The following is a 144,179-nucleotide window of genomic DNA, read 5'->3' as shown; positions in this document are numbered from 1 at the left end:
GAGGGTCCTAGAATGCACAACTGAGGTGTTCAAGTTGGCAGTTGCTGGGAGAGGTAGGAAAACAAACAAAATAACTGATTAAGAGGCAGAAGGGGGCATCAAAAGTATGAATGTAATCAAAGTGAATTTGGCGGTGGTTGAGATATGTTCGTAAGAGAATAGCTGGTAGATGGGAGAAGGAATGTCTTCACTGGATCGTAATAGACAAAAAGAGACCGCGACGATGACGTAAAGGAATGTAGGTAGATCCCAGAAAAATTGCAGGAGCTACATGTATGCGTATACTCTAAGATTATAATTCAAGTAAATATTTAAAGGAAGAATTGAAGCACTGCGTCACCTCTTTCGGCTTAGTGCATGACATGCAGCTGTCGCCGACGACAATGGCATTGCAAGTGTTATTTCTAATTCTTGAGAACAGTTACAAGAATCCCCAGCAATCGGTTATGTTAGTAGGGAAGGGTGTGTGTTGTACCGTGGTAGACTTCGTAGACTGTTGTCTCTTGCTAGGTCCTTAATAGAAGTTCAGTATATTTTCTTAGTCTATTCGTATACGACGGCATTAAATTTTTATGTGTTGCAGTCTTTTTGCGAAAATACAAAAATTACTCTCGAAAACGTGAAAACATGTTCTGATGTACAACATTGTCGTGTACCTACGAACAAATGTTGTTGTTGTTGTTGTTGTTGTTGTCGTCAGTCCGAAGATTGATATGATGCACCTCTCCATGCTACTGTATCCTGTGCAGGCATTTTCGTCTTCTAATAACTACTGCAAGCTACAGCCTCATGAATCTACTTACTGTATTTATCTCCTCGTCTCCATCTACAACTTTACCCCCCCCCCCCCCCCACGATTCCCTCTAATACTAAACTGGTACGTCAGAATGTGTCCTATCAATCGGTCCTTTCCTCTACTCAGGTTTCGTTTCTCACCAATTCCAGTCATTGGGTGTTCACTAGTTCCGTTATCTGTCCATCTAATTTTCTCCATCCTTCAGTAGCATCACATTTCAAAAGCCTCTATCTTTTCCTTGTTGGTTGGTTGGTTGGTTGGTTTGGGGAAGGAGACCAGACAGCGTGGTCATCGGTCTCATCGGATTAGGGAAGGAAGTCGGCCGTGCCCTTTCAGAGGAACCATCCCGGCATTTGCCTGAAGCGATTTAGGGAAATCACGGAAAATCTAAATCAGGATGGCCGGACGCGGGATTGAACCGTCGTCCTCCCGAATGCGAGTCCAGTGTCTAACCACTGCGCCACCCCGCTCGGTCTTTTCCTTGTGTAAAATGTTTATCGTCCATGTTTCACTGCATACAAAAACGTTCAGAAAACACATCCTAACACTTAAATCTATATTCGATGTCAATAAATTTCTTTTAAATCAATATTCGATGTCAATAAATTTCTCTTGTATCTATATTCGATGGCCATAAATTTATCTTCTTCAGAAACGAGTTTTTTTCCATCTTCAGTCTACATTTAATGTTCTCTATATTTTAGCCATCGTCAGTTATTTTGCTGCTCGAAATGCAAAGCTCATCTACTGCTTTCAAAGTACGTTTCCTAATCTAATTCCCTCAGCACCACCTGATTTAATTAGACTATATAACATTAGTCTCGTTTTGTTGTCGTTGACGTTCACCTTATATCCTTCCATCATGATGCTGTCCACTCTTTCAACTGTTCCCCCCAAGTCCTCTGCTGTCTCTGACAGAATTACGTCAGACTAGAGGAAAATATAACACTAGGTAAACCGCATTCTTTCTCTCGCTGAGCTTTAATTCCTACTCCATACATTTCTTTGCTTTCCTTTACTGTTTGCTCAACGTGCAGATTGAATAACATCGGCGATAGGCTACAACCCTGTCTAACTCCCTTCTCAACCACTGCTTCTCTTTTATGCCCCTCGACTCTTATGACAGCCGTTTGGTTTCCTGCAGTCTGGTTTCTGTACAAGTTGTAAACAGTCTTTCGTTCCCTGTATTTTACCATATTCAGCTGAAATTGCAATGGAAAAAATCTTGCTAATATTGTATTTCGTAGTCTATCTGTTACATTGTTACACTATTACAGACGAATGATTATCTTCACACTACGTGACGCACAGTTGTACAACATGTAGGCGGGTCCGGATTTCCACGTCTCAATCAATAAAGCGGAAGTGTAATCAAATTAGGCGGAAGTATTATCAAAAGGCAGTTAGAAATTAAACACATTCGGAATCTGAAGAAACTGGAAAGCAACATAAATTTACATTTTGAAAACACATAAAATTTTTGAGACATTAAGGAAACTCAGTTCATTTGTAACTGTCACGTGTTTCATGGTAAGACCTTCATCTGTTCCAACATACAAGACGGTACACGACCGACGAAATATGACTCTGCTCTCCGTATGTTATACAAACAGTTCAAAAAACATATAACAAACTGCTCACCAGAAAATTCTATGCCCGAATAATTTACAAAATATTCCAAGTAGATTTAATATATTATATACGTATTCACTGTGTAAAACTACAAGTATTTACAAACGCTGCAGAAAACACCTCATGTCCAACAACAATAAAATCTCTATAAAAAGGGCGGTCTCTTGTGCGAATTCCTTCGCTGGATTCCAAAACCAGTCACTAAACTGAAGTAACGATCAAAAAACATCGCGTGTTGCTTTATGCAGTATGCTCTGTCGCCTGCAGTGAATGCCTTACTCTATGACCGAAATCACATTGACAATTGTAACCTCTTACAAAATTGAAACTTATATTAAAGGCGAAAGGTGTACTGAAATCACATGTGACTGCTACTCTACTGTGTAACTATTGGTAGGGCGAAAACGGAGTTTATGCATGGCAGCCTGTATCTCGAGTAGAGTGTTCTGGTTGATAGGCAGTTCTATCTATTTGAAAATGGTTTAATCAGTGAATTTGGCGAAGATCCGAAGGTGAAAAAAACATACGTGAAAATCAAATAGTCAAAAATGTTTGATACAAATGACAATCTTATCACCTGTGAAAATATGTACCTAAGTACAGTGGACACCAGCTCTCGTTGGCGTGTTCGTCGTAAATAAATGGAATTGTAAATATGAATTTCGAAATGAACCTTATCAGAAGTTCTGTACTACTACGTTTACTCGCTTTCAACACAGTCTTGGACTTATTGTTATTTTAGTGCTTTTTCTGTAATTAATAGAAACTAGTATACTTGGAACGGGGAATTCCGGACCTTCCTATATGTTCTACAACTGTGCGTCACATAGAGTGAAGATAAACCTCCAAATGTGAAACATGTCCGACGTGCCAAATTACCACAGCGAACAGTCCATTGCAACGCTGACGTGAAGTCGTTAGTAACGTACAAGCCACTTTTCTAGAAAACCGAAGGCCATCCTTCGTCATCCACGCTATCCATGTTTCCGCCTTCTCGTCCTGTTGTACGCTTGTTACAAATGATTAGCTTAATTGACAATTCTCACTGTGCCCAGAACTCTTAAAAGGAATGGGAGAAAAGGTTTCAGAGAGCAAATAAGTTTCCTGTAACCACGACGTCGTGCTTGCATTCCCATTATTTTGAGAAGGCGATGATTTACAGCTTGCGAAAACTGTTGTAGAATTACAGTTGCACACAGCTGCATTAATCAGCCGGCCGCTGTGGCCGAGCGGTTCTAGGCGCTTCAGTCCGGAACCGCGCTGCTGCTACGGTAGCAGGTTCGAATCCTGCCTCGGGCATGAATGTGTTTGATGTCCTTAGGTTAGCTAGGTTTAATTAGTTATAAGGCTAGGGGACTGATGACGTCAGATGTTAAGTCCCATGGTGCTTAGAGCTATTTGAACCATCTGAGCTCATTAATCAATTGATTACACGATCAGCTCTCTTTAAAAGACCATATTCAGATGTACTGTGGAATCGTCATCGGACGTGAGTCAACTCGTAATCACTATCAACTATCGTGGGACAGACCAATATCTGTAACTGACTATAAGGAGTGTTCAAATGAAAGAGTACGAAACGTCGCGAGTACCAAAACGGTTGAAACATGCCAATTTCGCTCCGGGATAACGTACTGAGACATCTAGGGACGCCAATGTAGAGTCCGGCGTGGTTGTGTGTTTCCCCCTAAAAAATTTACAGCTGCGTCCTAAGCAAGCTTGATGCTCCCCGTCTTTTTCGACGTTCCAGGACCGACCCTCAGCGAATTCCGCAAGGACAAAAACCATTAACGCTGACTTATACCGTGAGGCACTCCGTAGCTCACCAAAGTGTTGCAACGCTCAATATTTGACCGGTTATGGCTCACCACTGCTAACCCGGGAGATCGAGACGCTCGTGTCCGAACCCACGGGGCTCGGCTCGCTTAGGTACTCGCACGACGACTGTTGTCCAGACTCCGGTTACGTGAATAATCGAGCATGACCGCTCTTCGCTGACACGTCGCCTTGTCTCCCTGCACTGCACAAGCCAATTGCCACCTTCTCTACTTCTCATTCATTCTCTCACTGCCTTTTTTAACACAAAAGTCATGTTTCCAAGAACGCTTACATGACGCAGTTAACTTCATACAATACTTGGAAAATAATTTGGCATTCAGTACAGGCACAGGAAAAGTGGCTCATTCCAAACAGAAGATTTATTTTGCTTGTCAGTAATAGGAAACTACATACACTTTAAATATATACTGTCCCTGAAATCTAGGAGAAGACTACTTGTATAAAGAAAACTTAAGAAGAACATTATACAGGGTGTATCAAAAAGAATCATCCTACTTGGCACGACTATATTTCTGAAACTAATGAACATATGCAATGAATTTTGGTTTTTGATGAAAGGGAAACTCAAATTTTTTTTTCAGACCTTTCCATAGGTGTTCAATATGCACAGCATATATCAATGCGGTATTCAAATCGTTCCCACACTACAACGAGCATGCCTTGAGTTACAGCTTCCACAGCTGCTGTTATGCAATGTCTCAGTTCACCCACTGTTGTTGTTAACGGAGGCACATAAACAGAGTCTTTTATAAACCCCCCAACAGGAAATAATCACTCACAGTCAGGTCCAGTAACTTTGGAAGCCAGTAATGCAAGGTTGAATCATTTGGTCCAGTGCGTTCAGTAATCCTTCGATTAAAAATTTCTCGCACCTCCAGATATCAGTCACCCATCCTGTTGGTAAGTGACGTCGTTCAAATCAGTCTCCAACTGTGGCAAAAGAAAGTTCTCAAGCATATCGAAATATGTGCTTCCTTCAAAAATGTTATCGGCAACGTGAAACTGCACAAAACACATTATATTCTGGGGAGTCCCTCTCATGTTGTACAACTTCAGTGGTTGTTCCGTACCTCATATTCGCTCATTATAACGGTTCACATTCCCATTTAAATGGAATATTGCCTAATTACTAAACACTAAGCGTGGAAGAAAACTGTCATCATCTTGCCAAGAACGAAATTACAGAACTCTACACGCTGTTTGTCACCTTCACGAAGAGCTCACCACAAACAACATGTTTCTCGCAATTGTTCATGCCGTAATCTAATGCTGTGTGCTGTAGGAGGATCCACAACATACCTAGTACGAAAGTCACGCTCAACAGTTATTACTGACACGCACTGCGCCAAACGTAGAACACAAAACGCTTTCTGTTGTGCCGACACCACTTTTACTAGAACTGAAGTGGGCGCAAACTGCTGCAACCTAACGGGTACCATATAGAACTCGATAGTTTTTTCTTTCCACCAAATAACACTTTTTTAAAATTGGATGATTCTTTTCAATACACCCTGTATATTCACTGCGGTAACTTCTGTCACTTGTCACTTCAAGAAAATTTGTGCTTACTGTTAACGAGTAGTAGATCACTGACGCAGCCTGGATTTAATTATTTGTACCTCAAAGTCGTTTTCATTGACCCCGCAAACTTGTTGTCAAAAGAAGGAAGAGTTAACAATTGCTGGCTCTTTTTCGCCCTGTAATTCACCTGTGGCCTCTTTAAAAGGATTCAGGTAATCCATAAGTCTTCCTTGAAGCTCATTATCGTAGGTGTGTGAAGTGTAAATAGAATTATTTACCGTCACTAAAGCAACATCTTCGTTATCCTTAGTGTGTAAGGACTGCAGCACAGAATAAGAGCTGTTGCAGCAGGTACTGATATATTGTGTGAAAGATAGTTTCAAAGTTAAATAGACATCGTATTTCTTCAGTGATTTTTTGAGTATTTTTTCCGTTACATGATGAATCACACAAATATATAGGTAATAAATTCAACTAAATACTTAGCGATTACAATCACGAATAACTTAAATGGAAACGATCCATAGATACTGTTGGGAGAAAGCAAACTAAAGACTGAGATTTATTGGCAGAACACATACTAAAGAGATTGCTTACACTACGCTAGTCCGTCCTCTTATGGAGTTCTGCTGTGCGCTTTGGGACCCGTATTTTACGACTGGCGGGAGACCTAGAAACAGCCTAGAGAAAGGCAGCTCCTTTTGTACTATCGCGAAATTAGGGGGAGAGTGCTACGCATATGATACGCGAAGAGGAGTGGCAATCATTAAAACACAGGGGTTTTTCGCTGCGGCAGGATCTTCTCATGTTATGTTGGTCAGCAATTTTTCCTCAGAGTGTGAAATTATTTTGCTGGCGCCCACCTACATAGGGAATATAAGAGGAATGAAGCTAGCACGGAAAGATTTTTGTACTCGTTTTTACCGCGCTCTGTTCGACACTAGAATGGAAGAGAAATTGCTTGAAGGTGGTCCGATGAACCTCTGCCAAGCACTTAACTGTGAATTGCAGACTATTCACGTAGATGCAGTCGTAGATTTATTGTTGTCACGATGTGCGGTGCATCATTTAATAAGAATCTGTCTTCATGGAAAGAATGGCTAAGGGCTGTGTTTATACAATTAGCAGTACAAAGAAGCCTTTCGCTATTTTCTATTGCTTTTATTATATTGCCACCCCAGTCGGAGACAAAAACAAAATTATGGAACACTTCCGACGCAATGTTCCAGTCGACCATACCATCTGTTTCATTCTTAATATTTGCTTTCATCTTTTTAATGTCGAGGAAATTAGTTGTAAACGAAACATTATTCACAAGAGAGCAATTTGTGTTAATGTAATGTGCTACAAGTGTCAAATATTGCATCCGGTTACGCAAATCAGCCCACATAGGAGATATTGCAGCACATGTAGTATTAATAATAGCCGTAATGACGGAAGGCAATTGCTGTGTCAAATGGCATCAACCTGTTCTTTGCCGGCCGCGGTGGTCTCGCGGTTCTATGCGCGCAGTCCGGAACCGTGCGACTGCTACGGTCGCAGGTTCGAATCTTGCCTCGGGCATGGATGCGTGTGATGTCCTTAGGTTGGTTAGGTTTAAGTAGTTCTAAGTTCTAGGGGACTGATGACCACAGCAGTTGAGTCCCATAGTGCTCAGAGCCATTTGAACCATTTTTTGAACCTGTTCTTTGAGATGTCCCCTTAGAGTATAGTTACCTGGAATCGAAAGATCACGCGGAATCCGCAGCTGTGATACATATTATGTAACTGATGGTGGAAGGGGGAGAACGAAAGGGAAAGAACTGATGGTATCAGCTGCATCGGAACTTTCTGTGGAAAAAGTGGCGACGACAGAAAATGTGTCCTGGGCGAAGACTCGAACCTGGGATCTCCAGGTAACTGAGCAGTTGCGTTTACCACTACGCCACCCGGGAACAGTGTCTACAGCAAGTGCACGGACTCCCTCGGCATGCTGCCCAGCCGACTCATATTCCCACCTAGCACCACCGACCAGCACTCCTCGTCTATGATCTCAGTGCTCGCGAATTTTAGATTCCCGCTGGAGGTCTAATGAAATCTGCATCCGCACTGAAGGTTGATTATTCATTGCCCATTGAGACGAATGATTATATGAATGTGTGATGTCTGTTCTTTTGGAAATGTCAGCCGAGGAGTATGGTTAGTTAGTTTGAGCACTGGAGATAAACACTGTGTCCGCAGGGTGCAGTGGTTGACGCAACTGCCTAGTAAGCTGAAGATCCCTCGTTCTGTTCCCTGTCTCTCATTCTGCATTAAGTATGGATGTAGCTTATATTATCAGTTCTTTTTCTTTCCTTTCTCTCTCTCCACCTGTTCTGAAGTACTACTAACCCCATCTGAACAGGCCCTGATGGCTCAATGGTACCGACCGGCCGCAGTGTCCTTCTCAGCCTACGGGCATCACTGCATGCTGATATGGAGGGGCACACCGCTATCCCGGGCGTATGTCAGTTAACGAGAAGGGAGCCGCTACCTCTCAGTCAGGTAGCTCCTCAGTTTGCCTGTGAAGGGCTGAGTGCAGCCCGCTTGCCAACAGTGCCGGACAGACCGGATGGTAATCCATCCAAATCCTAGCTAGCCCAGCCCAATGGCGCTTAACTTCGGTGATCTGACGGGAACTGATGTTACTCTTGCGGCCAGGCAGTTGGCACATAATGCTTATAGTTGAGGGACATAATACAACATCTGAAACGCTGAATTCTCCATACTCTGCACCTATAGCTCCTTGATCTTTTTTAGGTACCTTCACGTGAATCAGCGTTAAAAAATCTTCTATCTTTTGCATACATTGAAACAGATTTTGCTGTCATGCTATTTTTTATTACTGCTGGTATCCCTGAAGGATCTGTCTCAGTGTACAACACTACATCCAGTAGACTTACTGTTTTTGTCTACAACCAACAGAAACTCCTTCCACATTTCACTTTTTAGACCCTCCCGTTTCTTTAACGTCTACGCATTGGTTTCAGTCTTACTACACTGGCCTCTTCACGCTGCATCACTACAGACTGACCCACAACGAACGAGAACCTTCTTTTATTGTCAAACATTACCTAGGATTCGGTCATGGTTTATGTGTTCGGCCCCATGAACTGATGTGGGTAGCCTATCCAGTTAGGCTGTGCTCACCCATCTCGCATTGTGTGCTCGCTTCCTCGCTCATGCAGCAGCACTCAATAGCCTAGCCAAGTCCACCAAGAGCAAAGGGCTTGGGCTGGTCACGGAGGGAGTGATTGTGCTCCACGATAACGTATCTGAGTTTATGTATGTTTAAGTGGGAGGAGCTTGAGCGTCCGCCCTGCATCCCAGACATGTCACCCTACAGCTTCCATGTGTTTAGTGGGCTCAAAAACATCTCAGAGGGAAGCGCTTCAACTCGGACGACGAATGGAAGAACGCAGTGGAGAACTGGATTTTGTCACAGCCGTAGGGATTCTGGAAATAAGGAATCCTTCGGCTCGTGAAACAGTGGGCTAGTTGTTCTCGGGCCTCTGGTAATTACTTTTGAATAAAAAGTTCACCTATTCCCATAGTGCTGTTTCATACCTTTCTTTTGAACACACCTCGTGCAAATGTGGAGCATATATAGCGTCCAGTAATACTGTGGTGAGTTATCGTCGCAGAAAGTAATGCACAGCGTGTGGTGTTAACTGATTTACTGTTCCAGTGTTTCTTCGAATCGTCTGACTAAAGACCACGAGGAAAATAGAACCGCTGTCTCAGGATTGTAATTGGCCAATATAGAAGCTACGAAATTATAACACAGAAGTTCAGGCAAATAAATAGGTGTCATCGGAAGAAAGGCTAATTCCTTCCTTTGAAACTTTTATACAAGTAGTATTCGAAGTACCCTGGGTAACAGTTTTACTGTCTGCATCTTATAAACCACTCACAGAGTGAGGATAGAATGAGAAACACGACGCCGCACAGCAAGATAAAATATCTAGATCTTTTCATGCTATCTGACTTCGTATTCGACATGGCGGAAGTGGTTATTGTTTAGTCAGATCGCGACCTCATACCACAGCATTATGCCAAGCGCTGCAGGTAACAAGTAGCGCCCCGTCACCGCTCTAACATCTGCACTTTACAGTAAAGAATGGCGATTACCATTATAAAGCTGTTCGTATGCATCCTTATGAAACAATAAATGTCTCCTTGCAACGCTACTTGTCATCCAGCAACATTGATCGGAGGTTAGAAGCACCGAGACTAGGCAATTACCGTCCCACGTGTAGGCTCCTATTTACACCAAAACAGGAATGGTTGCTTCACTTGATAAACCAATGCTTCCGCTCATGAGGCAGGTGACCATTCAGAATCGGCACACAGTGACATCTGAAAGATCTTGATCGAAAATTAATTTTTTCATGCACTTTGATCATCACCAGATATAGCTGAGCTGTGGTAAAAATAGAGAAATATAATACAAAAATATGCCTCAGGAAAAAATACGTACTGCGAGCAGCAGCTTCCATCAACAGTTACAAGAAAGCAAAAAATTAACAGACTTTGAACGTGAAGTCCCTGAACGGCTGCAAATGGTCTCCAGGTAACCGAACATAACCATTTACAACTACTTTGGAGCTAGAGGAACGGAACATTCAATTTCGAAAAGTGTTAGAGCATTCAGTATACCAAAATACACAGTGTCAAAGGTATGCCGAGAATAACAAATTTCAGGAATTACTTCTCACAACGGACAGATCAGTCACTTAAGAGGGATAGCAGCGGCGTTTGAGTAGAGCTGTCATTGCTAGCAGACAAGGAACACTGTATGAAATAACCGCAGAAATACGTATCCTTTAGGACAGTGCGGTGAAATTTGGCGTTAATGGGCTATGGCAGCAGACGACCGACACGAGTGCCTTTGCTAATAACACTACGTCGCCTGCGGTGCTCCTTCTGCGTTCTTGACCATTTACTTGAAACCTAGACGACTGGAAAACAGTAAGCTGATCAGATGAGTCCCAGTTTCAGCTTGTAATAGCTCATGGGGCAGATCGAGTGTGGCGCAGACAATAAGGCACTGTGCAATCTGGTAGAGGCTCCATAATAGTGTAGGCTGTGTTTGCATGGAATGGACTGGGTCTTCTGGTTCAACTGAACCGATCTTTGCTTGTAAATGGTTATGTTCGGTTACCTGGAGACCATTTGCAGCCGTTCAGGGACTTCATGTTCCCAAAGAACTATATCATGTCACTGGGCCACAATGGTTTGCGACTGATTTAAAGAACCTTCTGGACAGTTTGAGTGAATAGTTTGGCCACCCAGATCGCCCGACATGAATCCCATAGAATATCTATGGGATATAATCAAGGGTCTGTTCGTGCACAAAATCATGCACCAGCAACACTTTCGCAATTGTGGTATGGGTGGCTATAGAGACAGCACGGCTACAGGTGTCTTCCTACGACTTGCTGAGCCCATATCATGTCGAGCTGCTGTACACTGGGCGAAAGGAGATTCAACATGATATTAGGAGGTATCCCATGACTTGTGTTACGTAAGTGTATATCGATTATATAATACAGCCATTGAAAATCCAAAAAGGCGTAAAACTATAAAAATGTGAATTAGTAAATGTGCATACTTGAAATAAATAAATGTAATATAATAAACAGTTTTCATGCAGGATGTTGACTGTTAAAAGTTACAAACTGAGAGTAATTATTAAATGAAATGTACGTTAAAACAAACAGCAAGATACAAATGCAGAAACATTATAACATAGTTTCATAAATGATTACAATATAAGTAACCTGTTTATTAACCCAGTGCACATATTTGACTACTAAATCAACTGAAATCTCTAACACTGCATGATAAATGAAAGCAAAAATAACAAGTCTTGTAATTACGGCAACTTCGGGGTTCTTATCCGACTGCCAAAAGGGAATATTCTCTTGGGAGAACAGCACTAGTCATAAAGGTGTTATCTACTGAAATCCAACTTTGGACAACAGCTTACCACTCGGGCCCAGCAGGAGTGATGAGTGAGGTCGGCTTTTGTGCCGTAAAACTTTATTGTGCACCAAGTGAATGAAACCGTTTTTAGCAGAGATAAAAATCTGGATGACAAGAGAGAACAAAAGGCTGGTAAAGCATAAGGTAGTCGTTAGGTTCGGGAAAGGTAATTGGAAACTTTCTTCAAAAGTCGGTAAGGCTTTCTGTGATTGGCTCACAGTAATCATCCTGACAGCAGGAGAGAGTTCCCGCACGTGTATATGTGGATGATACCACTGGCTGTAACTTGTAACCTATTACATAGTGGAGGACGTTTTCTGCAAAATTTTGCCTTTACACCAGGTATCGCATCTATTTTCCAGCAGGCATAGCTGATTTTCACATTACACACTATTTCCTCGCAGAAGGAGTTTAAAAATTTGTATTCTGGGGCTTTAAGTCTGAAAATAAAGATACCATGTACTCTACACTTGCACTGAACATATGCAGTTCTTATCAGAAAGAAAATATTCTTTGATCGCAAGCAATACAATCTGGAGAAATCGATAACAAACTCTGGGTTTTCTTTATTAAAAATTGAGAACATTGCCACGTAGGACTTTTGCAACCTTTCCTTGATTCCATTCTTCCAGACAGTGACACAGTCATTAATTCCTAGGCATGCGTATACCATACCTAGCCAGAGTTAGAAATCGCCCACTTTTTGCATCGGAACAATGCACTACCGTTCCTGGTGGTGGTAAACCAGCACGCTCTACCAAGCATGTTAAGACCAACATATTCTTCAACGTCTTTTGCGTCCGACTTAGCACTTGTGCAGTCCTGGAAAGAGAGAAAATATTGTAACTGATAATATGAAGATGCTCCATACGTTGTTTTCAATAAAGCTTCATCCTCTATAGCTTTGAGGTTGCATACTAGACAACGCCTAGAAAACAAAGACAAACTGTAACAAAAATAACAACAATAAAAATTAATCAGTATGACCAATGCATAAATACACAGACATATGCGAATATGGGTAGCATAAAAAATGCAGTTGGTACATATGGGACACATTTTAGTACCTAAAAGAACCTGTAATAAAAGTATGGTGAAAATCATAAAAAGTTAGGGGAGTGATATAACAAATAACTTACAAAATAAGCAAAATATATGAAATTATTGAAGCATATGCACAAGGGGCAAACAATATGTTATTTTCTATCACGTGTTAGACAAAGAAACTAACAACTTATGCCTAATTACCCCTTATAATTATAAACATCACTGTACTGAATACTGAAAATATACGAGTATTTTCAAGTACTTACACTCTAGAAAATATGCAGCCCAGATTTCTAAAGATCCCTGCTGTATCTTCGCAAAACCTCCGTAATTGATCAGTTTTTGAATGCTTCAGAAGAATCTACAGGTTAACCAGCTTGATTCAGTGTTACCAACTCATAACTGCCAGTTTTACCAAAATTTTGTTCAATGCGTTCAATTTAAAGTGTAAAAATATAATATTAGTCGTTTTGTTACAACATGTGAACAATTTCTTTTCAAGTAAAATTTCTGATTTTCTATGGAACGCTCCTGTTGTTTAATTATTTTATTCATTGCTTGTACATTAATGACAAACCTATACGCCATCAGTCTTTCCTGACATTGCATGTACGAGGTGCATTCAAGTTCTAAGGCCTCCGATTTTTTTTCTAATTAACTACTCACCCGAAATCGATGAAACTGGCGTTACTTCTCGACGTAATCGCCATGCAGACGTACACATTTTTCACAACGCTGACGCCATGATTCCGTGGCAGCGGCGAAGGCTTCTTTAGGAGTCTGTTTTGACCACTGGAAAATCGCTGAGGCAATAGCAGCACGGCTGGTGAATATGCGGCCACGGAGAGTGTCTTTCATTGTTGGAAAAAGCCAAAAGTCACTAGGAGCCAGGTCAGGTGAGTAGGGAGCATGAGGAATCACTTCAAAGTTGTTATCACGAAGAAACTGTTGCGTAACGTTAGCTCGATGTGCGGGTGCATTGTCTTGGTGAAACAGCACACGCACAGCCCTTCTTGGACGTTTTTGTTGCAGTGCAGGAAGGAATTTGTTCTTCAAAACATTTTCGTAGGATGCACCGGTTACCATAGTGCCCTTTGGAACGCAATGGGTAAGGATTACGCCCTCGCTGTCCCAGAACATGGACACCATCATTTTTTCAGCACTGGCGGTTACCCGAAATTTTTTTGGTGGCGGTGAATCTGTGTGCTTCCATTGAGCTGACTGGCGCTTTGTTTCTGGATTGAAAAATGGCATCCACGTCTCATCCATTGTCACAACCAACGAAAAGAAAGTCCCATTCATGCTGTCGTTGTGCATCAACATTCCTTGGCAACATGCTACATGGGCAGCCATGTGGTCGTCCGTCAGCATTCGTGGCACCCATCTGGATAATACTTTTCGCATTTTCAGGTCATCATGCAGGATTGTGTGCACAGAACCCACAGAAATGCCAACTCTGGAGGCGATCTGTTCAACAGTCATTCAGCGATCCCCCAAAACAATTCTCTCCACTTTCTCATTCATGTCGTCAGACCAGCTTGTGCGAGCCCGAGGTTGTTTCGGTTTGTTGTCACGCGATGTTCTGCCTTCATTAAACTGTCGCACCCATGAACGCACTTTTGACACATCCATAACTCCATCACCACATGTCTCCTTCAACTGTCGATGAATTTCAATTGGTTTCACACCACGCAAATTCAGAAAACGAATGATTGCACGCTGTCCAAGTAAGGAAAACGTCGCCATTTTAAGTATTTAAAACAGTTCTCATTCTCGCCGCTGGCGGTAAAATTCCATCTGCCGTATGGTGCTGCCATCTCTGGGACGTATTGACAATGAACACGGCCTCATTTTAAAACAATGCACATGTTTCTATCTCTTTCCAGTCCGGAGAAAAAAAATCGGAGGCCTTAGAACTTGAATGCACCTCGTATTATGTAGAAGCTTGCACTAAGTGCTCTCTAGATTACATCTTCTATCAGCATTTTTTGAATTCCTGCTTCTGCCTCTGCTCTCTTTGCTGACTGTATTGGGTATGATTTCGAATGAAACTATTCACGTTCTCCCTCTGACTTTCAGTTTGTGTACACATCCTCGAATTTTATCGACTTTCTTCCAGAATAAGGGCGTACTGTTTTTCAAAATGTACACCAGTTCTCATCGCTGTGTATCAGGCAATCCAGCAAGCTTTGTCACCTTCCGCTCAATTAGATCAAGTGTACAATTCCACTAGACGCGTCAGGATCATCACAGTTATCTTTTTTCCTTCCCATCAATTAGATCAAGTGTACAATTCCACTAGACACGTCAGGATCATCACAGTTATCTTTTTTCCTTCCCATATTATTTCTCCTCCAGTACACTGATTTCTTATCTGTAGAAGCAACAATATCTTCATGTTTATCTAGAAAAGCCCTTGAGACTACAGTTTCATTCTTCTTCGCCAGCCTTGATGAATAGTGTGACTGTAATTTTTTGAAAATTATACGATGGGTGAAGTACAGGACTCAAATATCAATATCGTATATCAGTTTGCAGTAAGTCTCAAGAATTCTCGATAAAATCGACTTTGAAGTGTTCTGAGTAAGTAATTTTCTAAAAATTCTGGCCATTTTTATAATAGACAGTGTGACTCAGTCGGAAAAAAGAGAAGCGTTGGTGAATGGTAATGAGGAAATCAATGGATTGCTGGTTCAAATCTCGCTATGTTCCTTTTTTTTAAGAGTTCGAATATTCACACCATTTAATACAAAATTCATCAAATATATGCTAAGTAAAACATATCTAGTCACTATTTTTATGAAAAATACACTTCTTATTTCTGTGTCGAGTGTTTAAATGTGTCAGTTTTTCCAGCCTATTGTTTCCTCGTTTCTAATTACCATTACGGTCTATTGCCTGACGAATTTGTAGCAGTTCTGAAGTGAATACCATGAAGTGTTTCCTTCAGTTTAGAAATTACCAAAAGTAAGTTTTTATTATAGGTATAACATCTTAATTATCGACGATTTATGAAATATTGTAAACAAACTTATGATGTACTTTTAGTTTAAACAATCTTTATTAGCAATTCACAGTAAAATAACAATAACTCGCAATTTAAATTTTCAATAAAATGGTATTTTGCATGTGGCATGCAATTAGAAACAAGAAAACGTTTATGTTTCATAAAAGTTAGATGCTTGCTAATTAACAAATATATGACGAATTTTATACAAGGGATGGAACTTTAACAGTGGCAACTATTTCCTTACAGCTTGTACAAAATAGATACGTGTTTCGAAGTTTCACTGACTTTCAAAGTAGTCAACAGTATTGTGTAAAACCCGTCGCCAGTGATGTGGAAGTCGTAGGATACTCTAAGCAGTGCCAGTTGTGTTTACAGTTCGAGCGGCGCGGTCTATTGCCCGACGAATTTGTAGCAGTTCAGAAGCGGATGCCGTGATGTGTTTCCTTCAGTTTAGAAATCGAGTTGAACTCACGACTCAGGGGAGTGTAGTAGGTGGTATAGCACTTAGCAGCCCCATCAGTCAAACAAATCAGTAACAGCTTGCACTGTACGTGCTCGAGCATTGTCCTGCAAAATTATGGCATGGTCCTGCAGAAAGTGTTATCACTTCTGTCTCTATACTGTTCATTTTTGGAACACAACATACGATCAGCTTAGAGACAGAACTGTTGACACTTTCTGCGGGGCCTGACTATCAATTTGAAGGACAATTCTCAAGTATGTACAGTGCAAACTGTTACTGATTTGTTTGACTAATGGGGATGCTAAGTGCTATACCACCTACTACACTCCCCTGACTCGTGATTCAACTCAATTTCTGAACTGAAGGAAACACTTCACGGCATTCGCTTCAGAAGTGTTACAAATTCGTCGGGCAATAGACCGCGCCCTCCAACTGTATCCTATGACTGCCACATCGCTGGCAACGGGTTATACACAATGCTGGTGACTACTTTGAAGGTCGGTAAAACTTTGAAACACGTATCTATTTTGAACGAGCTGTAAATAAATAGTTGCCACTATTAAAGTTCCAACCCTCATATTAAATTATATAGGTATTCGAAATGAACGAAAAAATAAAATGAAAAAGATATTACAGGGAGAATCGAACCAGCACTTCATTTTCCAATGCAATCAACTGAGCCATCCTGCCTATCATTCTTTTAGTGAATTAAAGTTTCTGAGATAACTTGGAATTCTATTTTGTCGAGAATTTTTGCGAGTTGTATCGAATTGCTTCGGAATACCGATATTTGACTTCTGAACTTCATCTACAATAAATAAAAAATTACAAAAGTCCTATTGTTGGGTAGTCTCCTTCTTAGCGTTCATTTTTCCTGCTGGATGTTCTTCACAGAGATAACTACCTTACATTACAAAAAGCAATGTTAGTGACATTTCACCAACACTCGTACTTCTGTTGCGCTTACAGATAATTTGAACTTTATCTATATTTGTAGTTAGTGGTGAAAAGAAGTTATCAAAACACTAGTTGCAACAGATTTATCTCTGGGCTACTCTTCCTTAATATGAGTTGGGTATTGTCAAATTCAGTATCTGAAATGGAATCACATATTTTACTCACACGATCTCTATAATAATTTGAATACTATATTTTTGCCAAGAGCAAAAATGTATGTAAACATAAGTGTACCAAACAAATATGCATGACCTTCATATCAAATTATTTCACTTCTGTACTGAACACTAATCTGTGTTTCCTTTACAGTTTCATACAAAATAAAATTTGACTATGTTTACCAATTTTCTAAAATTTAACTGTGAGTTTCCTTCACATGTAAATACAACTTACACAGTTAATCAGAGTCTTATGTTTAAAATGTCAACACAAAATTAGATGACATTTTTGTGCATTTCTTTTCTAATCTTTTCCCAAGGAAACTTGATTAACTGTAAACTATAGAATTAGACAGTTCCGTTTATTAAACTAAAAAAACACAAATTCTATATAGAAATTCTTTCCACTTAGTTTAATAGATTTTTATTGGTTCTGGAACCGAACAGTAGGGCCAGTTCTTTCCACTTGTAAGAAAGGCTATGAACAATCTAAGGAATTACCTTAAGTGAACACTAATTGTTTCTTCCTTTAACATGAAGCACTGGAATACGACTCTGAAATTTATTTTTGTTGCAGACGAATGTCTATGTGGTTCTTATTTTAAGAGAAGAAGTAGGCCTTTTCCAAGATCACTAAATTTAGGCTTAGTTCTGAAGATCACACCAAAAACCAGAGCTAAAGACAACTAATATTTGAGAGAAAAGTGGGGTAGGAAGGAAAAATAACTAATCGTTTCTGGGAATAAAAATGGCCCTGCTTATATATCACGAACAGCTGCTCATGAACTACTGTGTAAGCTTGCATCTATGACCAACACTGTCTACATATTTCGCAGAACGTGGTAAAACATAACAAACAACAGAAAGAAAAAAGAAAAATTAACTGATCCCAAGTTTAAACAAAGAAAATTTTTCTTCACGTTGAATTTCATTCAGACTTACTTCTTGAGGTAGGCTTCATGTTTTCAACATGATAATTTTCTTCATTTTTACTCAGTATCACAACCTTTAAGTCAACGGCATTTGGGCATTCCACACTTTTAACAGTAAATGACCATTTTTATTCCATGTTAAACTAAATAATCTCATCGTCCTTCTTGATGAATTTTGTATGTTTTTTGATCAACACTTTTACATTAAGTAAGGCAATACGATCATAACATTCCCTTCCTTGATTGGGCTTTTCTCAAAAATAAATTTCATGGCCAGCTGTATCTTCTCTTCTCAAGTCTTGTTCATGTTTTAAAGATCACTAATGAGTTCACTGAATACACGATGTGACATTGGTTCAACAAAATCCTATTACCTGTAAGTTCTGTTGATGCATGTGGCATTACTGTTTCTCACACCCTTAAAATCCTCTGCCTATTCTTCTAATGACGATTGGTGACGACAAATCTATGGTTTGCTATCAGAATTTATGCTCCCTGAACATATCCTCTTGTTCTTTCAATAGAAATTGAGGACTTTTGGCTTTCAGTAGTGTATTTGTCTTGTGTATATTTACTATGTGAAGTATTTACAATATTTTGCACATTATTTCGATATTCACCTTCCATGAAAGTACACTTTAACCAGTGTGGAGCCCAGATCCGTCACTACCATGTAAAAGAAAGTACCACCGTTGCGGCAAAAGACAGTGCAGTGGGACTTGGCCAACTCCTATTTCATCCTTAACCAATGGCTTCATCGGAATGAGGTGTGGAATGGTGGGTCAGCACACCGTTCACCCGGCCGTTGTCGGGTTAGCAGACCTTGAGACTGGCAGTATTCGGTAAAGTAGTCCTCAGTTGGCATCACAAGGCTAAGTACGTCCTGTTCAAATCCCGCTGCCAATCCGTGTCTCCCGCATGCACACTTTTGCACACTAATTTACTGTTCATTCCATATGGGGCTATAACTTAACCAAATTCGAGTCCAGTTCCATAGCTACCATCCAGAAGAAAGCACCGTCGTTGTGGCTACAGACATTCCAGTGGGGTTCGACCAACTGCCATGTCATCCTCAACCATCGACGTCATCGAGATGAGGTGTGGAGGGATGCGGTGTCAGCAAACCACTCCTCTGGTCATCGCCAGATCAGCAGACTGGTGTCGCACTATCCGGTCAGGCACCTCCTCAACTGGCATTACGATTCATAGGGCATCCTGTTCCAGTCCTTCCACCATGGAAAAATCCCTCTCTATCGGTCTCAGATGCCCTGCACTGCAGTCAGCAACACTGGCCACACACCTGTGGAGGCGGACAACTACCAGAATCCGCATGAAATGTTCTCGTATGTTTTGAAGAGCTCTCATTAAATAAAATGGATGTCATTAAAACCTCTTGGGAGGATATGATCTATTGAACTCTAGTGACTGGCCATAGATGTTGTTTCCAGCAAACATTGCATGTCAGCAGAATTTTCCAGATCTTCCTACTCATGTTGCAAAATATGTAGATGCTTTGCAGTTTTCCGATCTATTCCTCCTACCAATGAGCCCTTTACTGAAACGTACGTATCACACCAGCGTGATGTACCTGATTAGTAAGTAATCTTGCATGATAACATAGTAATGAGGAGAAATGAAACCACCTTAAAGGCTGTTACAACCTTTGTTACACTGCTTGTTAGATGGTATCTGAATTTAGTGAGTGTCAGTAGTACTACAATCGCTTTTCTCTCAGTACTGGTGCATTTCCAATCCCAGTTTGTGATGCTGTGCTTGCAACTACGCCAGGCCTTACCTGTGGTTCGCTACATCAACTGTTTGATACATCTGCATACCTGAATCATAATCCGAGCCACGAGCTGCCATATGGAATTCTCCGTTAAGTCAAGATGGGAGAAAATATAAGGTTATACAACTGTCCTTTCATATTCTTGAAGCCTATCTGATATTCGTTTGTTTATTATCAAGTCATTTATTTTTGAGCGCATTCGACAAATGAGGGTTATTTAATTGCTTGACCTATGATGAATCTTCTATAGAAGCCACATAAATCAAGGAACCCTGTGAAACCTCTGGTAACTTATTTGTCCATTTCATGCAGTTCAAGCTGTCGCTTGATCGATAATTACATTTCCTCATATCTGATTTTATCTTTTTTGTCAGACTTTTCTGTGATTACTACCATGCTAGCTTTTCGAATCTATTCATTGCTTCTTCCAGAATTTTCTCATATTCCTATCATACTTGGTTGGTTGGTTGTTTTGGGGAAGACCAGACAGCGAGGTCATCGGTCTCATCGGATTAGGGAAGTACAGGGAAGGAAGTCGGCCGTGCCCTTTGAAAGGAACCATCCCGGCATTTGCCTGGAGCGATTTAGGGAAATCACGGAAAACCTAAATCAGGATGGCCGGACGCCTATCATACTTATATGGCTGTTAGGATATCATTAAAGGTTGCAGATGAATTTCGTTAGTAATGGTTGACCTAACAAAGACTCAAATGTTTATGTTAAGTTCAAACAGCAATAAAAATTCTGGATATTTTAAAATCCTAATAACATTAGTATCTAAAATTCTCATGTAGTGGTATGTTGTAACAGTATATATATATATATATATATATATATATATATATATATATATATATATATATATATATATACTACTAAATTCATGACTCCACCAAAACTTTTGGAGTAGTTCCTCCAGACATCCTGGTCTTTCTCAGTAAGGATGTATTAATTACTGGCTGCACATCTAGAATGACGCTGTGTTACCATTTCTCCTAAACGCTGAAATAAGTGTGTTATTATACTGGTTAGTCGATCACTCAGCAAATTCCATTTCAAATATGCTTCTTGTTTCTTTCTTCACTGTCTGACGTTTTGCTTGTGGGATTCGTTAAGGGCATATGAAAATTGTTCATGTTCCCTTTTTTGGTCTTTGCATCATTTCTGGGTCATTTTAACAATTTCATTGCTCTTCCTTAAAATGATGATGAGGCCTTTAAGTTTATACTGATTTGATTGATCTAAGATGGTTTATTTTCTACAGCTTATATGAAATCATCTACCTTCATTTTATTCTCCCATCTATGCTTCATTTTTTTAAAGCTGCCACTACTGCCTTGTTCAGCGCCAGTGTTACTATCATAGTTGTTGTTGTTGTGGTCTTCAGTCCTGAGACTGGTTCGATGCAGCTCTCCATGCTACTCTATCCTGTGCAAGCTTTTTCATTTCCCAGTACCTACTGCAACCTACATCCTTCTGAATCTGCTTAGTGTATTCATCTCTTGGTCTCCATCTACGATTTTTACCCTCCACGCTGCCCTCCAATACTAAATTGGTGATCCCTTGATGCCTCAGAACATGTCCTACCAACCGATCCCTTCTTCTGGTCAAGTTGTGCCACAAACTTCTCTTCTCCCCAATCCTATTCAATACTTCCTCATTAGTTATGTGATCTACCCATCTAATCTTCAGCATTCTTCTGTAGCACCACATTTCGAAAGCTTCTATTCTCTTCTTGTCCAAACTATTTATCGTCCATGTTTCACTTCCATACATGGCTACACTCCATACGAATACTTTCAGAAATGACTTCCTGACACTTAAATCAATACTGGATGTTAACAAATTTCTCTTCTTCAGAAACGCTTTCCTTGCCATTGCCAGCCTACATTTTATATCCTCTCTACTTCGACCATCAACAGTTACTTTGCTCCCCAAATAGCAAAACTCCTTTACTACTTTAAGTGCCTCATTTCCTAATCTAATTCCCTCAGCATCACCCGACTTAATTAGACTACATTCCATTATCCTTGTTTTGCTTTTGTTGATGTTCATCTTATATCCTCCTTTCAAGACACTGTCCATTCCATTCAACTGCTCTTCCAAGTCCTTTGCTGTCTCTGACAGAATTACAATGTCATCGGCGAACCTCAAAGTTTTTATTTCTTCTCCATGAATTTTAATACCTACTCCGAATTTTTCTTTTGTTTCCTTTACTGCTTGCTCAATATACAGATTGAACAACATCGGGGAGAGGCTACAACCCTGTCTTACTCCCTTCCCAACCACTGCTTCCCTTTCATGTCCCTCGACTCTTATAACTGCCATCTGGTTTCTGTACAAATTGTAAATAGCCTTTCGCTCCCTGTATTTTACCCCTGCCACCTTTATAATTTGAAAGAGAGTATTCCAGTCAACATTGTCAAAAGCTTTCTCTAAGTCTACAAATGCTAGAAACGTAGGTTTGCCTTTCCTTAATCTTTCTTCTAAGATAAGTCGTAAGGTCAGTATTGCCTCACGTGTTCCAGTGTTTCTACGGAATCCAAACTGATCTTCCCCGAGGTTGGCTTCTACTAGTTTTTCCATTCGTCTGTAAAGAATTCGTGTTAGTATTTTGCAGCTGTGACTTATTAAGCTGATAGTTCGGTAATTTTCACATCTGTCAACACCTGTTTTCTTTGGGATTGGAATTATTATATTCTTCTTGAAGTCTGAGGGTATTTCGCCTGTTTCATACATCTTGCTCACCAGATGGTAGAGTTTTGTCAGGACTGGCTCTCCCACGGCCGTCAGTAGTTCCAATGGAATATTGTCTACTCCGGGGGCCTTGTTTCGACTCAGGTCTTTCAGTGCTCTGTCAAACTCTTCACGCAGTATCGTATCTCCCATTTCATCTTCATCTACATCCTCTTCCATTTCCATAATATTGTCCTCAAGTACATCGCCCTTGTATAGACCCTCTATATACTCCTTCCACCTTTCTGCTTTCCCTTCTTTGCTTAGAACTGGGTTTCCATCTGTGCTCTTGATATTCATACAAGTCGTTCTCTTATCTCCGAAGATCTCTTTAATTTTCTTGTAGGCGGTATCTATCTTACTTCTAGTGAGATAGGCCTCTACATCCTTACATTTGTCCTCTAGCCATCCCTGCTTAGCCATTTTGCACTTCCTGTCGATCTCATTTTTGAGACGTTTGTATTCTTTTTTGCCTGTTTCACTTACTGCATTTTTATATTTTCTCCTTTCATCAATTAAATTCAATATTTCTTTTGTTACCCAAGGATTTCTACTAGCCCTCGTCTTTTTACCTACTTGATCCTCTGCTGCCTTCACTACTTCATCCCTCAAAGCTACCCATTCTTCTTCTACTGTATTTATTTCCCCCATTCCTGTCAATTGCTCCCTTATGCTCTCCCTGAATCTCTGTACAACCTCTGGTTCTTTTAGTTTATCCAGGTCCCATCTCCTTAAATTCCCACCTTTTTGCAGTTTCTTCAGTTTTAATCTACAGGTCATAACCAATAGATTGTGGTCAGAGACCACATCTGCCCCTGGAAATGTCTTACAATTTAAAACCTGGTTCCTAAATCTCTGTCTTACCATTATATAATCTATCTGATACCTTTTAGTATCTCCAGGGTTCTTCCATGTATACAACCTTCTTTCATGATTCTTAAACCAAGTGTTAGTTATGATTATGTTGTGCTCTGTGCAAAATTCGATCAGGCGGCTTCCTCTTTCATTTCTGTCCCCCAATCCATATTCACCTACTATGTTTCCTTCTCTCCCTTTTCCTACACTCGAATTCCAGTCACCCATGACTATTAAATTTTCGTCTCCCTTCACAATCTGAATAATTTCTTTTATTTCATCATACATTTCTTCAATTTCTTCGTCATCTGCAGAGCTAGTTGGCATATAAACTTGTACTACTGTAGTAGGTGTGGGCTTTGTGTCTATCTTGGCCACAATAATGCGTTCACTATGCTGTTTGTAGTAGCTTACCCGCATTCCTATTTTTTTATTCATTATTAAACCTACTCCTGCATTACCCCTATTTGATTTTGTGTTTATAACCCTGTAGTCAGCTGACCAGAAGTCTTGTTCCTCCTGCCACCGAACTTCACTAATTCCCACTATATCTAACTTTAACCTTTCCATTTCCCTTTTTAAATTTTCTAACCTACCTGCCCGGTTAAGGGATCTGACATTCCACGCTCCGATCCGTAGAATGCCAGTTTTCTTTCTCCTGATAACGACATCCTCTTGAGTAGTCCCCGCCCGGAGATCCGAATGGGGGACTATTTTACCTCCGGAATATTTTACCCAAGAGGACGCCATCATCATGTAATCATACAGTAAAGCTATCATAGTTCCGATACTCAATTCTGCTCCCATTCCTACTCTTTCGTTAAATTTAATCTCTCCTCCTTATGCATCTTTTCTCACTTCGAAGCATCCTTTCTGAAAGTCTAAACGAACACGAGCGAGCTGGTGCAGAGGTTACTAAACTGGATTTGTATTTGGGAGGACTTTAGTTCAAATCCCATGTATCGGGCATTGATATTTACTTTTTCGTGGTCAACCTAAATCACACAAGGCGAAAAGGTACTGTCAGTTTCCTTCCTGTCGTTCCCCAATTCGAGTTCATTCTCTGTCTTTAATGGCCTCACCGACAGTAGGGAGTTAAATGCTAATATTTCTTCCTTTCCTTCATCATCTGCTCTGTTCCAAACATTACGGACGGTCCTATCTCAACCAACATGACTGGCTTAAACATCATAATTATCTCCTTTAATTTAAACAGCAACAAAATGTCTTCCTTGGGAATCTTGCTTCCAGTCCCCACAACACCAGCAACGAAACCTTCGTTAGTGGGAGAGTGGGTATCTTCTTTCCTTGTTCTAACCATGTATTGTTTAGTTTCTGAGATATTGCACTGACTTGGCTACCCAACATTACGGACGGTCCTATCTCAACCAACATGACAGGCTTAAACATCATAATTATCTCCTTTAATTTAAACAGCAACAAAATGTCTTCCTTGGGAATCTTGCTTCCAGTCCCCACAACACCAGCAATGAAACCTTCGTTAGTGGGAGAGTGGGTATCTCCATTCCTTGTTCTAACCATGTATTGTTTAGTTTCTGAGATATTGCACTGACTTGGCTCCCCAAATCTTTATGAACTTCTAGATTTACATCGAAAATTTTGAGCTCTACCGCTGGCTGCACATGTTCATCACCTTCATCCCACAATAATTCGCCATCCCGTTTTCTGTATTATCTGTCCTACTGGTCCCATTACGTCCGTTCAAGACTGGACGTATACAGTTCCCTGCTTAGTCATCTCGCCTCGTTCGTGTTCCGTTCCAGCATAGTCATTCACCTGCCCTAGTGATTGCCACAGATTCTGCAATTTTAACTGCATTCTCCTCAGACGACATACTTCTGCATTCTTCTACCATCACCGTTCCATATTTGATTCTGGTATCTTCCTTTTTTGTGGGGTTTCCTCTGAATTTATTACATTGATTTCCAGTTGTTCTCGTCAATGAGCTGCTTATCCGTCTGGCCGTAGGTCAAATGACGTGTATACTTAATCTTTAGTAACTGATTTTCGTGGGTAGATAAAGGTAGTTTCCACATTATAAGCGACACCATAGTCCCCACCTTAATCAGCTTGTGCTGTTATAGATTTCATACTTAGAAGTCAATGAAATTCTTTTAACCTTTTGTCACAAATTCTGCAGAATTTTCAGCTTGGTATAAGAGTGCAGTGGACTGACATTGGTTTATGATCCTCTTAAACTGGAACGTACTGAGCTTCAGAGATCAATTGACCTGAAAGCTCTGGATTGTATTTAATCTTGTAATCTCCAAAGCATGTTTATAGAATTTCCGTTGATGTGGCGCAGCGAACAGAACAGCCTTGTCGAGATTTATGAGATGAGAAGGAGGTGTTTCAAAGAATTCCTATCTCACTGCCGAGGCGAGTGCAGTATTGCATCCAACGGAGAAAACGGCACCTAGAACACCTGGAACTGATACGAATGTACAGCAGAATGTGGAATGTAACGTGCTATGGACTAGGTCCTGCGTGAGATTTTAGCCCAATTAGATTTGAATTTAAATGGAAAGTTTACATTTCAAGTGTATTCGCACTAAGTAGACAATATTGGTTTTATACTAACGATAGTGGAGGCTGGTGTCCACGCATTCGTGGTTATTTTGCGAACGCCATGTATACACATGATGATTATGATTAAAGTACCAGTTCCGAAACACCGTAAAGAAAAGAACCGCTGCTCAGAATGACGTCACATTTGAACGGAATATTATCGAAGAAGGGGGAACGCCGCTATAGAAACAAAAACAAGAAAAGAAAAACAACGAAAATTTTCCCATTAGATGGTGCTGTAAGCGAGATGACGTAAAAGGATTTGGCTACAAATATCAGATGACGTGCAGTACGATAGCCGTAGTGTGAGTTGTACATTAGACAACTGTACAGTGCAATTTACACGGCAGCATAAGTTTGGCATCCAACAGGTGTGGCACTGTTCGTTAGGTGATCCCATCCACCACGGCAATGTCCTATCACGTCGGATGGGGAAAATCGGTTCTGAATTGTCTTGAGGCAAAAGACTGCATAAAAAGCAATAATGAATTACGGTTTCAATCATTCTCAGACCAAATACGGCATAAAAAGCTACAATAACATCGGATTTCAATCGTTCTCAGGCCAAAAACGACCCAAAAAGCAACAAGAATTTGGTTTAATTTAACTATAGAGCAACGTTTGTCTAAGTGACAGGTCAGCATGAAGCAACTCCTGAACATGGGTGATTACTATTGATAGCGATACACGATGTTTCGTAGAACTTTATGCACCGTGCTCACAGGCATGTCCAAAGATTCGGCATTTAGCCGTGCACTTCATATCTGCACATAAACCGTTCGACTCCTTCTACAATGCCGTGGGCACATCCTATACTGACGTCGGACCAACTGTTTACCTTCGTCTGCCCCAGTGCACTTCCAAAGAACTTGTCTTTCCGAATTTCGTAATCATGTGCTCCATTCCCTTGACAGACATCGGAACAACGCATTCTTTCATAGCATGAATTGTACGGAGCTTCTGCAGAGCTACTGGCGTCTTGTCACCATTCTTCAAAGCGAGCTTTACTAGTAGCGCGCGATCCTGCGCTGTGGCCATCTTGTGGAGAGTCTCAGACGCGAAGTGAGGAACAACAGTGCACATCGCGTCTTTAACAGAGCCATCCAGTGGTAGAATTTCCCTCATATTTTTTTCCGTAACGTTTTTCCCTTCTTCTATAACAGTCCACTGCAGTTTGACGTCGTTCTGAACGGAGGTCCTTTTTTTTAGAGCCTTTCAAAACTGGTACGTTAATTTTTGTCACCCTGTATATGGTGCAGAAAATACGTATACAAATTTGTGGTATCATTACAGTAGATTAAATAAAGCACTTCTGTTATGTGTCACTAGGTGGACTTGCAGGTTTTGATCCTGGAATTTCCGTAAGCGAACGCTAACAGTTGTTTTTATTGTGTCGTATGCAACCTGCAGACACTGGAATTTTATGTGTAACAAAGTTATATCTACTGTTAGGAAGCCCCTGGATAAACGGTTGCATTATCATTCATTATGTTATGTTGTGTTTACATGAGAGTTTCTACTAATATTTACAGGTCCTCGATACTGGTTAGCTCTAACCGAGTTAGTTGACATTCATCTTATTTAAGTAGAAGAGCAAAAATGCAACAGTCGAGCAGCAAGGCACCTGAACACAGAACATTCTCCAGGTGGGAGATTACCAAATCATGTCACATTTCCCTTACACGAGACCAATTGGGATATGGTCGACTTCGTAGAGTGCGAACTGTTCAGTGTGAGAAAAGTGTATTGCAGCGAACTGAAGATAACCCCAACACCAGCACATGATACGTAGCTAAGGAATTAAATATATCCTACGGCAATGTAGGGAATGTCATTCGAGGCTTACATTCATCTCTTCAAGTGTCAAAAGAGACAAGACCTATCAGCTGATGACTTCGAAATGTGTGTTTCGTTTGCTGGTGAGGTTGCATTCAGGAGGAAAGGAATATTCAATAGCCACAATAGCCAAGATTGTCGGTTGGAAAATCCTAAGGCCAGTTCGTGTGTTCCATCATCAACTGAGATTTACAATAAATGTATAGGCTGTTACTGTCGACAACCGTCTGATTGGGAACACACTAGGTGGATGAAATTACCGCATCTTTCTCCATTAATTACTACCGGAACAGTTCGAGGATATCCCGCTAGCAGTCATGCAACGATTATGTTTACAGTATAATTGGGCCCCACCATAATTTCCCGATGATGTCGGCGTCAACTACTGAATACGAATTAGGAAAAGATTGGGGGGGGGGGGGCATCACCATGGCCACCTCGTTCACTCGACGTCACTGCTGTGGATTTCTTTTTAAGGGGGAAGATGAAATATCTGGTGTTGGAGATACCAATAGACAACCCAAAAAAGCTGATTGTCTGTTACGCAGAAGCTGCAGCTATTATTTGTGTCATGCCTGGCTGACGTAACTACATAGACTCCCGCGGCCAGTGTCCTGATGATTAAAATTATCGTGGGTGCTGTAAAGCGTCGTTGTATAAAATACTTCAATTATAAAATCCGAAACAAACGTTTCGGCTGTATTACAACGGCCTTCCTCGAGCAGGTTTGGGTTTGATGGAAGAAACGCGGCTCTATTTATTGCAAACGATAGGTGCCAACACGGCACATTTATGAAATTTTATTGGCCCTAGAATATAATAGGGTAGTCTTGACGATTGGGGAAGGGACAGGAAAGTAGCTATCTACTTGTGGGCTAGCCAGCTTGTCAGTGATTGGTGACAGTTTGAGAATCAGCGCCTGTCTTCTGGTGGACGCGTTTTCTTGCTGGTGTGATCGGAAATGCACTAACAGTTCCGCTATAGGCGTCTGCATCGGCTGTCGCGTCCGTACCCGGTGAGGTGTCCGCCTCGCATTCGCTCGCCGCCCGTTGCCCAGGGACAGCTGGCAGTCAAGACGACGAAAGTCTGTAGCCGTCCTCTCTACTGATTTTGACAAGCTGCTTAATAATTTCAGTCGCTTGTCGAATTTTGCGTTGGCGTGTCCACGACTCTTTCGCCAGCACGCAGGCTTCCTGGAACAGGATAAGCTCTTCACAGCCATGAAGGTGTCCCGCTATAGCCGATTTATTATGCTGTGATTAACTGTTCTCCGCACTCACAAAGTAGTTCATATAGTCTGCATCCTTGCTGGAACCTTTCGTGTTGTCGATCGTATGGCTGCTGCAGAAAATCGGTTTGAAACGTCGTCGGCGGAGGACGTTGCCTAGCCGTTCATCGACGCCCTTCACATATAGTAAGTGCACTAGCGGGAGCTTCTCGTCCTTGTCCTCTTTTCTTGTTTTGTTGCGGTTTGGTTTGGTCGTCTTTCTTATAATGTTGTTGTTGTAATCGTTGACGCAGAAAGTATGGAGAAGCTACCTTAAATCCTCTTTGATATTGTTAATGTCATTTACCACCGGCACGGGCTGTCAGCGCGTGCAGAACTGAACTCTTCTGAGCTGGGTGGTGGTGGATGCAGGATCGACTTGTGTGGGTTGACTTCCAGTACATTTTATGTCCAACTGCACCGTACGCAGTTCTATACAGCATACCTCCACGTCCGCAGATGGTAAAGCACTGCTGTTTTCGGTTTCGTGACTGAGCTGCATGTTCCTTTGCAGACTGTTTAAATGCCGAAGGAAGCTCTCCAACTCCGCCTCCCCGTGTGGCCAGATAACGAAGGCGACGTACGCATACCGTAGCCAGCAACGGGGGCGTAACGGCGCAGAAACTAGCGCTGTTTGTTCAAAAGCTTCCATGAAGACATCCGCAGCGACTGGTCAGAGGGGCAGCCCATGGCCACTCCATCTAATTGCCCCCCCCCCTCCCCCTTCCCTAAGGTGAAGTACTTTGACGATAGGCATAGGCTCACCAAATCACAAATATCAGGTAGCAGAACATAAACAGTATGTGCGATTAGCACAGCATAATAAATCGGTGACAGCGGAACACAACCGTGACTATGGGCAGCCTATCGTGTTCCAGAAAGCCCCTGTGCTGTGCAAGAATCGTGGACACGCCAACGCAAAATCTGACAGGCGACTGAAATTATTAAGCAGCCAGACAACATCAGTAGAGAGGATGGCTACAGACTTCCGTCGTCCTCACCGGGCACGGACGCGACAACCGAAACAAACGTCTATGGCGGAGCTGTCAGTGTCTTTCCTCGCACGCCAGGAACACCACGTGCCCACCAGAAGCCAAGACTCTCGCCAGTCACTGACAAGTCGACTAGCCCACCAATAGCTCCTCTCCTACCCTCTCCCCTTTCGTCATGACTATTCTGTCGTATTCTAAGAGCAATAAAATTTCACAGCTATAACCTATTGACACCTATCTTCTGCAATAAATAGAGCCACCTTTCCTCCACCAGACCTAGTCTTGCCCTCAGGAAAGCCACTGTAACACGGCCGAAACGTTGGTTTTAGAGTTTATAAATAAAGTATTTTATACAACGAAGCGGTACAACTGTCAGAAGAATTTTAATCATCAGATACCTGGCTGTTTTGGGCGTGTCATACTACTATTAGCAAGCACATTCCAGTTACGAATTAGCATAAAAGGACTACGTTTTCGACAATCACCTCTAAAGCAAAATTCATCACACCACAGTTTGAACACCATCTCCCAAAATCACCAGTGTCAAAATGATTGTGTACCCCTAACGGAGAAACGAGCGCTGAAGAAACTGGTATGGGCATACGCTTTCAAATACAAAGATATATAAACAGGCAGAATACGGAACTGAGGTCGGCAAAACCTATATAAGACAACAAGTGTCTGGCGCAGTTGTTAGGTCGGCTACTACAGTTTATCAAGATTTAAGTGACTCTGAATGACTCTGAACGTGGTGCTATAGTCGGTGCGCGAGACTCAATGACTCAATGGCTCTGAGCACTATGCGACTCAACTTCTGAGGTCATCAGTCGCCTAGAACTTAGAACTAATTAAACCTAACTAACCTAAGAACATCACACACATCCATGCCCGAGGCAGGATTCGAACCTGCGACCGTAGCGGTCACGCGGTTCCAGACTGAAGCGCCTTTAACCGCACGGCCACACCGGCCGGCGGTGCGCGAGAGATGGGACACAACATCTCCGAGGTAGCGATGAAGTGGGGACTTTCCCGTAGGACCATTTCACGAGTGTACCGTGAACATCAGCAATCCGCTAAAACATCAAATCTCCGACATTGCTGCGGCCGGAAAAAGATCTTGCAAGAACGAGACCAACGACAACTCAGGAGAATCGTTCAACGTGACAGAAGTGCAACCCTTCCGCATATTGCTGCAGACATCAATTCTGGGCCATCAGCAAGTGTCAGCGTGTGAATCATTCAACGAAACTTCATCGATACGGGCTTTAGGAGCCGAAGGCCCACTCGTGTACCCTTAATGACTGCACGACATAAAGCTTTAAGCATCGTCTGCGCCCGCGAACACCGACACTGGACTGTTGATGACTGGAAACATGTTGTCTGGTCGGACAAGTCTCGTTTCAAATAGTATTGAGCGGATGGACGTGTACGGGTATGGAGATAACCTCATGAAACCATGGACTCTGCATCTCAGCAGCGGACTGTTCAAGATGGTGGAAGTTCTGTAATAGTGTGTCGTGTGTGCTGTTAGAGTGATATGGGACCCCTGATACGTCTAAACATTGCACCGACAGGTAACACATACGTAAGCATCCTGTCTGCTTACCTGCATCCATTCCTGTACATTGTGCATTCCGACGGACTTGGAAATTCGAACAGGACAATGCGACACCCCACACGTCCAGAATTGCTACAGAGTGGCTCCAGGAACACTCTTCTGAGTTTAAACACTTTCGCTGGCCACCAAACTCCCCAGACAGGAGCATTATTGAGCATAACTGGGATGTCTTGCAGTGTGCTGTTCAGAAGAGATCTCCAGCCCATCGTACACTTACGAAATTGTCGACAGCTCTGCAGGATTCATGGTGTAAGTTCCTTCCTGCACTACTTCAGACGTTAGTCGAGTCCATGCCACGTCGTGTTGCGGCATTTCTGAGTGCTCGTGGGCGCCCGGGCGACCTATACGATATTAGGCAGGTGTATCAGTTTCCTTGTCTCTTAGGTGTATATATATAGCATCTGGGATCCAATCCTGCAACAATATATATATATATACGTTACGAGATAGTGGTAGCCCTCTACCCCTATTCATGCTAAAAAGGTTCCCGTTTTTACCTGAAGGACGCGCTTTTGCAGATAGGAGGTTGGGAAGAAATTTCTAGAACATTCCAGAACATTGGACAGTATTCTAGAGCATTTCAGAGCATTCCAGAATGTTCCGGAATATTCCACAATGACCCGGGTTGTTCTGAAATGTTCGGGAATACTCAGGAACATTCGGGAAGATTCCAGAATATTCGGGAACATCCCAGATTATTGTGTACAATCACTCTAGAATGTTGTGGAATGTTGTGGAACATTGTGGACCAGTCGAAGTCCTTTTGGTATGTTCTGATATTCGCCAATGGTCGGGTTACCCATGCGTAAAGCAAGACTCGGCGTGGGTTCGAACGTCAGTTTCATGTCAATGACAAAAGGAGGAACCGAAAAAGTAGTGCAGTGCATGAATAAATAACAGTAAAATGAATATATGAAATGAATATATAACAGTGAGCTGTGAATGGTCAAAGTGAATATAAATCAAGAATAAAATGTGAAAAGTGTGCGAAGTGTACATAGTGTATTTGTTAATAAAATGTTGATTTGATTTACATTTTTGACAATGCCCAAACGTAAAAGACGAGGAGATCTTACCAGGTCTCAAGCAAAATGAGGAAAACGAAAAGAACAGCAAAAACATAAATGGACGAAGAGCGCGAAACACGTTCAAGTTCCCAACGAACAAGAATGAGCACCGTGTTAAGCGGAGAAACAGAAGAACAGCGAAATGAATGGATTGAAGTATCAAGAATTGCGTTACAATCTTGTAATAAAAGATTGCGAACTCAAGCCAGCCATGAAAACATCACCCTACGAGAAGAGTGAACGAGAACAAGTAAACAGTACAACCAAAGAAGTGAAGCTTTCCACTGCGGCCCGACGAAAGAATATAACTAACAAAAATATGACCGAATCAGAAAAACGGACAACATATGCAGATTTTACAAGGCGAAATAATTCAGTAGAGAAACACCAGGATTCTGTCGCATGAATGGAAAAATTCGATTACCACCACAGGAAGCACCTCCGCAAGAATTTTAACAAAAGATCACATGGAGAACACGAATGTCGATTTAATGCACCTCAGATAGACGAAGTCACCGTCGTAATTGAGGATAGTGGAAACATAACTGTACAACGAAGAAGAGAGAAGAACAACTCTTTGCAGAGACACGCAGTATCCACTAAAATTTCTGCAGAGAGAGAACGCATATCATTTTAATATGAAACAGATCCAGCATGAAACAAGCGTAGAAACAATCACCGTTTATTCCATCAGTTCTTGGTATATATGTATGCGAAAACAGAAGCGGAACGCTTACTTTACATGAGACTGAATTAGAAAGAACTATGCACGGAAAAGTATATCCACTTCAGAGACGCAATCATAAATGACGGAAACATGACGACATTGGAACAGTGGTAATCTTAGCGTTAACACACATATGAAGTGCGAGACACATGCACGAATACTCTGAAGATGCCAAGACCTACATACGGACGACCCGACCTATTCATAACATTCACATGCAACTCGTCGTTGCCAGAAAAACAACTAAGTGAACCACCTAAGGACACAACATTAACATCACTTTACCAACTGTGCCAAACGGATCCATTCACGAAAACATTACTATATGTCAACATCCCTACATTCTATACGTAGAGAAAGCAACAAAAATATAGTAGATCATTCAGGAATCATGGAGACTGTGGCCCCAGGCCGAGTATACTCCGTACAACAGAACAACGCCGCATGTTTCTATCTCCGGATGTTGCTACACGAAATACGGGGATCAACAAGTCTCACAGATCTCAATAATGTTGACGGCTACCTATGCCAGGTGAACAGAGAAGCATGGCAAAGCTTAGAACTCCTGGAGAACGGCAACCACTAGGAATTAACGCTGCAAGAAGCCACACTCACAGCCCCAGCTCAACAAATGAGAGACATATTCGCCGTACTACTGACATGTAACCCATGGAATCCAAAACAGCAATGGGGCTCCAAAGAGAGTATGAGTGACGACATACTGTACCGACTTCGACAAGCTCATCCTGATCTGACCAACATATTCAACGACGATATCTTTAAGGAAACACTCGCTCGCCTACAAGATAAATGCTTTTAGTAGGTGAATAGCAATAAACAACCAGACCTTGGTACAGCTTGGGATGCAAACATCACTAAAAGATGCTATCAGTGTGATACCCCTCGAAATTACAAAGAGAAAAAGCTAAAATATCAACGAACAACTTCAATACATTGCTCACAACAAGCCACTCCTCAATGAAAATCAAAAGGAAATTTACAACGTTATCATGGACCGGACTGACCACAGCACTGGCGGAATTACAGTGAACCGCCAAAGTAACTGCTACAGGCATAAGTAGTCAAATACAGAGATATGTAAACAGGCAGAATACGGCGCTGAGGTCGGCAACAAATGGTTCAAATGGCTCTAAGCATTATGAGACTTAACATCTGTGGTCATCAGTCCCCTAGACTTAGAACTACTTAAACCTAACTAACCTAAGGACATCATACACATTCATGTCCGAGCAGGATTCGAACATGCGACCGCAGCAGCAGTGCGGTTCCGGACTGAAGCGCCTAGAACCGCTCGGCCACAACGACCGGCAGGTCGACAACGCCTATATAAGACAGTGACTGGCGCAGTTGTTAGGTCGGCTACTGCTGCTACAATGGCAGGTTATCAAGATTTAAGCGACGTTGAACATCGTGTTATAGACGGTGCACGAGCCATGGGACACAGCATCTTCGAGGTAGCGATGAAACGGGGATTTTCAAGTACGACCATTTCACGATTGTACCGTGAATATCAGAAGTCCAGTAAAACATCTTATCTCCGTCGTCGCTGCGGCCGGAAAAAGATCCTGCAAGAACGAGACCATCGACGACTGAGGAGAATCGTTCAACGTGACAGAAATGCAACCCTTCCGCAAATTGTTGAAGATTACAACGCTGGGCCATCAGCAAGTGTCAGCGTGCTAATCATTTAACGAAACATCATCGATATGGGCTTTCGGAGCCGAAGGCCAACTCGTGTACCCTGGGATACCTTGCAACGTGCTGTTCAGAAAAGATCTCCAGCCCATCGTACTCTTACGGAATTATCTACATCTCTGCAGGATTCATGGTGTCAGTTCCTTCCAGCACTACTTCAGACACTAGTCGAGTCCATGCCACGTCGTGTTGCGGCATTTCTGCGTGCTGACGGGATCCTAAACGGCATTGGATAGGTGTGCCTTTTTTTTTTTTTTTTTAGATCTTTAGTGTATTTACTTGGCTGCTCCAGGCGGCACCGGGAAAACGTTTGTAATAAATCTGTTTCTGGAAAAAGTACGTGGTAGACACCAAGTCTCATTTGCACTAGCACCATCCGGTGCTGTAGCCACACTTACGGAAGGAGGACGAACTGATGATTTCGCACTACAACTAGTGGTGAGTACAGCCTAAGAACAATTCCCGGCACGTAACACCGGAAGAGCATGTGGACGGGGTGAACTTCTAAAGCAAGGTAAAGATATCTTCTGAGACGAATTCATTATGGCACATAAAACATCAGTCGGAGCCATGGACAGAACATTACATGACCTGCGAGGAAACTATGAAGCGATGGGAGGATGTCTAATGATACTCTCGGGAGCTTTTCGACAAACACTTCCAGTTATTCCCAATTCAGCACCAGCAGAAGTGATCAATTCATGCTTAAGAATCATATCTTTGATCAAACACACAAACACTGTGATTAACAAAAAATATGAGAGTTGAACTATCGAAAGACGAAACAAAAGCATATTTTGCTCAACAACATTTACAAACAGGTGAAGGTACATATCCTACTAACCTGACGATCGGCCTCATTAAACACAACAATGATTTCCACAAAACAGCCACTACTGAAAACGGTCTCATCGACCAAATTTATCCAAACATTGTTCACAACTGTACCAATCCGGACTGGCTCTTTGAAAGGACAATTTTGGCAACTTAAAATAATATTGCCGACGATATTACATTAATATTCAGAAGAAAATTCCCGTACAGAATTTCTGAACTCTTTGCAAGTACCAGAAAGCCATTACACTGTCTTCGACTTGAAACTGAATCTCCGAGCATACTACTCAGAAATCTCAACTCACCAAAACTATGTAATGGTACTAGGATGATCGTCAAATAGCTAATTTCCAATCAAATTAGCCTACTGATTAACAGTTAACAAAGCGCAAGGATAAACCTCAAAATATTGCGACATCAACCACGAAGACTCCTGTTTCTCTCAAAGTCAACTATACATAGCTTGCTGTCGAGTAGGAAAGTCAAAATGTTTGTATACAAATACCCCAGATAAAGAAATGAAAGATATTGTTTACAAACAAGTATTGTGAATAGTTAGAATACGTCGTTATTTTTTTTGTCTCTTGTACTTTAACAAGTATTGCAAATAGTTAGACTATTTTTCAATAACAATTTTTCATCTCTTGTACTTTAAAGAGATTCCTTTTATTCCAACCGCCAAACGATCTCATATCTACTCCCTGAGCTAAGTAGGATACCCCAGATAGTAAGTTCTATCTTGCCATCTAATGAGAATGGCCACATAAATACAATCAGGATACAAACCTGAAAAAATCCTGACGAAAAGCTTTACTTTTTTCCACTGTCAATGAGGTTCATGGACTGGAAAGGAAACAAATCGCTGTAACACCTAATAAGAAGTGAGAACTCATAAACGCTAATTATTGTGTCATTCTTATCTAACCAGTATGCCAAGAATCTCTTGAGTGACTAAGGTGTCTCTTCCTCATTCTCTGACGGTTTCTTCTTGCTGGAAAACTGACGATTGCTGTCTTTCTTGTCAGCGCGAGGGCCATTTTGCACGACGGGCGCATTAGGCTAAGCGCCGCCGATTTCTCTATCTCTCCAACGCACCAGTTCGTTTTAAGGCCACACATTAGCATTCAGAACTCCAGTCGGTTCACGGCAATGGTTCATGGAGGAGTCGAAGTGGTATGTTTTGCCTACACACATTTGAGTATTTTTCTCCAGTTCGAATGCAATTTCTATGAGTGACTACAAATTCATTTCAATTTAACAGATTTTGCTCTCTAACTGAAGCCTTTTTTTGTTGTTCCACAATTTTATTTGTCGCCTATTTTTTTACATAGCACGATAAGGGATTTAAAAATTTATAAGTTTTTATAAGAACAAGTACTTCGAATTCCCTGCTCAGTGAAAGTGACGCTTAGTGTTTTACTTGAGGCCTCGATACTACTGGATCCAACAATGCGCTCCGAAAGCAATGGTTATAGTCAGAGACCAGATTATATGCATTTGCATGTTGCATATGCATTTGCATATTTGGCTCCTTTTCACCGATTATTGCATATTTGGACTAAAAACTAGTGACGATGCACATTTGCGCTCTATGTCATATTTAAACTAAAAACTAGTGACTATGCACACTTTCGCCCTATGTTTACAATATTTTAAAAATTTAAAAAGACTGTCTCCAGCTCCATCTAGCTGCGATGCCTCACAGGTTGACCGTGACCTAGAACTGCTTGCCATCGCTAACCGAGAGGCCACTGCCATTAGAGAAGAGGAACAGGAACAGGCAGACAAGAGTCAATGCTTCTGCGCACGCGCCCCTGGTTAATCCCCTCCGCTGTCATACCGTAAGCGTTGGCAACAATTAAATTAAACTACGCAAGCTTTTAGTCACACGTCCATTGTTTCAGTTTAGCATTCTATTTACTTGTATACAGCTGAACGTCTTTACGACGTGTAGTATGTAACGTGTTGTGCGCCATGCCGCACGGAAAAAGAAACCTCGTTTCGTGTATAGCTGACCATCCTGGAACATTTACATGTGTCAGAATTGTTTTATACTGTCGAGTTTGCGATAAAAACGTTACGTTCAAAACAAAGCATCAAATAGACCACCATGTCAAGAAAAGTCATCATATCGCACGAATGCAGAAGAAAGGACCACGACAACAACCTCTGGCAATAGCAAGTTGCAGTAGCAGGGATTTGTCCAAAGGTAGCCAAATAAGTCTGCTTCACATGGATATATACCTCTTCACAAACTTACAAACCCTACCCTCAAAGTTTTCCTACGCAACTATTGTTTGAACCAAAATATACCAGATGAATCAACATTGCGTAAAAATTATATACCGACAGTTTACATAAATGTTCTGGAAGAAATACGCAATGAACTCAAGGACAGCACTACCTGGATTTCAGCTGACGAAACTACAGACATTTGTGGCCGTTGCATTGCAAACTACAATGTTAGTACTTTAAAGGAAGAGCCTTCTTCTTCCTATTTAGCAGCCTGCAAAGAACTTGAAAAAGTAAATCATTCTACGATCGCCAGAGTTGTGAATCAGGGTATCAGAAAAATATTTCGAAAATCTTCTGCAGATGAAAGGGTGTTTGTGTTTATTTTAGATCTGCTCCCTATATGACCAAAGCAGAAAAACTCTCTGAGTATTTTATCCCAACTTGAATCATGTGACGTGCTTTGCTCATGGAGTACATCGCCTTGCTGAAGAAGTAGTTCCACTTTGTGAATGTAAATAAACCGATTTCATCCATAAAGAAAGTGTTTCTAAAGGCTCCTGCTCGCCTCAAGACCTACAAAGGAAAACTACGAAATGTGCCTTTACCTCCCGAACCAGTAGTAACTCGTTTGGGTACGTGGGTCGAAGCTGTGTTGTTTTACAATTAACATTTCGAGGCCATTGGAGAGGCAGTAAACGACTTCGATAGTGCAAAGGCTTTGGCAGTCTGCCAGTGCAAGGAAGCTTTTAATGATTCCGGTATTAAAAAAGACATTGCTGTGATTAGCGCTCATCATTTCCATACACCTGAAAGTACTAACAACCTTGAAACCCAAGGTTTGGCACTGAATGAATCTATTCAGTCAATGAATAAAATTATTCTAGTGAACTCATCATTGCCGGCGGTATTCTCAAGAAAACTTGAAGAAAAGTTTGAAAAAATTTTAAACAATAGCCCATACTTTGAACCTATGTGTCAAACTGATAGTTTTATTAATGGGGCAGGTGAAAATTAACCAAAAACATTAACTGCCAACATAGCACCAAAATTCAAATAGTGGCCACTTGCCACAGTTGATGTAGAACGATCCTTTTCTGCTTATAAAAATGTTTAGAATGATCGAAGACACAATCTTACTATCTAACATTTGGAACAGTACTTGGTCGTTTATGTTTACAATAGAAGAAAAATGTAAAATAAATCGTAAATAATACTTTGGTCCAATAGTTCTAATTAAAAGTTAATGCTGTTAAAAAAATCGTGACTTTTGTTGCTTTTTAAATAAAATAATCCGGAGTTTAAATTGCCCCTCAGCGAGAGATATATCTCGCAGTTGATTCTGTACATCGCATCGCATCCGCTTATTACCGACAACAATGGCAAAGAAGGAACAATTCTTGAAACTCGGTATGTACCCCCATTTTGCAAATTTTTAGAAAATAATCCCAGAAAGCCTCCCTTCCTAACCTCTACTAGAGAGTATTCAGAAAATATCAGCATTCTAAATGTACCGATTTTTGGCGTGGCAGGCGCTCTTCCTCGTAACTGAAAAGCACAGGTTCGACTTTCAGGTGTAATGCACACAGTAGCTATCATGTTTCTTTATTATTTGATCTTGCATATTTCGACATTTTTCATGAATTTTTAAACGCTCTTCATGCATATTTGCATGCATATTTTAAGGGTTTTCTGATGCCTATAATCCGGTCTCTAGTTATAATACATAAATGCTAGTAGGACTCGCGCTCCGGGAGTTCCGTATAATCTTGATTATGGATGTGAAACAGTGGAAAGTCTAGGTACAAATGTCAACAATGTAGGAAAAGGTAGAGTGATGGTTAACGTAAAGAAGACACATGAAGTTACAGACAGACGCAATTACGAGGCACTTCCTAAAAGTTTTCGGCCACAGCCTTCCTCAGCAAAAGAAAAACACACACCATTCATACACACAAAGAAGCACACCTCATGCCCACATGACCGCCAACTCCAGCCTGAGCTGCCGCATAGTTCATCCAAGGAATCGAGAATCTCGACGATTTTTGCTTCTTATCGATATCGATCCAACTTATGGGGCAGGTGGGACTGGATCTCCCAAGGCCGTCAGTAGTTTTAATGAAATGTTGTCTACTCCCGGGGCCTTGTTTCGACTCAGGTCTTTCAGTGCTCTGTCAAACTCTTCAAGCAGTATTGTATCTCCCATTTCGTCTTCATCTACATTCTCTTCCATTTCCAGTCAGAGTTGGATGGACAGAGTAAAAAATGAAGAGGTACTGAGAAGAGTGGGAGAGAAAAGGCAGTTATTAGATGTAATAAAGAGAAGAAAAAGAAATTGGATTGGGCATATATTAAGAAAGAATGACGGACTGATAAAAACAGTTTTAGAAGGTTATGTAGAAGGGAAAAGGAAGCGAGGAAGGAAGAGATTGCAGATACTGTATGAAATGATGGACGGTACAACATACAGCAGCCTTAAGAAGGAAGCAATGGATCGCAGAAAATGGAGAGGCAAAGGACCTGCTAATATAGCAGATAACTCATGATGATGATGATCGATATCGATACTGGCAAGATATCGGTCCCGGGGTTTTCAGGTCTTCCGAAAATGTTTTAATTCAAGTTTGAATTTTTTAAGTAATTTTTGCATTCACTACCTAATTTTTCATTTATTTTATTGATTCTGGAGTTAGATTAAGAAGGCAACTGCTGATGCGTTGACTTCGTCTGCTCTCGTCCCTGCTGCAATTACTAGCAAGTTTTAACATAAGTCTCCAGAGAAGAAAACAGTAAAGCTGGCCATAGGGTAATGACCGTTACGTAAATATCGAACTGTTTTGCGAATTGGGTCAACTGGTATTGTATAGGACATCGGTACCCCATCGCAAACAGAGGAAGTTTAATCCTGTGTCAGTTATCAGTACTACTTTGATATGAAATATTACAGGCACTGAACTTGTCCTTAGCACTGACTGTCAAGGAACGTTTGGGTGTTGAATGAGTAGTTTGTAAAGTAACCGCGATGCTAGCGCCGTTGTGGCGTGGTAGTTGGCAGACCGTATTCCTATCACTGCTAGATGGCAAGTACGTTGTTCTCACAGCGACAAGGGTCTTCAACGTAGCCCAGCCTACAACTAAAAGCCACATGAGAATCACCACAGCGGCTCCAAAGATTTTTGACGGGTCAGGAATGCTATGGAAGTTTGTAATCGCATAAAAATATTTTTAAGCGATATAATTGCGAATTAACAATTTTCGGGTTTCTTTCCTTTACCTACTGTGTGAAATCTTGCATTTTGGCAAATTTCCTGATTGTAGGTCAACAGGAAGTATCCTATAGGTTTTAATGAGTGAGTTTGAATCAAAAATGGCTGTATCATTCGATTAGGAGCTTGAATTTTTCGCACCTCCAAGGGTGACATATAATTCACCTTGATTCCTCTACCCGTTCCTTAGAGACAGACAGATGACAACGAAATAATCCTATAAGGGACTCGTTTCTACTGATTGAGTCGCGGAACCATAAAAAAGGATGGGTTGTTTAGCGTTTGAGGTAAGAGCGGCAACAATGGCATTAGACATTGTGGTGCCACCGCCAGCCACCACACTTGCTAGGTGGTAGCTTTAAATCGACCGCGGTCCATTAGTACATATCGGACCCGTGTGTCGCCACTGTCAGTGATCGCAGACCGAGCGCCACCACACGGCAGGTCTCGAGAGACGGACTAGCACTCGCCCCAGTTGTACGGACGACTTTGCTAGCGACTACACTGACGAAGCCTCGCTCCTTTGCCGAGCAGATAGTTAGAATAGCCTTCAGCTAAGTCCACGGCTACGACCTAGCAAGGCGCCATTAGCCTTACATAGCAATTGATACTTATCGTATAAAGCATGTCTCATCAAGAACGATGTATACAACAAGGATGGATTAAAGTTAAGTATTCCAAAAGCTACGTACTTTTCTTTATAGCATTCATTACGTATCCCGTTTCAGACCTCACGCCATCCTTCGTGTGTTTATAGCGTGCATTGCGGTTTCCTCAAATCACACTGTGTCAGCACTTCTGTCGACACATCAGATATAAAGGACAATTTTGAAATGGGTATCCCTCCCAGCCTGTGCGTTCACCGAATAAAAGAAATCAGGTTAAACCGAAATCTGAGTCTAAAGCTGCGATCACAGTGCCACAAATATTGCCTACGCCCGACATTGGCCGAGTACGGCCAATCTTTTCAAATCAGTACTTGCGGGATCCCAGCGTAACCAACGTCAACTCAAGAACGTACAGACTTCTGACGAAGATCGGCGGAAGTCATATCCGTTTTCTTCTGTCGATGTCCCACCACGCAAATTTCGGATCGTGAGAAAGTTTTAAGTTTTCTACAAGGAAGAAGGAATTTGTGGCGCTCTGTTATATAATAATAGGATTATGTCTCCGAACCTCAGGTCTGAAATCAATATATATATATATATATATATATATATATATATATATATATATATATATAATTAACAGAACGTTATATTACATTACGCGTGTTCTGTGGCTGTCCAGCCATTTCAGCATCGCGTCTATACTTAAAACACAGTATGTCAAGCAGGCTAAATCCGTAACAGAAGTTGTAGGCCTTGTTTATAACTTCAAAAAGTATGTGTTCAAGTGAAGAAGGTGGCACATGTCGTTTCCGAAACTTAAAAGTTACTGTAGTGGATTTTATTTATTGTGACAGGTGGGCATTAGCAGTCTACGAATTATAAGTACTAGTAACAGGTGTTTTTATGCCAGCAGAGCGGCGATTCCGTTGTATGAGGTGGTTATCAAATGTGACTTATGTGGTTCGAATTTTCAGTGCTTTAGCTGTTAAGTCTTAATCTAATTTTCTTTTTGCCTTTCACACGTACGCTGAATGACGGTCATTGAAAGTTAATGGACATATGTATGTTCTGATTATTTTATTTGAAGTTGCGCATAGGGTTTGCAATCTTTCTTTACAGTGCCAACAAGAATCATTTATTTATTTTTTCCCCTTAATTCGTTCACCAAACAGACAATTAATAGAGAAATAAGGACAACGTCTTGTCAACTGGCACGGAGGAAAAATCTCAGCACCAAGAAGGAGCTGTAGGACATAAACGGAACTCGGCAGGCGTTTTTCTATATCTGTAAACGGGTGGCGCTAGTAACACTACTGTGAGAATGCAAATCAGGTTTGCTTTGAATAGACACTGTAACGGTCGTGAGCGTTAGTTATCTTTCAGACTGGACATTGTGACTTGACGTTAGATATGACTGCCTTAAAGGCGACCAAGACACCATTATCGGCACCTCACTGAGTCTGAACGAGGTCATATAATAAGGCTATGTCAAGCTGGATGTTCCCTCTGCGATACTGCAGAAATACTTTGCAGGAATGTAGCCACTGTACATGATTGCTAGCAGTGCTTGTCTCGAGAATGTACGGGCGCAAGAAGACCGGGCTCCAGACGACCACGTGGCACTACCGAAAGGGAAGTCCATTGTGATAGCCGCATGGCTCTGGCGCATCGTTCTGCATCTGTAGCAGCAATTTGAGCAGTAGATGGCACCACAGTGACACAACGAACTGTCACAAAACGGTTACTTGAAAGCTACGAGCCAGACGCCCTATAGAGCGCATTCCGCTGTCACCAAACCGTCGCCATTAACGACTGGAGTGATGTCAAGCGAGAGCTCTGTCACGGTGTCAGTGATTGCGGTGTGTTGGTTAGAAGGAGGCCAGTTGAGGGCCTGCACCAAACATGTCTGCGTGTTAGACGCACTGGACCTACACTGCCTGGGTGACAATTTCGGTTGACAGCAGGAGCACTCTCCTGGTTATTCCACGCACCCAGACTGCAAATTTGTACGTGAACCTGGTGATTTGACACTCTTCCCTGCCATTCATGAACAGCAACCAAGGGGTGTTTTCCAACAAGATAACGGTCGCCCACATACCGCTGTTCAACTGTGTGTGAAATATTATGGGACTTAACTGCTAAGGTCATCAGTCCCGAAGCTTACACACTACTTAACCTAAATTATCCTAAGGACAAACACACACACCCATGCCCGAGGGAGGACTCGAACCTCCGCCGGGATCAGCCACACAGTCCAGGACTGCAGCGCCCTAGACCGCTCGGCTAAACGCGCGCGGCATACCGCTGTTGTAACCTGACGTTCTCTACAGAGTGTCGACATGTAGCCTTGCTCTGTTCGATCGCCATATCTGTCGTCGATGGATAACTCCAGCGTCATCCCCAGATGCATTAACGGATCCTGTATTGCCCAAGTGCATCAGGCATGGAACTCAATCCCTCAAGCTAACAACCGGCACCTGTACAGCACAATGTTTGCATGTTTACATGCTTATATTCAGCGTTCTGGCGGTTACTCAGGTGATTAATGTACCAGCATTTCACATTTGCGATGGCTTATCAAGCCCTTACCTTAACCTGTGATCTTGCAATGTGAATCACTTAAATACACTACTGGCCATTACAATTGCTACATCACGAAGATGACGTGCTACAGATTCCAAATTTAACCGACCAGAAGAAGATGCTGTCATATGCAAATGATTAGCTTTTCAGAGCATTCACACAAGGTTGCCGCCGGTGGCGTCCCTACAACGTGCTGACATGAGGAAAGTTTCCAACCGACTTCCCATACACAAACAGCAGTTGACCGGCGTTGTCTGGTGAAACGTTGTTGTGATGCCTCGTGTAAGAAGGAGAAATGTGTACCATCACGTTTCCGGCTTTGATAAAGGTCGGATTGTAGCCTATCGCGATTGCGGATTATCGTATCGCGATATTGCTGCTCGCGTTGGTCGAGATCCAATGACTGTTAGCAGAATATGGAATCGGTGGGTTCAGGAGTGTAATAATGAACGCCGTCCTGGATCCCAACGGTCTCATATCACTAGCAGTCGAGATGACAGGCATCTTATTTGCATGTCTGTAACGGATCGTGAAGCCACGTCTCGCTCCCTGAGTCAACAGATGGCGACCTTTGAAAGACAACAACCATCTGCACGAACAGTTCGACGACGTTTGCAGCAGCATGGACTATCAGCTCGGAGACCATGGCTGCGGTTAGCCTTGACGCTGCATCACAGACAGGAGCGCCTGCGACGGTGTTCTCAACGACGTACCTGGGCGCACGAATGGCACAACGTCATTTTTTCGGTTGAATCCAAGTTCTGTTTACAGCATCATGATGGTCACATCCGTGTTTGGCGACATCGCGGTGAACGCACATTGGAAGCGTGTATTCGTCATCGCCGTACTAGCGTATCACCCGGCGTGATGGTATGGGGTGCCATTGGTTACACGTCTCGATCACCTCTTGTTTCCATTGACGGCACTTTGAACAGTGGACGTTACATTTCAGATGTGTTACGACCCGTGGCTCTACCCATCATTCGATCCCTTCGAAACACTACATTTCAGCAGGATAATGCACGACCGCATGTTACAGGTCCTGTACGGGCCTTTCTGGATTCAGGAAATGTTCGACTGCCGCCCTGGCCAGCACATTATCCAGATCTCTCACCAATTGAAAACGTCTGGTCAATGGTGGCGGAGCAACTGGCTCATCACAACACACCAGTCACTACTCTTGATGAACTGTGGTATCGCGTTGAAGCTGCATGAGCAGCTGTACCTGTACACGCCATCCAAGCTCTGTTTCACTTAATGGCCTGTCGTATCGCGGCCGTTATTACGGCCACAGGTGGTTGTTCTGGGTACTGGTTTCTCAGGATCTATGCACCCAAATTGCGTGAAAATGTAATCACATGTCAGTTCTAGTATAATAATTTGTCCAATGAATACCCGTTTATCGACTGCATTTCTTCTTGGTGTAGCAATTTTAATGGCCAGTAGTGTATGTTACCTAGACAAATGTATTCCCGAAGTTTCATTATTCTGCGTTAATTATGTTTTGGATTTGCGGTTTTTTTCCGTCAGAGTATTTTCGTGAAACGTGTTGATTATTCAAGTAGCTAAGGAAAGAAACTCCAGTACTCGGCAAGTCCATGGCGAGACAGAGGTGATCTAACTCTAATGTCCTTGCTGTCGGCAAAAACTGGCAAAGGATATAGGACGTACTGTGACGAAATTGTCGGACGATGTTATCTGGAGATCTTTGGTGGCGTCGCCTTTGCCACGGTGATTACAGCTTAAGAACAGGATCTGATTCCTCTCCTCTAAACTGTAGCTGCAGAACATTGCCCACTGCAGCATCTTACTCGTAGCGAATAGATTTAGGTGTATTTGATCGTCCTGGGCAGGATGTGCGAACTATTAGATTAAGATTTCTGTGTACGGTATTTTTGGATGGGAGCCCCTTCCTGGGAATTAGGCCTCCTGGTACAATGCTTCTCATTTGGCACCCTGTCGGCAAATTGCGCGTCGATCATGATCTGGCTCACAAAGTCCTGAGTTCCATTAGCACCTGATCGCGGATTTCCTCCATTAGGAACTGTCTGTGTGTTTATGTCTGTGTGTGGGGGTCTGCGTGTCTGCCAACCGCAAGACCACGAACAGAATTCGTGTGTAATAACACTTCCAATTTCAGGTAATTGTGTGAAATTATACGAGAAAAGAGCTACCATTTTAGCTGTAATGACCCTAGAAACGCAATATTACCACTCTAATGTTTTAGGAGTAGTAAGAATGCGTCAGCAGTGCCAGGCCAGTGTGGTACCGCCGTCGTATTTATTCCCGAGGACCGATGAGGGGTGGGTGGTGCCGTCCGCTGCTGGCGAGGGGAACACGGTAAGTGCCGTTGCCCGATTTCCCAGAAACTTTTCTTGGTGAAAGAGGGCTCAAAATAAAAGAACACGTGTCTCGTATTATCCGAGTGTTTCTGGGAAAACTGCCGCCAATTTTTCGTCGTATTTTATGTGCCTTTTAGATCGCAGTCACTTCACCCGAAATGGTTGCACGGTGATTGGGGGCGCAGCTTCCTACCTTTGCGCACCGTGTACTCGCGTTCGAAACCCGGTTATTAGTTTCATTTTATTACTTTTTTCTTTCGTTTATATACCCTTGTTCGTAGAAGATTATGTAAACGAACATTTGTTATCAAATCAGACGATACAAGGTCGTTAAATTAATTATAAAATTAAACCTGCGTTCCGCGAGAAGTGTCATGCTTTTAATATATAATATACGGGTATGTGTGTGTGGTATTTCTCAAGACTTACAATCTTTTTAAATTCTCGTAACCTTATATTTAATTGTTATAGCGCTTTTCTTGTTTCGCCATTTTTCCCATCACTGTAATGCTTTCTTCTGCCAGCGGCCTTACCGCAGTGATAACACCGGTTCCCGTCAGATCGTCAAAGTTAACTCTTACCATTTTTATGTTCATTCTTCACTAACATTTGGTGCATTCCCTTGCATGATAATGATCGTAGAAGCATTCGAAACGTAGAAACTCCAAAGATCACGATCATAGCGCGAAGAAATGTCTTTAACATTGCTGAAGATTTTACGCGTAGGCAATAATTTCGCGGTAAACCATGCATAATGAATCATTTTACCGGAAATTAACGTTTGCGACTGATTATGAATCGAGAAACACTACAGGAACTTCACTGAAAACAGTTTCAAATAATTTACTCGGTCGTTTACTGCTTTTTCTTATTTGTTACTTCATGCACCAGACAGACAATTAGTAGACGAATAAGATAATGCCTTTTCAACATGCACTGGAAAACAAAAAATGTTCAGATGTGTGTGAAATCTTATGGGACTTAACTGCCAAGGTCATCAGTCCCTCAGCTTACTCACTACTTAACCTAAGTTATCCTAAGGACAAACATACATACCCATGTCCGAGGGAGGACTCGAACCTCCGCCGGGACCAGCCGCACAGCCCATGACTGCAGCGTATTAGACCGCTCGGCTAATCCCGCGTGGCACACAGGAAAACATTCGTGTAGTAATTTTATACGAACGTGAGTAGATAAATGAAAAACAAAAAACAATAATATATACAATAATTGTGTTTCGAACACGGCTGAAAATGTAGTAGTCCCGACGCTGCCTCCTGTCACCAACCAGAAGCTTTATTAAGATATCATTTTTGCAAAAACCGGTCTTGGCAGCGGAGTGATTGACGGCAAGAGCATGAGATGACATGGCACTCACGTGACATACGGAGTTTTTCAATTGGCCATGCCGACAGGAGTGCTCTCTTTCCATCCCTTCGGCTCATTAGTGTAATATATACGGTACCATCACCGTTCCTCCCCATGCATTAGCTAATAATCAATATGTGAGATTTGATTCTATCGTAGGGGGTCATGAAACAAGGGTTGAAAAATTTCGAAATTCTTTCCATATGACGTTTCCAGTACAGTGTTACGAGCATTGTGCGGACTCCTGCAATATCTTCTTTAATGGTCATGGTTTGATTCTGTCCAGTATGTCAGTTACTTGCTGCTTCGTGTAACTCCTCTCTTCACCGTGAAGAAAAATGATGAGAAATGTGTCTTGTAAACTCAATAAGCGTACGCGGTTTGACAACTGTCTGCCTCTGGGCCGCAGTGAAAGCTGATGTCTGCAAACGGTCGACGTACTGGATGAGCAGGTGGGTCGTCAAGTGATACGAAGTGCGTTAACGCGACGTTTTTAAGGCCCTGAAACACGTTGCTGCGGTAGGCCTATCATTTAGGGCTGAAGATACCGCAGCAAGACCGGCGGCAGGAACGAGTGTTGAGGTGCGACTGGTGTGCACGGTTCGTTACCACTGGTTCGGCTGCCGGAGAACGCAACTTGGCGCGTGTGGGACGAGACGATCGAACTGAATCTCCGCGATTTAGATGCCAGCCAGCCGCGGGTGGGGAGCAATGCATTAATGACGTGTCGTTATTAGCTAAAGGTTGCAGTTTAGATGGAAACTACACATTCGTTCGCCTGCATCCCTCTCTTAGATAAACTAATCCTTATGGGTTTTATGTTACAGCCCCAATGGATGATGTCACTTCTAACCAAAAGAATTCAGAAAGTAGTATTTAGTAATTCAGCCAATGTGGTCCGCGGACATTACGCTGGCTGAGGAGAAATGACGTGTGGGATTTCACAAGGCTCAATGTTATATACGTTATTGTTCCTCATATGTGTAAACGATTTTCCGTCTAATATCTAACAAGTAGAATTAGTTCTTATTGCAAATGACACTAGTATTGTAATCCAATCATATAGAGAGAAACAGTAAAAATGGTAGACATGGTTCTTAAAAGTGTCATTGACTGGTTTCCTCCGAATGGTCCCACTCCCAGTTTTAAAAAAGGCACAACGTATTACGTTCTGCACATCAAGAGTTACAACACCAATGTTAAGTGTAACGCGTGGTGAGGAAATAATAAATAGGGCGCAATTTTAAAATTCCTATGTGTGCATGTTGTTGGGAATTTAAATTGGGAAAAAGCACTTTTTGGAACTTCACCCACATTTGCACTTAGAATCACTGCAAAGCTTGGGAAAGACAAACAAGTAACGTGATGTATTTTGCATATTTTCATTTAATATTTTGCTGTGGAATAATGTTTTGGGGTAACAGATCTATAAGGAAGAAAGTTTTCATTGCTCAGAAACGCACTGTAGGAGTAACATTTGATGCTCACCCACGATAATCTTATAGACATCTGTTTAAGGAGTTACATTTTGACTACTACTTCGCATTATATTTACTCCGTCATGAAATTTGTCGTAGGTAGCCCACTACAGTTCACAGGGAACAAGGATGTGCAAAATTACAATACAAGAAGAAAAGAATTACATTCGTTACGCCACTTTAAGTTTGTGGTTAACACAAAAAGGGGTGCACAGTGCTGCAACCAAACCTTTTGGTCACTTACCCAGTGATATGAAATTTCTGACAGACAGCAAAGTAAAATCTGAAAATAAACTGAAAAAGTTTTTCCTTGACAGATCCTTCTGTTCCCGCAGAATAATTTATTTTTTGTTGCAATGTGTAAAAAGTGGTGAGTATGAATTATTAACTCACATATGCGTGTTTTTATTTTTTCCACTTGTAAATGACCACCTTGTAGGTATCTGGTTATCTTCCATTCGGAAGAAAATGTGACTGACGCCCGAACAACACGGACTGACATGCATTGAAAATAAAATATAGTGCATTGAGAATGGCTAGCCACTAGCCGAAATCTGGATATGCATAATAAAATCTAGAAATGGACGACTGATTTCTGCACTCTATAATTTATAAACATTGTAGTTATACTTACAAAATAATTTGTGATGTGAGTATAAAATGATTTCTTCCACCTCGCTAAGATTTATCACACAAATGATTAAGTGAACATGAAACTAACCAAGTAACTAAGTAAATATATCAGCAAAAGAGGCACCATATTTATGAAAACTAGCCAGATATGTGCATACGCTGATGACATTGCTATAGTAAGAAGAAATACCAATACACTCCAGAAACATACCAGGCAATGGAAACAGAAGCCTTAAAAATTGGCTTCATAGTAAATGAAAACAAAACCAAATATATGATAATGTCACAATCTGAGGCCAGAAGAACCCCTAAAAACCTAAACACCAATGGGAAATGCTTCAAAGGAGTGTCCTCTTTTAGCTTCTTGGGAGCCCTAATAACAAATGATAACAGTATTGGAAAGACTATAAGGGAAAGAATACAAGCAGGAAACAGAACTTACTTTGCAAATATGCAACTTTTCAAAAATAGCCTTGTTACAAGGAAAACTAAACTGCTAATATATAATTCCCTAGTCCCCCAGTTATCACATACGGGTCAGAGGTATGGACGTTGACAGAACGAGATAAAAATGCTCTAAGAACCATTGAGCGGAAAATACTACACAAAGTCTATGGGTCAGTAAGGGAGGAAGAAGGCTGGAGAATACGCTACAATGCCTAATTACAAAAGTTAATACAAGGCAGGGACATAGTAAAATTTGTGAAATCACAGCCAATACGATGGCTAGGACACTTGGAGAGAATGGCAGGGGATAGAATTCCAAAGAAAATGATGAAAGCTGTGATACATTCAGTTAGACGAAAAGGGAGACCTAGAAGAAGATGGATCGACGAGGTAATAATGGAAATCACCAGTACGAGAGTCCTGAGGTGGAAAAGAGCAGCAAATAGCCGAGGAGTGTGGAGGAAGATTGTTGAAGAAGCCAAGGCTCACCAAGGGCTGTAGCGCTGCTGAAGAAGAAGAAGTAACTAAGTAACAACCATTCACTATCGCAAATTTCTCCAGTTCCTTCACATCATTACAGCAACATCTATTACGCTTCTCCTAGCTTGAGCAGTTCACAATCCACCACACAGCAAAAAGCACGCCAGACAAACTCAGTATGTTCAGAATCTTCTCACCCTAACTTAAACCAATACTATTGTCGTAACGAACAGCAACAAAGAGTCAGTAATGTACTTTTCACGTCTACGTCTGCGTACAATGATTTTACCTATTTCATATTTGTCTTTATTTGTAACTAGCTGAGTAGCCGGTGTTATTCGGATACGTATTTACTTCCACCTACTATTTGCTCATCTCCTCTTTCCCCCTCTCACTGCCCACCTCCTCCACTGCCCTGACCATCTCTTTCGCCCCCACTTTCTGTGCATGTCCTCCTACACCTCTCTCCGTCCAACTGCTCGTTACCCCTACTCTCTGCACTTATCTCCCCATCCCAATAGGAGGCTTGTGGTTTTTACGCCCCAGTAATTCTTTCCAGATCGTAACTAACATGTGCTCAAATTCGACTTAGGATGAGCTTTCTACACTTGGCTTTGCCCACGTGCGCACAAGTCAAATATATTTCGCAGATGCTTAACATATTTCACACGTATTTGTACAAATACTCGGTGGTCATAATTAAACGCTTCCTATTTGACACGTTACAACACGGAAATTAATTACCATACGAGTACTAAACTTGGTAGCATTAATTTGGAGCACATGGGAAGAGAAATAATGCGGAATCGAGAGGCTCAGTATGGTGCTCATCAGTTTCCTTAAGATTCCGAAAGTGAAGGATTGCATTCTGCACAGCAGATCGAAGCATGTCGAGAAATATGCTGGCTACCTCTCCTGATATGCTGCGCTTCAGATCAGCGCATGTGTGAATGTTCGAATGGTAATCGCTGTCATTCAGGTAGCTCCACAACCCGAAACCACATGCAGCAGGTGATCGTGCCAGCCAAGCATTTGGAAACTATCGGCTGATAATTCGATCGTTTCCAAGTGTGTTTCGGAGAAGCAGGTGAACTTCGCGAGCGATGTGCAACGGGGCCCAATCTGGCATGAAGGCTGATGAGTTCAGTGCATCTCTCTCCTGTAGAGTGGGTCTGCTATCCTGCGTATCGCAGCAACGCTGGCCAGTCACACTGCAAGTCTTTGGTCCTTGAGCACTAAACTGCTTAAAAAAGATTGGGCCAATGATGAAGCTGTCCAGTCTCGGCAGTTCTGTATGCACACCGCACGCGTCAGAAAGAAATGAGCTTCGTCTATCCGTAGGATGGTCCAGGCCAGCCTTCGTTAAATTCAACCCTGGCGAGAAGAGTCTACACGACGTTGTGGGTCCTGTGGTGCAACCTTCTGTACGATATGGATCTTGTATGGTTACCATTTGAGAACGGTTCGAAGCATCTTCCATACAGTGGACCACCGGATACTCAACCGTACACAGCACTGACGATCGGGAATTGCGCGCGGCGTTGCCTGCCATGACAACAGGAATTTCATCAACCACTTGTGATGCAAGCGGTCGTCGGCCTCTTCCCGGAGCGACGCCCAGTCCTCCAGTTGATTCGTGTGCCGTTAAATATATTTTTCCCGGTATATATTTTTCTAGGTACATTCAGTGGCATATGTAGCTACTGCCTGCGAAGTGTGTAGTGAACAGAGGTTGCAGTAAAGAAGTAATAAATTAAAACGTCGTGCACAGTACTTGCGTCCTATCTCCTAAACTAGGTGTCATACAATGATATATTTTTCTAGGTACATTCAGAGGCACATGTGGATACCGTCTGCGAAATTTCTTGCAAATAGTGTTAGTGGCAAAGCAGTAACCTATCTCAACGTCATGCATGATGCGCGAGTTTTCACGCATCTCAGTGTTTATAACATATCGCCTGAACTATGTGTCGCACAATGATTTAATTTTGCTGCTACAATTAGTGGTACTCGTGAATACTGTTTGTAAAATGGGCACAAATGGATTTAGCAGTAAAGAAGAAATAAATTTAAACGTCGTCCCTCAAACGGCAGTTTCACTGCGTGAACAGCGAAAATGTACTAAAGGCTAAGCTTGTTTTCGTTTCATGCTACTTTGGGGGCTGCCAACGAGACAAAATTTGGTAAAGATTTAGTTTGTTGCAAATCACTAAGTGCTATGATTCTCAAATACTGGGTGAATTAAGTCTGGGTGTTCGCGTATTGTGGGCTATGCTGCTGTTTTACTCCCACCCCATCCCTTTGATAGGTAGGTCTTTCCAGACAGTAGGTGATACGTGTACCACGGTTGGTTGAAATCAGTCCAGTAGTTTAGGAGAAGATGATGATGTTTGGTTACTGGGGCTCTCAACTGCGCGGTCATCAGCGAAATGACAAATAGTCAATTTTACACAGTCCAATTTCGTTTTCTGCAGAGTCCAATCTAGCCACAGCACGAATTATGATGATGAAGATGATGGAATGATGAGAATAACACAAACATCCAGTCCCAATGCAGAGAAAATCTCCAAGAATAGAACCCGGGACCCCGTGATCCAGAGGCAGCAACTCTAGCCGCTAGACCACGAGCTGCTGAATTAGGAGAAGATGAAGAACATACATACATGCGTATATGTAAACAGGCATGCATAAGTACACCAATTTTTATAATACGCACTGGATGACGCTAAAGTAGACAGTAAAGCAATGTATGTGGTGCCCACGCAGAACCTGCTCCACAGATTTCAGGATACATGAGGTGATATGATAGTAGAAACTCTGATGTCCTCCAAATGTCTCCTCGTGGATAGCAAACGCAGAGTTACTGTAAATAACTCATAAGGACAGATCACATTTCTCATCAGCGTATTTCTTCTCCGAGTTAACAGTCCTTCCAACGACAAGAGTTACAAAAAAGTACTTCCACTCATTGTAAGGCAACTCTGCCTGTGTTTTGTGGCTGACTTCATTTCCTGGAGTAAATTAACGTGCAAATACGCTTGTCTCTTCAGTTACTACTCTTTCAAACATAACTTATGTTATTTGCTCCATCTCTTACTCTGATAACACAGATAATACGTCAACTGCGATCGCATCTTCAGCAGTTAGTGGGGGGGAGTGACAACATAATGACATAATCGATTAATCTGAAAGTGTATGGGGCGTTCAGTCCATCCAAACGAGAGTTATTCAAACTAAACTGACAGGCCTGGATCGCTTTAGTCAGTTCAGAGAGAATGGAGAGTAATCGGTGGCGATTTAAAACAGGAAATCCTTCAGGTGTGCCCTGTTGGCTATATCGCCAGAGAAACGTCCGCGTAGACCCATATATCCGAACCCGACACCTGGTTAGCCAGCGAGAAATAGCCGCAAATCACCGAGACGGTGCATAAGCTGCGGAATGTTGTAGAGTTCCACTATTATCTACGAGGGTTTTTGGTTAACACTTTCAAAGGGTGATGCATGAAGCGAAGAAAAAATGCTTCTTGCCATATGTGCTAATCCATAGTGCATTCTGAGTTGCTGTGTGCTATCTGTTTCCTTAGATTCAAAGACTAGAACAGGGAAGGATCCCTGATTGGAAATGGAGAGGAAGAAAGCCCTATGAACATGTGTCCGGATATGCGTGGTTTTCATGGCAGATGGAGTTGACGAATGGCAGTCCCTCTAACGATGCGCCACCTGTTCCTTTTGTCTTGCAAGCTGTGTGATTGACGCACGGTACTGTAAGCAACAGAATATTGCTGCATTCATGTCGCTAACAAGCCGAGATGGCGTCTGTGTACGGCCAATCAGATGGAAACGGCAGAGAGGCAGCATGGCTGTACCAAAACAAATACCCTCACAGACACTAAACACATCACACAACATTTCACGTCTGTTTTGGACGTTTCTGTGATCATCGGTCCTTGTAGACAGACGAACGTGCAGGGAGGTGGAGGACTGTGCATACACCAGATTTTGAGCTTGTACTACGGTTCGTAGAACCCGGTCCTCCATACCTGGTGTATGCACGGTCTGCCGCCTCCCAGCACGTTCGTCTGTCTGAAATGACCCATGATCACACACAAATGTAGAAAATAAGTATGTCAACTATTAGGAATACATATTGACGCCAAACTCAGTTGGGAAGAGCATGATTTCAAATATGTGTGAATTCCTAAGGGACCACACTGCTGAGGTCATCGGTCCTTAGACTTAAACACTACTTTAACTTACGCTAAGAGCAACACACACACCCTTGCCCGATGGAGGACTCGAACCTCCGGCGGGATTGGCCCCGCTATACGTGACATGGCGCCTGTAACCGCGCGCCCTCTCCGAACTGCATCAAATGGTTCAAATGGCTCTGAGCACTATGGGACTTAACATCTGATGTCATCAGTCCCCTAGACTTAGAACTACTTAAAACTACCTAACCTAAGGACATCGCTCACATCCATGCCCGAGGCAGGATTCGAACCTGCGACCGTAGCGGTCGCACGGTTCCGGACTAAACCGCCTAGAACCGCTCGGGCACAACGGCCGGCCACGCTGCATCGCATGTGTCCCACCTCATGTGGAAACTAGGAAATATTGTCGTCAATAATTATCTCCATATGATATATTACAAGCTCTTTCACTCACAAATCTCATATGGTCCACTCAATTGAGGACATTCTCCTCTAATCAGTAATTTCTTAAAAGACCAAAAAACCGTTCATGCAATATGCACGGTTGGTACTATAGAACACTGCGACCCGCTTTTTACCAGCCTTAGGATACTAGCAACGGTGAAGCTATAAATCTGTGTCTGCACGTTTTTGTCAGGAAAAACATTAAAGAGTGTGGCATAATGAAAACATTTCACAATCATGACACTAGTAATAAGCCAAAGATTGACACTGCAGGGCACAGGCTAACAGCAACAGGTAATTCCCATAAACTCAGTACCCTATTAGTTTTTAACAAGTTTCCTCTCGCTGCTTGATCCATAAAAAAAATCAAAACTAAAATATGACTGACTAAAAAAATCATGTCACAATATAAAAGAGTTATATGGTCTGAACAATGTTGATATTAATATTTAAGATTACAACTGTATGTAAGACACTTAAATTTTTACATGTGATTTGAACATTAATTTTAATATGTTGATTGTAATTGTAACCTGCTATCACTGAGGAAGCGTATATGTGGCCAACGGCAAATAAAAAATCTGAATCTGAACCGAACAGGTGTCTCTGTGGTCGAATACAACAGTACAAAATGCAGCCGAATTCTGTATTTCCATATGTCTTCAACAACGCATTCCCGTAGTGTTTCCATATTTTTGTCTAACCCCTGCAACAGAGCCCCATGGGCACTCGCAAAAGTTTTTCCTAGAGGGAGTAATATTCCAAAATTGCAATTTTAAATGTAAATGTGATGGTATGTTAGAAATCATATCGTTCACCAAAAACTAAGTTCGACGAGAACTACACAAAACTTTCATTGCTTCCAACGACAGATCGTTATCCAATTAGAGTTTTGAAATACATTTCTTTGATACCGACCATTTCGCCAGTGTGCCGTGAATATCAGGAAAATGGTAAAACATCAAATCTCCGACATCGCTGCGGCCGGAAAAAGATCTTGCAAGAAATAGACCAACAATGACTCAAGAGAATCGTTCAACGTGACAGAATTGCAACCCTTCCGCATATTGCTGCAGATATCATAAAAAATTGTTCAAATGGCTCTGAGCACTATGGGACTTAACAGCTGAGGTCATCAGTCCCCTAGAACAGAACTACTTAAACCTAACTAACTTAAGGACATCACACACATCCATGCCCGAGGCAGGATTAGAACCTGCGACCGTAGTGGTCGCGCGGTTCCAGACTGAAGCGCCTAGAACCGTTGGGCCACCACGGCCGGCGCAGGTATCAATGCTGGGCCATCATCAAGTGTCAGCGTGCGAATCATTCAACGAAACATCATCGATACGGGCTTTCGGAGCCGAGAGCCCACTCGTGTACCTTTGATGTTTGCACGACACAAAGCTTTAAGCATCGCCGGCGCCCGTGTACACCGACATTGGACTGTTGATGACTATAAAGATGTTGCCTGGTCGGACAAGTCTCGTTTCTAATTGTATCGAGCGGATGGACGTATACAGGTATGGAGACAACCTCATGAATCCATGGACCGTCCATGTCAGCAGGGGACAGTTCAAGCTGGTGGAGGCTCTGTAATGGTGTGGAGCGTGTGCAGTTGGAGTGATATGAGATCCGTGAACATCTAGATACGACACTGACAGGTGATACGTAAGTAAGCATCCTGTCTGCTTACTTGCATCAATTCATGTCCATTGTGCACTCCGACGGACATGGAAATTCCAGCAGAACAGTATAACACCCCACACGTCCAGAATTGTTACAGAGTGGGTCCAGGAACACTCTTCTGAGTTTAAACACTTCCGCTGGCCACCAAACTCCCCAGACATGAACATTATTGAGCATATCTGGGATGCTTTGTACCGTGCTTTGATTCTTCCGCGTACATCCATACAACATTACATACAGGGTATCGAAAGAGTTATGAAATAAAGCTATTACACATCCATAAAACTTTATTAAACTTCGAAAGCTACTAAAGGAAAAGTCAGAAAGTTTGGGTAAATCCTGTAGGCTATAAAAGAAACTAACCAACAGGTAATGGCAAATTAATACTTCTCCAAGCGAATAAACAGGGAATAGATTTAATAAAACTGTTATTCAACTTCTATTGGGTATATAACACTATGTTCGCATACAAAACTCCGAGTGAGGTGGCGCTGTGATTAGCATACTAGACTCGTATTAGAGAGGACGACGGTTCAAACGCGCGTCCGGCCATCCTGGTTTAGGTTTCGCACGATTTCCCTAAATTGCTTCAGGAAAATTCCGGGATGCCTGTTTTACAAGGGCACGGCCGAATTCCTTCCCTAATCCGATGCTACCGATGACCACGCTGTTTGGTCCCCTCCCCCAAATCAAACGATCAACCAACGAAGAGTAGCCAGCCGAAGTGGCCGAACGGTTCTAGGCGCTGCAGTCTAGAACCGCGAGACCGCTACGGTCGCAGGTTCGAATCCTGTCTCGGGCATGGATGTGTGTGATGTCCTTATGTTAGTTAGGTTTAACTGGTTCTAAGCGTGAATAAAATAAGGGTTTAAACTAAGTGCGAAATATGTGCCAAAATGAAACTCACAAATGTGTGAAAGAAAAACTATTCCAACGATTTAGAATTGCTCTTGTGAATCAATGAACAGTTACCGAGGGAGATCTATGAAACCGAGCACACTGGATTACAAGTGAGATGAACATGACTGATTTCCAAGGCTTCTTTGACGTTGTTAAACAGATTAAGTTAATTATACAGAAAAGGAAATCGCAAAATTACGACATTGACCTCAAGCAAATGTGAAGAGGAGATATCATTAACAGGAAATAGACAAATTAGTAGCTGACTTGAGAACGAAGTCTCTTGCCATCCGATAATGTGCTGCGTCTAAAGCCAAGCAAGACGGACTGTATCTTCTATACCTTTTTTAGGGAAAAAAGGCAGAGTCACTTGTGAAGCCAGTGATCGCTATGACACACACATGACCCAACAATTCCAGTGATAAGTATCAGTGGATTACTGTATCCTCAGCTTAAATCTACCTTAAGAACATCAAGGCAAATTAGGACCAAAAATAAAAAAAAAGAACTTTGCTTGCAAAAATGTTGCAATCGACGTAACAAAATCTGGAAAAAGAATCATTTTAAATATTGCATCCCAAACGGCTTATTATTTGCAGAAAATAATTCATTACTTTTCTTAAACTCTTGGCATGGACGTAACGACAACTATGTCTTTAGGAGGACAATGAAAAGACTTAATATGTTTCGGATTCTCCCCGGAACGAAAAGTATGATTCAGCCACTTACAAAAAAAAACAAAAAAAAATAAACAAAAAAAAAAGTAAATTCTTCAATAGCCTAATGATTTTTTTAGAAAATTATCGGAAAATATAACTACCATTAGCTTTCGTCATTTCAAATTTATCAGCGGAAAAGTACTATTAAACTTCGGCCATTTCTGCATTGTCAGTTTGCATCACCACATTTTAAGAATTTCATTAAATATGCCTGGTATGCGGCAAAATACGCAGAACAGCGGCCATGACCATTTCTTACTCCATTCCAGTTCTGCCTATGTAAATACAGTAATTATTGGGAAGTGCCTGAATGCATTTTCTTTTATCAGATGTGCGTGGTGTAAGGAAAATTTTTGTTTCTGCCACCCAAAAGACGACTACAGTGAATAAACAGGGAACTGTTTCATTGTTCGCAAAATGTACATCATTCAAAAATTATCATAAAAACTGTGTTACAGGCATTGGCATAATATATTTCATGTCAACAATTTAAAGTCCGATTGGTGGAAGTTGTTTGTAATGTAACATCGTACACTGCCTTAATTTTCTTTTCTCTGCTAGTCACATCTGTAGCAACTTAGCTGTCATTAGCAACAGCATATTATCCGAAAAATTAATGATCTGCGTCTTTTTGGTAAGGTTCAAGTGCTTAAAATTGGCGTCTGTGCACTTTCGACTTCGCTGCGCGGCGCGATTGCATCGACTTGGCAGTATGGGCTGTGGAAACAGTCGTTATAATCGTTCTTCATGCAGCAGAAATGCGTACCTTCAACATTTTTTAAAAGCACTTGCCGTGTGCCTTAGCAGCTAAAATTTTGACAATACATATCTTTTGATGTATTTCTCGTGTTTGAAAAATTTCTGAGTAGGTTTCGATATGTCCGTTGTTAGTTTCAATTCCGACATTGCTGCTTCGATGTACAGATTGAACTGTATAGGAAAAGTACTACACACCAACCTCACACACTATTTAACCAAGTACTTCTCCGTTGGTCTTCGATTCTTATTGCTCCTTCTTTATACCTTTACACATTTATATTACCCGTCTTTACCCATAACATAGCTACAGAACATAGCATATTTCTATGACGATAACTATTGAAACACGGACATCTTATAAGGCTGATGGAAATGAACCCTAGTTTACTGTACAATTTTTATTACCTTTGTTTCCCAATAAAGATTTCAAACTACTGATATCCTCTAATCCACCATGACCATACTACCACATTAAGTGACTTAACTCATTAAACTAGTTTACTGTTGTGTATCTTGAAATTTTCCCGGCGTATTGATTGGTCCCTCATATTTCGGGCTTGCAGCCGGATCACGTTGACATCTTGGCACGATATTTCGGCTAACAAACATGCAGCCATCTTCAGGTGAGTACGAGACTGAAGATTACTGTTTTTTTTTTACTTTATTGTTATTCTAAAACCTGTACAACAGGCAGGCTGTCAGCAGCACACTACGCTGCTCTTCAGCCATAGAATATACAAGGAGCAAAAACAGTGAGAAGACACACAAGTTACACAACGGTGGGCAATAAAACAGGAGACACATAGAGACAAACACGGAGCCGTTCACACTCGTCGATAATCCACACTGCTAACTGATGAGACGACGCACAAACACTGAAGATGATGATGGCACTAGTGAACGATGGAGTGTGACGGTGAACACTGAACACTAAACACGACGGCACACACGAAACACTGATGGCGGTGATCTCCGGCGCGCGAATGTCTACTTAGCGTGTGCGAGTCCGGGGACCTGCCAAGAGAGGAGCAGGGGCGAGGTGGGGGAAAGGGGAGAAAAAGGATGCCAATGGCGGAGGAGGCGGGGGCAGGAGGAGAGGGACAGGGGAGGGGAGGCCCGGGGGAGGAGGGGGGAGAAAAGGAGGAGGGAGGGAAAAAGGAGAGAAAGGAGGGAGGGTGATCAGAGGAGCAAGCACAGGAGGAGGGCGGGAGGCTCAAAGTTGGTAGGAGCGGTAGATGGAGGGGAGGAGGGCATCATCAGGGAGGGGGAGCTGGCGGAAGTCACCTTGGGAGAGGGTAAGGAGGGTGGAGAGATGGAGACCGGGTGGGACGTGCGAATACAGGCACGGCAGCGGGCGGGGGTGGGAGAGGATCGGAGAGACAAGCGGATGAGGAGGATCGAGTTTGCAGGAGGTGTACAGGAGCCGTATCCTTTCAAGGAAAAGGAAGAGGTGGGGGAAGGGGATGAGATCGTACAGGAGCTGCGTGGGGAAGGGGAGACGGATGCGATAGGCGAGGCGGAGAGCATGACGTTCAAGGATTTGGAGGGATTTATAAAAGGTAGGGGGACGGAGATCCAAGCCGGATGGGCATAACAAAGGATAGGGCGGATGAGGGAGTTATAGGTGTGGAAGATGGTGGAGGGGTCCAGACCCCACGTATGGCCAGAGAGGAGCTTGAGGAGACTGAGTCGGGAGCGTGCCTTGGATGGATTGTCCGGAGGTGGGGAGTCCAGGAGAGACGACGGTCGAGGGTGACGCCAAGGTATGTAAGGGTGGGAGTGAGGGCGATAGGACGGCCATAGATGGTGAGATAGAAATCAAGGTAGCGGAAGGAAGGGGTGGTTTTGCCTACAATGATCGCCTGGGTTTTGGAGGGATTGACCTCGAGCAACCACTGGTTGCCCCAAGCGGTGAATTGGTCAAGATGGGATTGGAGAAGGTGTTGGGAGCGCTGTAGGGTGGGGGCAAGGGCAAGGATGGCGGTGACATCGGCAAACTGGAGAAGGTGGACGAGGGCTGACGGCGGCGGCATGTCCGCCATGTACAAAAGGTAAAGAAAGGGGGAGAGGACGGAGCCTTGGGGCACACCGGCAGAGGGGAAAAAGGTGTAGGAATCGGTGTTATGGATGGTGACGTAGGAAGGACGGTGGGAGAGAAAGGAGCCGATCAGACAGACGTAGTTAATGGGAAGGGCGAAGGTTTGGAGCTTGAAGAGGAAACCGGAATGCCATACACGGTCATATGCACGTTCGTGGTCCAGGGAGAGGAAGATTGCAGAGCGACGGGAATTAAGCTGTTCGGATAGGAGATGAATGAGGTGAAGGAGAAGGTCATCGGAAGAGAAGGACGGCCAAAAGCCACACTGGGTAATGGGAAGGAGGCGGTGCTGGCGGAGATGCTGGTGGATGCGTCAGGTGAGGATAGATTCCAGGACCTTGCTGAAGACCAAGGTAAGGCTGATGGGATGGTAGGAGGAAACGGCGGACGGCGGTTTGCCAGGTTTAAGGAACATGAGGATACGGGAGGTTTTCCACAGGTCGAGGTAGTAACCGGTGGACAGGAATACATTGTAGAGCCTGGCCAGGGTGGAGAGGAAAGAGACAGGAGCTTCACGAAGGTGACGGTAGGTGACACGATCGTGACCAGGAGCGGTGTTGCATTTTGTGCTGAGTGTATGAATGAGATCCTGTGTAGTGATAGGGGCATTGAGTTCCGTGTGTGCAATGTTGTCCAAGTACTGGAAACCAGGAGCGAGGGGAGGGACAGAGGTGTCAGTTCGATCACGGATATCCGAGAAGAGGGAGTAATCGAACTGGGGATCATCAGGGATGGAAAACACATCGGAGAGGTAGGAAGCAAAGTGATTGGCCTTACTAAGGGTGTCAGCGAAAGGGTGATCATCATGGAGAAGAGGATAATAGGGGGAGGGTTTAGTTCCGGTAAGGTGATGGAAGGCCGACCAGTACTTGGACGAGTTGATTGGCAGGGTAGCATTTAAACAGGTGCATGTCTGTCGCCAATCCCTGCGTTTCTTAGCCGCGAACAAGTTACGAATGTGTCGCTGGAGTTGCCGGTGGCGTCGTAGTGTGTCCGGGTCACGCGTGCGGAGGAAGGCACGGTAGAGACGACGGGATTCACGGAGGAGGAGGACGGCCTGTGGGGGTAAGGTAGGATGGTGGGGGTGGATGGCGACAGTAGGGACGTGGGCCTCCACGGCCTCAGACAAGGTCTGCTGGAGAAAGGTGGTGGCATGGTTGACATCGTCAGGGTGGTGGTAGGTGAAGGGGTGGCTATCGACCTGGGTGGAAAGGGTATTCCGGTAGGCATTCCAGTCGGCACGGGAATAATCATGGACATACTTAGGGGGGGGTCATTACGAGGGTCGGGGCGGGGGCGACGACCGCCTGAAACGGTGAGCTCCAGGACATCCACCGTTATGCGGCCAAGGAGGTTGGGGGAGGAGAAGATAACATCAGGAGTGGAATTGGATTTGGGACGGGTGTGCTGGGGGATGGGGATGAGGTCGCCTTGAATGGAGGAGAGGAACCGATGCCACCGCCGTAACTGGGCGGCGGAACGACTATGGATGTTGAGGTCGGCGGCGATCACGTAGGAGGAGAAGCTACGGTCAATGTGGGAGAGGAAGTCGAAGGGAAGAGGGGCGTTGAAGATTACTGGTGCGCGTCGTTCTATATATACCGAAAATTGGCGCGGCGGCGCCTGCGCAGTGGAGAAGGCTAATACCGCGCCCCCTATCTAATTTGGCGCGCTCTGCAGCAGAAGCGGGCCGCGCATGGGTGGTGGTGTACCTACATTTGCGCTATCTGTCGTAAAGCGCCTTCGCGCAGCTGAGGCGCGGTAGTCGAAAGCATAAAATCAATTTTCGTCAGCCGTCGCACTAGATGCAGACCCATGTCTCTGTGAAGCGATTAAAGAAATTACAGGATCCCATGCTTTATCCATCTGAAAGCCGCCGTCTCGATTAATAAGATCTTCTGCCAATCGTATCTCCACGGACTCCTTGATAATGGATTCCCAAAAAAATCTAGTTGTCGCTAAAATAATCCATGGAGTGTCCCGTCGAAATACAGTGTTCTGCTATGGCTGATTTGTTGGGCTGTAGTAGACGTGTGTGGCGCTCATGCTCCACGCATCTTTCCCGTACTGTGCGAGTAGTTTGGCCAATGTAGGATTTGCCACATTGACAAGGGATCTTATAAATACCCGCCTTCCTCAGACCCAGATCGTCCTTCACAGACCCAAGCAGAGCCGATATTTTCGTAGGTGGTCGGAAGATCACTTTAACAAAAGGCTTCTTTGAAATCCTTCCTATTTTAGTGGAGAGGTTACCCACATACGGAAGAAACGCCCTGGACCTGACCACCTCTTTGTCTTCTTCTTCTTGTTTCTCTTTACATTTCTTCCTTGTTACAGCTGTGCGGATTTGGCGTGTAGAATATCCATTCTCCCTGCAGGCGGATTGCAAATGTTCTAATTCTTTAGGAAGGCTGTCCTTATCAGATACCACATGTGCCCGATGCACCAGAGTACGCAGCAAACCCATGGTTTGTGCAGGGTGGTGGCAGCTTGTCGCCTGCAGATACAGATCTGTGTGTGTGGGCTTCCGGTAGACGGAGTGCCCCAAAGATCCATCGGTTCTACGATTGACAAGGACATCCAGAAACGGCAGACATCTATCTTTTTTGACCTCCATGATAAACTGAATATTCTTGTGAATGGAATTCACATGTTTTAAGAATCCTGCCAGTTTTTCTTCTCCATGGGGCCAAACTACAAATGTGTCATCCACGTAACGCCAGAAGACTTTCGGTTTAAATTCAGCCGACTCGAGTGCCTTCTCCTCAAAGTCCTCCATAAAAAGGTTTGCTACCAGAGGGGACAAAGGACTGCCCATGGCAACACCGTCAACTTGTTCAAAATATTCATTATTGAATAAGAAATAAGTTGAGGACAGGCAATGATGAAATAATGCTGTTATGTCGGCTTTGAACCTTCTGTTAATGAGTGCCAGTGAATCCATCAGTGGAACCCTAGTAAGTAAAGAGACGACATCAAAACTCACTAATAAGTCAGAATTGTGGAGTTGGAGCGACTTCAGTCAACTAATAAAATCGGTGGAATTGCGAATGTGATGTGGACACTTGCCCACATAAGGTCTCAGTAACGAAGACAGATGTTGTGTTAAGTCATAGGTTGGCGCACCGATATTACTGACAAAGAGGTGGTCAGGTCCAGGGCGTTTCTTCCGTATGTGGGTAACCTCTCCTCTAAAATAGGAAGGATTTTAAAGAAGCCTTGTGTTAGGGTGATCTTCCGACCACCTACGAAAATATCGGCTCTGCTTGGCTCTGTGAAGGACGATCTGGGTCTGAGGAAGGCGGGTATTTATAAGATCCCTTGTCAATGTGGCAAATCCTACATTGGCCAAACTACTCACACTGTACGGGAAAGATGCGTGGAGAATGAGCGCCACACACGTCTACTACAGCCCAACAAATCAGTCATAGCAGAACACTGTATTTCGACGGGACACTCCATGGATTATTGTGGAACAAAAATTTTAGCGACAACTAGATTTTTTTGGGAATCCATTATCAAGGAGTCCGTGGAGATACGATTGGCAGAAGATCTTATTAATCGAGACGGCGGCTTTCAGATGGATAAAGCATGGGATCCTGTAATTTCTTTAATCGCTTCACAGAGACATGGGTCTGCATCTAGTGCGACGGCCGACGAAAACTGATTTTATACTTTCGACTGACTGCCGCGCCTCAGCTGCGCGAAGGCGCTTTACGACAGATAGCGCAAATGTAGGTACACCACTACGCATGCGCGGCCCGCTTCTTCTGCAGAGCGCGATAAATTAGATAGGGGGCGCGGTATTAGCCTTCTCCACTGCGCATGCGCCGCCGCGCCAATTTTCGATATATATAGAACGACGCCCCCCATGAACCATGGACCTTGCCGTTGGTGGGGAGGCTTGCGTGCCTCAGCGATACAGATAGCCGTACCGTAGGTGCAACCACAACGGAGGGGTATCTGTTGAGAGGCCAGACAAACGTGTGGTTCCTGAAGAGGGGCAGCAGCCTTTTCAGTAGTTGCAAGGGCAACAGTCTGGATGATTGACTGATCTGGCCTTGTAACAATAACCAAAACGGCCTTGCTGTGCTGGTACTGCGAACGGCTGAAAGCAAGGGGAAACTACAGCCGTAATTTTTCCCGAGGGCATGCAGCTTTACTGTATGATTACATGATGATGGCGTCCTCTTGGGTAAAATATTCCGGAGGTAAAATAGTCCCCCATTCGGATCTCCGGGCGGGGACTACTCAGGAGGATGTCGTTATCAGGAGAAAGAAAACTGGCGTTCTACGGATCGGAGCGTGGAATGTCAGATCCCTTAATCGGGCAGGTAGGTTAGAAAATTTAAAAAGGGAAATGGATAGGTTGAAGTTAGATATAGTGGGAATTAGTGAAGTTCGGTGGCAGGAGGAACAAGACTTCTGGTCAGGTGAGTACAGGGTTATAAATACAAAATCAAATAGGGGTAATGCAGGAGTAGGTTTAATAATGAATAGGAAAATAGGAATGCGGCTAAGCTACTACAAACAGCATAGTGAACGCATTATTGTGGCCAAGATAGATACGAAGCCCACGCCTACTACAGTAGTACAAGTTTATATGCCAACTAGCTCTGCAAATGACGAAGAAATTGAAGAAATGTATGATGAGATCAAAGAAATTATTCAGATTGTGAAGGGAGACGAAAATTTAATAGTCATGGGTGACTGGAATTCGAGTGTAGGAAAAGGGAGAGAAGGAAACATAGTAGGTGAATATGGATTGGGGGACAGAAATGAAAGAGGAAGCCGCCTGGTAGAATTTTGCACAGAGCACAACATAATCATAACTAACACTTGGTTTAAGAATCATGAAAGAAGGTTGTATACATGGAAGAACCCTGGAGATACTAAAAGGTATCAGATAGATTATATAATGGTAAGACAGAGATTTAGGAACCAGGTTTTAAATTGTAAGACATTTCCAGGGGCAGATGTGGACTCTGACCACAATCTATTGGTTATGACCTGTAGATTAAAACTGAAGAAACTGCAAAAAGGTGGGAATTTAAGGAGATGGGACCTGGATAAACTAAAAGAACCAGAGGTTGTACAGAGATTCAGGGAGAGCATAAGGGAGCAATTGACAGGAATGGGGGAAATAAATACAGTAGAAGAAGAATGGGTAGCTTTGAGGGATGAAGTAGTGAAGGCAGCAGAGGATCAAGTAGGTAAAAAGACGAGGGCTAGTAGAAATCCTTGGGTAACAGAAGAAATATTGAATTTAATTGATGAAAGGAGAAAATATAAAAATGCAGTAAGTGAAATAGGCAAAAAGGAATACAAACGTCTCAAAAATGAGATCGACAGGAAGTGCAAAATGGCTAAGCAGGGATGGCTAGAGGACAAATGTAAGGATGTAGAGGCCTATCTCACTAGGGGTAAGATAGATACCGCCTACAGGAAAATTAAAGAGACCTTTGGAGATAAGAGAACGACTTGTATGAATATCAAGAGCTCAGATGGAAACCCAGTTCTAAGCAAAGAAGGGAAAGCAGAAAGGTGGAAGGAGTATATAGAGGGTCTATACAAGGGCGAGGTACTTGAGGACAATATTATGGAAATGGAAGAGGATGTAGATGAAGATGAAATGGGAGATACGATACTGCGTGAAGAGTTTGACAGAGCACTGAAAGACCTGAGTCGAAACAAGGCCCCGGGAGTAGACAATATTCCATTGGAACTACTGACGGCCGTGGGAGAGCCAGTCCTGACAAAACTCTACCATCTGGTGAGCAAGATGTATGAAACAGGCGAAATACCCTCAGACTTCAAGAAGAATATAATAATTCCAATCCCAAAGAAAGCAGGTGTTGACAGATGTGAAAATTACCGAACTATCAGCTTAATAAGTCACAGCTGCAAAATACTAACACGAATTCTTTACAGACGAATGGAAAAACCAGTAGGAGCCAACCTCGGGGAAGATCAGTTTGGATTCCGTAGAAACACTGGAACACGTGAGGCAATACTGGCCTTACGACTTATCTTAGAAGAAAGATTAAGGAAAGGCAAACCTACGTTTGTAGCATTTGTAGACTTAGAGAAAGCTTTTGACAATGTTGACTGGAATACTCTCTTTCAAATTCTAAAGGTGGCAGGGGTAAAATACAGGGAGCGAAAGGCTATTTACAATTTGTACAGAAACCAGATGGCCGTTATAAGAGTCGAGGGACATGAAAGGGAAGCAGTGGTTGGGAAGGGAGTAAGACAGGGTTGTAGCCTCTCCCCGATGTTGTTCAATCTGTATATTGAGCAAGCAGTAAAGGAAACGAAAGAAAAATTCGGAGTAGGTATTAAAATTCATGGAGAAGAAATAAAAACTTTGAGGTTCGCCGATGACATTGTAATTCTGTCAGAGACAGCAAAGGACTTGGAAGAACAGTTGAACGGAATGGACAGTGTCTTGAAAGGAGGGTATAAGATGAACATCAACAAAAGCAAAACAAGGATAATGGAATGTAGTCTAATTAAGTCGGGTGATGCTGAGGGAATTAGATTAGGAAATGAGGCACTTAAAGTAGTAAAGGAGTTTTGCTATTTGGGGAGCAAAATAACTGATGATGGTCGAAGTAGAGAGGATATAAAATGTAGGCTGGCAATGGCAAGGAAAGCGTTTCTGAAGAAGAGAAATTTGTTAACATCCAGTATTGATTTAAGTGTCAGGAAGTCATTTCTGAAAGTATTCGTATGGAGTGTAGCCATGTATGGAAGTGAAACATGGACGATAAATAGTTTGGACAAGAAGAGAATAGAAGCTTTCGAAATGTGGTGCTACAGAAGAATGCTGAAGATTAGATGGGTAGATCACATAACTAATGAGGAAGTATTGAATAGGATTGGGGAGAAGAGAAGTTTGTGGCACAACTTGACCAGAAGAAGGGATCGGTTGGTAGGACATGTTCTGAGGCATCAAGGGATCACCAATTTAGTATTGGAGGGCAGCGTGGAGGGTAAAAATCGTAGAGGGAGACCAAGAGATGAATACACTAAGCAGATTCAGAAGGATGTAGGTTGCAGTAGGTACTGGGAGATGAAGAAGCTTGCACAGGATAGAGTAGCATGGAGAGCTGCATCAAACCAGTCTCAGGACTGAAGACAACAACAACAACATAGAACGACGCGCACCAGTAATCTTCAGTCTCGTACTCACCTGAAGATGGCTGCATGTTTGTTACCCGAAATATCGTGCCAAGATGTCAACGTGATCCGGTTGCAAGCCCGAAATATGATGGACTAGTTTACTGTTGCTGGTTCAGACTACTAATATTCTCTCATCCTCTGCGACCATACTCGTATTACCACGTTTGGTGACTTCACTCACTACATTAATTTACTGTTTCAGGTTCAAACTACTGAGTTCCTTTAATACAACCTGTCCGTCCATATAATCACATTTACTGACTTAGTCATTAAACTAATTTACTGCTTCGAGTTCAAATTACTGATATCCTGTAATCTGGTTCAGATGGCTCTAAGCACTATGGGACTTAACATCTGAGATCATCAGTCCCCTAGACTTAGAACTACTTAAACCTAACTAACCTAAGGACATCACACACATCCATGCCCGAGGCAGGATTCGAACCTGCGACCGTATCCTGTTATCTACCATGACGATATTATTTCATCTGACTTCGCCTTGCACAACTCTTTCTCAGAAAATCGTCGAGCCCTTGATAATGGAGGAGAAGGCTTCACACATTGTTCCCTCTGCTTGAGTATGAATATTTGCCTCCCATTATGGCAGTGTTGTAGTAGTACAAAAACGCAAAACAGGCTGCATTTGAAAAATCAACTTGAGTAAACCTACATCCACATTTGATACAAAAAAGAGTACTTTTGCTCAAAGGCAGGCATATTGCTGATACATGAAAGCCAACGTACTGAGCTACAGAATACAATTCATCAAAGCCTGAGTTCATCGTGATGTATGATCCTTTTCTACCATTGATACATACGTATTTATGACTCCGTGGCATTTTTCATAGATCAAATTCTCCGCTGTGCCTCCCATTCTGCTCAAATAAATAACGCATGTGACGCGGTCACTCTACCTTACTGTTTCCCGGTCATTATCACAGTACTAGTAAAGAGTCAGGTCATAATTGCCGGGCCAGTAAGCACGTTCGATTCACGCATGAAACACTCACTGCATTAACTCGTACGTGGACTTAAGAATTTGAAAAAAAAAGTACATTCTCAGTAACTTGTATAGAATAAAAATCTAAAATACACATGTGTTTCGGTCAGATCTTGTAACATCATAAACTGTCAGTAGCTTGTACGGTCACTCCACAAGTTGGGAGGAATGTATATATTCACAATAACAAATAAAGATTAAAAAAGCAAACCGTGCATCTGTCCTCGTCATATCCTCTACCGTCACAGCCCAAGTAGAGTATACAAATATGTAAACTGTTTCTTGAGGCACTTATGGAGAGAAATACAGGGATCCAATGTTGCAACCTTTCTCCAGCACACATACTACCACACGGAGAGGACGCTGTAAAGTTAGAAATCACCGCCCTCCTCACGCATTGCTGTCACAATATACTGTAGAACTTTCGGCGGGGAAGGACCTGGGTTCGATTTCCGGTACCTCCCTGGTTTTTTTTTCCTGTGGTAGGGAGACCTGGAACGGGATTAACTCAGCCTCGTGAAGCCAGATTAGGAGCTGCTCGTATAAAGAAGTAGTGGCATCATCAGGACTGATCAGCTGGCAGTAGCGGCCGGAAGGATTGGCGGCATGCTTGATTACACAAATCTAAGATCATAGATCGCTCATCGTCCTGCCTTGTAGGCAGCAGTCGGCCTGTCGTAGCAGGCCTAAAGCCTAATTCATGGAGGATGTTTGCTCTCACTGTGGGTAAGAGCATTATGACGAACTTGCATTAGTTGTCCCCTGATGCTAAATGTCTTAAGTTGCGACTTTGTGACGACACGTTCTGTCTACAGGCAGCCGCCCGCTGCTGCTCTACGCTCTTTGCGAAGGTAGAGAATAGCTTTAAGGTCTCTGTCTCCTACAAAAACAATGTAGTGCCCCTAACGACATCATAAATCTGTTCTACATTTGAACCTCTTCAGGGATCATTTGTGGCCCTTGTGCTCCCATAAGCTGGCTGGCAGTTACCAGTTTTCGATCGTCAGCTGTTATGGAAAGAGATATATTTTGATGTCTGAGGATAGTCAGTGATTGCCTGCAGATGTGCATTTCAGATCATAATTTATATTATCTTGCAGGAGCATTATGCTTCAATAATTTGTTATTCTGTCCTTTGAACGACTGTAAATTCTATGGAGTATCAATCTGCAGATGAAATGATTATACTCTTGAAAGTTAGAGGTAGGACAAAACAATATACAAAGTCAACACAGAAAAAGGGTCGTTTCAAAGTATATGTGTACTCCAGATGAGATGGATATGTGATATTAATTCAGATGTAACAAGGAAGAAGGCAGGAACAGAATATCACATCATGCTTTAACTTTTGGTACTATTGGGAACACTGTAATAAGAATGTCCCAGGTGCTACAAGGAAAATTTCACAATATAATTCTAGAAATCTAATCAAAGCAATACCATTGCATTCAAATCGGAAGCAAACGGAAATTCTTGTATTGAGGAACATAATATGGAACACCCTGCAGAGAGTAAATTGACTAACAGCAAAGCTCCAGTAAACTCAGGCCGAGTTTCAATGTCTATTGCTACTATCAATGAAAGTGTAACAACCGTGCGACGGGTGGACATGAACATTGTCCACGTGGAATCTACCTTTATTGGAGTACATCAACTGATATCTAAACTTCCTGGCACATTAAAAATGTGCGCCAGACCAAGACACGAACCCGGGAACTTTCCCTGTCGCGGGCAAGTGCTCTAGCAACCGAGTTACCAAAGAAACGAGTCACGCCCTTACTTCACAATTTTAATTTGCAAGGACGTTTGATCAGCGCACAATCCGCTGCAGACTGAAAATTTCATCATTGTCGAAAGATGGGAAATGAAGAGCCACGCTCGCTTAAAGACAGAGCCTATATGCCATAGCGTGGTACAATAAATTTAGGGGTGGGGTAGACATGACTGACAGGATGGTGGCACACTATTAAGAGCAAGAAGCATTATTTGAGAATATCTTCTCATGTTTATAATGTTTCACTAGTAAATGTATGGAGTCCTTTCAAAAGAGGTGCAGAAAAAGTGGAATTGAAGGCATCATTTGTTATAACAACTCTACAGCTTCGAATTCTGCAAAGGAAGCGTGAGAGACCATTGAGCACCCCTGACCTTGGTCTCTTGATGAAAAAGCAACTCTCTGGATATTCCCCGGATACAAAGGTGGATAGAATAGACCATTACCCCGCAAAAAGACTGAATGTAGCAATTCTCCTAAACGCAAGGATCAAAAACTGCAAATGACGAACCATATGTATTTGCAAAAAATATAAAGTGGAAGTTTGCTCGTAGTGTCTGGATTTCTTCTACAGTAAATAATATAAACAAATTCTTGGTGACTGAATTTTGCTTTTATTTACATTTCTTGGTTTCTTTATAGTATTGCACCATGGTTACTCTCATAAACCTGATTAGTGCCATGTACACAAACATGGCCATTTCTTATTTTCATTGGTGAACAGTAACCAAAAATATATTCGTATGACCTCGGACCACTTGAAACTTAGTCCTAAACCTGTCTGAATTTAAATTAATAAGGAAAAAGTTCGTTTATGGCAGGAACCGTGTTTTTTCTTGAAACAGGAAATTTTCGGTGCTTAGACAGTGGCATACTTCACAACTGACAGACACAATTCTTTGCACAAGGGGCTCGGCAGCACAATGGAAGCCGAGAGGACTGGCGTTACACTGGTGCAGGCGGCCTACCGGTGGCGGCAGCGACTGACCGGCTCGCTGTCAAAAGCCACAAACATTAAATCGGGCTACAGGAGCTACGGTAGATGTAGATCCTCATTTACCATTCCCTCATTAATCTGGATCTACGGTTCCTCCAGATCGTCTTCTTTCGTACAGACCAGTTAAGTACCCAGAGTTGCAAGCGTATGTTTTCATTCCAATCTTCTATCTCTCTCTTTCTTTCCCTCCTCTCAGTCCACCTCTTTCACCTCTCTCTCTCTGTCCACCTTTCTAACCCCACTCTTTGTCCATCTCATCCTGCCCTCTCCTCTTCCCGCTCTCTATGCCCAGCTCCTTCCTCCCCCTGTCTCCGCCCATTTCCTCCTCTTTTCTTTCTCTCTCCATCCCCTCATCTCCGCTTCACTGGCCATTCTCCTCGTCCGCCTCTTTCTGCCCATCTCACCCCCTCTCCACCGTTGGTCTCTGTCCAGCTTCTCTTTCCTTTCTCTGCTCATCTACCCTCTCTCTACCCATCTTCTCCTCCCCCTGTTTGTGTCCATCTTATTCTTCCTTCTCTGAGTATGTCCATCTCGCCCTCCCTCTTTTGTGTCTACATTATCAGCCCCATACCAACAGGAAGTTGCTAGTTCTTACCTTCAGATAGCAGTAATACGTGTATCAAATTTGGTTGAAATAGACCCAGATGTTTAGGAGGAGCTCTTTACCCGTGGATTTGCCGGTGTACGCAAATGTCATATATTTAAAATATTTCTCGAGTCACTGTACACAAATTCCAACTGTATGTGTATCGAATTTCATTCTGTAGTTTCATTTTCAAACAGTGAAATACTTGTAACGTCATAACCTTGAACTATGTGCCGTACAATGATATAATTTTGCAGGTTCATCCAGAGGTACACGTGAATATGTCTAGTGTTGCGAATACACATAGTGTCAAAGAGGTAAAAAAATTGAAACCTCGAGGTTCATGCGGCAGTTTCAGTGCATGAATAGCGACAGTGTGGTAAACGATTAACTTTTTCCGTTTCGTCGTTTCGTGGGGAATAGCATCGAGGCAAACTTTCGTAAAGGATTGAAATTACGTGTAACGGTTGCTGCAAGTCGCTACCTGCTCTCATACTTGAATAGTGGATCAATAAAATACGTGTATTTGCACGTCTTGAGCTACACTGCTTTAACACCCCAACCTCACACCCCTTTGAGAGGTAGTTGTTCCTTACCCCCACACTTACACTTACGCGGTAAGTGTAGGTGGTATGTGTACCAATTTTGGTTTAAATCGTCAGCTGGTTTAGGAGAAGTTGTGGAACATACTTAAAGACATACATTATAACATACGTATGTACATCCATTTTTGCCGGCCGTGGTGGCAGTGCGGTTCTAGGCGCTGCAGTCCGGAACCGCGGGACTGCTACGGTCGCAGGTTCTAATCCTGCCTAGGGTATGGATGTGTGTGATGTCCTTAGGTTAGTTAGGTTTAAGTAGGTCTAAGTTCTAGGGGACCGATGACCTAAGATGCTAAGTCCCATAGTGCTCAGAGCCATTTGAACCATTTTACATCCATTTTTGTGGTATGTATGGGTACTATACAGCTCATTGACTCATCTACAAACTTTATACGGGGCTCAGATATAAGTGTTAATGGCGTAAATGACACTGCGAAATGAATATTAAGCTGATTACGATACGATTTCTGATGACAAAATTGTAAGGCTTTTACCATCTGCGCATATCGACGACAGTGAAGAGGAATTAGTTGTCGAAGTTGGTGTTCAGTCTGAAGACATTATGACACTCAGAAGCAACAATCCAGATTGACAATACACCGGTTTACTTAGAACTCAGAGCGAACACCATCGGACAAAGTAATACTCGTGAAACGCATGCGTGTTCGTGCTACACATAAACGGCGTACGAATCTAGCTCAAAAGGCGCTTCAGTGTGTTTTATCCTATTTTTTGTCAAAATGTGATTAAAAATTGTAGTGTTTACGTTAAATTAAAACATCTGTATCTGTAGCACTTAACCCTGAAATGTGTATGTGTATACGTGTGTGTGTTTGTGTGTGTGTGTGTGTGTGTTTGTGTGTGTGTGTGTATGTATGTGTGTGTGTGCGTTTTTGTAAAAGCTTCTACCACTCTCATATCTTGTGATTAGCAAGCCTCAATAGCCAAGTGATATGCAAAATAATGGCCAAGAAAAGTTTCCTAACGCTGACTTAAATAAATACCTCTCAACTAGTCACACAGTACTCATTTTCATACATAACGCAACGGGATGATAAGGGCTTTCATATCTGAAAATAACACAGAGTACGTAAGTGAATAGTTTAGTGGAAGCACCATAATGGCTAACATGTGTTAGCTTCTCACTTAAAGTTATTTGTTCTGCTATGGGGAAATTTCCCCAATCATGTATTTATCAACTCACAGTGAATACAGTAAATAATTATTTGAAAAATCATTTAATAGTGCCCCAGTATGTCTTGTACGTTAAACGATAATTATTCAGTGACGAAGGGATACCACACAAACACGCCAGCAACCGAGAACATAGGAACTTGCATCGTCTTACCATACTGATTTCCTGAAAAACTAACTAGCTTGTAAAGAGATTGCACTTAATTCTATAATTGGCCTCCAACCATGGGCCACTGTCGGTAAATTTAACCATCAGAATAACTTTCGACACAGCTTTCTCTTTAGCTACGGTCACGACGACAAGATGGTGACATCCTACTTGATGCACGTTAAGTATAGCGTGAAGAGAAGGAATTATCTTTCTAGTAAATCACGACGCAACACATGTCGTTGATCATAAATGTATTATTCCTCTTAAGTGTGGACACAGATTTCAGTCTCGTGATGACAATCCAACTCTCAATATTCTTTACAAAAACGAAGCACTAATGTCATCCATACAAAAGAGAACTCGCATTTCTAGTATCTTTAACATCTAAAAATTGAAGACGTAACAGAATGAGATGATATTAAAGTGACGCAGCAGCCAGTCTCCAACTACTTAATGAGATGCAGTCGCTATAAGCCTACTCAACTGCACATGAATACTCGGAAGTAGATCGACGCGAGGACATACGAATGAATTGCCTGTTTAACCGCAAACAGCGTATTTTAGCATTGCAAATACATTGCAATGGTCTCATCGATTATCTTGAACGTCATACAGCCTGTTCAAAATGATGGCTCTCCATCTGTATATACGATTTTATGGGAGTAGCATGGCTGCTCAAATATAGCTCCGAAAACTGGCACGTCGTAATACTTCAAGGCACTGAACAATGAATGTAATCGGGCTCTAATAGTTGAGTTCTTTTGAAATTATAAGAAAGCAAATAGACATATATTTGTTTGTTATAGAATGTCCTATGTGACGACTTTCTACTTACTCTTCATGGGAAATATACACACATCAAAAAAGGTTTTGCATCACCTCGGTTCCGAGAGTTCCCAGAACCTGTACAGAAAACTGAAATAGAGATCGGCACAAACATCATTTCCGACCTTGTTATTGCTCAAGAAAACCACACATTGCATGTTGTACTACCATTGCATTGATGCATGCCTATATCCGTCGTGGCATACTATCCACAAGTTCATCAAGGGACTGTTGGTCCATATTGTCCCACTCCTCAATGACGATTGGGGGTAGATCCCTCAGAGTGGTTAGTGGGACACGCTGTCTATAAATACCCTTTCCAATACATCCCAGGCATGTTCGATAGGGTTCATGTCTGGGGAACATACTGGCCACTCTATTCGAGCGACGTCGTTGCCCTGAAGAAAATAATTGTCTGGTTGAAGCCATAAGCGACACTCATATGTGAAGAGAACGTGATGCCAGTCCCGAGCGGTTCATTCGGCATGTTGTTGGGCCCATCTGTACCGCACTGCATGGTGTCGTGGTTGCAAAGATAGACCTCGCCAAGGACGTCGGGAGTGCAGTTGCGCATCATGCAGCGTATCGTGCACAGTTTGAGTCGTAACACGACGTCCTGTGGCTGCACGAAAAGCATTATTCAATATGGTGGCGTTACTGTCAGGGTTCCTCCCAGCCATAATCCGTAGGTACGGTCATCCACCGCATTAGTAGCCCTTGGGCAACCTGGGCATGTCAACGACAGTTCCCGTCTCTCTGTATCTTCTCAATGTCTGCACAACATCGCTTTGGTTCACTCCGAGACATCTGGACATTTCCCTTGTTGAGAGCCCTTCCTGGCACACAGTAACAATCCGGACGCGATCGAACAGCGGTATTGAGCGTCTAGGCATGGATGAACTACAGATAACACGAGGCGTGTACCTCCTTCCTGGTGGAATGTCTGGAACTGAGCGGCTGTCGAACCCCCTCCGTCCAAAAGGCGCTACTCATGCGTGGTTGTTTACATCCTCGGGCGTGTTTAGTGACACATATGAACAGCTCTGGGAACTGGGATGATGTAAAACTTTTTTTGATGTGTGTAATTTCAGATTTATTATAATTTCAGACCCTTCTATATGTGAAATTATGACATGATTATAATAGACTTGCTTCTTGAATGAAGTGTAGTGCACATAGTTTTACAATGACTAATAAACAACAAATATGTCAGATCATGCCGACATGAATTATGACATAGACATCCTTTTTAACCTTAAAACAGTTTATGAAATAACGTATTTTTATGAGTTATTGTACTGCATGAAATATCAATACTTTCTTGTAAATAATTTACAAAAGCTGAAACTAGTTTGAGAACTACTTCGAACGTATTGTACAAAAATTTTGACAAAATTTTTTGTACATCCTTCTGTCACTGATTACAATACATGAGCAGAAACTGGTATACCATTTATTAATGCAATGTACTCCTTTCATGTTGCTATAGATGGTTCTGCAGCGTTAGCTGTAAGTATCTTTGACAGAATCATGCAGCTATCTGCAGTTGTCAGGTTGCAGTACTTGTTGTTTGAGTTACTGTTATGTGACATGTGATAGTGTACCATTACTATCTGGAATCTGTCCACATGTATTTAGGGTTTACGGCGTATGGTCACATATGTGTAAGACGTTTCCAATACTTACACAATGTAAAATGTGATGCACATAAGTTTATGACACACATTTAAGAAGGTTTACCTCACTACAATGTGATTATGCCATTTCGATTTGTGTAATGTTGTTACCTATGTAGCGATGTATGAAGACAATGTTATTCTCTTGTAAGTTGGTACATTTCAGATGCAAGTACTTCCAAATGACGCAAGGCTGAAATTAGCTAACTGCACAAATTAAATGAAAAACAGTAATATACAGCCTACAATGGGCCTTGTTTTCTTTTGTAAAAAACATAGCCAATTCCACACTGAGTAACTCAATAGCAAAAGCAAGTCCGGTGCTCCCATATATTTTTCTTAAATTCTACTCACTTCTCTCTCTCCTAAATCAACAGTCATTTCTATCTAGGATATCCTTCTGAAGTCTCCATCTTTTATTTCCCTATCGACTCTTGTGACAATGACAGATGGACTCATCAGAAGGATGCCCGCAATAGAAATGACGGTGTTAATTTTCGCAGAGCTTTGTGTGAGTCATGTCGTCACAGTCATACTTTCTGTCACCCTGTGGCTGTGGGACAAAGTGAGAAAACTGAGTGACCATTCCCTTCACCTTGATTCTCAGACTCCATCTCTCGCAATAACCTTTGGAAATCTCCTAGATCATCTTCACACTGACCCGCAAGAATAATTGTACGCGTATATGAAAGAATTTTCATAAGCCAAAGACGAATCAATTCATCTGGACTGTAGGCATTGTTCAAGAACTGCCTTTTTTAACATCTTACTCCCAAAGAAATTATACATAGACAAAAATAGATGTCGAAATTCTTCATTTGATTCGCCAATGCACACACGCACATTGGAGGTTGACCCCCCCCCCACCAAGTAAAGACGCACAAATTGTATCTTCACCGCCAAAGCAAGTTACTGGAAGTGAAAAATCATAGTGCTCCACCCAAGAACAGGATTGAATACCATTTGATGTACTGCTGTTCACTTGAAACTTTTTTACAGATGAGTAACATTATTATCAATGCAAAATACTTCATCATGATTGTATCAACCAGAGCAATCATCCTCCTTAACTGTGTGCATAATTTCTTCTTTAATATTTCACTGTCGTTTCTGTACACTGACCTTCAACTCCTCAGAGCTATTTTCTAGATTTGGTAGTAATATAGCACGCGACATTTGTTCTTGAATTACATTAACAACTTCTCGACTGCCCATCAGTAGAAACGTTCCTAATTAATCCGTTTCAATCTTTTCGAATTACTCCCTTAAATTTCTAAAAACTTTCTTAACTTGTTCATTAACAACGACTTGAAACTGATTTTGACTCCCTTCAACATCAGCAAGTTTACCCTCAGAACTAGAAATCTTCACAGCGAAGTCTGCATACAAGCTCTCTCTTAGCTTTGTACTCAGTTCTGTAAATTTCCCTGTGATTTCTACAATAATTAGTTCACATTTCGTTCTAAACCATGTATGTGTTCTTCTAAATTGGTAACATTAGCCTCCAATTTATCAATCAACTCCCTGCACTCACTGACGACAGCATTCACTCTTTGACTTCCAGATATAATAACTGACTCACTATTAAATATATTATGATCTCTCTGAGTAGCAACCCTGCACAAGACACCACAATCAGAATATTCTATTACCTCAGCTTTCTTACCTCTCTTGTTTTCATTATTCTTCATTCTGTCACAACAATTAAAACAAACAATAAAATTTTTACTGGCCTTACAAGATTACACTAAATCACACAAATACAGTATTCACAAGTCAAATAATTGAGACCAAGAGAAAAACCATTTTCCACTGTGATGCCATAATTTCTATTCAAAAGGACAGAATAATGACATAAAACAGTAGTAAATCAGTGCTTGCTGTCTCTATCTCATATTTACTGTGGACTTGTCGATCATACAAAGAATATAAATACTTCGATAAACCAATAAACCATCTTATATTGATCTCACAAGATACCAAGGAATTAAAAATTTTCACAAGACTAACTCCCCTCGCAAGAAATGAGGAATAATCCACAATACTCGTATCTCCACAAACACACCACAAACCACATAATTATCCCAACAGTGAAAAATAGCTCTCAAACCGTCATTCCACTAACATTAGTGAGCATCCAAAATAGAAACACAACAAAACTATTTACTACAATATGAGCTGAAATTTGGGTAATACATCAATTTAAGCTTGAACCATTCAAATATTTTGTGAAAAATGTTCACCAAAAGCACTGTCCTGTCACCCACAAGAACCTAAATACTTTCAACAATCTTTCATTATATTGAACCTCACCTAATACCATGTATGATACACAACAGTCCTAAGCCCAGATCAATTTTCCAAAATCAGCAAGTAAATAACCAGGTGAGGTACATTACAATTTTCTCAGCATATTTAGAATGTAGGAATTATGTGGTAATGACCCAACAATAAGCTCTGTAGCCAAATTCACTTAGCAAGCTAATCGAGTGAGAGGGGGGAAATTAGGTGGGTTGAAGTTTTCAGTTCACTGTTGCAATCCAAAATTTTTATTTTTCACGAAGAACTACATTCCAGATTGCTCGTTAATACCACCAGTCTATGTATTATGGCTATGAATTGATGGATGTAATGACCTGTACTAACCGTTTTCTGCTGGAATCTAATGAAATACACAACATCCCCAATCATCATCGTTTTCTGCTGGAATCTAATGAAATACACAACATCCCCGATCATCAACTGACATGTTCGGTACATAAACACACAGATATGACCTTTACCTCCCTGATGACACAGAACGGATAAAAAATATAACATTAACGTTTCAGAAGAAACCTTAGCAGCACAAATTAATGTTTCCCTAGAACACAACATAGAACGATATGACTGAGAGAAATTCGGAGAAAATATGTCACTGCCCTTCCAAAAAACTCAGATAATGCCTCCCTATGTATCACAATCTGCACACTTCCCTATTTCTCAAATAAAATACAACAATTCTACTATGTTTTTGACTTCAAAAGAAATATTTTCCTCCTTATCTAATGCCACCAAATAGTGTTATTATCTTACGCTTTACTAACACAAATGATAACCCAAATCAGAAATTAAATAAAAATAAACTGCATTCTCTATTATATCCATGTAGCAATCTTAACAGTAGCATCACTGAACTGTTATCACTATAATGTGAGCAATATGTTTAACTACTGGATTCCACAAGTACAAATCACAAAGAAAAGTTAATATATTGCAAATATATAAAGCTATCCCTGTATACAAAATAACCTAAACTCACAAGAAAGTGAAGCATTGTAAAGATGGGCTAAAACAGTGATAGACATGTTTTCCAAAACTGGAAGTTTCTGCATATCAGAAAAGGAAAATCATTACATGAAATAAACTGTAGCACATAACTTATCATAAAATTCACAGGAACCAAAAAATTCTCGCAGTCTCATCCTAAAATGAAAGGTGTGAGTGTGTATAGCTAATAGCTAGTAGCACCTAATTTCATTATTTTACATAAGCACAACTGGATGATAAGGGCCTGCATATCTGAAAATAGCACGTAGTATATAAGTGAATGATTTTTGCCAAAGCACCAAGTTGTACCAACATGTGTCAGTTTACCTCTTATAGCGATCTGTTGCCTTATGGGGCAGTTTCCCCAGTCACGTACCCAACAGTTCAGAGTGAATTCAGTAACTAACTATCTGAAAAATCACTTATTAAAGGTGAAGTACCTTGTATTACCTTGTTCATTTCCTGAAAAAGTAACTAGGACGCAAAAATTTTGTACTTAATGTTGTAGTTAGCCTCCAACAACAGCTAACTATGTGTAAAGTTAATCATCAGAACGACTCTCACCTTTGTCTTCTCTTCGTCTAAGATCATGAAAAGAAGATGGCGGTGCTCTGTTTGAGGCACATTAATCAAAATATTAATAGAAGGAATGACCTTTCTAGTAAATCAATATGCAACACATGTTGTTGATAATAAATGTATTGTTTCTCATAAGCTTCGACACGAATTACTATTATCTGATGAAAATCCAGCTCACTTGCAAGCCTCTATCGTCGGCTAAAATAATCCAGTATCGTCCATAGAAAACAGAACTTGCATCTTTAATACCGAAGAATTGCGTATATAACAGAAAGAACGTGAAAACGCTGAAGTATAGCGGCCAGAGGACTAGTGCAAATGGACGATCTGACTAATGAAGAACGATAGAACGTATATCACCACTGAATACAAATTGAAATAATCTTACCGGTCATTTTTGATGTCATACACACTGTTCAAAACGGTAGCTCTCCATCAACATTTTCGACTGTATATTGAAACTGATTAAGTAAATATCTCAGAGATAGTTGTAAAATAAATATTACGTTTCCTGAAAAGTGTAAAAAAATTATGAGGAAATGAAAGAGTCAGCATACTGGCACCTTTCTCGATAGGTAGATTATTGGTGTCGATAGCCGGCCATTTGTCATAACCTACAGTTTTTATTTTCTAAAGCTCCCTCAAGTAACGTGGTAGATTTTATTTCATACTATCTCTTACTCTTCTTAGTGTTTTTGATACTATCCTTTCTCGGCCTATTTAGTGAAGAACCTCCTTATTTCCTATTAGTCCACCTAATTTTCAACACACTTCAATAAAACTACATCTAAAACATTTGGATTCCCATCTTTCACAGTCCGTGATTCACTTCCAAATAATACTTTGCTCTAAATGTACATTGTCTGAGATTTCTTCCTCAACATAAGGCTCATGTTGAAACTAATAGATTTCTTTTGGCCAAGAATGCCCTCTTGATATACGTTATTCTTCTTCTTACGTCGTGCTTGCTTCGTCCTCCTTTCGTTAGCTTCAACGTAGCAGGAGTCCTTCACTCTGTCTACTTCGCGGTCCCAACTTTTGATGTTAAATTTACCGCTAATCTCATTTCTGGTACTCCTCAACATTTTCATCTTTCTTCAGTTTACTCTCAGTCCGTAATGTTTGCTCATTAGACTTCCAACTAGGCAAGTCCTGCAATTCTTCCTCACTTTCACTGAAGATAGCAATGTCATCAGACACTTTTATTATTGACATTCTTTCTGCCTTAATTTTAATCATACTTCTGTACCTTCATTTCCGTTATTGGATACAACAGTAGAGGTTGAATTTTGCAACTCTATCTTACACTCTCTTAATCTGAGCGTGTTCTTGGTCTTCCGTTCTTATTTTTCCCTTTTTGTTCTCGTACATATTATTTACTTACAGACTTTCCCTGTATCTTACACTATATGCCTATATTAATGAGAATTCCAGTTTACAGTGTTAAAGTTGTTTTAGATCTACAGGATCTTGTGTCCATGTCTTGATTTTTCTTAGCTCTTGCCTCCAATTTCCGGCAGTAGGTCAGCACTGCCTCCCTATGCGCTCCTCTCTCCTACAGTCAGACTAATCGTCTTTTAACGGTCGATATTTTTTCCGTTCTGAATATTTACAACACTTCAAATTTTCACATTTCATAAGGCCGTTTAATAATTCGATGGTTTCATACATTCATGTTTTATTCTAGCTACTTTTTATGTTGCAGATGACTGCCAAGAGCAAAGAAGACGGAACGGAGAGATTAAATAATGTGAATCATCATGAAGTGACATTTGAAGGTATTCTCGAGAAAATTGGGAGCCGCGGCAAGTTCCAAATTCGGCTGAATCTTATTTATGTTGGCCTTTCTGTTCTTGTATGTTCTGTTCCGAGTCAGATGTTTGTAATTTCAATGATGGTGCCTGACCATTGGTGCCATGTTCCTGGGAGAGCATCAGCTAATGTCAGTATCGAGGAATGGAAGAACATAACAATTCCCAGGTAGATAATATCTGTAGTGTGTTGTTCTTTCCAAGTTACTCAATGATTATTGGCTATAGAAACTATATCATTACATTTAGTGATGAGATGTATATATATATATACATATATATATATATATATATATATATATATATATATTATAGGAACTGAAGCTAATTTCAAAATCTTACTTTGATCTTTCATATTTACCTTAAAATTTCTCACCTACCGATGCAAAACCAAAAAGTACAGTCTCCACTCGGAGTTAGAGCGACCTGTGACAAAATTTGTTATTACTGAGCTACATTGCAATCACTGAGTGTTTCCAGGTGATCACAGTCTGTGTGTTTATAGGGAGAATGGCACCTACAGCAAATGCCTCATGTTTGCAAGTCTGAACCATACTAATGAAACAATACCGTGCCAATACGGTTGGGACTACGATGAGACATGGTTTTCGTTGACTCTGCCATCTCAAGAAAACTGGGTTTGTGGGAAGAAAATGGTAGTTAGTCACACTATGGCAACTGTTCAAGGTCTTTCCGTCATCGTGGGCCTTGCCCTCTGTTACGTAGGAGACAGGTAAGTAGGTTTCACCTTACGTATATTATTTTTGTTAATTATAAAACTTTCTTCTTTTTACTACTATAATTACAGACTGAACGAACAATAGAAACCCATCACTACTCAGTTGACATTACCGATAACAAACGAAGCAAACTGTTGGTTCGAAGACCATTCCATTGCGAAGTCAATTAATTACGGAGTAACACCGAGAAATTGACAAAAATAAGAAATAGACAAACAAATATGGCTTTACGAAAATAAGCAGATGAGTTTTATTTAGCTAACTTTGAATTTAAACAGGTTAGGAGACATTTCTGTTGTTTCTGTTATCTCCCGTTTTCTTGAGAGTTAAAGCATCGGTAGCTGTGTGAATGGGCTGACTCGATGTTCATGACTCATCACTATTCCGTCTGTAAAGTTAAATTCTTGTAAATTCACATTTTAAAGTGTTTCGCACATTGGGATGGGCCTGGTTTGATGGGACTGCACAGACCCATCCAAATGCCACTATCTGTCACACTATCTGTCAGCGTCAACATTTGAGATAAGTAACGAATATGTTACTTCTGTAATAAACCCTTTCAGAATTTAGTGATATCCATTATTTAATTGGCAACAGGTATATAAACCAAAACCTTATTCTTTGTTTAAATGTTTAATCATTAGTCTGTTATGGCCTCGAAGCATTTCTAATTTTTTATTTCAAAATTTTTATTTTAATAACTTGAAATCTACCAATCCTTCCTCTAATGAAGCAATATTCAGTGTATTAGGGTTTTAGTACTTACATCTTCTATTTTCTATTCTCTTCAGTTATCTTTTGTGGGGCCCATTCTTACATATTTATATAGAGTGCGGTACATTGTAGGAGAAGATGACTTGAATTGTTGAGATGTGTTATTGCACTACGTTCCACAGAATCGCGCAACCGGAAAATACCGATTAGTCGAAAATGCCTAACTGTAATTTAAATACTGCTCTATAAAATATATAGTCCCCGCGGAAATAATAACGTCTTTCAACATGCTGCTTTTATACAGAATTTGTATCTTTAATCAAAGTTAGGAAATGCATGGATGGCCTGCCGGTTACACAGCAACCATTTCGCTCCTCAGACCAACTGCGTTTTCAATCCCAGGTCAACAATTATCTGATGCAGTGAACACATAGTGCGTAGTGGGGCGATCACTCTGTTGTAGAAATAACTGAAAAGCCAAGATCGCTTAAATAGTTTACTGGATAACCGGTTTCAACACACTAAAGGTGCCATCATCGGATCTGAATGTAGATTAACATTTATAAACCATTTGGATATAACGATACAAGATGATGCTTACGACTGAAGAGAAAAACTGGTAACAATGAATCTAATTGTGTGTGACCCCCAGTTGTTTTATGTGAATATTTGAATTAAAGTTGTAATGTGGTAATCAGTTTTTCATTACAGTACTGCTAGTAAAAGTAAGCTACATGGTTCTTGAATAAAATGTACTCGGGCTTGCAACCGTGTTAAACGTTTAAAATGTCATTGTCGCTGGCAATGGTCGAGGAGTGCTTGGTCGAAGGTTCGTGGTATTTTAATTACTAAACGCAGCTGGAAGCCGGAGCACATTGTATTCAGTATTATCGCCGTAAGACTCTGCAGCTCTGCACAATATGGTTCTAAATTTCATTCTTTATTGACAAATACTGAAAATATGCTTCTAAAATATTATTTGTAGTGACCATCACCAAACTGAGCAAGTGAAGGTCATCTTTCCCAATTGCAACATGGTCATTTGGTAATAATTTCAAATGTTAGTAAACATTCCGGAAAAAAATAGATATCTGTATTCTTTAGTATGGAATATAACATAAAAGTATTGTGAGATAGGAAATAAAATATCGAAAGCAGTGTTCAATGTCGTCTCTGTTGAATTGGCCTTTTGTTGGATCTAGTAAAAACTTCCAGCCAGAAAGTTGTTAAGAAAACTATGAAATTAATTTTGGTAACATCTGCCATGTCACTGGTGTATCGTCTCACCGCTGAGAACTATTTATTTACTAAAGAATCCGAGCACCAAGATATTTGCTCCGACGGCTTGTCTTAGAAGGACCGAAAATGTTACCTTCCTCCAGAAGCGATTACATTTTAGCAGCTGTTACAGACGGTTCATAACAGTGGCTTGTTGTCCACCGTATTCAATAAATGAACAGTCTTCAAAACGTAGGTCTCGAGGCAGCAACATACCTTCGTTACATAAGAAATTTGCATCCATCTTTACCCTTTCTGTGCTAAAAAGCGTTGCCTTTTAGAAAGGAAAAAACTGACGTTTCTAAGCTCTCGTGTGGTACTCCATTTCGTGTCGTAGCTGGGCACTAAGTTTTCTGGCTGTGAGGTACTGAATTATAGAACTCTAAGACAGTCCTGCGGACCACTTCATTAAGATAGTCAGTCCGTTTGAATAAACCTACTTTCCCGTTTAAATCCTTGTCATGACGAATAGAAGACAGCACACAAGCCTACAACCTTCGGAGAAGTTTCGGTGACGCTAACACATTGTTCTATTCTTTCTAAGGAGACTTCACAGGCTTCTGTCATCAGTTGTGCTCAACCAAAGCTAATGGTCCGTCTCTCTTTTCCGTCAGGATCAAGTTTGTCAAAAAACCTTAAGGCAATAGATATTACATGTTTTATTTGATCCCTAACGTCCATTTAGTATGGGCGTCCACAAAAAAGACACGAACTAGCAACTATGGTATGCACAAATGTAGTTTTACTGTATCACTCTGACCTGCAAAAACACAATGAATTCATGGAACACAGCGAAACCAAACACTCGGAAGTAGAGAACTGTGACGCGTGACCAGTCGGTACTTTACATGGCAACGATACAAGGCCAGGAGTGAAGCTGGGTGGGAGCATCGGGGTGACACGTGCGACCTTCAGTTGCCTGGTTTCGTTATGTCAGCTACAGTAGTTCAGTTATTACGTTAACGCTTACATTCTATAGAGAAAACGGTTTTTGTGGTACAGAAAAGATCCACACAAAAGCGAAAACACACTGTGAACAAAAGAGAAGTAAACGACGAACCACAAATTAGTTGTACGAATGGGACGGAAATCGGTAGACGTGATGTACGTCTTTCCCACCGCTGCCCTAGGCATTTTCAGATACGTACTTGATCTGGAATCTCATCCACTGGAGCAGAATTGTCTTCAGTGATGAGCACCGCTTCGAACCGAGCCGTGATGACCAGTGAAGACGTGTCTTGAGACGGCCCAGACAGTCGTGGGATGTCAACATGACTGTCACCCGCCATACGTCCTGACAACCAGAAGTGATGGTCTGGGCAGCCATTTCTTTCCATAGCAGGACCACTATGGTTGTCATCCACAACACCCTTAGAGCACAGCGGTACGTCGACGATATGCTACTCCCCGTTCTCTTGCCCTTCATGGCAGGCCAACCCTGGCTTACATTTCAAGAAGATAATGCCCACCCGCACACGGCAACAGGTTCTACAGCTTGTCTTCGTGCTCGCCAAATCCTGCCTTGATCACCAAGGTCGCCGGATCTCCCCCAGTAGAATCTGCTGCATCATTTGCAGGGCCCTTCAAACATCTCAGGATTTTGACGATCTAACACTCCAATTGGACATAATTTTGCACTATATCCCTCAGGAGGACGTCCAACAATTCTGTGAATCAACGTAAACCGAACAAATACTTGCATTATGGTGGGAGGTAGCTCAATGCATTAGACGATTGCTCAATTCGTGAAGCTCCATCTCTTGAATAAATCACCATTTTTTTCTGAAACTGTTATCTGTTGTTTGCCTGTACGTGTACGTCAGTTATCCATTGTTTGCCTGTACCCGTACGTCAGATCTATCGAATTTCGTCCCATTTGGATATTTCGATAATCCACTTGTAGTGCGCTGTTTACTCTTGTCTTCTTTTTTTTAGAGAGTGTATGTCCTCAAAGAAGTGCTCTAAAAAATATTTTAATTTCTCGTTACGTCTCATTTGTTTTTTCTTAGTACCTCAGCCTCGTTCTGACAGTCGCTACGCAATCATATAAGTGTAAAATTCTGTTTCCAGGTTTGGCCGGCGCATTCAGTATTTTGTATCTCTTATCTTGATAGCGTCCTGCCGCAGTCTTAGCGTACCAGCGACAGCAATATATTCCTTATTTATTGTGCTGTCCGTGATTGGGACTGCCGCAGACAGCTCGACAACAGAAGCAACCGTCTCTATTGGTGAGATACCATGAATAAGTGTAAATACTCCTGTATGTTAACGCTTCACTGCTAGTTCTAAGATTTCGATCTAGAAAACATTAGAAGATTCTTGAATAAGCTCCCCACATTTATTTATTTTGTGCTAACATTAAACTTCAGGAAAATATCATTGCGGATATAAAAATCTGACCATTTTCAAGGTCATAATTAATTAATTTCTGGTGTAGTTTATGGAACATACTGTCAGAATGTTTTAACTATGGAAATACAGTTTTCATCAAGAAATATGCATCAGGAATTATGTGTGTTTTTTCTTTTGTCTGCAGATTAAAGATTATACTTAATTGAGACTCTGATTTCTAATCACTCTCTTACACCCTTTGTAAAGCACATCGTGTCACGATGGAGGTGTCTACATAAAGGAAGAGAGAAGTGTAAGGTTTAGAGTCCCTTTGACACCGAGGTCATCAGAGATGAAGCACAAACTCGAACTCGTACTACGAGAGCCTACGACCAAAATTTTTGTCTCATAGCAGTACGGCCAAAACAGTAAAAAAGCGACAGATTCGATTACCCTAAACGAAAAATTACTAATTTAAAAAAAAATAGCGTCACATATGATGACCCATGTTCCAAAATGTCAACAAATATTACTGAAATTTATCATAGCAATACGTCTAATTTTGAGAATACAGTTGAATGATAGATTTAAGATACGAAAAACAGGAGAATGATTTGAAAAAGTAAAAAAATAAAATCATAGTAAACAGTCTGGAAGTCTGTTTTATTAGCAGATTTGAGTAAATTAATGCGCCAGAATCATTTTTCAGAAGGAAATACGAGTATTTTCCATTTCGATATCGTTATGCAAACGTTAAAAAAACTTTACCAGACGATAAAATACGTTGCCCAGATGCATATAAAATTGATATTAGACAAGTTTACTGCAGTACCTTACTAATCAGACAACTTTTCGGTATATTACAATTCTTACAAGGTCGCAATGAGGCGTATGAAGGTCTATGTTGCAAGCCGATGAATAAGATGCAACCTTCAAATTCCGATATTAACAACTAGCTTACTAGAAACCACCGTACTGAACGATGTTTTAAATGAATTAAACAAGAAGAAAATGGGATAAGGTTCAAAAAATACGATTATTTAAATATAACATTTTAGTCACTGTTGCACTCATCAACATTATCGTCATCATTAAAATCTCCTTTCAGTTCACAACCAGTTTCTTCAGTGTCTTCTCTTCGAAAACAAATATAATTACTCAAAGTCACTCATATCTATATAAAAATATTACAGTTACATTCATATTAACTACACCTTTCGTGGATGTTGATTCTTCGTTTAAAATAACGTCGCTTATTTCTGGTAGTTGGCTACCTGATAATCTTGAAAAATCGTTACATCCCTCGCCATCGTACCATCAGAAATCTGTGCGGTCAAGACCTGTCACATATTTTCGGAATATGTCTTGTGTTCAATAAATGCTATTCCAGTTCTGTTTTACGTGCAGTAGACTGCAGGCCTCAAAATTACATAAATCCAGGTTTAAATTTGTAGAAGAATGTTCATTTTTCATTTTATATATTTATGTAAGAATGTTGAATTTAGCCAAAACGACATTATTAATTGTTTTTCGCTGTATAATTTGCTCGTGAACTCTTCTAAGACGTTCCATACATTTCGAGTGTCAGACGTAAATCCGCCTCAATCTGTGAAAGCCTTTTGATAGCATATATAATTTTTCAACGATGTCTGCTGCCACTTTTGCGCCATGCGATAGAACGCGCGATATTAATCCCAGGTAAAAATACTGCTAGAGCAACCGATCGTTTCAAGCAAACGCGAAACTTCAATGTAACGGGAGGAATTAACAACGGTAATATTCATCCAAATCTTTAAGGAACATTTTACAAATTATTATAGTTAAAAAGTCAATGTTGAATACTGAATAGATACTCGACCTTGTTAACTGATTTGACAAACATGTTAAACAATTTTAGTACCTGCTATCTTGTACTCTTAACAAGTTAGATTTTCATTAACTTGCTGGATTAACAGTATCATAATCAACTCAATATTCACAGCATATTTGGTGTTTGTTATCGATAGTTTTGTTTGCGATAAAATCTGCACCAAGTCCTGTTGTGACCAATTATTAACTAAATATTCGGCAACAGCTTCTTTTCATTTAATGGTTTTCATTTCTTTTGCGAAATCCGAAGGTCAAGCTTGTTGCCTTCGTGAGATGTAAATCGAGGGGCAAGAGCGTATCAAGTAAACAGCGGTTGAAGACCACAGGGGTAAAAAGCGCTGGAATGTTCTTTTCATTTTGGAAGTATATGTGACACCGAAAATGCTTAAAAACAGTTTTCGGTAATCATTATAACCATTCAAAATTCTTGAAAAAAAATTAAACCATGTGGCTATGGTCCAGACCGGTAAACTTTACGGCGATTTATAAAATGCTCTCAAGCCAGATGCAACGCGTAATGTAACTGAATACAAATATGTTTTTAATGGAACGACAGAATCTATTAAAGTGTTTAATAGCAGACTTGCTGCAGTACCACTATCCGTAAATTTTGTTTCACGTAGCAGAAATGGAGCGCCGTGCAACTGCGACGCTTTCGACCGTTACTGTCCACCTTGTTGGGTTCAGAATCATCTACGCTAGCGATTTTTGTCCGTAAAACGGTGAGACCTGGTGTTGGTCCTGGGCTCTCGTACTATCGGGAAAGATGCGGAAGGAAATTTACCATGTTTTTTCAAAGTAACTATCTCGGCGCTTGCTTCGAACGATGTTAACAAGACGACCGTAAACGAATGACCTGATAGAGTTTTGTACCATCGCCCTCGCAAATGTGAAAGTCCAGAGCGATGTGTTTCGTTTTACAAATTTACGCCAAGTCAAAAAAAGGAAAGTACCACGAATGTGACCGAAATCGGTAGATGTGATGTAGATGCACAGCAACGAATTGATTACAGTTTCAGAAAAATTGGATGATTTAGTCAAGATCTAGAACTTCGCAAACTGAGTAAGACACAAACGCGTCGCTCGAACCCAGGCCCTTTTGCAACCAGCTATTGGGCTTCGCACTAATTGACAGAGTTGTTGAATGTGCTCCTGAAGGATATCCTGCCAAAGTATGTCCAACTGATCAGTTAGATAGTCAAAATCCCCAGCGGGTCCGTGGGTCCTGCACATAATGCTCTGAGCGTTCTCTATTTGGGAGAGATCCGGCAACCTTTCTGACCAAGACAGGATTTGGCAAGCACGAAGACATGTAGTAGAAACTACGCCATGTGCGGGCGCGTATTAATTTCCTGAAATTTAATCCCAGGGCGGCTTGCCATGAAGGGCAAAAAAAGTGGGGCGTAGAATGTCGTCGACGTACCGCTGTACTGTAAGGGTGCCGAAGATGAGAACCAAAAGGGTCCCACTATGAAATAAAATGACACCCAGGTCATCACTCATGGTTATCAGGACGTTTGCGGGTGACAGTTAGGGTGGTGTCCGACTGCTGTCTGTGGCGTCTCTGACACGTTTACGGCTTAGAATCTCACTGGCTGCAATAAGTCCCACTTCGAGCTGAGCACCGATGACGAGACGCCCCGGACAGTGGTGGGACATCGACGTAGCTATCACCCACAATGTGACGCAACAACCAGAAATAATGACCTGGGGTGCCATTTCTTTTCATAGCATGACCTCTTCGGTTTTCATCCTCACAAACCTGATAGCGCAGTGGTACTACGACGATATGCTACTCCCTGTTTTGTTGCCCTTCATGACAAGCCAACGAGGGCTTACATTTCAAGAAGATGATGCGCCCCGGCAGACGCGGGAGTTTCTACTGCTTGCCTTCGTGCTTTTAAAAACCATGCTATGGCCAGCAAAGTCACCAGATGTCTCTCCAATTAAGAACGTTTGGAGCATTACGCGCAGGGCCTTCCAGTCACTTGCGGATATTGACAACCTAATGCACCTACTGGACAGCATTTGGCACGCTATCCCTCAGGAGGAAATCCAACAACTCTATCAATTAATGCCAGACCGAATAACAGCTCGCATAGCGTCCAGTTAAGGACTTGCTAAGTTTGTGAAGCTCTTTCTTTCCAATAAACGATCCAATTTTTCTGATTTTTTTTCTTGAGTCTATCGTCAAAAACTTAGACATACAATAATTTGTTAATATACTGCCATGGCAATAATAAGGCCATTGGGCATACCCTCAGAAGAGCACACACTTGTCGCCCTGAAGCGCTGCAGACGGTTTACAAACGGTACCAGGTAACCACGTGGCCCTCCAAGGCAGGCGAAAGTGTACCAGTGATGTGCTGGTCAGTTGTGCGGCATCATTGGGAACGTGAGAGATTGGCAAAAGAAAATTATCGTGCCTGGACCTGCCGAAGACCAAAACATGAGTGAAGTTGCTCGACTTGTTGGTGTGTCGACGCGGATCGCCAAACACGTGTATAAGGAGTGGTGTACCACTTGCAGCCACGTAAGGCGGCGTAAGAGAGGTGGTCGAAAAAAGATGTCGACACTATGGGAGATGAGAGTCACGCTCAATGACGATCTATTTGAGCCCAGCAGGAATTTTGATGTCTGTTTCAAGTCATCCCGGGCTTACATTTCAACAGATAATCCCCGCCAGCACACGGCGAGAGTTTCTACTGCTTGTCTTCGTGTTTTGCTTGCCAAATCATATCCTGTCCAGGCGCTAATTCGGAATGAACTCATGGTCACTCCGCCTCGCCGCGAGAGGACGGCCCAATAGACGTCAGCGTCGAAGCCCGCTCACGAGGTGGGAAGTCCGTATGTGCCGCCTTGCACGGCACACAACTTTATAGAGTTCGGTGTTGGAACACTGTCTAACCACTGCAGACAGAATGATGTATGATGATACGCAGATTCTTCTCCCTGCTTATCGCTGGTAGCGCCATGACTCGTAAGAATCGGATAAAAATTTTAGACTGGTAGATAACGTTATAAATGGAGACGATGATTATTCTTTGAGTCAAATACGGACTCCTGTTTCATCTGTCATTGAAAAACAACTGTCTTCAACTCACCCAGCAGAATGTATTGACCAACACACCCGGTAGCGATTTCAGCTTCCACCCCTGGGGTGCTGTACTTTCACTTTCCAGCAGGGGGAAAGCCGTGGCGGATTTTGGCGCAGATGTTGTTGGTTTCCCACGGCATATACACCGACGGTTAAAAATCACAAGGCCAAGAAATAATAATTGTGGAGTGATGAAATTTTGGGGCTATATTTATCTAGGTAACATAATGCAGTGATTGAAGTTGAAAGTTCACAGGTTAATGTAAACACGAGAAAAGCCATAGCTAATGTGTGACCGCCAGAATTTTGAATGCAAGAATGCAACTGTGCATTCATTGTGTCGAAGAGGAGCCGGGTGAGAGTCTGCGGAATGGACTCCCAAGTCTGTTGCATTTGGTTGGTCAACATATGCATTGTCTATGCTGTTTGTGGATGTCGCTGGAGTTGTCGTCCAATGATATCCCACACGTGCTCGACTAAAGACAGATCTGGTGATCTCGAAAGCTAAGGCAACTAGTCGACATTCTGCAGAGCATGTTGAGTTACATCATTTACAACATCGGTATGTGAACGAACGTTATCCTATTGGAAAACACCCCCTGCCATGCTATCCATGAATGTCGAATCACCAGACTAATGTAGAAATTTGCAGTCAGGGTTCGTGGAGTAACAAGGAGAGTGCTCCTGCTGTTATACAAAATCAAAGACCAGAGCATAACTTCATATGAAGGTCCAGTGTGTCTTGGCCGCAGGCGGGTTTGTTTCAGGCGCTCATGGCCTCATTCTAACCAATACACCGCCATTACTGGAACGGAAGCGGGAGCGGCTTTCATCAGAAAACACAAAAGACCCCCATCCTGTCCTCCAGTGAGCTCTCACTTGCCACCACTGAAGTCGCAATGGGTGGTGGTTTGGGGTCATTGGAATGCACTCTGCGGGATTATTTGCTCGGATCTGTACTTAACCGATTTGCAACAGTTCTCTGCTGATCAAATTCCTGCTGCAGTAAGATGCGCCAGATCCATACGTCGAACAAGAAAGTCTTCCCTGTCGGTAATGCCACTTGGGTGTCCGAAACATGGGCTTCTTGCGACCGTACCTTCCAGTGATCACCACTGCCGGCAATGAGTACGATGGCTACATTCCTGCGAAATCATTCTACAGTATCGCGGAACGAACATCCAGTTTCTTGCAGCCGTGCTGCACAACCTCGTTCAAACTCATTGAGCTGTTGATAAGGGCGTTTTCGTCGTATAATGGCGTCTTCGTCGTCTTAAAGACATTCTTGAATAACACAAATTCCCTATTTGCAGTCGCAAAGTTAATTAACGCTCACGATCGTGACAGTGCATATTTAAGGCAAACCTGGTTTGCAAAAAAATGGTTCAAGTGGCTCTGAGCACTATGGGACTCAACTGCTGTGGTCATACGTCCCCTATAACTTAGAACTACTTAAACCTAACTAACCTAAGGACATCACACACATCCATGCCCGAGGCAGGATTCGAACCTGCGACCGTAGCGGTCGTGCGGTTCCAGACCGTAGTGCCTTTAACCGCTCGGCCACTCCGGCCGGCCCTGGTTTGCATTCTCGTAGTGGTGCTACTGGCATCATTCTTACTGGACTGGAGCTATATCTGGATATAAGTCATCCATCGGATGTAGAAACACACCTGGCAACTTTCGTTTATCTCCCACAACTTCTTTTTGGTGGTGGATTTTTTTCCGTGCTTAAGGGCTGCTGTTTACGACAGAAATAAGTTTCAGCGAGATTCAGCAAAAAATGTTCTCACCTGGAGACGGCGACCGGATGATATGCTAAAATACCGTGGCGAGATGATCGTATGACCCAGCTGCAGATCCGGCAAGAATATTGTGAGGAGAACTAATATTACAACTTAATGAGAACTTTAGAATTACCTGCGTGATAACAGTTTTTGAGAAAGGCATAACACCATGTATAGTTTCTTGAATAAATAACTGCAATGATAATTACTACAATAAGTTTAAATGTACAGGGGAGAAGAATAACTCTTAAAACGTGATAACAATTGTATAAACACTTCTGTTACAGCAATGTAGGAAAGACATTTACGATGTTGTACATTTTCTTGAGCAGTTAATTAGAACGTAAATGTTTATGTTGTAACACAGTATATTAATCAGTGACTCAAGTCAAACCTTTTCAGGACTGGAACTGTCGGACGTCATGTTCCGCTCAACAGTGAACTTCATGTTCTCCTTAATGCACAGTGTGGGTTCAATACTGAGCCCTCTCACCGCATGGGCAGCTGGCGACTGGAGAACGTTTATGCTGGTGTCATCACTGCCGTGTTTTCTTCTGGTCTCCTGTCAGAGGTAAATCCTTAACAAAGCACAGGATGGGCAGATTACCACGTTCTATCGTCTCTTCTTTTCTTGATCTAAAGCTCATTGTTTCCGGTACCTGATTTGTTAGTGCTTTCTTTGAAAACCTAAATATCTAGTTGTCAACACTAGTACTATTAAAAATACAAAATAGATTACTTTTTTAGATTACTTATTGCCTTGTATACGAGAAACTAGTTGCATTGTACTTCGCCATCAAATATACGTCTCAGATTTTCTTTTACGTCATTTTGCCTTTGTGTAGAAGGCTCCCACGTCTCCTATCATACGTTATGGTGTGGGATCATCTTGTTTTAAAGGTATTAATACGTAGGCGACATAAGCTAGATCGTGAGGTGCTGTTTTTGAATTGGAGTTTTCTGGTATGCGAAGCACAGGGTGACACATTAGACAGGCGCGGCTAATTGCACACTGGTGTGATAGGTGGCGCTGCACTAGCGAGTCCAGGCATAAGAGAGAAGACCTCGCAAAGATTAAGCGACAGTAACTATCTGGAAACCGGGAGTGTATCGCACCAGTAAAACGCCTGGCTGCACTGACGTTTCGAACCGGAAAGTGATGTCATATGACGATACCTAACTGCCTTCATAAAATACGATAGTGCCCGTGTTCTTCGATTCCGCGTCCAGAAAGTAGCTGCTAACACGTCTCTACCGCTTGCCTACTTCCATATAGTTTGCATATTCTCATTTCGCTTTCTTTCTTTGTTATAGTTTGTTGTTTTATATTTTCTGTAGGAATTTGCTTATTTTATTTATGGTATTACAGAGAGCAGGTCCAAAATTATGTAGTTTGCAGCAGTTATTCGGAGGTAAAGAGGCTCGCACGTAATAGAGTAGTGTGGAGAGCTGCATCAACCCAATCTTCGGACTGAAGATAACAATAACAACTGCTGTGGTTTGGCAGGAGAGCCAACACCGGGTTACAAGAGGAAGCCGAAAGGCACGCGTTTTGGCTCACGCAGGCTGGCGTGAGGTCTGGAACAGGACAAGGAAATTAGAATTTAGAAAAACGGACGTAGCTGCTGGTATACTTAACTTTAATCCATTAATGATGAGCGTCGCTCTTAACGGTACATGATTACAGTATCAACAGTAACTGGTAATGGCGCCTTGCAAGGTCGTAGCAAATGACGTAGCTGAAGGCTATGCTAACTACCGTCTCGGCAAATGAGAGTGTATTTTGTCAGTGAACCATCGCTAGCAAAGTCGGTTGTACAACTGGAGCGAGTGCTAGGAAGTCTCTCTAGACCTGCCGTGTGGCGGCGCTCGGTCTGCAATCACTGATAGTGGCGACACGCGGGTCCGACGTATACTAACGGACCGCGGCCGATTTAAAGTGTGGTGTCTGGCGGTGACACCACAACAACAACAGCAGCAACATTGTTATGGTGATGATTATCAACATTTAAATAGTCTGCTATTCCTTGTCAATTCCGTTAGTTTAAAGAAAACGACAATTTCCATAATGTAGATACACGTTAAAGGTAGAAAACCTAAACTCTTCAACCGAGGCTTACAGGAGTCTCTTGGATTATATACTTTAAGATTATATTGGCCTGTTTAGAGTTCGATACCTAGATCTGCAAGAACGGAATCCTTATAGGATTGCTTTGTTGTCCTTTTGTCTGTCTCTCCTACAGTTGAGAACCCTTATGCTCAAGAACAGATAGACTTGCCGAGTTCAAATTTACGTCACGTACTGAGATGCACTGACCTTGTCGGTGTAAAACTTTTAAACTTCTAAGTCAATGCAATAAAAGGATACGGCCATTCGTGTCACATATTTTGTTGTTCGAAAATTCACTCAGCAGAACCCATATGGTAATTCTGGTTGGTCTGGAATCACGAAATTCGTTAAGAAGAAACATTTCACAGCACAAGCAAAGGAAAAAATCTGAAAATAGTTAATTTGTCATTATAAAACACAAAAAATATTTGACTGTCCTTTTTCATCCGTCCGTTTGTCTCTCTGTCTGTCATGACCCCATTTCCTCTTGAAAGGACTGGCGTACCAAGATCAAATTTATGTCACATACAAAGGCCTATGGTCCTCCTGGCTATAGGAGAGTCTTAAAGGGCTAACTCAACGCTATTAAAAGATACGTCCATTTATGCGACATATTTCGGTACTCGGAAACACGCTCATCAAAACTTATAGAATACTTCACGTTGACCTACAACCGTGAAGTTGGCGAAAAATGCACAGTTCACACCGAAAGCTGGTATATCAAATTCGAATTCATATCCCATACTAAGCCCTGTGGTCCCATGATGGAGTAAAATATTTAAGCTCCTAAGTCAATTCAATCAAAAGATTAGGCCATTTACGTCGCGTATTTTGAAACTCGCAAACCCACTCATAAAAACTTATGCGCACTGCCCGTTGACCTGGAATCATCAAATTGGGCATTAAGCAAGGTTTCGTAGTACAAGCAAAAAAAGATCTTAGAATTGTTAAATTGTAATTATGTCACTCAAAAAAATAGTTTTGCCATTAGAATATACATTGCATTCATCGTCCTTCAAAAGCACAATAGATGAAAATTAGTGCATGCAAACATAAAATGTAGCCATGTTTTAGTAAATAAATAATAATATTTCAATAAATATTGTATATCTATCTTTATTTAATGAAATTGCATCCAAATAGCCATATACAGTTACTCTGCTTAACATTTTACATTTTTGCATAATCATTTACCGATTTCACTCTTTTACTGCACAGAACTACGTGATATCGCCCACAGGCTTCGTTACACAGTTTACATATAGATGTTTTGGTTGGGTTGTGATAAGTTTTGTTTTGGCAGATTAGATGATGAAAGCCGTGAATAGAAAGTCTAGTTACGACATGTCCCTGTTCGAAGTTTGGTGCTGTCCATGAGCGGTTCGTCATTGCTTCGGTGCCATAGAACTCTGGCCCTATTTTATCTCGTTTGCCTTCCATGATCTTCAGTTGCTTTCTGGAAGCCCTGGTGTGTGGCATCATATATCGAAGTCTGATGTCTTCAGTTAGGAATGTCTCTCTCGCTAGCGGGTACACTAGTCTAGATCTTGTTGTCTTTGAGAGACCTAGTGCTCTTTTTAGATAAGTCGATTTTACCTTTTCTAGTGTTTCTAGAATTTTTTCTTTCAGGTGGTCCCATATAACCTCCATCCCGTAGGCCAGGATTGGCAATATTATTGTGTTGAATAATTTCATGGCTGTTTTTAGACTGAGTAAGCAGATGTTTTTGATGTCCTGTATTGCTATTATTACTTGGGCTGCACGTTCTGTTGTATGTTTTCTGAAGCATTTGGCTGTTGGTTGCAATGTCACTCAGAGGTATTTAAAGTCTGATGAGATTTTTATTTTTTGTCCTCTGATGCTGATTTCCGCATTCTTGGGTACTTTGCCTCCTTTTCTGAAAATTACAGTTTCTGTCTTTGTTATGTTTATGTGTAGTTTGCGTTCACTGCACCAATTGTCTATTTTCTCAATGATTCTCTGCAGCTTCTGTATATCTGTTGAACCTACGGCTATGTCGTCAGCGTCTGCATATACATATACATCTTCTTCATTTTCTCCAATTCGGAGTACTCCTTCAGTGGCAAGAATGTACAGCAAAGGGCTCATTGGGTCACTCTGTAAAACTCCGTTCGACTGCAGAACGGGATCCGAAAAAGAGAGGTTGTCTGATATTGTGATTAAGTTGTATTCGAGGATTGACTTGATTATTCTTGCCCATACGCTATCTTCTCCCATTGTGTTTTCCAGTTTTCGGACTATGAGATCTCTTTCCAGTAGATCAAAGGTTTTAGTAAAGTCTATGAACACTGTGCAGAATATTTGTTTCTTTTGTAGCGCTTCGTCGATGTTGTTTAGAAGAAGCCTGACTGCCGTAATTGTTGATCTTCCAGATTTGAAACCCATTTGTCGTTCTGGGAGATGACTGTCCACAGAGGCTTGGATTTTTTATGTACTTATCTTCGAAAACATCTTGAATTGAGTATTTTCCGGGGCTATGCCTCTGTACTTGTTTGGATCCGTTGGGTCTCTTCTACCTTTGTAGAGAACTTTTATTGTCGAGTGTCTCCATTGTGTAGGAATTCTTCCAATTTCCAGGCATTTGTTAAATAGTTTGGTCCATACGTGTTGGAGGGACTCTTTTGCATCTTTTATATGCTCATTATATATATTATCGGGTCCTGCTGCTTTCTTATTCTTCAGTGCTTTTATTACTTCTTTCACGTCTTCTTCATTTAGAGGTTCCCATTTATTGTCTTTTTTCTTAGTTTGATGTTGTTTCTCTTTCTTTGGAGGTGTTTTGACTCCTCGTTTGTTCAGTATCTTATTGAAGTGGTCTTCCCACTCCTTCATGTCTATATGTGGTGTATGAGCCATTTTGCTTGGTCTTGCTGCTATGTATGGGCCTTTCTCGGCTTCATCCGCTTCTCTTTTTGCCTTTCTTTCTATGTATTCTTTTTTCTTCTCTTCTATTAGTTTTTTGTCGATTCTCCTCTCTTCTGCGTACAGTTTGTATGTTTCCTCGTCGTGCTGGTTTCTTAATCTGTGGGGCGTTCTTAGAAAAGTGTTCCTTTTGCTGTAGCATTCAGCATCGAACCATCTTTTTGCCGTCTATATCTATCTGTATAGCTGAAGTCGCCTGCTCACTTCCTTTTGTATGTCCGGGCTAGTCTGAAAACTACTGAAGAGTGTCTGACATGGTTTAAAAATGGTTGAAATGGCTCTGAGCAATATGGGACTTAACATCTGAGGTCATCAGTCCTCTAGAACTTAGAACTACTTAAACCTAACTACCCTAAGGACATTACACACATCCATGCCCGAGGCAGGATTCGAACCTGCGACCGTAGCGGTCGCGCGGTTCCAGACTGAAGGGTCTAGAACCGCTCGGCCACAGAAGCCTGATTTGACATGGTCTTGGAATTCCTTTGACCGATATCTTACAAGTACATATATCAAAAATAGGCAAAAATTGTTGAGATTCTCGATTCCCAGGATAGATGAACTATGTATATATACCTAATCAAGTTTGCGCTGAACCCTATGGGCGCGAGTCCTAGTCACTCTTGTCTAGTTTCCTTGTATTATGAAAACTCGCTTAGCTGCTACCAAATTACTTCAGAATATGACCACACATTTAAGAGGAGACAGAAAGTAGGCATAATAAATCGTCTTAGCTGTTCTTCCATACGACATCCAAGTTTTGAATAAAACTGAAACTGATGGAAACATCTTATACTCAGTGAGGAGTTAATAAGGATGCTCAGTCATACAGCTAGTCATACATGTAGATCTCAAATTGGTAGGCACACACTCAGCAGGTATTAATTAAGTTATTAAAAGTGGTTTCATGGTCCACAAATTACTAGCCTCATAAATGAAAAGCAGTTGCTCACATGCTACACTATCATCTATTAAAGTTTTCCTCTTTGTATTATTCCTTGTGGAGACTATACTGTACACTGACAGTTTTCCTACGGTAAAAGAAAACAACCGAAGGTATCCAAGAAGTTCTGAATACATGACTGAATTATGCAGGCCACTTTTCTCAGTCACTTACAACAATAACTGTATTAGCATCGTATGCTAAAAAAGATGCCTTATTCCAAAAGCAAACAGGAGTTGGGAGAGCCATTATCACAAAGACGCGGTGTATACAGACATGACACTACATATGGTAGTTACCCAGATTTCACTTTTAGACTAAGTAAATCTTGTTGTAATTGTTGTGTCTTCAGCCCAGAGACTGGTTTGATGCAGCTCTCCATGCTTCTCTATCCTGTGCAAGCTTCTTCATCTCCCAGTACCTACTGCAACCTACAGCCTTCTGAATCTGTTTAGTGTATTCATCTCTTGGTCTCCCTCTACGATTTTTACCCTCCACGCTGCCCCCCAATACTAAACTGGTGATCCCTTGATGCCTCAGAATATGCCCTACCAACCGATCCCTTCTTCTATTCAAGATGTGCCACAAATTTCTCTTCTCCTCAATTCTATTCAATACCTCCTCATTAGTTATGTGATCTACCCATCTAATCTTCAGTATTCTTCTGTTGCACCACATTTCGAAAGCTTCTATTCTCTTCTTGTCTAAACTATTTATCGTCCACGTTTCACTTCCACACTTGGCTACACTCCATACAAATACTTTCAGAAAAGACTTCCTGACACTTAAATCTATACTCGATGTTAACAAATTTCTCTTCTTCAGAAACGCTTTCCTTGCCATTGCAAGTCTACATTTTATATCCTCTCTACTTCGACCACCATCAGTTATTTTGCTCCCCAAATAACAAAACTCATTTACTACTTCAAGCGTTTCATTTCCTAATCTAATACCCTCAGCATCACCCGACTTAATTCGACTACATTCCATTATCCTCGGTTTGCTTTTGTTGATGTTCATCTTATATCCTCCTTTCAAGACACTGTCCATTCCGTTCAGCTGCTCTTCCAGGTTCTTTTTTGTCTCTGGCAGAATTACAATGTCATCGGCGAATCTCAAAGTTTTTATTTCCTCTCCATGGATTTTAATACCTACTCCGAATGTTTCTTTTGTTTCCTTTACTACTTGGTCAATATACAGATTGAATAACATCGTGGATAGTCTACAACCCTGTCTCACTCCCTTCCAACCACTGCTTCCCTTTTATGCCCCTCGACTCTTATAACTGTCATCTGGTTTCTGTACAAATGGTAAATAGCTTTTCGCTCCCTGTATTTTACCCCTGCCACCTTCAGAATTTGAGACTATTGCAGTCAACATTGTCAAAAGCTTTCTCTAAGTCTACAAATGCTAGAAATGTAGGTTTGCTTTTCCTTAATCTATTTTCTGAGATAGGTCGTAGGGTCAGTACTGCCTCACGTGTTCCAACATTTCTACGGAATCCAAACTGATCTCTCCCGAGGTCGACTTCTCCCAGTTTTTCCATTCTTCTGTAAAGAATTGATGTTAGTTTTTTGCAACCGTGGCTTATTAAAGTGATAGTTTGGTAATTTTCACATCTGTCAACACTTGCTTTCTTTGGAACTGGAATTATTATATTCTTCTTGAAGTCTGAGGGTATTTCGCCTGCCTCGTACATATTGCTCACCAGATGGTAGAGTTTTGTCAGGGCAGACTGTCAGTAGTTCTAATGGAATGTTGTCTACTCCTGGGGCCTTGTTTCGACTTAGGTCTTTCAGTGCTCTGTCAAACTCTTCACGCAGTATCATATCTCCCATTTCATCTTCATCTACATGCTCTTCCATTTCCATAATATTGCCCTCCAGTACATCACCCTTGTATAGACCCTCTATGTACTCCTTCCACTTTTCTGCATTCCTGTCTTTGCTTAGAACTGGGTTTCCATCTGAGCTCTTGATATTCATGCAAGTGGTTCTCTTTTCTTCAAAGGTTTCTTTAATTTTCCTGTAGGCAGTATATATCTTACCCCTAGTGACATATGCCTTTACATCGTTACATTTGTCCTCCAGCCATCCCTGATTAGCCATTTTGCACATCCTGTCGTTCTCATTTTTGAGACGTTTGTATTCCTTTCTGCCTGCAACATTTACTGCATTTTTTATATTTTCTCCTTTCACCAATTAAATTCAGTATCTCTGGTCGCACAGTAAAAGTTTTATTACTCACCTTCTCCTTAGGGCTCATCGACGAAATCGTGGCTAGATGAAAGATTAATTTGCATTTGGTAGTTTGATTTAGATTCTGAGTTTCAGAGAAGGACAATGTGTGGTTAAAATGCATTCATCTGTTCATACATTTCCTTTGTTTCATTACAATGCTTCCAAATTGCCTTCAGAATTAGAACGTCTTCATTATAGTCAATCACAATAGCTCCACAAATAAAAAGGTTCATTATCTTTTCATGAAAAGCGTTTATGTAAGTAAACTAACACATCCATGCACAATTACTCTCACCATTTTCATCACATAGAACAAATTTAATTACCTTTCCGGTGTAAAATCATAAAATTACAACTGTTCAACATGGCAGAATGCGCCAACAACTAAATCTCACTCTCACTGACATACAACTTTAACAACTAAACAAGAAGAACAATAATAATATGTAAATCTCAAGCAAAATCTTTTAGATAAGAAATAATTGTTTATCATTTTTCAAGTTATTTTGAAAGTTTATAACTAACGATTTCGATGTCAATGACTTGAAACTGAAATACATACATTATACGAAAAATAGTTGGTTCTTCTAAAAATAATAAAACCAATATTTCAGATTAATGTCTGAACACATATTATTGTTAAAATTGTATAAAGCTATTTATCAATATCGTTAAAACTATTCGAATTCCAGGACTACAATTTGAACTTTATTGTATTTTGTCGTGATTTTATCTCAAGAATCGAGAACTCTAGTACCTGACGAAAGAAGGCCCACTGACCAGTTCCACTACAGCTGGAACAAAGAACGCGGATGGTCAGTCCAGTCTAAGTTAAATTTGTGTGTCGAACCGTTACTAAGATCGTTGAGCAATACTTGTGATATCAAGAAGGGAATTTCTTTGGGCCAAATGAAAAGATCAGCATGAAATACAATAATTTAGGTGCAAAGCAATAATATTGTTCCATCCGAGTGAGGTAACAACTACGTTCCATAAGTCTGTGCTAATAATATTGGTGGAAATGCTGCAAATGATGTGGATACGTTAGCGGGATACCATGGTTGAAACAGTAGAGATGATGCTTGTAAATTGAGGTAAATGAAATAACAAGATGAGCATCTATGTAAAACAAAGTATGTGTTAGAGACCAACGACCCACGCTCTCATCTCCCTATAGCGAGAAAGGCACTAATAGCAGCACTACGTGACCAATTCTCACGCGTCCACTAAAGGTTCAGTTTGTCGCAAGGTATTCTATAAACCTTTCAAATTACACAGAAGCTCTGTCATAATGTAGTGGAACTAGCATCACTGGAAAAAATTCTACGGCTTAGAACAATATAGAAGTAGAATACAGCATTGGTTTTCTAATTTTTCGGGTTAACTGCTGAACATGACCACCCGGGGATCCTTTTGCACATGACGTCTCACTCTACGTGCGGGGTAAATTTACGTATAGTATTAACTATTTTACACATTTTAATCAACTTCTAATATTACATTTTATCCTTGAAAGAAATCATTGGAAAGGATGAGCTTGTTTCTTGATCATCAGTTCTTCAAACCTCGACATAATATTGGAAATTACGACGCATATCTACTTCTCTTCATTCATACGTGATCTGTATTTCGCGTTGATGACTACCATTGCTATAAAACCTAAGTCACGTAAGTAGTGCTTTGTTATGTACTTGCCCCTGCTTCTGCTTCACTACACTCGAAAACTCAAGCAGCGGTGACGAAACGATCTTCGATTTCAATGGGGACTCTGAAAAAATATTAATAAAACGCTTTTGTCCTTCAATGGTAAGTGATGAACGAAGATCGGCACTAAAATAATCTGTGATCCAGTTGTGTTTATCAACTTCTTTTGAAAATTACTTCAGAAAGTAATCGCAGAGTTAAGTTTAATGATCCACAAACACTGGCTTCGGTTTTTCACTCAAATGAAACTCCATTGCCTTTTAAAACTGCATGATGAAAAGAGAAAACGAAAGGTTCATCCTTATCATCCAACCTTTTCTTCATAATAGTAATTTCTTTGTGAATGCTGAAATTTTGTCTGATAATTGCACAGTGTTGTTCTCATCACCTTTAAAGGATACAGTCAGTGAACTGAATTATTCAGAAGTGTGACAACGATATGCCCATTTCAAAACAAAATCGGCGTCTACGGGCTTCCTGGAACTAAAGTGATTCTTTTGAACCAGTTAACCGTAAAGTATATATGAGGTTTCATAAATGTTCTTCAGAACATTTACCACGAAAAAGTGAGCAAGAGCTACCGTAATAAATTAGAGGACTGTGCTCAGCCCTTATATCAACGCACATTTGTAGAAAAAACTCTAATTACCTGGCCGAATTTTAATGAAGTTTACTACTTCGATCACTGACTGAAGTACTTCATGAAGGATGGGGCTCAAGTTTTTTGATTCCAGTGCTTCTCAGCGAATAAAACAGTAAGTCCAAATAGCATGAGGGGCAGAGCTTGTAGTCCAGCGTAAGCGCCAGTCATACCATGACCACCATCTGCGCCCACGCCTACACAGTTTACCCAGTTACCTTTGATTTCTTTCTCAAAAGTGTATCCAATATCCTTGACATGGCTTTATTGTAGAATCTTAGGACGTATTCTGAGAACAATCGTAATGAGCTGTCTTGAACACAATGATCTCCTCAATGTTAACCAGCATGGATTCCGAAAACGATCATGTGAAATCCACTTCCCGCTTCATCACACAACATACTGAAAGCTCTGGATGAAGGCAGTCAGACAGATGCTGTATTTCTCGCTTTCTGGAAAGCATCTGACTCGGTACTACACCTACCCTTACTGTCAAAAGTACGATCATATGGGGTATCAAGCGAAATTTGTGACTGCAATGAGGACATTTTGTTAAGGAGGACGCAGTGTGTTATTTTGGATGGAAGTCATCATCAGATGTAGAAGTTGGTTCAAATGGCTCTGAGCACTATGGGACTTAACAATTGAGGTCATCAGTCCCCTAGAGCTCAGAACTACTTAAAACTAACTAACCTAAGGACATCACACACATCCATGCCCGAGGCAGGATTCGAACCTGCGACCGTAGCGGTCGCGCCGTTCCAAACTGCAGCGCCTAGAACCGCTCGGCCACAGCGGCCGGCAGATGTAGAAGTAACGTCCAGTATGCCTGCTCCAAGGTGTGATGGAACCCTTACCGTGCATGTGACATATTCATTACCTTGCAAATGATATTAATAGTAATCTCAGACTTTTTGCGGATGATACAGTTATATACAATGAAGTACAGTCTGAATGATGATATATAAATATCCAATCAGACCTTGATAAGTTCCAAAGTAGTGCAAAGATTGGCAACTTCCCTTACGTGTTCAGAAATGTAAAATTGTGCACTTCACGATACGAAAAAACATAGTATCCTCTAACCATAATATCAGTGAGTCACTTCTGGAATTGGCCAACTCATATAAATAAATACCTTGGTGCAACGCATTGTATGGATATGAAATGTAGTGATGAGATCGGTTCAGTCGTGGGTAAAGGACACGGTACACTTCGGTTGTCTGATAGAATACTGGGTATGTGCAGTCAAAGGAGACTGCTTACAAACCACTCATGCGACCGGCTCAAGTGTGTGAGACCCGTACCAAATAGGAATAAAACTGGATATTGAAAGTAGACAAAGAAGAGCAGAACGAATGGTCACAGGTTAATTTGATCCACGGGAGAGTGACACAGAGATACTGAAGGAACTGAATTGGAAGACTCTTGAAGATAAACATAAACTATTCCCAGAAAGTCTATTAACAAAGTTTAAAAAGCCTTGTTTAAATGACGACGCTAGGAGTATACCGCAACCCCCTACGTGTCACTCACATAGGGATCGTGAGGAAAGGATTAGAATAATTACTGCACTCACGGATTAATTCAAATAATCATTCTTTCCGCGCTCCATACATGAATGGAACGGGAGGAAACCCTAACAATTAGTATAATGCCCCCTGCCACGCGCTTCACATAACTCGCAGGGTATAGATGTAGATGTAGATGTAGTGCTTCGAAGAGCTCTGTTGCTTTTGTTACAAGAGCAATTTTCCTGCAGAAAAAATATCCTCGTGACACTTGTTGCCTTGTCTAACCCGCTCGTAACAAATTAGGTACACATCTTTGGTTATCTGTAGCTTCATCCTATTAATTCGTGAAATCACCGTGACCTTTGAGTTTTTCAGCCAACTGATCATTAATGTCGTTAGCATTACCGAGTATTCTACGAGTTGTAATGTCGTCTGGAAAGAAAAATTTTTCAGTTGCATGACAGCTGATCTCAAGTATCGTAGTAAATATTTGCACACATTGGCTGCTAAAATAAGGTCTTCCGCTATGTTTCTTGCTCTTTGATACACTGCAGGCAACTGTGTTAGATGAATGAAGAGCTTTTGCAGGAATTACAGTATGTTTAGTGAAAGCTTTTCTTTGTTCTGTCATTTATTTAACTTCTTCATTTCCGACAGTAGTATACCTAAAACCGAAATTCAAGTAACTGTCGTCATACTTCCTGCTTTTTTTTCCATTTAACATGTCAGGAGACGCTAGAGTTACCTTAAGCTTACTGGGAAGTGAGATCAGAATGACGTGTCTCCCATAAAACTTGATGCGAACATGAAACTCGATAGCAGTTGGTGAATGGTAAGTTTGGAAACGGGTTACTCGGTTTTGTCGTCGGTTCTTCTTTGTTTTCGTAATGTAGCTAGCAAGCATTGCGACAATGTGCCGTTTCAAGGAAACGATGTGTTGAAAATTTATCGCAGACACGTCACTCTAGGAACGATTCGTTAAAATTAACCGCCAGTTAAGGAGATATCGGCAGTAAAAACCGTCAGGAGCCTTCATAATTGCATGATACATCTGATATATCACGTACTGCAGTTACGTTTACAGATATGTTCATGTCAACCGTCAAATATAAATCAAAGAAGACAAAAAACGATTTAAAATGATCTACATTCGACGAAACAAATCTTCAGACTAATTATCACTGAATAAAAGTAAATCAGTCATTTGGTACGGTACGTTGCCATCTGCCAGCTGCCATATCAACAGCATTCACTTGACGGACCACTAGAGATCACTTCTAGCGCACACGTTTTGCCTTTACTTAGAAAGTAAGTAAACTAAATTGAGAATATAATCTGTGGAACAACGATGTACTCCTTCGAATTATGGACGGAGGTTATGTATATGTCTAATGATCATCATATTATGAATGGCAGATAAAGCGATGTCGCGGTACCTATCGGGCAGTGGATAGGAGCTTGTGGGGTAGCTAGTTCTGAAGGTGAGGGCGTTGAGGTACGTGAACTATGTGGCGCTTGTGCTGTTGTTGACTGCCGCTCTGACCGTAACTGTCGGTTGTAATTAAACAGCGGTTTCTTGGGGAACGGCAGCCCATTCTTCACGGAGTGCTGCACTGAGGAGAGGTATCGATGTTGGTCGGTGAGGCCTGGCACGAAGTCGGCGTTCCAAAACATCCCAAAAGTGTTCTATAGGATTCAGATCAGGACTCCGTGCAGGCCAGTCCATTAGAGGTATGTTATTGTCGTGTAACCACTCCGCCACAAGCTATGCATTATGAAAAGGTGCTCGATCGTGTTGAAAGATGCAATCGCCATCCCCTAATTGCTCTTCAACAGCGGGAAGCAAGAAGGTGCTTAAAACATCAGTGTAGGCCTGTGCTGTATAAGTGCCACGCAAAACAACGAAGGGTGCAAGCCCCCTCCATGAAAAACACGACCACACTGTAACAACACCGCCTCCGAAATTTACTTTAGGCACTACACACGCCGGTAAATGACGTTAACAGGGCATTCGCCAGACCCATACCCTCTACCATAGGATTGCCACATTGTGTTCCGTGATTCCTCACTCCACACGTTTTTCCACTGTTCAATCGTCCAATGTTTACGCTCCTTACATCGAACAAGGCGTCGTTTGGCCTTTATGGGCGTGATGTGTGGCTTATGAGCAGCCACTAGACCATGAAATCCAAGTTTTCTCCCTTCCCGCCTAACTGTCATAATACTTGCAGTGGATACTGATGCAGTTCGGAATTCCTGTGAGATGGTCTGGATAGATGTTTGCCTATTACACATTTTGACCCTCTTCAACTAAATGGTTGAAATGGCTCTGAGCACTATGCGACTTAACTTCTGAGGTCATCAGTCGCCTAGAACTTAGAACTAATTAAACCTAACTAACCTAAGGACATCACAAACATCCATGCCCAAGGCAGGATTCGAACCTGCGACCGTAGCGGTCGCTCGGCTCCAGACTGTAGCGCCTAGAACCGCACGGCCACTCAGGCCGGCCCTCTTCAACTGTCGGCGGTCTTTGTTAGTCAACATACGAGGTCAGCCTGTACGCTTTTGTGGTGTACGTGTCCCTTCACGTTTCCACCTCACTGTCACATCGGAAACAGCGGACCTAGGGATGTTTAGGATTGTGGAAATCTCGTGTACAGACGTATGACACAAGTGACACCCAATCAACTGACCACGTTCGAAGTCCGTAAATTCAGCGGAGGGCCCCATTCTGTTCTATCACGATGTTTAATGACTACTGAGGTCGCTGATATGGAGTATCTGGCAGTAGGTGGCAGCACAATGCACCTAATATGAAAAACATATGTTTTTGGGGGTATCCGTATACTTTTGATCACATAGTGTATACACTGAAAGGAGTCTACTGGGTTGCACTCCTATGTGGCACCCGAATATGATAATAATATTAATGTAAACGAAAATGGACTATGATTTCATAAACGATGTGTGTCTCTGATAGGTTTTATAAAGCGGATCGCTGACTGTGCATGACGGCAGAGCAAAAAATACTGCTACTGGTTTGAGATAGTAGTGTTAGAGTAAGAGAGTGCTAGGCGCACAGTCGTAGGTAGCTGTCTGTTAGCGAAAGACGATGGAGGAGGCAGGTTTTGTAATGTACTCCGTGAAGCCACCAAGTGTTAGATTGCCGGCCGAAGTGGCCGTGCGGTTAAAGGCGCTGCAGTCTGGAACCGCAAGACCGCTACGGTCGCAGGTTCGAATCCTGCCTCGGGCATGGATGTGTGTGATGTCGTTAGGTTTAACTAGTTCTAAGTTCTAGGGGACTGATGACCACAGCAGTTGAGTCCCATAGTGCTCAGAGCCATTTTAGCCAAGTGTTAGATTAATATAGGAACTACGAGAACATGTAAGCAGAAGCCATCTCACAAGCAAAGTAAAGATGTTAAATAATTATGATTTTCATTTTGCCAGTACGTTAGTATAGATGAGTTGGCTGATAATTGTCAATTGTTGAGTAACCCCAGAATGTACGTAAACTGATCTGATAAAAAGGCTAGTTACGTATTTCACTTTTTTAATGTTTCTAAGATTTGTTAGCAGAGCTATATGTAATTTGATGATCTGCATTTATGCTGGTTTAATGATGTTAGATAATATTTGCTACATAAATCTCATTGTTCGTGAATCAGTTAATAAATATAGTATATTACTGTAACCAATCTAACTTCAATTTTCAAATGTTTCTGCAAAGACAACCTTAACCTGCAACATAATTTTTCTAAAAAAACAATCAGCGTTAGTATTTCACGATAATCAGTACCACCTCCCTGTCCAGGTCATATGTTTTTCAGACAAACAAGTTGTTTTTTTTCATTTATAAGCCAAAAGGACATCATGTGCATTTCAAACTATTGTGGCCAGCATTGCGCACTGCTGAGTCTCTAGGTAGCATTTCGTTTTTTCCCTTTTTTTGTGAGAGACCGGAGTGTATCGTGTTCCACCGTTGCTGCTTTAGAGGTAAGACAATTTAATTTATTGTTATGTGCACAGGGACCAGGGTTATCAGTTTTGAACAGGGCCAGAGGATTCAGTGCCTAAGGGACTGAATGACTTTTGGAATGACTGTATTTGTTTATTGGTATTGGGAGTTGCTTTGCCCAATCAGTTCGTATAAAGTTTGCTAACAATAGCACAGAGTAAGCACACCACTTGCAGTTACAACACGCTACACGATAATTAGAATTACGTGTCCAGTTTTGTATTCCATACAAATCAGAATAATATTACTAAGTATCCTATTTTATTTAATTAAAGAACGTTACAATTTCAGTCTGAAGACTTGTTTGATGCAACACTCCACGCTAGTCTGTTCTGTGCAACTCTGTTAATGTCTGCATTACTAATGCGACTTAGAGCCACGAGAGTTGTCTTACTGCAGTAAAACCTTCGTCTCCTTCTAGAGTTTTTATCCCCAACACTTCCCTCAATTACCAAATCAACTTTTTCTTAATACCTCAGTATTTTTCCTCTCAACCCACTCCTTACTTTAGTCAAATTGTGCCCTGATGGTCCTTTCACCCCATTTCGATTCAGTACTTGTTCATTAGTTACTCGATCTGTCCATCTGATCTTCAGTATTCTTCTGTAGCAACCCACTACAAATGCTCCTATTCTCGTAAATTAAATTATATTACGCGCCTCAAATGTCACAGCTTTCTGCCGGAGTCTCCACGCTGGCTGCTAAATAAAGGACACACGAGGAAGGCGTTCCGCGTCGTCAGCAGGATCGCCGAAACCAACGAGAAGCCCATTCCTGACGACACGCTCGCTATGCTCAACACAATCACGAAGCGGCGGTCGCCCAAGATGGGAGTGCTGAGCCTCGTCACCAACAGGAGCCTGTTCAGGAACACTCTTATACTGATCTTCGGCAGGTGAGTGGAGTGAATCATCTTATCATCAAAAAGGCCAACTTGGTTTACTACAGTCGATAGATCAACTTGTTTCAAGTACGCTCAGTCATTTCACAGCCTGAATAATTTCCGTATGGAGAAATTATTCAGTCTTGAACGAACAGTTTACATACGTACATGATTCGGAGATGTTTCACCATCTTCAGTGGTCCATTTTATTTTCTGAGAACAACACATTAAAAAAAACTTAATTTCTGTTCACTTTTGAACTTATGCTTGGCATATTCATAATATTATTAACAAAATATATACCTTCTGAAGTGCTTGTAATTCGATAGCTGTTTAATCTGGCAAATTCTGGCAAGAATGCCACTTACATGTAAATTGCAGAGGGATCACTGTTGTCAGCTGCAGCGGGAAATTAAGCGGAATCAGCGGCGACGAGAGAAAATTTGCGGCCCGTGTAGCTGCGACAACGCTGTGTCCCGAATGGCGCACAGGTTACCGCACGTGCCTAGTAAGTAGAAGATCCCGGGTTCGAATTCCGGTCCGCTGATTCCGCTAAATGTCCCGCTGCAGCTGACAGCAGTAGTGATCCTACTTCAATAAACGTATAATGTTTCACAGTTGCGGATACTGCAGCATTCACATAAAACGTACTTACTGTTACTTCATTTGTCTTCTGTGACAAGTATAACAAGTCCCATCGTTATATCACTCTTGAATCTGTCAATCCAACTATACCAGGGCATGCTGAAAGGTAATGCCTTCGAATTTTTGTGTGAAAAATCTTTTTTTTTAAATAAAACAAACGTCATCAACATTCTACATATTTACTCCTCATTTCTGCATCTTTGCATCCCTCTGGTGTTACAGGGCGCCAAAATATTGTGTGTAGCTTGGTAATTATGTCGTGCGCGACAACAGCGTGTTGTAATCGAGTTTCGATTTCGAAGAGTTCGTCCACACATGGAGCACCATCTCCTTCAGCATGACAACGCCAGACCAAATGCAACAAGCTCAAACAAGTCAGCCTGGAAAGAAACTGAAATTGTGTCCTAATACGAGACAGTTAGATAAAACATTTAACACCGGTCAAACTAAAAACAGGTGCACCCTAAAATAATAATATTGTGTTCCTTACTGCCCATCCTACATTTAATGCCTTTGTTGTGCAAAAGAGCCGGCCTGAGTGGCCGTGCGGTTCTAGGAGCTACAGTCTGGAACCGAGCGACCGCTACGGTCACAGGTTCGAATCCTGCCTCGGGCATGGATATGCGTGATGTCTTTAGGTTAGTTAGGTTTAATTAGTTCTAAGTTCTAGGCGACTGACGACCTCAGAACTTAAGTCGCATAGTGCTCAGAGCCATTTGAACCATTTTCCAAAAGAACTGCAGTAAGGGAAAACAAAAGCTCTCTGTCAAGCTGACATTCTTCGGGAGTTCAAGTACAGCATTCCATGGACTGTGCTCATTTCTCTATGTTAGTCTTCAAAGAAAAGAACCACTCCAGAAGGTGCGTTCGTTGGCTTCTTCTTCAGATTGCATATCTGAAGCTCTGTCCTCACTTTTTTCTTTTCAAGAATAAAACTTTCGCTTCTGTCTCCTTCGATCTCGCAACAGAACAGCTTTCATCTCTCTCTCTCTCTCTCTCTCTCTCTCTCTCTCTCTCTTTTCTTTATTTATTTATTTTACTACCATTTGAAATGTTCTCCATGTGTAGATGAGGTTAGCTACACAACAGATTCAGAAAGTAATGATTATTCTAGAACAGGTGACTCTTTATGATTTTGGGAGCTGGCTAGAAATCATTTAGTTCTCTGCATCTTGCATATATATATGACTATTACGTGAGAAGAGTCCATTATTCGAGGGACAGTTTATAGCATTTTCCATTGTTACTGCTCTGAAGTAGGCTACTCCAGATAATCTCTTAATGATCTGGGTTACTTGCTCACCAGATTTCTATTTCTTGAGGATAATGCGTTTTAAACGGTGCAATGTATTCCACACAAGAGGCTATACCTTATGCGTGGATTGTCGTAATAAACAGACGATATGGGCACAGTTTTATATTGCTTTGGCTTCACACAAATATGATACGACGGCCATGAAGAGCTAGCAGAACAAGATTACCAAACAGATAGCTTCACAAATTTCCAAAAATTGTCAAACTTTCACGGAGTAATGTTCCGTCATTTCAAAAATGGTAGAAATGGTTATAAGCGCTATGGGACTTAACACCTATGGTCATCAGTTCTCTAGACTTAGAACTACTTAAACCTAAGGACATCACACACATCCATGCCCGAGGCAGCGTTCGAACCTGCGACCGTAGCAGGAGCGCGGTTCCGGACTGAAGCGCCCAGAACAGCTCGGCCACATCGGACGGCTACCGTCATTTCAACTAAATGATTGGTAGTTTGGATTTAGCATTACGCATTTTGTTTATTAAGTATCTTCAGTGGCCTGTAATATATATATCTTTTCATGACTTAATTACAATTATTTAATACGGTACTTTGCTCACGTTACACTCTTGTTTTTCAGATTAGAAACAACTTCTGCAGTACACGTTTCACGAGGGTATATTACTTTTTAGTCTTACTTTACTAATCCAATATTGTTAGTTCATGTATGTCGTCCTTGAGGTATGTTTACTCTGTGTCCATACCCCAAATGTCCGGTTCCCGGCGTTTTATCGCCTACATTTATTACAACACTTCACTCGCACTTTTCACTGTAAATTGAATTTGTATGCGTTTACAGTTTGTAGCGTTTTCAACTATCACTGTATGTCCATATTTCGTCTTTTGTTTGCATGTACATGCCCATGTGCTGTTTTATATGTGTTAATTTGTTGTATCTGTTTTTACTCTTTGTGCGCGCGCGCGTGTGTGTGTGTTTGTGTGTGTGTGTGTGTGTGTCTGTGTCTGTGTGTGTGTGTGTGTGTGTGTGTGTGTGTGTGTGTGTGTGTGTGTGTGTAAGAGAGAGAGAGAGAGAGAGAGAAACAAAGAAAGAGAGGGAGACAGAAAGTGTGAGAGAAGAGAAGGGATTAGTTAATTATTTAGTCTGCTTATGTTTTATTTATCTGCTCATTATTGTTTTCGTGCCTAAGATGATCAGTGAGTTATTGATTAAGTTAATTTCCTCATTAATTACATTCTGTTTCATTGCAAGGACTCTTCGTATAGGAATACTTTCCTGTAATGTCATGTTCTATGCTGTCTTGTTCTATGCTGGATGGTTCATGTCCATGTTTCATCAGGCGTTCAGCGAAGGTAGAATATCTATTTTCATACTTCCAGCATGTTGTATGTTCTGAACAACTAGTTGTAAATTCCTGCCTGTCACTCCCCGATACATTGATTTAGGTTCTTGAGATTGGTATATACCTGTTCCTTGGTATTTATCTAGTTTTTCTGTAGTTGTTTGTAGACGTGACGGGAGTGGTTTTCTTGTTCTGTAAGCAATGTGTAATCCTTCTTTTCTCTTGTATATTTGTTGCTCTGTGTGTTGATTTATGTTTGTATATTAAAGTGTTCAAATGGTTCAAATGGCTCTGAGCACTATGGGACTTACCATCTGAGGTCATCAGTCCCCTACAACTTAGAACTACTTAAACCTAACTAACCTAAGGACATCACACACATCCATGCCCGAGACAGGATTCGAACCTGCGAGCGTAGCGGTCGCGCGGTTCCAGACTGTAGCGCCTAGAAGCGCTCGACCACTCCGACCAGCTATTAAAGTGTACCATTTCTTTCCGTTATTCACGTTATGTTACTGTTTTGTGTTTCTATGTATGCTGTGATTTCTTTATTGTTTGTGGGGTTCTGTCAGTATCATGTTCTCTACTTGTTTCCATTTTTCTTTAGTTCTGTTTTGATTTTATGACTGAGACTTTGTACTATATGGTTGTTATAACCATTGTTTGTGGCTATGAGTTGTGCTGTCTGTAATTCTTTTTCATAATTTTCTTTGCTGGGTGGAACACTATCTAGTCAGTGTAACATATGTCATAGGGTCACTGATTTTTGATTTTGTGGTTGTTTGGACGTGGCATGTATAATAATTTGTGTCAGTGGCTGTTAGGTTCCTGGAGCTGTCCAATGTGTCTTTATTTCTGTCTCACTTTACCGTTATATCCAAGACATGTATTTTCTTTAGTATTTCTTTTTCAATGGTTAATTCAATTTTTTTATGTATGTTGTTTTCGTCTTTACGCAGTTTATCTGTTATATCTGATGGTTCATCTACCATAGAGATTGCATTATCCACATACTTGTACCAGCAGACAATTTCGTTTCCTTTATTTATGATGACTGCATCATAGATTGTGCTTTCTATGTGGTTGATGAATATGTTTGGCAATGTTTCTGATATTGGGGATCCGATTTGAAGGCTTTTCTGTGAGTAAAATTCCTTTTCAGTCTCGAAGTGATTTTGAGATGTGATTACTTTAAGGGTTTTCGTCATTTCTCTAATATTATCTGCAGGTAGTATGTTGCTTGTCAGTAGATTTTCAGTCAGTTTTACTGTGGAGGTGTACATTTTTTCTGTGTTGAGTGACGCTCTTTGTGGAATATGTAAGTCTCTTATATGTGTAATGAGTTTATTAGTGTTTTTCACTGTCCTGCGATTCTACATTCCATAGCGTAGTGTGATGATTATGTTCATGTGTTTCACCACATGGTATGACATGACAGAGCATTGATGAAATTTATAACATGCCTCGCTGGAATAAGTGGACTGAGGTCTTTGGGTTGTCTTCCAAGTAGTGCTCTCGGGTTCTTCTGTGCGATATACTGTTTTTGCTTGTTTAGCAGTCTATGGCTGATGTCTTTGAGGTAGTTTTTTATGTTTGTATGGAAACATGCTATGGCATTAGATTTCAGTTTTGTAATGTTATTAGAGGAGATGAAATCGTTCTGTTTATTGTTCTTTATTCATCAGCACTGCGCTGTTCCCTTTGAAGATAAAATCTTTTGTTTTTTACATATATTGTTCTTTATTGATCAGCACTGAGGTGACTCTCAGATCAGCTCTTGTAATTATGATGCTATTAGAGTGCAGTTTTTCTTTTAATTCCCTAGTCGTGTTCTTTTCTTTTTGAAGTTTCCTATTTTGCTCTTTCTTCGATCTGGTGATTATACTTATTTCCTCCTTCACTAGTTCTCATGTTAGTCCAACATTTATTGTGCTGTGTTCTTGTTTCTCTTCCTCTACAAGCTTGCATTTTGATTCTACAATCAGATTTTCTATGTAGTGGCTGTTTATCTTCGTACCGAGATTGCATTAGAGCCCTTTTTTCACGTAGTTGTGTTTCTTTTGCTATTAATTCTCTGTCTGCGAGGTTTATTAGTTTTAGGTGGAATTTGTGGTGATTGGTGTTTGTACTTTCTTGCAAAAAAAAAAAAGAAAGAAACCGAAAAATACAAGCACGCAACAAATGAACAAGTATCTATCCTCACATAGACAACACAAACAAAAGACGAAAGATAGACACACAGCGACAATTGGCAACACTAAACATTTTAACCACACACATTTAACATACAATGAAACTCCTAAGTGATGTGTTGCGATAAATGTGGGCGACAAAACGCCGTTAATCGGTCACCTGGTGTCTGGACACCAAGTAAACACATTTCGAGCCTGACACACATCAACTAACAACATTATATATTTAACACGAAACGATAATCTAACCTCAGGAAATTTGTGCTGAAAAAGTTTTTCTAACCTGAATAACAAGAGAGCTACTTGAGAAAACGTAACACGTTTGTAATTACTGCGTAAAAACACATGTATTACAGGCCACTGAAGAAGCGAAAAGCATATGGCAAAAAACAATCTGCCTTTCATTCAGCTGCAAAGACGGAGTATACCTGCATGAATTTTGAAACAACTAAGGAACTGCGGAAATCGGAAAATAATGACAAATAATCAAACGACATATTAATAACTTGAGTCTGCAGCCAGCCACTAGGTGACAAGGTGAAATTACCCTAATAAGAGATAGCGTGCTACCGCATATTAGGAAAGAACCATCTCACGCCAGACACCTCGCACACTAGTTACGCTTCTCGGTGTGAAGGACTATTAAGTATAGCGAATGAAAGAGTACTTTCCGAAGTTTATAATCGTATGAATATTGTTGCAACAGCTTCAGATATTAAAGCCTTACAAGCACACTAAAAGACTTGAAAATTAAGGCTTGTAAAACCACGATTTTTCGACAATATCCAGCTTCGTAATAGTCTTACCGTCACTGCTTTACGTCTCAGGTGATGCGAGGTCTGAGTTCTGATACCTCCCAGTAGAGTGGTAGATTCATGTGTGGATTCGCATTCTGATATCGAAAAAATCTAACATGAAATACATATTTTAGGAGCAGAAACCACTTATTTTCACCAATCGTTCGAACTCGAATGTTTCTGGTGGCTCATCTGTCACCCTATTTCCACAGGTGTGTATGCATCCTGACCACGAGCTGCATTCGGTTTAACGTCGGGAACCTGGGCGGTAATCCGTTCCTGGCCTTCATAGCTCAAGGTGTCGTCGACGCCCCGGCGCATTTGGCAGCGCATTTCCTGGGCAACAAGTTTGGTCGGAGGTTCACAGAGGCGTTTTCGCTGTTGACAGCTACCTTCGTTTCTATTGTTATTATTTTTGCAATAACAGGTAAGCGTAATATTGTTATAATTGCTGATCTCTTATGTATTTGAGAGCGGTATTGGATGTTAACAACAGTAGGATAATTCTGTGCGCAGCTCTAGCAGATATCAACGGTTCGGAAATAATGACCTATCATAGTGTGACAATCGACTGACCGTCTTTGGATGTGTGGAGCTGAACTTTACCTGCATATTTGAAATAGTTCTGGCAGCTTGCACATTACGCGGCGTAAGATATTTCGGCCTGCCGTTTGTCACTTCTTTTACTGTTCCACATTATATAAAGCAGCGGAAAATTGGGTAAGAAGGCTTAAATGCGGTAACCATGACACCAAAGACCGTAGAAAATAAGGTTGGGCAGTAAGTCTTCTGTGATGCTATTGGCTCGCTAAGGAACAGCGTCTACCTCGGGAACTGCGATACGTGTGGCCGTTCATTTGTGCGACGTATTTGTGGTACATTTTAGTTTCTACTGAATTAATGAAATGTAAATTGATATTCTGCAATTGCTGGAATGTTACCTCAAGATCGAATAACTTAAACACCTCTTAAACAGAGACTCCTGCTTTTTTTAAAACATTCAAGTATCTATCGTATCAATCTATGGGAAAATAGAGCAAAGTATAGTCTGTTCTTGCAAATGGTGCTGCCATAAATTGTGGTACAAAGAAATTTTAAGTATGAGTATCAAAAATTTAGGAAATAAATTCAGGGTTTTTCCTCAAAAAAGCTTTTTATCTTCAAAATTAAGTCATAAGAGTCGACTACTTTTTGGTTAAACAAGTTTTGAGACAGTATACAAAATTTCAGCTATCTTTAATAGTTCAAATGGTTCAAATGGCTCTGAGCCCTATGGGACTTAACTTCTGAGGTCATCAGTCCCCTAGAACGTAGAACTACTTAAACCTAACTAACCTAAGGACGTCACACACATCCATGCCCGAGGCAGGATGCGAACCTGCGACCGTAGCACCAGCACGGTTCCGGACTGAAGCGCATAGAGCCGCTTGGCCACAGCTCTTTAATAGTTTTTAGCGAAACTTTACGAGAACATGAAGTAATTTAACTTTCGGAAAATTCAAGTTTAAGTTAAAACTTGCTTTTTCTATTAAACTTGCATGGCAGTAATGCATCCCAGGTTTATATTCATCTTGTTTCCTGTGTTGTTTTCCTCTCTTCTCTTTTCACACTATCTCTCCTTCTTATTTTTGCTTCTTCGGTGGCTTCCAACACTGATTTTTCTGCTTCAGAGAGTCCCCGTCGGTCGGTGGCTATTAGAGCTCTATGCATATCTAGTCCACCGGACCCTCCCATCAGTTCGATAACATTAAGCCTTGACGCTGTACCGTTATTAAAACATAGAACAGCTTCTAGCGCATCTGTTTTCATTGTTTTTAGTCCTACTAGAAAAGTTTTGGTATTCTTTGCCATATACGATTGTTGAAACTTTCATTTGGATTTTGAGTCCTATCACGTGAACATTTCTCTAATAACCTTTTTTCACTAAGATCACTATATACAGATTTTTCAACTTCTATTATAGCAAATGGCAAAGAATGTTTATGGTTGTAGGTCTCACCTTGAGTAGCAGCCCTCTTGTAGCCAGGTGGGCAGATTGCATGACATGGGTTGTCATCTGTGGAGGATTTATGAAAGAAGGTAGCCCATACTGCCTTTTTCATTCCCTCAGTGTCATTTTCAAGTGGAATACGAAAGTCATGCACACGATAAGAAACTCTCACACACACAATTACTTCGCTGTAAACAAAATATTCGTGCCAAAATAACAGCAAACAACGACTAAATTCTCTGTATAAACAAAAGATAAGCGACTTCGTGGACTAAAAAGTCATAAAAACGAAACAGATGGGAACAAAACTTTATTTTTAACACAGCTGTTGTGTGTCATGACAACGTCGTGCTGCTTGCAGCCACTTTTGAATTCATCTAATTTTGGTACTTTCTGTGGTCAATTTCGCTGGAAGTAAACTTTTTCTCGTTCAGAAAACTACAGAGGATTTTTTAAGACAAAAATTTTAAAAAATCGATTTTTTGACAGCTATTCTCGTACGAGTCCCCTTAAGATTGTGTTCAAGCAGAACGTCTATATTGACCGACAGGTTAGTCGTGTTTACGAGTTTACAATTTCATCCGATCTAGAGGAACCAATGAAAACATACGCACATCATTTGTTTCCTTACCACATATGGATAGCGTTGATTCGCAGTCAGAAAGAATTTTTAAAAAGTGTTTTATTAGTAGTGTGTTTTGTGTCAGAGAGAGTACTGGAGCTCTCCGTGGTTCGATTGCAGCTGATCCTGGACTGTGGAATTCCAGTGTTTCCAGACTCCCCTTGACGTCGCGGGCAGACGAATACTGACCAGATGATTCTAAGACGTATTTAGAGTGAGAGCCATTGCGATACAGGATTACTGCAATCAGAGAAATCTGCAGAGTGGAGCACTGACTAACCGAAGGCACCATATCACTATAGGGTTGGTGTTTGAAAGGCATTGATTTAAATTTCAATCTGTAATGATGTAATAAATAGGGACTAAGGCTGTCCCTTTCGGATACTAAAAAGTAATTGTCTTCCACTTGGCGGAAGCATATAACCCATAACTGTTCATTTTTTCTGCCGGCTGCACACTTTGCGGTATGGGGCAGCAGCGACGGTTTCTCTCGCGGACATTATTTGTCTCTCGTGGGATATAAAGGGGCCTCTTATTCTGTAACATGAATCCGAAGTTGGGCATGAACCTTCCGTTGTGCGTTGTTGCAGACAGATCGTGGTACAACCTAAAAGAATAACACATCAATTGCTTTTCAGCTGATCTTCGAAACGTTATCAGTTTTTCATGTTGCAGACAGATCGTGGTACAACGTAAAAGAATAACACATCAATTGCTTTTCAGCTGATCTTCGAAACGTTATCAGTTTTTCATGTTACGCTTCTATAAAATGTTGGTCGGTATTAGAAATTGATTCTCGACGCTGCTACAGCAATTATATGATTTATTACAACAGACGTGCGTTTGTCCCATGCGTGAAGTAATACGTAAACTGAATACTGTAGGCAAAATTCGGAGCTTTGCTGCACTTAGTGCAATACGTGTAAGGTCCTGAAATACAAGACAAAGGTAAACGTTACAGGACAGATCCCTTTATGCCAGTATAAGGACCTCCTTATTCCAAACCTTACCAATCCACCCTACTTTCAACATTCGTCTGTAGCACCATGTCTTACATGCTTCGGATATCTTCTGTTCAAGTGTTGCCATGCACCATGTTTCACTAGCATACAATGCTGTGCTCCAAACGTACATTGTCACAAATTTCTTCCTCAAATTAAGGCCTCCGTTTGATACTAGTAGGCTACTCTTGGCCACGAATGCCCTTTTTGCCAGTGATAGTCTGCTTTTGATGTCCTCCTTGCTCCGTCGGTATTGGGATTTTACAACTTACGTAGCAGCATTCCTTAACTTTTTCTGCTTCGTGGCCATCAGCCCTCATTCCTGCTGCGTTTGACTACTTTCATTTTCCTTTGGTTTACTCTCAACCCATTTCTGTACTAAATAGACAGTTCATCCCGTTCAGCAGATCTTTTAATTCTTCTTCACAATTTCACTGATGATAGCAATGTAATGAGCGAATCTTACCACTGATATCATTGACATTCTTTCACCCTCAATTTTAATTTTATTTCCATCATTGTTTCTTCGATGTACAGATTCAACAGGAGGGGCGGAGGGCTACACCCCTGTCTTACGTCTTTTTTAATCCGAGCTCTCCGTTCTTGGTCTTCCACTCTTATTATTCCCTTTTGGCTCTTGTATATGGTGTACGTTACCCATCTCCCCCTATAGCTTACCACTATTCTCAGAATTTCAAACATCTTGCAGTGTTTGACACTCTTGAGCGCTCTTTCCAAGTCGACAAATCGTATGAACGCGTCTGGAGTTTTCTTTAGTCTTGCTTACATTATCAACCGCAACGTCAGAATTGCTTCTCTGGTTCCTTTACCTTTCCTAAAGCAAAATTGACCGTCAGGTGACACATACTCAAGTTTTCTTTTCCATTCTTCTGAGTAGTATTCTTGTCAGCAACTTGGATTATTGAACTGTAAAGCTGATTGTGTGATAATTCTCGTATTCAGCAGCTCTTGCATTCTCCGGAAATGCATGGATGAAATTTTTTCCAAAACTAGATGCTTTATCACCAGAGTCATACGTTCTACACACCTACGTTATTAGTTCTTTTGTTGCCGTTTCCCCCAGTGATTTTAGAAATTTTGATAGAATGTTATCTACCCATTCAGCCTTTTTTGGTCTTAAGTCTTCCAATGCTCTTTTAAATTCTCATTCTAATAATGCATCCTCTATCTCATCCCTGTCGACTCTTGTTTCTTCTTCTATCACATCAGACAACTCATCTCCCTCATAGAGCTCTCTCCTTTGCATTTCATACTGGGATTCCCAATGCACTTTTAATGTTACCACCCTTGCTTTTAACGTCACAGAAGGTTGTTTTGCCTTTTCTATATTCTGAGTCAGTCCTTTCGACAACCGTTTCTTTTTCTGTGTCTTCACATATTTCATGCAGCCATTTCGTCTTAGCTTCCTTGCAACTCCTGTTTATTTCATTCCTAAACGACTTGCATTACTGCGTTCAAGAATTTCCCTGGACATTTTTATGCTTCCTTCTTTCATCAATCAACTGGTGGATTTCTTCTGTTACTCATGGTTTCTGCGCGTTTACCATCTTTGTACCTAAGTTTTCTTTTGAATTTCTGTGTTTTCCATTTTTAGAGAGGTCCATTCCCCTTCAACTGAAATGACTACTAAGCTATTCGGTATCGCAGTATCTATAGCCTTGGAGAAAATCAAGCATTTATCTTCAATTCTTATTTCTTCCGTACCCACTTCTTTGCACTTTTATTCTTCTTGACTTGTCCTTTAAAATTCAGTAGGCTCTTCACTGAATTGTAACCTGAGTCTGTGCCTGCTGTTGGGTACGCCTAAGAATCCAGTATCTGCCTGTCCATGACGTAATGTAACTGAAATCTTTCCGTATCTCCCGGCCTTTTCCAAGTACACCTCCTCCTTTTGTGATTCATGAATTTCATTAGTCACATTTTAAATAAGTGTTCAATCTATGTCACGTTTAAAATACCGGAGGAGTAGTAGTGGACACTTAGTGAACTAATTACGTGCTGTGCCAATTTTACAATAATTATTATGACTAATTAGCCTATTAAAGATTGTCAGTCGATGGATAAGTCAGCCACGTGGCAGATTGCTTCTAGTTTTAATATTTTGGTTACACCCTCCTTTTTAAAGCGCCCAGCATGTTTTGCAACTATATCAGATGCCATTTAATTTGTAATTGTGGGACGATGTAAAACATTTTGCGTGCGAGCGCCGTAGAGACTGAAAAAAGGCTCTCTTGGGAAGAGCCATGCAGACTTAAAAAGGCTTTAATGGCAAGAATTCTCGCTGTCTGTGATACTTACGAACAAGATGGGAATTTATTAATTTCTTTTGATGCTATCCTACGGCCTCTACTAATTCTTTAAATGACGTCATCTCCTGTGTTTTATGTAATTTTGTTTATTGTGCCTCTGTGCCTTTATCAAACACTAATAAGATTCGATGTCATATTATGGCATAGAATCAATTTCAAGTTGCCACCATACTCATAGGATTGTGTCACCCTTGAAAGGAATAGTCAGCAACTGTTATCAGTAATATGAGTAACATTATGCGTAAACTTTCGTTATTTACACACAGGTTGAAATACAACTGTAGCTGCAACTAGCCAGCCAGCGTGGGGCGGACTTAACAACGCGGAATATGACATCATTTAAAGAACTTAATTTTCCTATCTGATACAAAGTAACATTTTATTAGAAACGCCGTTGAGAAACACGACGTTGCCCGGGTGTTCATTTATAGCTGTGCCCGAGACATTGTATGGGCGGAATTTGTTTTTGACATTCAAAATACCTTTGTCGGTGTGCTTCAATAAGAGGAAAGCCAAGTAGAACTGACCGGGCGAGAAGTAGCAAACACTGAGGTCCACGACAGAAATACGCTGAATCTGGCCTTATGCTTTGTGTCTGGTCATGGCATTATATAAGCTCATCGAGAACTCAATACGTTTAAAGCGAGACGGTAAAACTTCCCTCGCCCATGCCACTTCTCGTCCAAAATTCCACTTTTACGATGTTAACGTTGGGGAGAAGTATCTTCAAGCGTCGTTTCATTACACAGTTTCGGTGAGTTAAATTCCATCACTGAAGTAAACTTCCGAAAGTGCTTGTGTCACTGAGCTAAAAAAGAAAAAAAAGAAAAACTGACAGAGCCATCTATTGCTTTTTTGATGTACTTATAGCGTCATCTGTTGGTGCTTTGATGTACTACAACTTGGTGATCGTGTCACTGAGGTAAACATACGGACTACTAAGCTGAGCAGACGATTTTAGGTTAAATTTTAAATTACGATGTCTTTTCCTTTCGATACGATTTTGATGAAATAAAGCTTAAAAGTGATCCCAAGCTACGTTCAAATTGTCGATGAAAACCGTATGAAATTCTTCTAGCAGTTTAAGATTAACGTGTTCAAACAGATAGAAAATACGGTTTACGATAAAACTATAAATAACGATATCTTTTTTTCGTTATATGATTTTTATGTAAGAAAGTCTATATTTTGGCCCAAGGTTTACTCAAGTTACCTGTGAAAATGCCATGAAAATTCGTCTTGTCGTTTTGGAGAATAGCCTGTTCAAACAGAATTATACGATGGTTTTAAGATTTTATTATTAGTAATAGGTAATAGGTATGGATGTCATGACTGCATACAATCTCTGAGACGCCACTTTGAACAATTTGTGGAGATGTGCATATAAATAAAATTATTACATAAGATATATATCTGCATTATTATCTTAGTCTCAAGACGAACGGTAAATTTGAGACTTTCCCACTTTGCTTGTAGCTCTCCTCAGTCGTTTCTAGGTCCGTTTTCGTATCTCGAATTGATACATTTCCGAAACAATGTAGTCTGTGGTCATCATCAAATCAATCAGTGGAGTGACTACAAGCTTGTATTAAGTATTACTATCTTAAGCGCATGGCAATCAACAGTTGCCTCCGGTTTCCGATATCCTTCTTCCGAACAAGTCACTTCCACACTATACTTATTGGTTGCACAAATCCATCACCGTCGTCGAACAGCTACTTTGCATATCTGCTGTACGTTGTGGATTAAACTACTTTTACCGAATTTTGGCATAAACTGATGCGCTGAGAACAATAAGGGCATAAAGCACATCATCGTCGGTTCTGAGGCTGAACCATTTATTCGCTTCTGACATCTGCTGATCTTAGAGTGAGTCAGGTTTATCTGTGCTGTCAGCCCACATGGTATATACGAACATTCACGAAAAGCTGTCTCGCCGGTTTCCCTGATATTCACTTAAATGTGGACTGGACAACGGTCTACTTTAGGCCTTCCCTTACGGTTCACAGCGCCTCAGTTATAAACCAGAATTGCTGCGCTCACGGGAAAATAATTTATTTTGAATCCAGAGGATGTCAGGGAAATGATCCTTCGGAAATCATCCTATGTGTGCTACATTTACTGTTCCCACGTCCAGTGTTGTTACTACGAAATGCCCCAGCACACAAAAAGTACACAGAAGTGTGGCATTCGTCAACATTGTACATATTGCATGTGCTTTGTAACATGGAAGATATATGCTGAAGAGCCAAAGAAACTGGTACACCTGCCCTAATATCGCGTAGGGCCCCCGCGGGCACGCAGAAGTTCCACAACACGACGTGACATGGACTCGACCAATGTCTGAAGTAGTGCTGGAGGGAATGGACACCCCGAATCCTCCAGGACTGTCCATAAATTCCCGTACGAGGGGGTAAAGGTCTCTTCTGAACAGAACGATGTAAGGCAGCCGAGATATGCTCAATAATGTTCATGTCTGGAGAGTTTGGTGGCCAGCGGAAATGTTTGAAATTAGAAGAGTGTTCCTGGAGCCACTCTGTAGCAATTCTGGACGTGTGCGGTGTCGCATTGTTCTACTGGAATTGCCCAAGTCTGTCGGAATGCACAATGGTCATGAATGGATGCAGGTGATAGACAGGATTCTTATGCACATGTCACTTGTCGTTTCTAGACATACCAGGGGTCCCTTATCACTCAAACTGCACACACCCACATCATTAAAGAGCCACCAGCTTGAACAGTCCCCTGCTGACATGCGGGGTCCATGGATTCATGAGGTTGGCTCCTTCACCTTACACGACCATCAGCTCAATACTATTTGAAACGAGATTCGTCCGACCAGGCAACATGTTTCCAGTCATCAACAGTCCAATGTCGGTGTTCACGGGCCCAGGCGATGCTTAAAGCCTTGTGTCGTGCAGTCATCAAGGGTACGCGAGTGGGCCTTCGGCTCCGAAAGCCCGTATCGGTGATGTTTGGTTGAATGATTCGCACGGTGACACTTGTTGATGGCCCAGCACCGAAATCTGCAGCAATTTACGGAAGGATTGCACTTCTATCACACTGAACGATTCTTTTCAGTCGTCGTTGGTCCCGTCCTTGCAAGATCTTTTTCCGGCCGCAGCAGTGTTGGAGATTTGATGTTTTACCGGATTCCTCATATTCATGGTACACTCGTGAAATAATCGTACAGGAAAATCCCCACTTCATCGCTACCTCGTAGATGCTGTGTCCCATCATTCGCGCGCCGGCTATAGCACCACGTGCAAAGTAAGTTAGGTCTTGATAACCTGTCATTGTAGCAGCAGTAACCGGTCTAACAACTGCGCCAGACGCTTGGTGTCTTATATAGGCGTTGCCGACCGTAGCGCGGTATTCTCCCTGTTTACATATCACTGTATTTGAGGATGCATGTCTATACCAGTTTCTTTGGCGCATCAGTGTATTTTCAGTCGTTCATCCTCAACGAGAAAGGACGTCACTGGGATGGGAGACACAGACTGGAATAAGTGCCATACCTGTCGGGTTACAGACTTGCTGTCTTAGAAGAGCGGTGCAAATGAGAATGAGGTAGAAGATCTTACCATATCGCTTGTTTCACTGAGAAGGAAGAAGATCCCCTGCATCGGTATACAAATATGTTATCTGACAAAAAGTAGCGCGGAAATCTATTAGTGGACGTTAATATGCTGTATGTGTAGACTTCGCCTTCATAATAGTTTGAACCCTGAATGGGATGTATTCGGAGAAGCGTGTCAGGGTCTGTGGAGGAACGGCAGCCAATTTTTCCTTAAGAGTTGAAACCAGAAACGCTGGGATCGGAAGCGAAGTCGTTCCAATTCATCCCAGAGATTTTCCATTGGGTTCAGGTCGGGAGTCTTGGCAGGCCAGTCCCTTTCAGAAACGTTATTGTTCGCAAACTATTGCCTACTTTGTGACAAGGTGCAATGCGAAACTGATATAAACAATCATCGTCTCTGGTCCTCTGTTGTAGGAAGAATACGACGCTATAAATGGGTTCATATACGTCTGTATTTAACGAGCTCTTAAGCGTCATAAGATGATCACGCCCTAACAACGGAAAACACCGTCATGCCTCCACTGTTGACACCACACCTGATGGCACGTTCTCCGTGAATTCGGCCAATCCCTACCCTTCCATCGAATTGTCATAATCTATAGTGCGATTCATAATTCCGAATCAATTGTTTCCAGTTATCCAATTTTCAATGATGTGACCCTTTGCGCCACCTTAAGCGTTGCTTAACAGTGACTACAGAGTTGTATGGTTTGTGAGGAGCAGCTTTACCGCTTTACAACGTTCTCTTTAACTCCCAGCGCTCCTGGTAGGACTTTGGAACTTATGAATGATCCAATCTGCTGGTTTCACGCGTTATTTCACAACCATCCTCCGTAACAGTCTCTTCGGGTTTGCTGCCGGATCCTAAAATCAATTTGACTTGATATTTCGGCGATCCAACTGGTCGCTATCTTCGTGGAGAATGCTGCTTCTGCCTCCCGCTGAGAACTGAAGCCAGGCTGCAAATCGACGTCCTATAGAGGCCACCGAGTACCGAACGGTGGTCTATATAGGACGTCGATTTGCAGCCTGGCGTCAGTTCTCAGCAGGACTCATCAGCAGAAGCAGCATTCTCCATGAAGATGGCGACCAGTTGGATCGCCGAAATATCGAGTTGATTTTAGGATCCGGCAGCAAACCCGAAGAGACTTTCAAAACTTATTACGGCGGGGAAAGCCTACGAAGTCACATCCTCCGTAAAGCTCGTCGGTCACTGTCCTTCAGTAAATGAGGTCTGTCTGTTCTTCGTTTACCTGTGGCTGGTAGTTCGCGTTTCCACTTCAGTCACACTAGCAACAGACGGCGTGGTCTGTTGAAATGTCTCGGATTGATAAGTTATTCGGCTGACATGCTATGATTAGTTCAATTTCTAAATTACTGAGCCTCCTGACAGACCCATTCGGGTGTGACTTATACTTCTCTGGCAACACAAAACTCCCGGCTTCTACCGGCGGATCCGCACCTCGTGACACCTCGTGCTCTATACATAGATATTTCTGATCAGGTAGTGTAATTCTTATTGCAGTTACTGAGTCTTCCACTATAGCAATCATTACCAACCGCTATCAAGATAAAAGTAATTAACACAAAACGTATAAAGGATTTCAGTACTCAATAAATTGAGTCTAAAGGTAATATTTTTGAGACCCGTGGACACTCCTCGATACTAGGAGAAGTTGAATTTCGTCTAATGGCTAAGAACCTCAAACACTCGAGCTTTAATTTCCATTTAGCGCGATTTATCCAGCGGGTTCGTTGTGCGAATTCTCAAATGTTTTATTCTCTCTCCTTGGACTCAGTTTCGCACAAGTGTCTAAAAGCAATTTTTCTCTGAGAATGTCATATTCAGTGATGTACGGTATCTCCCAGCATAACTGCCTTTGTAAACTTGTTCCCACGTTTACATTTTATTTTAATGCTCTAAAATAATTACTTGCTTCGTATTTTAAAATATTTGCTAAGCTTTTGCTAAAATGAAACATTTCTATTTGTTTTTATTTTAGTCTCCGGACACACGTGGGTTGTTGCTTGTGGAGTGACGCTCCTCAAGTTCTTCTGCGTAATGTCTCTCTTTACCAACGTTCTTCAGAGTATGGAGATCCATCCAACGTGTATTAGGCAGATTGGTTCAGCTGTGGAGTGGGCATTTGTTGCAGCTGTAATAGGAATTGCTCCATACATTGTACATTTGGTAAGTAATTCAACCTCATCTTTACTGCCGCCTGACAGGAAATCACTGTTTACATTTGTCCAGTCTTGTTTATTTTTACTCGACTCTTTCGATCAAGTAATGATGATGAACACTGAACGAAACAATGATTCTTGCTTTCTATCAGGACAAATGTACGAAAGTGGTTTGATAAGTCTGGTAAAAAAGTAATAAAAAATGTTTGTTTCGGAAACAATCCACCTTACTTCTCGCCATAGTTTACTTCGTGGGATGTACACTTGGTCCAGTGATCCTGCAGTTTTTTCATCCTATCGGAAAAATAATAGCTCCTCAAGCTCTGCAAAATGTTCGCCGGCTGAGACTATCATTTCCTCATTTGACGAAAATTCCTTTCCAGCAAGTCAAAGTTTCAAATTAGGGAACGAGAAGAAGCCACTTGAGGCTAAGCCTGGTGAACACGACGAATGAGGAATCAGTTCAAAGCACAATCCACGCAATTTATCCATTGTTGTTGCTGATGTGTGGTATGGTGCGTTATCTTGGTGACAGAGACTTTTCAGCGTGCCAGCCTATGTCTTTTTTCAGCCAACGCAAGTTTCAAACTATCGAACAGTGAAGCATAATAAAGTCCACTTATGATTCTGCTTTTCTGCAAGTATTGTATGAGGACTACTTCTAGGGAATAAGAAACCAGTGGCTACCACGTAGCCAGCTGAAGAAATGGTTTTTGCGTTCTTCGGTGTACTTTGTCCATTATTTTGACAACCGTTTGGGCTCTAGTGTGTAATGATGGATCCAGATTTCATCAACAGTCACAAATCGGCGCAAAAAGTCTTTCGGATTGTGATTAAACGTCCCCAGACATTGTGTTGAAATGTTGTGCCCGATGCGCTTTTGGTCGACGGTGAGCAATCAGAGCATACACCTTGCACACAGCTCCCTCATAACTGTTTCTCCTCTCAGGATTTTATGCACTAGCTCAGTAGAGATACCTACAGTCTCAGCAATGTCACGAATTTTTATTCGGAGGTCTTGCATTTCCATATCATGGATTTTGTCAATGGTTTCCTTTTGGTGACTTCAACTGGACTGCAATGGCCTTCAGTGACAGTATACAGTCCACGAGAACTGGAGCCAAATCTGTGTGGTAGTCCATCCCTTCAAATGAATATGTTCAGTGACAGAACTAAACTCGATTTTTTGCATTTTCAATCGCAGTCGACACACTCACCAATTTAGACGACTGTCAAAAATGATCTTTACGCTGTGCATTGTTGAAATTATGTACGTGATGCATGGAATAATCAAGCTTACCAACCACGAAGGCGCAATATCAAGGTTCCATTCTTCCATGGAACTCTACCAGACGTATCAGATCACTCCATAGACAGGTGAACTGGTGCTAGACGACAGGTAACACGAAATGTGTTCCATGTGTCTAGGGGACAGCAGTGGACTCCAGGTGTCTCTACGGCGTACTGGGAGCGCTCCTCGCATCGGCGGCCGTTATCACCTCGTTTCTGCCCGAATCGCTCAACGAGAAGCTGCCAGAGACACTGGAGGACGCAACCAACTACGGATCATCTCAGAAGTACTGGAGTTTACCGTCGTCTACGAAGAGCTGAAACCTTCTAATCGGGTTTCTTATGTCGTGCCGATATCAACACCGTATCATTCCATTTACCAACTTGTATTCAACTCCATTAAATTATTTTCATTTTTAACCTTTGTGTTGATTCACTTTAATAACTTTAATATCGAATACCAGACTACCGTAAGACAGTCAGCTCAGTATTCCTCGTCCTTGTTGTGGCACCTTGAAAGTAAATCAGACCACACAGAGGATGACCAAAATATTTTACTCGCGCTTTTAAGGTTGCCGAACGCATTTCCCTCTAGAATAATGAAAAAGTGAATAATTTAAACAGAAAAGAACAGTTCCTGTATGAATATACATGAAAGTATTCACACAGACGACCATCATCGTACAAATAGATCTAATAACACAGAGAAGTACAATCATGGATAATACTATGCCATTATTTTGGAATTTGAAGGTCTTACTTTCCAGCTATTCGTTCCTGAAATTTGCCGAATTTATGGAGTAAACATCTATATCTACAGCTACGTGACTATTCTGCAATTCAATGTGCCTGATAGAACGCCCTTCGAACCACCAAAATGTTTGCCTACCGATCCACTCTCTAACAGCACGTGCCAAAATTAACACGTAAATCTTTCTGTAGGATTTCTGATTTCTCTTATTTTTTTATGATTGGTACTCCTCCCAATATCGGGTCGTGACAGTAAAATATTTTCACCTCAGGAGGAGAAAGTTGGTGACTGAAGTTTCGTGAAAATCGAGGACGCGTTTCCCTTATTAATTGATACCCCTTTTCGCTTATCATATCCGTGACACTCCCTCTTCTATTTCACGATAATATAAAATGTGCTGCCCTTCTTTGAATTTTTAGATGGCCTCCGTCAATCCCATGTTGTAAGAATCCCTTACCTCACAGCAATAGTTAAGGAGAGGACGAACAAGTGCACTGTAGGCAGTCGACCTGTGGCATCTTATTAAATGTTTTGCCAATAAAACGTAATTTTTCGTTTGTCTTCCCCACAGTATTAACTATGTGATCGTCCCAGATTAAAGTGTTCATAATTGTGATTCCTAGGAATTTAGTCGAATTAACACCCTTTAAATTTGTGTGATTTATCACGTAATCGAAATTTAAAGGATATCTTTTTGTGCTCATGTGGCTGACCTCACACTTTTTCTTATTGAGAGGTAATTGCCACTTTTCCCACGATTCAGATATCATGTCTAAGTCGTTTTGCAATTCGTTTTCATCTTCCCATCACTTTTCTACACCATAAATGACAACATCGTGTGCAAACAATCTAAGAAAGCTGCTCAGATTATCTCCTAAATCGTGTAAATAGAACAGGAACGGCAGAGGGCCGGTATCACTTCTGTTTTACTCGAAGACTTTCCAGCAATTGCTATGTACTATGACCTTTCTGAGAGAAAATCCCGGAACTAGTCGCACAATTGGGACTATACTCCATGTACATCCAATTTGATTAGAAATCTCTCGTGAGAAATCCTCCTGGAAATCTAGAAATACAGACTCCATCTGAGATCCCCTGTAGATAGCACTCATTTCTTCGTGCGAATAGAGCCACTTGTGTTCCGCAAGAACTGTATTTTCTGAATCCTTGCTGACGGTGTGCCAATAAACAGTTACCTTCAAGGTACTTCTTAATGTTTGAACACAGTATATGCTCTAAAATACTATTGCTAATCGACGTTAGTGGTGTGGGTCTGAAATTCAGCGGATTAGCTATCGTGAGTGTTGATGTGACCTGTCCTACTTTCCAGTTTTTGGTTCGGATCTTTAGCTGAGGTAAATTTTGAGATGTATGAGAACTTACAGGGTGACACACAAAAAATTGAACTTTTCAAATGCGTAATGGCAGCCAGCACTGCGGAGCAGGGATCATGAGCTGTGAATAACCTCGCCATTTACTAATCACTGGTCGGACGAACGGTCAACAACGTGTTTTTGGCAGAAAAAATTAAGTGAAATGTTTATCATTTCAAAAGTAATCGCCATAGCCGTTAATTTATTTATCCCAGTGTGATACAAGAATTTTTATGCCTTCATGAAAAAATGATTGCGGTTGCAGCGGAACCGTGGTTACGCCACATTTTCGTCAGAAGCAAATCGACGGCTACGAATGTCTTTTTTCAGGGCTGTAAAGATATGGAAATCGCATGCGGGCAGTCCAACATGTCCCTGAGGTTGTTTCGACCACACTGCAGAAATTTTTTCTGGGATGTCCTCACTCATCCTAGATACCGTCGCAATCTCTCCGCATACAATTTACATATTTTTGAAGCCCTGAAGAAAGGCATTCATGGCCGTCCGTTTGTTTCAGACGAGAAAATGGACGCCTGGGCACAACCATAGTTCCGTAGGCAACCGTTAAAATTTTCCATGAAGGCATTGACCGTCTTGTCCCACCGTGCGATAGATGTTAGTTAGGCTAATTACTTTTGAAATAATAAACAGTTCACTTACTTTTTTTCAATGTCTCGTTTTTATTTGGCTGCCTCCTATAGTGTGGAAAGTGCACAGAGGGAATACCGGCGTTTTTCACGATAGGGTGGGATTAAAACTTTTGAAGAGTGTGGCTTTGATTTAGAGAAGGAACATACAGAACGATCGAGTGGTACTCGTAGTCCACAGAATATCTAATCTGTTCGCTTTTCAGGCTTACGGAGCCCACGGCGTTCACTTCTTAGGCTAACGGCTTCAGTCAGTGCGTACCGATAGGGCGTTCGTTGAATCCTCCATTTTCATTTAAAATTTCGTCCATACAAGCTCCAGATCGTGCAACAACTGGAGAGGAACTATTACCAGCTGGGATTAGAATTCTGTCAGTAAATAATATCAACACAAAATGGGGACAAGGAATTCCCGGGACAAGCCATGGATGTTAGTGGAGGTCCACTCTCATCTCACATGTTACCTGAATAAGACGAAGTACCAACCCTAATGAAGTTTATAAATGACCTTCACACGCTAGACGTTTACGGAAAGGTCTGCAGTTTCGTCATATGGGATCGTCGGGCCAAAACGTTTCGACAATGGAGAGTAGAACAAAATGACTGTCACTTGGGCTCGGATTGGTGGGATCTTGCAATCTCTTGAAGCACCTACATTGAACATTATTTCACAACACCACGAAACCTGGCTTCAACAGTACGGTGCGACATCGCTCACTGCAAGGCAGTCAGTGGCATCTGTGAGAGAGTTGTTCAGTAACCTTGACATGACAAGATTCGCTAACGTTTCCTGGCCCCAAGGATCACCAGCTTCGTCCGCCTGTGATTTTTTTCTTTTGGGGCTGCCTTAAGAATCGTGTCTACACGACTCGGCCTAGATCACTGTATCAACTGAAACAAATAATTCAAGACGAAACCGGTTGGTATCTCAGATGAAATGTTTCACCACTCGTGATGAACTTTAAGAGCTGAGTGGAGGAATGCATAAGTACAACAGGACGCCTCTAAAGGACGTAATTTTCGAACACTGGTAATTTTGGTTACTGTCTCTTAGAAGGCAAGATGCAGTTGTTAAATTTCTGTCAGTAATTTTTGTTGTGACTTTTTTTTTTATTTTTATCGCAAACTTCAAGAAGTTCCCATTTTTCTATGTCACTGTGTGTTAAAGCAAAACTATCTGTGTGGGAACAGATGAATTTGCAGTGTCTGGAGTACAGGCTCTCTGCGTAATCCACCTCTTGCGCAAAAATTACATCAAAATAGGCTCTTGCCTCACATAGGTAGTCGTTATGTCTCCACCTACCTAAATGTTAAACTGTTGACCAAATACTTAGTGACTGCATAGCCAGACATCGGAAAAAATTCAGATACATTACGCCAATGACATTTATCAAAAATTAATGTCTCGATTCGTTCAGCCGTTCTACTCAACACCACACGCCTAGTAAGCTGTTCTGGTGTTCTGTAGTAACGAGCTACTTCTGGGGCATTCGGCAGGTATAATAGCGTCGATTAATATGACACTGAGCATTTCAGGCAATTTTGTTTGGAAACGCTGCTTACATCTGTTAGAGTCATAATGACAAAATTCACCCCCTATGTAATTAAACTTCTAACCCAATTTATGGTTCATGGTTCATGATGTACAATCTCAAGTGCGGAGTGCCTATCTAGCGGCTTTCAGGGACAACAAAGATTTCATTTTCAAAAATTTAAAATGCTGTCATGATCTGCTCAGTAAGAGGTATAGCCGTAAGTTAAAGATTTAGCACTGAGAAGAACTGTCTACACGTCTTGAGACAGCCTTAACTCAGGGTGCGCAAATACACAGATTATATTCATATTCTACTAGAGAAAGAGACCAGTTACTTGCTGTTCACACATACTCGTAATTTCAGATTTTTACAAAAATTTTGCTCGCTGACATTCCCACACGAAATGATGAAGGGAGAAGCGTTTACTGCGTAGAAAACTTTCACTCTTCATGCAGGGATGTGTTGCATCAGATAGGACGCTTTAATTCATTACTTCTTTACTACTTGCTCTATTCACAAAATATTTTTCAGACGTTAACGGAACATACCACTAAATACACCTGCAAAATTACATCATTTTACAACATATAGTTCAACAGATGCGTCAAAAATTGGATTTTGCTTAAATCGGAGTGCAAATTATCTTGAGTATACGAATCGTGTGTTTGATGATGAGAGTACTTAGCGACTTCCAACAAACTTTAAACATTGTTTCAGATCTTTCCTAAACTTCTTCTCGCTTACGCACTTAACACCAGATTTAACACATTTATTCATTTGTGAAGTAATCAGAAGTCTGAAGTTGTTGTCTGCAGGGCTTTTACTGGTTTGATTAGAATCATCTTCAAACAGTTAGTCGTGGTATTCAATTTTCCAAGGGACGCACGTCACAATCCGACAAACGTTTAATTGAAATTCGTGTGGTAAGGTCAGCTTACTGCGTAGATTCTTGTGGTATGTTTTTTTTTTTTTTTTTTTTTTTTGTTTTGTTTTTTTTTTTTTTCAGTTCACGAGCGAAGTGCTGTTTACAGACATCTTGAACAAAGTTGCTTCATACTTACCTCTGACATTAACAATTGAGCGCAATAGGATTTTTGATAAGTTCCCTTTTAAAGCAACAATACGTCCAAAACGTGCGTCTTTCCGTGCGCACGTATTGCCTGCTCCCAGGATGATAAATTTCGACGCCGCCGTATGATTATCATCAGTCGCGTCTTGCAGCAGTGACAGCAGCAGCTACCGCCACCTGATGATGGCGAGCAGTTACAAAGATGAAATATTGTGCGAGTTACACAATATGATGCGGCGGCAAACCCGAGACCGTATTTGCAGCAGATCCGTCGGGAAACCATGAAAAGTCACATCTGGTGCCTCTTCGTGGAGGAGATGGCCAACGACATGCGCGAGTCTGACAAGTTACTTAATAAGAGAGGTAAACTGCTGTGCACTATGGCGTTTTTATTGAGATGTCATGACAAGTAAACTGCTCCAACGTTTGCTTGATTTACACGCCGTATTGAATCTGCAGCCGCTTTTAGAATTACGGCGGACGAGTGCAGCCCTAGTGAGAGACAGGGCACGTTATACAGGACGGGAAATGCACATGGTGTCCACAAAATTACTATCTCAGCATCTGAAGATCTCTTCGAAATTCTCAGCGTTATCCTGGGATTGTGTAGATAGCGCCACCTGGGCGACAGTTGACTGGTCCAAACAACAAACCAAGGTTCGCCAAATGTCAAAGTATTCTCTTCTCGAAGCCCAACCGCTAGAAGGGAATGCACCACGTCAACGCACCGTGTTTAATCTCACGGACAGAATCCTGAACGACGCAGCTGTTGCAGTGCTCGAGAGAGGTTTGAACTATGCACCAACACCACATACAGCTCCAATCCGAGATAACATAGCTGGCATAGAACAGGCAATTTTGTAGCTTCCCAGTGACGCTGCAGAAGAGATTAGGAGGGACACCTGCCGAATTTTAACACGAGCCCCACCAAGAAAGTTCAAAATCAGCTCAGCAGAAAGGAAGGCTCTGCGCTTCTGAGTTGAATACAACAGCAAGATGGAGGCCCTGCTCCACGATCCTGTCTATCGCAAGCTAAGAGAGGATCCGACTGGCAAAGTCCAGAGAAAACCATTACGTCTTCTCAAGAAGACGAAAGTGACTAAGAGCCTACGCTAATAGGCTGCAGTTCCTCCAAGACTGTAGGACCTGTGAAAGATACATAAGGACGCGACTCCTCTTCGCCCAATAGTGAGCAACATTGGATCTCCTACCTATTTTCTGGCCAAGCATCTTACTACACTTTTGGGACCTCTCATAGGCAAGTGTGATCACCATATCCGGAATCGGAGGAGTTCGTAGGACGCCTGAAGACACTTAAGCTACGAGCATCGGATATTTTAGTTAGTTTTAACGTTGTATCTTTATTTATGAAAGTATCTCTGTAGGACTCGTTAGAGCTTATCAGTAGCCAGTTTGAGAAAGACATTGTGCCGTTATTTAAACATGTGCTTACCTCAACTTATTTCTTATTCAGTGATCAGTATTTTGAACAGGTGGAGGTTGTCGCCATGGTAAGTCCTCTGTCTCCCACGGTGGCCAATTATTTTATTGAAGACTTTGAGGAAAAAGCGCAGCAGCTGGAAAGTCTCAAACCTTCCTGCTTCTAGTGTATGCAGACGACACTTCTGTGGCGAGACCCCACGGAACAGAGACATTACCTGTGTTTCTCTGCCGTCTGAACTCGCTTCATCCCAATTTACAATTCACAATTCACAATGGAAGTGGAAAAGGATGGTGTTTTACCATTCCTCGACGTCATAGTCAGAAGAAAAGCTGGAACATAGTGTGCATCGCAAATCAACTCATACGGAGCTACGCGCAGATCACAAGTTGTCATCATCCTGCGCAACGCGCTAGTCTCTTGCGCTCCTTGGTATATAGAGCACATGTAGTCCCAGATGCCGACAGTCTACCTGGAGAGCTACAACACCTAAGAACGGTATTTCAACAGAATGGCAATCCCGACAGGCAGATACGCCATGCACTCCGTTCTAAGCATATTCGAAGCAGGGACGTAAATGAAGATGTGGAGGTACACACTACAACGTCGTTCTTGCCCTATTTTGGCGGCATGTCTTCAAGAATAAAAAGAATCCTCAAAAGATACGACGTCATGTGTGTTTTCCGGCCACAAGCAAAATTGAGGAAATTATTGTGCTCGGTCAAATACGACCTTGGCCTTAGGAAATGTGCCGTGTATAAATTCTCATGCCAATGTGAAAAATCTTATATTGGGAGACTTGCCGAACGCTGCAAGAACGTTGCGTCGAACACTATCGTCATACGCGCCTGGGGCAACCTGATAAATGTTCAGTAGCGGAGCATTGCCTGGACACGGGACATCATATGTGGCACAAAAGGACTGAAATTTTATCCCCAGCGTCATATTTCTGGGACTGCGTTGTTAAAGAGGTCATACATATCCGTACAGCGGACAATATTATCAACACTGCTGCAGGTTTTCAACTAAGCGCCGCCTGGAATCCAGCGCTGGCTGCCATTAAATCACAACAGGGAAAACAAGAGCTTCCAATTCATCACGCGACGCAACGAACTACTAAGATTTAATTCAGCCCTTAACCACTGAAGCGTCCGGCAGCAGAATCCTTGCCCACAGCACACGCTAGGACGGCCTTTCTGCGGCTCGCAGCAGGGGCACTTGGAGCGCCGCTTTCCTCCAACTAAGAGCTTCTTTCTGCGCACTCCTATTGCCTGCTCCAGGTATGATAAATTTCGACGCCGCCGCCGCGCGATGATCTTTATTCACGCTTTGCAGCAGTGACAGCAGCAGCTACTACCACCCGATGATATCGTGCAGTTGCACGGAAGAAATATTGTGCCAGTTGCACAATACGATACGGAGGTAAACCCGAGAAACGTATTTACAACAGACCCGTCGGAAAAGCATTGAAAATCACATATTCGTTACAGTTATGACAAAGAAATTTTACGATAACTGCCATAGATGATAGATAGTAGTAAACTCGTATGTTGGAAAACATAGGAGTATTTAGAACTGTCATTGAGAAAACGTTCATAAATTATTAATCAACCTTTCTAAATCACAATTCACTTAGCTGAAAGGAAGAATATGTGCAGAAGACTATTTAGTAGAATACCGACTACTAAAACTGAAATAAATAACAAGCAAATGAAGGGTACTACATACTCACAAAAAATGAGTAGAAAATGTAAAAAAATGATGCAGTGAAGACATAATTCTACACTCTAGAAATAAATGTGGAAGAAACCTAGCAATCACAATAATAGAAGCCTCCGAATAAGAAAAAGGAACTTCCTCCAATATAGGTTTCTTGAAATTACTGCAACCAGTCTCCTTTTGTTTCGTTCTTCAATTTTTATTATTCCCTTACCTGTTTCGAATCTCCTAGCGATTGATCATCAGATGGTACATACACTAAAGCGCCAAAGAAACTGGTAAAGGCATGCGTATTCAAATACAGAGATATGCAAACAGGCAGAATATGGTGCTGCGGTTGCAACACCTATATAAGACAACAAGTGTCTGGTGCAGTTGTTAGATCGGTTACTGCTGCTACAATGACAGGTTATCAAGATTTAAGTGTTTTTGAAAGTGACGTTATAGTCGGAGCACGAACGAAGGGACACAGAATCTTCGAGATAAGCGATCAGGTGGGGATTTTCCCGTACGAGTATTTCACGAGTGTACCATGAATATCAGGAATCCGGTAAAACATCAAATCTCCAACACTGCTGTGGCCGGAAAAAAATCTTGCAAGGACGGGACGAACGACGACTGAAGAGAATCGTTCAGCGTTACAGAAGTGCAACCCTTCCGTAAATTGCTGCAGATTTCAGTGCTGGGCCCTACGAGATATTAGGCAGGTTTACAAATTTTCTTCGGTTCTTCAGTGTGTATTAATTGTTTGCAGCAGTGTGGGAGTCGTGTAGATGTGGTAAAATATATAAACGAAACATGTAAGCACTGAGTGTTGCGGGAATTATTCACATTATGAAATAGGTTTTCTTGATTTACTTACAGTGATTAGTATCCGTTGGCGTTGTACGTGGTGTTAGAGCTGCAGCTTTTTTGGATCGAAGTCAGCTGATGGGTATCCCTGCTTAAAGGAACTACCTCTAACAAAGGAATCATCTTCAAGACATAGTGCCTAGTGATTCAGTTTTTAAAACGTCTAACACACAATTCAACAAAACTAGAATTTTTAATTTCACAGATTGGGCACCTAATTAGTGAAATTCTAACATTTCATATTTCTAGGTGTTCAAATGGATAGCGAACTGTTGTGGAAAGCCCTCGTTCAGAATCTTGTTCAAAGATTTATTGCTGCTACTTTTGCGATTAGAACGGCATCTGAAGTAAGTGATGGATCAATACGGAAAGTAGTCTGATTTCATGATTTTCATTCGCTTATGACGTATGGTATTATATTTTGAAGTAACTCTACCCATGCTGAGAGGATATTTTTGGCTCAGAGACGGGTCGTTCTCGCAGTAAGCGGCTTAATTTCACGAACCTCTGCTACACCACTGTTCATTAGTCTGGGTATTCTGACACTGGGCTCTCAATACATGTATTCTTTACTCTCTTTTCTTGTCAACAGTTGAAAGGTGGCTACACTGAGCCACTGCGCCAGAGATTGCGCCAAAGAGTATTATTAAGCCGCCTCCACAGTGCTTGGAGAGAACTCGTAGAAGTCAGTGCGTGGGCAGAACTCGTAGTAGTCAGTACTTGTTAAGAACTCGTAGCAGAGAGTGTTTGTAGGCAGTGCTTGCTGAGATGTGATATTGGAGAGTTCTGGTTGAGATGTGATAGTAACGAGTCGGTGTGGAGAGATTGTAATGATTAGAGTGCTTTTCATCAATATAAATTAAGGTAACAAACTACTTTTCTTTTTTTTTCTCATTATTTCAGTGTCCTAAATAATGCGTCATTACAGGTTCAGTCAACAAAGCATCTGGCGTGTGATCTTGTATTAGAGTGTAATTCTGGTTTTCTTGCGCAATTATAGTATTTCTAATTTTCTTTTATCACGTCAGTGAAATTGGTATTTAAAAATTCTTGTCCTGTTGAAGAAGAACCGTGCCAGATGTGCGTTGAGTCATACTTCCACATACAGAACAGTTATACTTGTGCTTTGGTTTCGTAGGTTTCATAGTTGCTGGGGACTTAATTAATTAATTGTGTTAGCGAAAATTTTCTTTCATTGTTTGTTGTTATTCTATGCAGTCAGATTGCGTTCAAATACTAGTCAGGGCCAACCGTTTACGAGACACAGCGTAATCGGACATACAGCGACGAAAAATAAAAAAAATTATTTTCAAAAATATAATTAAGCCCCCATGCACGTGGCGACCGCTGCTTCGGATCGTCCCTTGGAATCTTCTGATTATAAAAATAGTAGACAGTAGTATTGTTGTAGTAATTTGTAGTTTAGTAATTGTAGTCTATTTTGCATGTGTAGATTTGGTAATTAGTATTCTTCTAATGGTATTTTTCAAAATTTAATTTTTATTGCCTTGTATACGCATTTGACAATCTAGTGCAATTATTTCAATTGTTCGTTAATCGTGTTTGAAGGAAACATTTCGTGTGAATGATATTGTTGATGATAAAGTGTCATTGTGTGTAATTTTCATATAGTGACGAGTTTTGTATATTTTGTAAATGATTACGCGATCGATGAAAAAGGCAAAATTGATGGATAGTCAGAATGACGAAATCGTTGACATGGCGAACTCGCCAACACAGGAGAACAGTATCATGAATAATGAAGTGGAAAACAATTTAATCAGTCGAGAAAATAGTCCGGAACCATTTCAAAATTTTTCCCAATCAGAAAATTCACAGAATCCGAGATTAACGACAGAAGATTCTGGAATAGTATCGAACACGGATAGCCTTATGGCTATGCAGAAGGAAGTTAGTTTTGCAGGAAATGTTAGGGGCGAAAGGAATTTTGAACTAGTTCATATGGAGCAGTTGATGGGTGCAATATTAAATTTGGGATCTCGCTTAGACTCACAAATGGGAACAATGGAGCAGTTAGGATCTGAATTAAAAACAGTGGGATCACAAATAGGAACAATTAAAACTGAGATGGGAACTTTGAGATCTGAATTAAAAACAGATAGGGGAACAATGGAGCAGTTTCGATCAGAATTTAAAACAGAGATAGGAACCATTAAAACAGAGATGGGAACTTTGGAAACACGGTTAGATTCACGAATAGGGACATGTTTCAAAAATATGAAAGATGAATTAAAGAAAGAAATCAGAGAAGAAGTACAACCGATTTTGAATTCTCACAATAATAGATTAATTGCTGTAGAGATTAGACAAAGGGAACAGGATAGAGAACAGGAGGAAAGAGATCGCGTGATAGTACAGAAATTTTCAGAGTTAA

General features: G+C 41.5%; 1 protein-coding gene across 1 annotated transcript; it reads left to right on the top strand.

Moving 5' to 3' along the window:
* The first annotated feature begins 37,534 nt into the window (after positions 1-37,534).
* LOC124606824 (solute carrier family 22 member 7-like) lies at positions 37,535-132,817 on the top strand. Its single transcript, XM_047138893.1, has 9 exons — positions 37,535-37,560; positions 84,231-84,505; positions 84,842-85,069; positions 89,139-89,296; positions 96,555-96,723; positions 112,941-113,162; positions 119,613-119,827; positions 130,927-131,114; positions 132,536-132,817. The coding sequence occupies exons 1-9, from the start codon at positions 37,537-37,539 to the stop codon at positions 132,716-132,718; spliced, it is 1,662 nt and encodes a 553-aa protein (XP_046994849.1). The 5' UTR covers positions 37,535-37,536; the 3' UTR covers positions 132,719-132,817.
* The last annotated feature ends 11,362 nt before the right edge of the window (positions 132,818-144,179 follow it).

This window comes from Schistocerca americana, chromosome 3 (assembly GCF_021461395.2).
Source record: "Schistocerca americana isolate TAMUIC-IGC-003095 chromosome 3, iqSchAmer2.1, whole genome shotgun sequence".
Classification (NCBI taxonomy): domain Eukaryota; kingdom Metazoa; phylum Arthropoda; class Insecta; order Orthoptera; family Acrididae; genus Schistocerca; species Schistocerca americana.
This window is presented reverse-complemented; position numbering and strand designations above follow the sequence as displayed.

Excerpts from the sequence above, each read along its gene's own strand:
- LOC124606824 (XM_047138893.1), top strand. The coding sequence starts at position 37,537 with ATGGTTCATGGAGGAGTCGAAGTG. Across the intron at positions 37,561-84,230 it reads TTCATGGAGGAGTCGAAGTG|ATGACTGCCAAGAGCAAAGA; the intron begins GTATGTTTTGCC and ends TTTATGTTGCAG. Across the intron at positions 84,506-84,841 it reads AAGAACATAACAATTCCCAG|GGAGAATGGCACCTACAGCA; the intron begins GTAGATAATATC and ends GTGTGTTTATAG.